At 34.5% G+C, this 130,412-nt stretch overlaps 10 protein-coding genes, 2 non-coding genes and 1 pseudogene across 13 annotated transcripts; 7 read left to right on the forward strand and 6 right to left on the reverse strand.

Moving 5' to 3' along the window:
* Positions 1–3,049: 3,049 nt before the first annotated feature.
* Positions 3,050–4,399, reverse strand: LOC145578257 (uncharacterized). The gene has a single exon (XM_081635611.1). The coding sequence runs from the start codon at positions 4,397–4,399 to the stop codon at positions 3,050–3,052; it is 1,350 nt and encodes a 449-aa protein (XP_081491737.1).
* A 15,524-nt stretch (positions 4,400–19,923) lies between these two features.
* LOC145578258 (uncharacterized) lies at positions 19,924–22,032 on the forward strand. The gene has a single exon (XM_081635613.1). The coding sequence runs from the start codon at positions 19,924–19,926 to the stop codon at positions 22,030–22,032; it is 2,109 nt and encodes a 702-aa protein (XP_081491739.1).
* Positions 22,033–32,517: 10,485 nt separating this feature from the next.
* Positions 32,518–35,315, forward strand: LOC145579467 (uncharacterized). Its single transcript, XM_081636713.1, has 2 exons — positions 32,518–33,382; positions 34,534–35,315. Exons 1-2 carry the CDS (start codon positions 32,677–32,679, stop codon positions 34,932–34,934), a joined length of 1,107 nt encoding a protein of 368 aa, XP_081492839.1. The 5' UTR covers positions 32,518–32,676; the 3' UTR covers positions 34,935–35,315.
* A 2,750-nt stretch (positions 35,316–38,065) lies between these two features.
* On the reverse strand, positions 38,066–38,138 carry TRNAV-UAC (transfer RNA valine (anticodon UAC)). The gene has a single exon. It is a non-coding gene; the product is annotated as a tRNA-Val (tRNA).
* Positions 38,139–41,297: 3,159 nt separating this feature from the next.
* Positions 41,298–42,888, forward strand: LOC145579468 (vacuolar protein sorting-associated protein 28 homolog 1). The gene is made up of 2 exons (XM_081636714.1): positions 41,298–41,451; positions 41,855–42,888. The coding sequence occupies exon 2, from the start codon at positions 42,010–42,012 to the stop codon at positions 42,637–42,639; it is 630 nt and encodes a 209-aa protein (XP_081492840.1). The 5' UTR covers positions 41,298–41,451; positions 41,855–42,009; the 3' UTR covers positions 42,640–42,888.
* A 1,421-nt stretch (positions 42,889–44,309) lies between these two features.
* LOC145577438 (sphingosine kinase 1-like) lies at positions 44,310–51,146 on the reverse strand. The gene is made up of 10 exons (XM_081634872.1): positions 50,600–51,146; positions 50,023–50,145; positions 49,817–49,917; positions 47,823–47,895; positions 47,186–47,272; positions 47,023–47,100; positions 46,623–46,693; positions 45,658–45,951; positions 45,007–45,129; positions 44,310–44,694 (listed from the first exon to the last, which is right to left on the reverse strand). Exons 1-10 carry the CDS (start codon positions 50,937–50,939, stop codon positions 44,500–44,502), a joined length of 1,485 nt encoding a protein of 494 aa, XP_081490998.1. The 5' UTR covers positions 50,940–51,146; the 3' UTR covers positions 44,310–44,499.
* A 920-nt stretch (positions 51,147–52,066) lies between these two features.
* LOC145577439 (uncharacterized) lies at positions 52,067–59,333 on the forward strand. The gene is made up of 4 exons (XM_081634873.1): positions 52,067–52,314; positions 54,438–54,543; positions 57,046–57,163; positions 58,890–59,333. Exons 1-4 carry the CDS (start codon positions 52,196–52,198, stop codon positions 59,150–59,152), a joined length of 606 nt encoding a protein of 201 aa, XP_081490999.1. The 5' UTR covers positions 52,067–52,195; the 3' UTR covers positions 59,153–59,333.
* Positions 59,334–66,938: 7,605 nt separating this feature from the next.
* LOC145577437 (calmodulin-binding protein 60 B-like) lies at positions 66,939–71,843 on the forward strand. The gene is made up of 9 exons (XM_081634871.1): positions 66,939–67,087; positions 67,304–67,496; positions 68,390–68,465; positions 68,749–68,813; positions 69,017–69,510; positions 69,645–69,805; positions 69,883–70,086; positions 70,412–70,646; positions 70,789–71,843. The coding sequence occupies exons 2-9, from the start codon at positions 67,351–67,353 to the stop codon at positions 71,343–71,345; spliced, it is 1,938 nt and encodes a 645-aa protein (XP_081490997.1). The 5' UTR covers positions 66,939–67,087; positions 67,304–67,350; the 3' UTR covers positions 71,346–71,843.
* A 346-nt stretch (positions 71,844–72,189) lies between these two features.
* On the reverse strand, positions 72,190–88,203 carry LOC145577436 (anaphase-promoting complex subunit 4-like; annotated as a pseudogene). The gene is made up of 20 exons (XR_014098792.1): positions 88,179–88,203; positions 87,874–87,962; positions 87,635–87,746; positions 86,535–86,626; positions 84,429–84,512; positions 83,906–84,145; positions 82,521–82,595; positions 81,942–82,093; positions 80,838–80,998; positions 80,655–80,755; positions 80,503–80,577; positions 79,255–79,434; positions 78,655–78,737; positions 78,463–78,561; positions 78,069–78,173; positions 75,573–75,711; positions 74,200–74,427; positions 73,925–74,077; positions 72,796–72,877; positions 72,190–72,659 (listed from the first exon to the last, which is right to left on the reverse strand). The product of XR_014098792.1 is annotated as an anaphase-promoting complex subunit 4-like (transcript).
* A 116-nt stretch (positions 88,204–88,319) lies between these two features.
* TRNAD-GUC (transfer RNA aspartic acid (anticodon GUC)) lies at positions 88,320–88,391 on the reverse strand. Its single transcript has one exon. It is a non-coding gene; the product is annotated as a tRNA-Asp (tRNA).
* Positions 88,392–95,405: 7,014 nt separating this feature from the next.
* LOC145578259 (uncharacterized) lies at positions 95,406–96,206 on the reverse strand. Its single transcript, XM_081635614.1, has one exon. It carries the CDS (start codon positions 96,204–96,206, stop codon positions 95,406–95,408), a length of 801 nt encoding a protein of 266 aa, XP_081491740.1.
* A 9,564-nt stretch (positions 96,207–105,770) lies between these two features.
* On the forward strand, positions 105,771–107,709 carry LOC145578260 (putative F-box protein At1g49610). The gene is made up of 3 exons (XM_081635615.1): positions 105,771–106,961; positions 107,047–107,220; positions 107,401–107,709. The coding sequence occupies exons 1-3, from the start codon at positions 105,771–105,773 to the stop codon at positions 107,707–107,709; spliced, it is 1,674 nt and encodes a 557-aa protein (XP_081491741.1).
* A 2,517-nt stretch (positions 107,710–110,226) lies between these two features.
* LOC145579469 (putative F-box protein At1g49610) lies at positions 110,227–114,497 on the forward strand. Its single transcript, XM_081636716.1, has 3 exons — positions 110,227–111,403; positions 112,080–112,250; positions 113,901–114,497. Exons 1-3 carry the CDS (start codon positions 110,405–110,407, stop codon positions 114,255–114,257), a joined length of 1,527 nt encoding a protein of 508 aa, XP_081492842.1. The 5' UTR covers positions 110,227–110,404; the 3' UTR covers positions 114,258–114,497.
* The last annotated feature ends 15,915 nt before the right edge of the window (positions 114,498–130,412 follow it).

Consider the following 130,412-nt stretch of genomic DNA (forward strand, 5'->3'; position numbering starts at 1 on the left):
ACTACTAATTAGTGATTACCAATGGTAATCCAAAATTTAGCATTCTACCATTGAGAAAAAACAGAAGTTGAGTTTTACCGGTGAGAATTTCCCTATATTTTTTCTATTATATGATTTTCTATTGTATAGTATGAATGTATGATTTTTTTTTTTTTTTTTTGCTGCAAATGAGAGGCACAAGCCTCGGGGAAGAACAAAACAAAACTAAAAGAAACTAAACAGAAATTAAACGTGGCAAAGCCACCCCTACTATATCATCATGCAAGATACGTCCTAATTCAATAGGAGGGAATTGAATCAACTCTATATTGTTGTTCTGGACGACACCTTGATTAGCTAGCCAATCTGCGGCTCTATTTGCTTCACGATAGACATGATGAATTTGGACTTCCCAATTGCCTTCCTCAATGAGCTGCTTGCACCTGTTGATTATATGATACCCCTGGCCTCGGTGGACATCTTCATTATTGCAAATAGCATTTACAACAATTTGACTATCAAGTTGTACTTGAACCTTTGTTGCATTCATTCTTTTCGCCAATTCCAGCCCATATTCAATGGCCTTTAATTCAGCCATAAAAGCATTGCAATTGCCAAGTTTAAGAGAAAAACCATGTATGAACTTTCCAGTGTAATCACGAATCAAGCCTCCTCCCCCAGCTGGACCCGGAGCACCTTTAGCAGCACCATCTGTATTCAAAGCAAGCCAGCCAATTGGTGGGGCTAGCCACTTGATGAAAGATTCTTCTCGAGTCCTAGTACTATGATTGGTATTGCTTCCATCAACTCCCAATACACGCCAGACTTCCTCAAAACGAGCAAGTAGAAATTGATTAATATCAATCGGATTTTCACTTGCTCTATCAAACACACAGTTATTCCTCCATTTCTAAATCCACCACAAGGAAATTGAGAAGTAAGTAGGCCAAACCTCAAAAGAGAGATTACTTCTTTGCTGAATTTTAATATTGTTCATAATCCACTGACGAAGGGATCCACTAAAGAAGCTCGGAGATGAGGCAGGTCCTCCCACATGACGCCACACTTCTCTTGCTGCACGACAGTCACGAAGGGCATGAATTGTAGTCTCCTCATGATTATTACAAGTCTTGCACCAGGGGTCGTCAGTAAGGTTTCTTTTTAGACGATTTGCATTTGTCATGATTCGATCATGAGTAACAAGCCAGAGAAAAATTTTTGCCCTTTGCTGCACTCTCAAGCTCCATATTAAATTCCAAATTCTATCATTATCAATCACATCATCTCGCCTAATAACTTGCATTGCTGATTTTATTGTGAATTTACCACTTGAGGAGCCTCCCCAATATAGTAAATCCCCTGTATTTGAGTCAATCCTCAGAGCATGAGCTTCAATAATCTTCAACACATTCGCAGGAAGCAAGTCAGCGAAAATATCCCATTTCCACCCATTTTCTACATCCCATAGTTCTTCAACTTTAACTTTATCGAGCTGGGGGGGAATTGTATCAATCACAGCAGCTCGAAGAGGACTAGGCATGGCCCAATTATGATCCCAGAATAAAGTATTAGCGCCATTGCCAACAGCTATCCGAGACCCGTCACTAATCAACTTAGCATTCTCCGAAATGCCCCTCCAAACATTTGACATGTTTGATTTGGGTTCAAACATATCAATATCGCATCTCCCTTTGCAATACTTTGCTCTAAGTACCCGAGACCAGAGAGCATTCGGCTCCGTTAACACACGCCATCCCAATTTAGTTAGAAACGCAGCATTAGCTTGCCTTGAAGATCGCAGCCCCAAGCCACCTTGTTCTTTTGGTTTCTGTAAGCATTCCCAAGAGATTAAATGCATACGTCTATGATCTTCATCCCCACCCCAAACAAACCTTCTAGTTCGTTTATCAATTTCGTCACAAATACTTCTTGGAAGCTTAGCTGTCTGCATTGCGTACGAGCTCATAGTAGTTAAAGTCGTCTTTGCTAGTGTGATACGTCCTGCTAGAGATATGTATTTCGATTTCCATCCGGCAAGTCTACGGTCCACTTTCTCACACAAATATGCAAAAGTATTCCTCGTTACTCTACTTGTAAGCGTGGGCATACCAAGGTAATTACCCAGATCATCTATCTCGTCTATTCCCAAAGCATGACAAATACCAACTTTTTCATCCATACACATATTTTGGGAAAAATAAATACGTGACTTAGGGTAGCTCACCTTCTGACCAGAGGCACTGCAGAAACGAGCCAAACACTCCTGAATCACTACGGCTTGTTCGACTGTTGCTTCCGCAAATAGGATTATATCATCCGCAAAGCATAAATTCGAGAGTTTTGGCCCATTCCTACTAGCATATATTGGTTTCCACCGCTGCTCTAAGATCGATTCTTCAATCAATTGATTTAATCCCTCCATACACAATACAAATAAATAGGGAGATAGGGGGTCTCCTTGACGAATTCCTCTTTCCGGTTTAAAACCCTTAGTAGGTTCACCATTCCAAAGAACACGCATCGAAGAGGTAGTAATACATTCCATTATAAGTTCATTTATAAGAATAGGGAATCGAACTTCATATAACGTATCTCTAATGAACTCCCATTTCAGACGGTCATACGCCTTCTCAAAATCAATTTTAATCGCCATGTATCCCTTACCTCCTCTCTTATTCCTCATAGTGTGAATGACCTCTTGAACAATAACAATGTTGTCTGTAATTTGTCTTCCAGGCACAAAACTTGTCTGCGTACAGGAAGTCAAGTGAGGCATCATTGGTTTGATACGGTTGACAATAGCCTTCGTAATAATTTTATAAGCCACATTACAAAGGCTAATAGGTCGAAATTGAGAAGCAAGCTCTGGAGTATCCACCTTCGGAATAAGAACAATAAAAGTATCATTCAAATTTTCCGGTAATCCTTTACCATTTAGAGCATCAAGAGCCACTTTATACACATTTTCTGCTACTAAGTCCCAATGCTTTTGAAAAAACAAAGGTTGGAAACCATCTGGACCCGGAGCTTTCATAGCCCCCATATCGAACACTGCTTTTTCTATTTCACATCATGCAAACGGCCTTGACAAAAGATCCCAGTCTCTATTCGTGAATTCAGGAAAAATATCTGATGGCAAAGGACCACAATCTGGCTGCTCTTCATCTGCAAATAATTTGGTAAAGTACGAGACAATGTGATCTTGTATTCGATCTTTCTCATAAATCCATATTCCATCTGTACTCTCCTTGATTGCGGTAATATTATTCCTCCAACGACGAGCAATCGTACTCAAATGAAAAAAGGAAGTATTCCTATCACCATCGCGAATCCAATCGACCCTCGATTTTTGATACCATAGTAGCTCTTCTTGGATAAGAACCTCATCAAGCTCTCTGCGTAGTTTAGCTTCAAGTTTGATGAGGTCTCTAGATTTTTGTTCGGCTAGGCATTTTTGCACACCACCAATCCGTGCTGACAAATTCCTTTTTTTAAAAAAAATATTGTGGAAAACATTCTTATTCCACTCTTGCAAATCTTCACTGAATTTCTTCAATAAAGGAATAAGAGGCCTATTTTTATCCCATTTGTCTTCTATAAACTCACGAAAGTAATCATGAGTTAACCAAGCAGCCTGAAATTTGAAGGGCTTGTTAACGGATGTAACCGGAGCAAAACCATTTGGATCAATTAGAATAGGGCAATGATCCGATTGGATTGCAGGTAAGTTTTTACCCTCAGCATGAGTAAATCTTAAGCTCCATTCCCCATTACATAATGCTCTATCCAGCCTAGCACTAGTACGGGTGTCAATACTGTTACCTCTTGACCAAGTGTGACTCGGGCCACTAAACTCAATTTCTAACAAATTCATATTCTCAACCCATTCATTGAACCTTGCTACCCGCCTAGAAGTCTCAGGGCAACAAGTGCTACGTTCATGAGTAAAACGAGTATCATTAAAGTCTCCTGCAATCATCCATGGTTTATAGTGAGTTCTAGCAAAATCTTGTAATTCACGCCAAAGATCACTTCTTTTAATTGGATCCGGGCTAGCATAAACTGCTGTGAAATACCATGGTTCCTCACCAACTCTTCTAATATCCATAGTAATATGTTGATTATGCTGTAAAATTGGTTCCACTGTCACATGGTCAGGTTTCCAATATATCCATATACCTCCACTAAAACCTTGAGCATCAACTCTAGTGTGACCTGTGTATCCTAGGATAGATGAAATACGTTCCGCTTGTTGACCCCCCATATGAGTTTCAACTAGAGCAATAACATTAGGTTTATGATTTCTTACTACATCCTGTAGAGCACCAATAAAAGTACGACTACCGGCCCCTTGCACATTCCACACCATGCATGAAATCGGCAGGGAATTTGGAGCTAAATTTGATATAGTGTCTTCCATTAAAGTAGGAATAGTAGGCAGAGAACTTACATAGGCACTTGAGATGAATGTATGATATAAAAATAGTCATATGGAATATTAGAGTATGATATAAAGATAATTCTCTCTTCTCTTTGTCTTAACATTAATATTCAAACATTTAGAAATTTCCTAAAATAATAAAATTATATTCCTTTTAATAAATCTACTTTCAATAAATTTATGACAAAATTGAAAAGATTCAATGTATATAAGAGTTCTATTCTATAATTTTTTTTTGGTTAAAATCGTGCGATAATCTAATTTTTTCTATCAAAAGAAAACAGATATTTAAATAAATAACTTACTACGTAGAAGAGTCTTATTTAAACTGGTACGAGTGACGAATATTTGGGTCATTGTTTTTTATCCTGCCACCGTCCATAACTGAAAAATGGATTTTCAAAGGTAAACTTGGCATTTAATAAGGATATCCACATTTTCGAATTATAGTTAAATTCGTTAGTTTCATCCTTTTTACTGCCGTACGCCTCTTCAAAGTAAAGTTCATGTCAAATGCAGTAGTTATTTTCTTCAACAAGCTGAGGAATTTTATTATCCTTTTTAATTTTTTATTTTTATGATAAAGATAAGGATAAGGATAATATTGGTACCAAAAAATTTAATAAATCATCAACCATGAATATATGTGACATGACATATGTACAATTTATGTTCATTTCTCCTAACTTTAAAATTTTAAGCCTATTGGATAATATGACTTGCTTGCATGCATGTAGTAAATTCTAGCTTGATCTGTAAGGCCGGGACGAAAGAGGTTGAATAAGCATGTATTTTATGATATGGTTTGGAATATGCGCAAAAGTCAAAAGTGTCAATGCTACATATATAATCAGATTGTGAACACCCCTACTTATAACGAACTTGTTTAATAAATAAACGAATTGCTCATGGACGAGTATCTATATTTATCTTCTAGCTGAGCTTCAAAAATAGTTCAAGCTAAGTTTGATTCATTCAATATTATTCGAAGTACTCCTTTAATTAAGGTAAACAAGCTTCAATTGACCTCGAGATGCTTAATGATATTCATATATGCATAGCTCCTTTACACCTTTAATTACATACTAGCATCTACTACCATTATTGACTTTACTCTTTTATTTTATTTTATTTTTTGGGAAAGAGGGAGATACGGAGTATAATATATTTATCTTCTACGAAGTATGTTATTAATTAATCCATTATATCACATTGATGAAAATATTTTTCCAAATTAACACATTAATATATGAGGCCAATTAAAATAAGGATTGTATATGAAAATTTTTGTTGATGTAGAGATACCACTAAACTAGTACGAGTACCATGCATTCATTATCACTACACCAACTCTAGATTCCATAACATTAATTATATAATTATTATAACAAGATTACGTGACATGGTAAAATCAATTATTTGACAAGATTTTATTTAATTAAATTTTGCAACTAAAACTTGAGAAAAGGTATGCAATTTGGTGGAGTAATTAAGGTGACTAGATTAAGAAATCAAGACCGACGACGTAATGTTCCACCAAATAAAAAGATCAAACTTAATTAAGGCATGAATATGGCTTAATTAATGGAGTAATTAACGTTTTCAAATTTTAGTTTTTCACATACTACTCGGCTAACATGAACCATGAATGTGGCAGGGTGCCAGGGTATGGACCTTATAGCTTGGTTCATTACTACATTACCATATGTTATCCATTTATGGCTATAGCTAGCTCCCTTACCAAGTTACCATTACTCCGTGTGATACCGACCACGGATATTTAGTACATGTACATGGAAATCAAATTCAATTTACGTTATTGTTTAATGTTATTAGTGATTCCGTATTCAAAATAATACCCTTTTAAATGCTCTTAATCGATTTCTTTTCTTGTCATTTATTTTATTTTATTTTATTATATTTTATATTATTTATTTTTTGTTTTGGATGCAATTTGAGTTTCTTTTTTTATTCTAATGTCTCATACAATACTCTTTTTTTTTAGGTTGTAAGGAATGATCAAGAACAATAAATATTGAAGTAGAGCTCCATACACTATCCCATACAAGCCTTTTGTCCGGTCCATTGTAAAAGATCGATGTACAATTATTATCCCATAATGTAATTAAGAAACTCTCAATTTTAGAAAAAAAAAAAATTCACGCTTAAAAAAAAGGGGAACTTTGAAGCAAATTAGTAATAGCAATTAGTAGCAAACATTAATTTTTGAGAGAAGATGAGTAATAGCGATTAGTAGCAAACAATTAATTGATAAATTAAATATGAAGCTTTTTTTTTTTTTTTTTTTTTTTTTTTTTTTTTTTTGAGGAAGGATACAAACAACTACATATTAATATTAAAGCAAATTTTAGAGGAGATCTTTTGAGAGAAGTTAATTCATCTAAGTTCATTTCAGAAAATTAGGAACAGTTCAGGTGATAAGAGTTTTCCTTTGATTTCAAGAGATCTAATGATTGATTCTCATCACTCGATGACCCAAGGGCTCTCTACAAAACACAACTCTTGAGAAAATGGATATCTAATTATTTCTTAAAAAATAAGTTGATATATAAATATATTAACTTAAATAAGTTAAAATGGGCATAGCCTAAGACTATATTTAGCATTTTAATTCCTTGCAAAAATAAGTATGTTACACATTAACACATAGCAATATAGCATACAACTTGAATAAAACACAATAAAAGAGTGCAATCATTCTAAAAATAAGATGATGTATCGTAACTTGCAAGTGGCTTGAAGTTCGCTGAATCTGGATATGCTCAATTAATTGAAGAAATAATTGATAGTCCCCCATGCTAGATTAAACAATTTTATGCATCAAAAATTGCACATAATCACTTGGGATTAATTTCAAGATAACCCTTAAAAAAGACAAGGGCGTGGGATACCTAATAATTTTATTTTCCTATGATTTCTTATAATGTATTTGGTTTGTTATAATTATGTATTTTGAAATATGTTGACTTGTTGAGTAATGGGCCTTCAAAGATAATACTAATAATAGTGAAAAAAATCATAAGGAAATAATTATAGTTCATAAAAAGCAACTTAAATTAGTAACATAGTATGAAGAATATGAATATTTTGATGAGACGGGTTTAACACGATCTATATATTTTTGGCTCGACTCGTATACTCATGAACAAAGTTGAGTTTTTTAAACTATTTTGTATTGTTTCATACGCGTAAGATTAGCAATATTGCCTATATAAATTTGTGCCTTGGGTCCTAAATTAAACTTAGAATTTAGAAATATTGAGCATTTATACTTGGACCCCGAGCACCAAACCAAGTATTTGAGGCTTTGAGCCCAACTTCGAGCCAACTAATAACCTTGATTGAGCTTCTAGCCAAGTCAATTTTAGCTCAAATTTTCGAGCTCAACGAGTTTTGTGCTCAAGTCGATCAAGCCTGAGTTCACCTATTTTGAGCTCCAGCTGAACAGTACATATCGTGGCCAAATTAAATCTTATTTGACTCATTATTTGATAGGATATCTCTAGGCCCCTTTATAAGCTTATATTATTGGTAAGCATAAAAATTTCACTATGGTATTAATTGTTAATGTAGAAATTTATAACAAATCACATTTTATTTTTTAAATTATTGTCATAAACAGATACAATATCTCACATCATAGCTTCACAATTTCACACATGGGCTTCTAAACTTCTTCCTTGTGTTGTAGGTTAACTATGCCATGTTTCAAATGTTTGACAAGCGTATTTGATTTTATAATTGATCAAGTTCAAGTTGATATATTACAAAAGTTTAATTTAATTAATATATGGTTAGGTAGAGATAGATGTTGATGAATTGAAAAAGATAACAAAAATAATTAATTATTTTCTATCCAAAACATTACCGCTTCCTCGTTATTATTGGCACTAATTGCTCTCTTATCTTTCGTAGCCTAAAAGGAGACATACACATATTAGATCGATAATGATACAAATAGGATGCAATTTAAATCCAATATCGATCTTGATAGCATCATAAAGTTTACAACTTTGATAGTGAATTGACATCCACAAATTAACCTTAACTTAAACAATCTAGTACCACCCATTATGCTTTGTTTTTTCTTTTCTTATTTTTGTCCTATATGTAAATCATCTTACAACAATGAGTACAGTATTATTGTATACTTGTATCATAGACATCCTCACCTTGTTACGTTACACAAACGTATGTATGGGAAAAGAGCATTAAAAAGTACGTAGTAGGGTTAGACTTGTTTAAAGGAAAAAAAATAAAAAAAAATTACCACATTCTTTTTATCTATATTGTTGAATCGAATTTCATGTCTAATATAAAAACACTTTATCATACGAGTAAATAACAATCAAAAGAGAGATTGCGAATAATAAAATTCAAGTTGCGCATGAATTAAATAAAGAATGAAAAAAGTACTTGATCAATTTTAAGTTCTTTGATGATTGTCCATTTAGGTTAATAATAGTGGAATATTCTTGGTAGGTGATAAAAAAAAAATTGAAGAAGAATCTTGAATAATATTCTTCATAGATTTTACCTTTTAAGATAGTTTCTTGTTTATGAAGTGTGTGAAACCGTTTGGTTTGATTGAGAAGTAGTAGTTGATCAATAACAATGACTTGTCACTAGAAACACAAACACATGGGTAATCCATTGACCCGGCCCGGGACCCGGCTAGTCAATATCTTTACCTCACAAGTAGATAACTAACTTCAACTGTTTTAGCTCCATTTTTTGTATTTATTAGAATTTTTGGGTCATTTTCTCCACCGTCCATTATCCATTAACTGAAATTGCTTGGAAAGTGGAAACTGTAACTGCCACTTTAATCTATGAACCATTTACTCTCTACGTCACTTTTTTGAAAATAAATACAAGTAATAAATATAAAATTAAATGAATACATAGTTTATCCTAAAATCTGGGTTATCCTCGAACCTAAGTTATCTTGAAACGGGAGAAAAGATCTAATCAACTGAGCTATCCCTCATTCCAATTCATCACAATTTTAGCTATTAATATATGTAATTCTATTGGCAAAACTTATAAAAAGTCGCTATTTTGATATAATTCGAAAATAATCATACTACGCACAATTTATGTACATATAATACTTCTTTCCTATATGATTATTTGATTTTAATTTAATAGACCATGCTATACGCCTTATAACTTATAAGTTCTATGAGGATAATTAATTACTTTTTTCTTGTGAGATGATGTAAATACTTTGTCGCAATGGATCGGAATTTGAATTTTAATCTTGTAAAGAGAGTAACTTTTCAATAAAAAAAAAAAATACAAGTGACTTTTATTTATATATGGATAATAACTTTAATCATTTTTAAATAACTTTTGTAATTTGTGTTGTACATCTGGTTAATTTAAAAAGGGCTACTACAATTTTTAAATTTTTTTTTTTTTTTGGTGCAAATGAGGGTCGGAGCCCATTTATTGAAAATAAAAACACAACCAAATCAAGCTACAAGACGTGGCCAAGCCACTCCTATAACGTCCTCCCTTAGAAGATTATTTATTTCGACCGGAGGAGTGTCGAAATAAATAACCCTCTCTTCTTGGATGACCCCCATATTGGCAAGTCGATCCGCCACCCTATTCCCCTCCCTAAAACAATGAGAAAAACTAATTGAAAAATTGGAAAAAGTAATTAATCTATGGAAAGCAGTGAGAATATAAGTGTATTCTCCTCCTTGGACAACACCCTTGCTGAGAGCCTCGATTCCTGCCTTGTTGTCCATCTGCAAAACCAGCTTATTTAATCCCATTTTACTTGCCATCTGTAGTCCTATTTCAGCAGCTAGTAACTCAGCTCTAAAGGCACTGCATATCCCAAAGTTTGCTGTGAAACACTGCATAAAATTCCCTTGACAGTCACGTATAATGCCTCCACCTCCTGCATACCCAGGGCTGCCCTTTGCTGCTCCATCTATGTTCAAAGTGAACCAGTCCATTGGTGGAGCCAGCCATTTGATAAGAGTCTCCTGTTTGAACTTAATACTGCCTGGATTCTTGGGGGACTGAGTGGTTCCTGTCAAGGCCTCCCAAGTAGAATCAGTTTGAGATCGAATAAATACACCCACATCACTTGGGGTTTCATAAGGATTGCCAAATAATTCACCATTTCTCCATTTCCATATCCACCAAAGAGTTATGGCAAAGCATGTTGGCCATTTCTCAGAGTGAATAAGTTCTTCCCCTTTCAAGTTACGCACCAGCCATGAGGAGAAATCACCTGAAAAAAAGGATGGGTAATTTGCTGCACTTCCAACGCTTGCCCATGCTTCTCTAGCTGCAGGACAATCTCTGAATAGGTGTAAAAGAGTTTCATCAGTGTTGAGGTCGCATCTCTTGCATCTTAGGTCATCAGTGAGATGGCAGAGTTTCTTATTTGCATTGCATAATACCCTATTATGGAACACCAACCATAGAAAAACTCGAATTCTTTGTTGAATAGGGGTTTTCCAGGCTAAATTCCATTTAGGATCTTTAGTAACCATGATGTCATCTTTAATTAGTCTCATTGCATCCTTGACAAAGAATTCACCTGCTTTGCCCCCTTTCTAGTATCTAATGTCTTCTAATTCAGGGTCTTGTATGACTTTATGAGCAGCAATCCTCTTCAGAGCAGCAATGGGAAGCAGATCAACTATTTTGTCCCACTTCCATCCTGAATCATCATCCCATAGCTCTGCTACAATTGCTCCATCAATGTCTTCTGGGATTTGATCAATGGCAACATCCCGGAGAGGACCATCAGTGGCCCACACATGATCCCAAAAAAGTGTTCTGCCACCATTCCCTATGGCTACGGCTGAACCTTTTTTTAACAAGCTTGCATTTTCAGTAATTCCCCGCCAAACATTAGACATACTTGACGTTGGAACAAACATATCTATGTCACACCGGCCACTACAATACTTGTGTCTAAGTACTCTGGACCACAGGGCATTTGGCTCATTGAGCACTCTCCACCCGAGCTTTGCGAGGAAGGCAGAGTTGGATTGTCTAGCTGATCTAATTCCAAGGCCTCCTTTTTCCTTAGGAAGTTGCAAAGTTTCCCAAGAGAGTAAGTGAATTCGATTTTTCTCCTCATTTCCACCCCATATAAATCTTCGAGATTTTTGATCGATTTTGTCACACACTGTTCTTGGAATTTTTGCGGACTGCATGGAATAATTAGCCATGGTGGTGATGGTTGACTTTGCTAAAGTGACACGCCCAGCAAGAGACAAGTACTTAGATTTCCATCCCGAAAGTCGACGGTCAATTTTTTCACAGAGGTAAGCATAGGTTTGCTTGGTCACTTTATTAGTTAGAGTAGGCATACCAAGATAGAATCCCAGGTCTTCAGTTACGTCCATTCCTAGAGCCTCACTAATGCCCTTTTGAGCATCTTTGTGTACATTTTGAGAGAAAAAGACCCTGGATTTAGGAAGACTCACCTTCTGTCCTGAAGCAACACAAAACCGATCAAGACAGTCTCTGACAATTTCAGCTTGTTCGATTGAAGCCTCCGCAAATAGAATCAAGTCGTCCGCAAAAAATAAATTTGAAAGGAGCGGTCCACCTCTACTAGCATAAATTGGCTTCCACCTATTTGCCACTATTGATTCTTCAATCACTTGATTTAGGCGTTCCATACACAAGACAAATAGGTATGGTGAGAGCGGATCCCCTTGTCTAATGCCACGGGTAGGGTAAAAGGCATCCGTCTTTTCACCATTCCACAAGATATTCATTGAGGGAGTAGTGATACATTCCATAATCACCTCTATCATCCGGATAGGGAAGTTCATTTCCATCAATGTATTGCGAATAAAAGCCCACTTGAGACGATCATAAGCTTTTTCAAAATCTATTTTGATCGTCATGTAGCCTTTACCCCCCTTTTTTCTCTTCATAGTGTGCAGGACTTCTTGCATAATGACAATGTTGTCTGTGATTTGCTGGCCAGGGAAAAAACTTGACTGAGTATTTGCTATGATTTTGGGCAGCAGGGGTTTTATGCGATTTACAATCGCCTTAGTTATAATTTTATAAGCCACGTTACACAAGCCTATAGGGCAAAATTGTGAGGCAGAGTCAGGGCTATCCACTTTCGGGAGAAGGACAAGGTAGGTCTCGTTCAACAAATCTGGCATACCCTTACCCTCCAGCACGTTTTTAGCCAGGTCATACACATTTTGGGCAACCGTATCCCAGTTCTTTTGGTAGAAAAGAGCATGGAAGCCGTCAGGCCCAAGAGCTTTAAGCGAGCCCATGTTCTTCACCACAAATTCAATGTCGCAATTGGTATAGGGTCGATTAAGGCTTTCCCACTCAGAATTAGAGAAAGTTGTACATACTCCAGAAGGGATATTGTACGTACCCTCAACACCATCATCTGTATATAATTGAGCAAAGTAAGATACCACTTGATATTTCACCTGACTTTGATCAAACAGCCATTGCCCATCAGCATCTTTAATCGCGACAATATTGTTCCTCCAACGTCTTACTACCGTACTAAGGTGGAAAAAAGTAGTATTACGGTCTCCATGTTGCAACCAGTCAACACGGGCTTTCTGATACCATTACATCTCCTCCTGATTAAGCACTGAGTCCAGCTCCTTTCGTAACTTAGCCTCAAGTTTCAGTAAACCCGAGTCCCTCCCACTTGCTAAAGCTGTCTGGACACCCTGTATTCGAGCCATTAGGGTCCTTTTTTCTCTAAAAATGTTATGAAAGACTTCATTGTTCCACTGTTGTAAGTCAGAAGAGAAAGATTTGAGAAGGTTCATAAGAGGTATATCAGTGCGCCATTTATCACACAAAAATTCGTTGAAGTTTTCATGCGATAGCCAAGCAGCCTGGAAACGGAAAGGGCGGTTTAAGGTTTCCAATGGTGCAAAACCATTTGGAGAAATTAAAAGAGGACAATGGTCGGATTGGATGGCTGGCAAGTGCTTAACACGAGCCTTATCAAAAAACAGACCCCATTCAGAATTACAGAGAGCTCTGTCCAACCTTGCGCTCCTTCTTGTAGCCATGGAATTACCTCGAGCCCATGTATGAGGTGATCCTGAGAATTCGACTTCAATTAGTTGATTGTCTTCTACCCAGTGGTTAAAACGTTCAGTTCTCCTAGTTGTCTCATTGCAACTTGAATTTCTTTCCCACCCAAATCGGGTTTCATTGAAATCACCAGCTAGCAACCAAGGTTTATTATTTTGACTAGCAAAATCAGAGAGCTCTTGCCATAAATCATTACGCTTGGTCGGGTCAGGGCTTGCATAGACTGAAGTGAAATACCATGGTTCCTCACCTCTTCTAGAAATAGTCATAGTGATGTATTGGTTAGATTTAATAATGGGATCAATGGAAACTAATTCCGGCTTCCAATATACCCAAATACCCCCACTGAAACCTTGAGCATCCACCCGAGTATGGCCATTATACCCGAGAATCGAAGCAATTGTATCAGCTTGATCACCCCCCATGTGGGTCTCAACCAAAGCAAAGATGACGGGCTTATTAACACGGATTACTTCACGTAATGCCGCAATAAAATCTCTACTACCAGCACCTTGAACGTTCCAAACCAAACACGTGATTGGAAAGGAATCATTGCCATTAATGTTTGTATTATTCATAGGAAACAGATTGTTAGGGAATTTAGCTTTGAATGCTGCTTCAATATGCCTCATGGAAACTCTAATTTCTAGTGGTAACTGTAAGGTTACCATTAGTTCCAAGTGCTCCGAGTTCGATAGTCTCCATGAGTGTATCTCCATCTCCAGTTTGTGGGTCAGGGGGCTCGCTATGCCCAGGTAAGGATCCGTGGGCATAGTCATGCACAAAATTTTCTCTGGGGGGATTAGCAAGGTCACTGTGTTCGGGCGTGGCTGAGACATGAGTGAGAGAGTGTAGAGGTTGGCTTGTTTGAGATGGCTGTTGAGTGCGTGAAAGAGGGGTCTTGGCAGTGGCTTGTTCGATGGCTTGATGAGTAGCTTTGGTATGCAAATCTTTTCCAGTATTGCCTAGAGAGATTTTAGGAAATTGCGATTGATTTGCCAACTCATTAGATATATCTCGAAGGATATTTTTTGGAGCAAGATTATCTTGTTTCCTAGAATCTTTTTCTTGCTTCTCAGTTTGGTGCCTATTGCCTTGACTTAAGGGATTTGGAATATTCTTTCCCATTTTGGCAGAGTTATCTTTGGAAGGGGAATTAATTGGTTGAGAAGATTTACCCAAATCTACTGTTTCCATAAAATTCTCATCCTTATTCTGCTCTTTTGTTTCCTGATTTTGCTCATTCAAGATTGAATTGGAAAATCTTGACCCTCCTTGGTCAACTTGTTGACTTTTTCCCCTCTGATGGACTTTCCCTGGAGGTGCCTTCTCCGTTGCCGGTGGTTGCTTCTCTTGTCTTGGAGCCCTTTTCCTAGGTGGAGGCTTCTTCACAATCATCCAAGCCCCATAGTCTTGGGCTTCGACTGTAGATTTTACCTCAATTGGATGTTGTTCCTGAGACTGCTTATGGACTTGATCTTCTGCAATTAAATTATAAGATTATGATTTAATTACTTTTAAAAGAGAGAAAGAAAAGGAAAGAAATATCTCGTCATCTTGTGTATTAACAAGAATATGATCTAGATTAGAAATATAAGAGAAAAGTGCAAACTATATAGTAAAAATTTTTAAAACCACTACTACAATTTTTAAAATTGTAGGACTATGATTTAATTACTTTTACAATATTTTTAAATGCTAAAATATTAAAAATTCATATTTCTCAAGGAATTCATTTTAAGCTTTTGAAAATTAAGTATTCTAATTTTCAATTTTTTATTTATTTATTTATATATGAAATCCAGTTTAAATTATTAATAAAAACAAAAATCTGAAAAATATATTAATTGTTATAAGAAAATAAGTATATTTGCTTTTATTTAATATTAACTTTGAAAGTAATTCAAAAATCATAAAATCTTAACCATTCATTTTTAAAAATTATGGTTGTCATTTTATAAATGACAAACATAGAATTATACAAAAGACGTGTAGATTTTTATAAGTAGTACTCCGTAATGTAAGGTGTAAATCATCAGATGTTTTCTTGTTTGAATGTTCAATTTTTAATCCCCAGTTGTAACTAAACTTCAACGTAGCTGCATTATATTTTTATCTCGGTGCTCTAATGTTAGCTTTTGTAAACTTGAAGTTTAAGTAATATATACTTCATATGTTTCTTTGTTTGGTGTAAAAAAAAAGCTGCATTTTTTAATACGAGTAGCAAAAGTGTAATTAAAATTTATTTTAACTTTACGCTATTAGAATTTTGGTTATGCCGCATGTTAAATACGACGTAATATTGATCCTTAAGTAAAAAAATTACGCCCTAATATTATATTTAGGTCAGCGAAATAGTTAATTAAAATAATTATAAGCAACAACAGACAAGTGCAAACATCCGATAATGCACACTTAAGACTTAAATCATCGTATCATACAAATTTCCTTATAATAGTGTACATGTATTTGGGTTGACTGATATTTTTTAATTAGATAAAGAAAAAATCAATTAAATTAAGCACTTTATTAACGAATAATACAAAATTTTAATTGCAATGGACAATTTCTGATTTTGCTAGTATGATTGATGTAACAACTCCAACCATTATAATAAAATCCTAACAGCAAATACGTAGAAAAGGACCTTAATAATCTATTTAATTTATGATGACATACTTATATACACTTGTCGTAAATCTCCTCTTAGTCCATGTGACTTGTCGGTTTTATCATACAAAAACAAAATTAAATTTCTTCGAAAAATTCCCTCTAATAGTCTAATAGACATGAACTATATTATTAATGTAACCATTGGCGCAAATTTGAAACAACCTTTCTCCATCATATAGTTTGATGTTCATCTTATATATCTAAATTGTCAATTAACTTGTAAATAATCTTTAAAGATAGTCGTGCTTATCCTTTGATATTTTGAACACACATTACGTATATATAGATCTAATTTGAAATTCCGATATAATAATTATACTTAGATCGACGTTGAAAAAGACGAGTTTAATTAGTGGTAAAGATTATCTAGATAAAAGTTATGAAAGTCTCACTAACTTTGCATGGAGAGCTACATACTTCTCCCAAATTGGCCATGATTGAACTGAACTGAATTGAAAATAATCGTATCAGAACAGGGTCTAAGGCTTTGTTTGGTTGGATGAAAAATCTTCTTTTTTTTTTGTGAAAAATGATTTTTCAATATTTTTAATTATGCTAAGAAAAGAGGAAAACTTAGTGGAAGTAGTCGGAATTCTATTCCCCATTTTTCAAAGGAGTAATAATTATATTAGAAACAATACACTACGGCCCTGTTCTCTTCATCTTAAAAAAATAATATTAAGTAAAAATAAGTTCAGTTCAGTAAAATTAATTTTAGTTTAGTAAAAATAAGTTCAGTTCAGTAAAATTCAGTTTTGTTAAAGAAGAATTATAATAGAAAGTCAGCAAAAATAATTTCAGTTCAGTAAAAATAATTTAAGTTCAGTAAAAATAATTTAAGTTCAGCAAAATTAAATTCAGTTCAGTAAAAATAATTTCAATTCAACAAAATTAAGGTGAAGAGAACGGAGCCTACGCATAAATGAAGATAATATTTAGACTAATCTACCTAGAATTTACATACATTACATATTTTCAATCAATAGTTTTCATTCTTTATCAATATGTTTCACTTGACATTTCACATGATGATCGAGACAACGAGACATCCAAAAGCTCATAAATATATACTACTACGTTAGTACAATTTTTTTTTTCACAACTCAAAATCAATATATGACATGATTGCATTGGAAGGAAAAAGATGAAACACCATTAAAATAAAGAACTTGGTGAGTCACTTATTATCAACATCACTTTTAAGTAAGGACACCTCGAACATTAAAAGCTAATATACTTGCACATGAATAATTTTTTTTATTACAAGATGAAGTCATAAACATTATTCTTTTAATTGCAACAAACAAATTTTACACTATTCACACACCCCCTCTTTTAATTAATCATTTTTTGTGATTTATACATTAAAAAATATATGAAGTATATATATACATGAGGTCTTATATATATTGGAGTCACGATATTATATACTTTCAATACGTACTAATTTTTATACTAATTTTTTTTCTTAAATTTAAGTAAAAATATAAATATTATTGTATAATATGTGCATTGACAATATGAGATCTCCAAGTTGTGATTTCTTAAGAATGGAGGAAATTTATGGATATATGTCATTAAAGTTTTTAGTTGATACTATGTATATATAATATTTAATGGTTCAATATGTAGTGTAATAGTCTATATGAATTTTCATGGAGTAAATAAGGAGTATTATACAACCTTTAGTATTTGTTCGGTTGCCATAAATATTTATATCAAAGTGGCTTACATTGTTATGAAAATTCTGATTTAAGTTTTAGAATCTTATGATTTTACTATTCATGTATATCATACGATTCGAATTACAATTCTATTCGATTTTACTTATTTCTCTTAACTAGCGAAATCCTTACAAGTTTAACATATATATGATTATTTATAAATATATATTATCAGTTGTTGGTAGCATGATGAGTAAACAACTATTTTCTATTAATAATTAGGTTTTAAACTCATAATTTAAATATATTTAATTAAATTTAGATATAACGACTTGAATATGCATGTCAGTAAAATCTTACGCTTCTACAATTTGATTCTAACTTGACAAGACCCGACCCACACACTCACACACGCACCCAATATAACAAACACCATATATGTACGTACACTCAACTCAAGTATTCTAGTAATGCAAATTATTGCAATATGCAAATTAAGAGGTAGGGCTAAAGGGAAAACATGAAGATTATGCTACACTTTTTCCTTAGAAAAATGATGAAAAAATGAAGAAAAAGTAAAAGTGGTTTATAAAATTTGTACAAGTATTAAGAGTAGAGTAGCAACTAGCAAGTAGTACAAGTGTGCGCACATTCAGCTGGCAAAACAAAGATGGTCGGCTGTCAAAACTCAACTGAAATCACGTGCATAGCGCATGGGCCCCTTGCCACCTTATTCCCGGCGTTTCTGGATCCGCAGGTAACGCTTGCTTTTTTTTTGTTGAGTTCACCATTTTATTTTGCTTTTTTATTAATTAAAGTCAATTACTTTAATTAAATAATTAATGTTACTACGAGTATAAATTTTTCCACTTTCTTCTTCTATTTTATACAAACATTTTTATGACACAAAATTACAGTAATGATTTTGAGTTTTTGTATTGTTTTCATTACATTTTCATTAGGGTTTACTTTAATTTGTACAATATCAAAAAATTATTCAAATGCTATGTAATGGACTCTTGAGTAAGGTAATACTATTCTTTTCTGTTTTCAAATTATTACCCTTCTAGATTATTTGTTTATGCATAAATAATTACGGTTATTGGAATGTAATATATACAATTAATTATCCATATATAGGGGGTATAGGGCCGTAGTGTACAATTGCAAGAATTGACCTACTAATGACAATTTTGCTTCATGATATGAGCGCATTGAGGGCCGAGTAAGGATTCTTTTAATTTATTCCTTCCTGACTCCTAATAATGAATTTTAACAGTAAAATTAAACAAGATTAAACTATGAGTTTAGAGATGTCGGTTCAATATACTTTATATAGTCACTTATGTGGTGACATAATAGACATGTACATATGTAGACATGGCCACATTTGATCATTATATATTATAGTTGTTGTTATGGTTAATTTTTGGACTCGTCTCGACGCACGACAAGACGCATGACCAAAGAGACGGTGAAGCAGCGAAGGGCAGTACATCTCCCTGAAAAATCGGTTTGACTAAGTCCTGGAATATATTCACTTCAGCAGTTTGTTCCTCCTATTTTTATGGGATTTTTCCCCGGATAATTCAAAGGCAACAAGAAGATAGTCTCGAGACTAGGTCAAGCAACGGTCTCCTATTTTTGCGGAGGACGTTTGAAGCATCTTCAACGGATATCTCCAGCTTAGCTACCCTAGCATGATTATAGTATAAATAGGACGATATTTGTATCACTGAGGATCATCTCACTCATACTGCTTAGCACTTACATTCAAAAGCTCTCACAACATTGTAATCATCTATTTTCTCATAGTGAATCGGTGGTCTTGCACCCACCCGCAGTCTTTCCCGCATTTGGGTTTTCTGCGTCATCAAAACACCTTGTCTTTTATTGTTTCAATTCACGTTTATTTAGCAAATCACTCTAGCCGTCGTACGTCCCAGCCTTAGGACGCCCTTTGGCGAAATTTGGCATAAACAATTTGGCTCCCACCGTGGGGCCGACGACTAGATAAACTTCGAAAGTCTCCAGAAACAACCGATTCCCCTATCGAAACATCCCGCCAACATGGTGTCATCCGAAGAGAACATGACGATTGAGCAACTCATGGAGCAGGTCCGCAAGGCACGAGAGGAGCTCGAACAGCAGAAGGCAGAGAACGCCAGGATCGCTGAAGAAAGTCAAAGGACCGCAGAGACGCTCAGAAAGGAACTGGATTCTGTCCGCAGCAACAAGCCCCGTCACCGCCACAACACCGATAACATCTTCACTATGATGGACTTGGACTCCGGTGAAGAAAACGAGGATGAAGGTGAAAAAGAGGATGATCTTAGCGGTCGAGAAGCGGAAGACGGACCAAATTCGACGTCCCAGAGGTTGAGCAAGATAGAGGCCCAGAACGCCAAGCTGCTTCGACTGCTGAAAAGGCTGCCAGGAGCGCCCGTGGCTACAATCACTGAAGACGCAGATGGCTTCGCCGCATCGCCGTTCGTGGAAGAGATCGCGATGGCCGACATCCCCAGAAGGCTCAACATCCCTCCTCCAGCGTCGCTCTATGATGGAAGCACCTGTCCGTTGGAGCATGTCAACCATTACAAGCAGCGGATGTGGCAGTACTCCATCCCCCGCAACCTGCTCGAGCCAGTCCTGTGCAAATCTTTCGGAGCTACCCTTACAGGACCTGCCCTTGAATGGATGTGTGATATTAAGCGTGGTTCTATTGCTAACTTTCAAACTTTGTGCAACAGGTTCTATAGTAAATTCAACAACAGTTGCAAGGTCGAAAAGCAGACCAGCGACCTCTACCGCGTCGTGCAAACGAGCGGCGAATCTATCAAATCTTATGTTAGCAGGTTTAATAAGGAGATGATCGGCATCAAAGGCTACGACGTCCGTACCGCCATAGAAGCGTTCAAGAGAGGACTGACGGACGACTCAGAGCTATACAAAGAGCTGACCAAGTATCCATGCACAACCTTTGAAGAAGTCCGGACTCGCGCCCTAGCACAGATGCGACTGGAGGACGACCTCGCCATCATAAAGGGTTTCCGACCTTCGCCACTCCCCAGCAGCGACAAAGTCTCGAGGAGACCCGACGACAAGAAAAACTGGCATCGTAGACCCTATGACAGGCCAGGTCAGGTAAACTCAGTGAATAATGTTAAGACTAACGTTGATCAAAGTTCTGGTGACAGGTTTCAGAAGCAAGATGCCGACGCACACCCCGAAATTGTTGAATATGGCTTCTGCGTCGACATCGGGGGCGTGGTGAATGCCCTGCATTCTCTGGGAAATGTCGCTCGTTGGCCAAGGAAAAGCGACAGGCCGGACGAGGGAAAGGACAAATTCAAGTGGTGCGATTATCATGGCGATCATGGCCACCGCACCGAAGACTGCAACGCCCTAAGGAAAGAAATCGCCTTCCTCTTGAAGAAAGGTCACCTCAAAGAGCTGTTGGGAAAGGGCAAATCGAACAACAAAGCAACAACGTCGCAGCAGCCTCAGCAGCAAGAAACTCAACAACCTCCAAAAGGACCAGCGGTCACTAAGGTAGTTCATGTTATTACTGGTGGATCTGATATATGTGGACTAACCTATTCCGCAGCGAAGAAAATAGCAAGAACAGGTAATCCAGAGGAAGCCGTCCCCATGGACGCCCAGTCGAGCAAAGACAGAGCACTAGAAGCAATGGTCCTAGCCTTCGACGACTGCGACTTGGGGGACTACCGAGAAGAACATCATGACTCCCTAGTGATATCCCTGACCATCGGCAACTGCTTACTAAAAAGAGTACTGGTCGACGGAGGAAGTTCAGCCAATGTTTTGTTCAAAAGCACCTTGGAAGACATGGGGATCGACGACAGAGACGTCATCAGAAAATCAACTGTCCTCGTAGGTTTCAGCGGAGAAGCTCTCAGCACAAGCGGAGAAATCGTATTGCCAACCTTTGCTGGGGGCGTCAACCTCTCAACGAACTTCAATGTCGTCGATTGTCCGTCAGCCTACAATGCCATCATCGGTCGCCCTTGGATCCATAGGATGAAAGCCGTCCCATCAACATTCCATCAAGTAATCAAGTTTCCAACAAGATGGGGAGTGCAAGTAATTAAGGGCGAAAGGCAAGAAGCCAGGAGGTGCTACAGCTCCACATTGAAGCCCTCTAAGAGGACGGTATAGCAATTACAGCAAGGACCAGCGTCAGCAGAGCCCGACGAGCAATCAATCGATGAAGTGGCGCTGGACCCAAGCAAACCAGAGCAGACTGTCCGGATCGGAGCATCACTCGACCCAGGTATAAGATCCGAACTGGTTGAATTCCTTAAAACTAACAAAGATTGCTTTGCTTGGTCGCACGAAGACATGACAGGCATCAGTCCCAACGTGATTACTCACAAGCTGAACGCCGACCCCAATCACAAGCCGATCAAGCAGAAGCGGCGCAAGTTTGCCCCGGAGAGAAATCAGGTAATCAACGACGAAGTCCAGAAGCTAATCGAAACAGGGAAGATAAGAGAAGTCAAGTACCCCGACTGGTTAGCGAACGTCGTAGTAGTCAGCAAGAAGAATGGGAAGTGGAGAGTCTGCATAGACTTCACCGACTTAAACAAAGCATGCCCCAAGGATCCATTTCCCCTACCACACATCGACGCAATGGTCGACGCGACAGCAGGCCATGATTTACTCACATTCATGGACGCGTATTCAGGGTATAACCAGATTTTGATGCACCCAGACAATCAAGAGAAGACAGCCTTCATGACGGACAAAGGAATCTATTGCTACAAAGTCATGCCATTTGGACTTAAGAACGCAGGAGCCACGTACCAAAGACTCGTCAACAAGATGTTCAGAGAACAATTGGGCGACACTATGGAAGTGTACATCGACGACATGCTGGTGAAATCCAAAAAAGCAGAGGATCACATCAGTCACCTTAAGCAGTCTTTCGACGTCCTAAGACAATATGGTATGAAACTTAACCCTACTAAGTGTTCTTTTGGAGTGTCCGCAGGAAAATTCCTAGGGTACATCATGACTCAAAGGGGGATCAAAGCAAGCCCCGATCAGATCAAAGCCATTATCAGCATTCAATCCCCCAGGAATGTCAGGGAAGTACAAAAGCTGACAGGGCACGTCGCAGCACTCAGCAGATTCATAAGCAAATCGTCCGACAAATGTCGCCCTTTCTACGACGTTCTAAGGAAGAACAAAGAATTCACGTGGACAGAAAAACATGAAGAGGCACTATAAGAACTCAAAAAGTACATGACATCACCACCCCTGCTATCCAAACCAAAGGAGCACGAAGTCCTGCAACTGTATTTAGCCGTCAGCACGACGTCAGTCAGCGCAGTATTGGCAAGAGAGGACGACAACCAACAACTGTCTGTATACTACGTCAGTAAGTCTCTACTAGACGCAGAGACCAGGTATTCCGCCCTCGAAAAATTAGTGCTTGCTTTAACTACTGCTGTTAAAAAACTGCGACATTATTTTGAAACCCACCCAGTGGTGGTACGCACTAATTTCCCACTTAAGTCTGTGTTGCGCAGCCCAGATTTGACAGGCAGGTTGGGCAAGTGGAGCGTCGCTCTAAGCGAGTACGACATCAAGTACCAGCCAAGGACGGCCATGAAGTCCCAAGCACTTGCAGATTTTGTGGCAGATTTCAGCCCGGAATTGGAGCCCTTAGCAGCTCAAGAACTGGAAGAAATCAACAGCGCTCAGAAAGAGGCAGTTCGGACAATGCTCTGTGATGGTTCGTCAAACCAAAGAGGCGCCGGCCTAGGCGTCGTGCTAAAATCACCACAAGGGGACATGATAGTACAATCCATCAGCTGTGACTTCAAGGCAACTAACAACGAGGCGGAGTACGAAGCACTGATTACAGGCATGACCATCGCACTAGATTTGAAAGCAACAGGCCTAAATGTCTACAGCGACTCGTTACTAATCGTCAGCCAATTGAACGGAGAGTTTGCGGCCAAAGATTCAAAGATGATGGCCTACCTAGAAGCCGCCAAAAGAAAAGCCAAACAATTCAACCCATTCACAATCAAACAAGTTCCAAGAGATAAGAACACCCAAGCTGACGCCCTAGCCAACCTGGGTTCCGCACTCAGGAAGTCGCCCTTCAGCACCATCCCGCTGGTCCATCTCCAGAAGCCGTCAATCGACACCTCCCAAATACCAGACGTTATGGCGATAGACGCGACCGCGAATTGGACAACCCCAATCGTCAAGTACTTAAAGGACGACGTCCTCCCAAACGATCCATTAGAAGCGAGGAAAGTCAGGTATAAAGCTTCTAGATATGCAATTAAACATGACGTGCTGTTCAAAATATCATCCACAGGTCTTTGGCAAAGATGCCTCGTCGGCGACGAACAACAGGATGTCCTGCAGGAGCAGCACGACGGAGAGTGCGGCAACCATTCAGGAGGTCGCAGTTTAGCAAACAAAGTCCTCCGAGTAGGCTATTTCTGGCCAACTCTGAAGAAAGACGTCGAAGCATACGTAGCAAAGTGTGACAGCTGCCAAAGATTCGGAGGACTAACGCACAAACCGCCAGAGATGCTCCACCATACGTTGTGCCCTTGGCCTTTCATGAAATGGGGAATGGACATAGTAGGGAAACTTCCCATCGCCCCAGGACAAAAAGTCTTCATGCTCGCTCTCACCGACTACTTCTCAAAGTGGATCGAAGCAGATTCGTTCACTCAGGTACGCGACAAAGAAGTCATTTCGTTTATATGGAGTAATATCATCTGCAGGTTTGGCATCCCCTCAGAGATCGTCTGTGACAACGGGTCACAGTTCATAAGTGACAAAACCAGACGATTCTGCGACAAGTGGAACATCAAATTATGCACATCCACTCCTAGATATCCGCAAGAAAATGGCCAAGCCGAGTCAAGCAATAAGACAATTATCCAATCACTCAAGAAGAGACTCAAAGAAGCCAAGGGAAAATGGGCAGAGGAGCTCCCGTCAGTTCTCTGGGCGAACCGAACGACGCCAAGGACGTCTACGGGACAGACGCCATTCTCACTTGTCTACGGATGTGAAGCAGTCCTACCATCTGAGGTACGAATTCCTACTGCAAGGTATGGTCTCATGACAGGCGATCAAAATAATATCGAGATGTCTTCCAACCTCGACACAACTGAAGAACTAAGAGAGGCAGCATATCTAAGGATGGCGGCACAACAGCAAATTGTCGCACGAAGCTTCAACAAAAACGTGAAGGCCAAAGTATTCAGAATCGGAGATTGGGTACTTAGGAAAGTCTTCCAAAACACCAAAGACCCAACGGATGGAAAGCTAGGCCCGACGTGGGAAGGACCATATCAAATCCTCGACGTCGCTGGCAAAGGAGCATACAGGCTCATGACTAAGGAAGGTAAGGTTGTTCCTCGAAGTTGGAACGCGATACATCTCAAACTTTACCACTTTTAGGTAAAGGCTAAGGTATTCAAACGCCCGATCTTAAGTCTTGAAAGTTTAATTTTATTTCCATATTTCAGATTAAGTGTTCTGACTTAGGCATCGGAGGGCCGTTGGCTAAAACGCCAACGGCCAGTCCTAACGCATGTTTTGCAGAAAACGCAAGGGCATCAAGACGCCAGTCCCGGGCAAAGACACGACAGACAGGTCAGTCAAAACCTGGAAGCTTGGATAAGACACGACAGGAAGCCAGTCGCGACCCAAGACAGCCATGGCAGCAAAATATCTCGCTAACGACGTCGAGTTGGCCAACTAACGTACGACATCAGATATCAACATACCTCCCATGTATACAAGCACTCAAGACTATTCAACGACCTAGTGAGAAACTTTCGTTCAATTTTTCTATTAAATGTAAAGTGCCTATCAAAAGCACAAACTTTTACTTGGTTTTTCAAAATAACGGCCATTTTATTGAAACATTGTATTTAGCACTTTTTACTTATTTCTTTTTGCAAAAAATGATGTAAGCTTGTATCCAAAGATCAAACGAACGCAAGAAAAGCAAATAAAACACGAAGTATTTGTTAGCACACAAATCTAAAGTTTGTTTTGCAGAGAAATAAAAGACTGACTGTCCCATGACATCCAGTAAAGACAAAGCGATAGCAATCCAAAAGTACAGACCTGATCGTCCCACGACGATCAGTAAAACAGAAAGTTCAACAAAAAAAACAAGTTCAAAAGACAGACAAAAGGCAGGGAAAGCAGAAGTCAGGCATCCTCGGCTGTGACATCCATCGCCCCAGAAGTTCCGACTCCAGCGTCGACTTCAGCAGGGACCTCAGGATCAAAGTTGAGGACAGCATCAGCAAAGGCGCCATCAAGGTTCCTGGCCCCCTCGTCAGCCTCCTTAGAATCAGCAGTGGACTTCGCGTCGTCCCCGGGGACTTCACTAGCCGAAATCAGATCAGCCTCAGTCCCCAAGGACGACAGAAACTTGTTAAGCTCGTCTTGAGCAGCCCCAACAGTTAGACGACCAGACAGGAAATGCCTCAACAGCTTAGCACGAGTCGTCAGCTGATCAAGGCACTTAGAGTTCACTGCATCTTCACGAACCTCAACTAAAGTGGCCTCCAAGTCTGCAGCCTGCTTCTTTTTCTCCTCCAAAGACTCCTCCAGCTCCGCGACGCGCTTCTCCTTCAGCTCTAGAGCAACCTTAAGACTGGAAATCTGCGCGTCCTTCTCCTCAACCTGCTTCTTCTGCTTCTTCACCTCCTCATCAGCAACACGTCTTGCGTTACTTATCGCCCCAACTGAAGAGCGAAGGGAAGCCATTTCCTTCTCAGTAGAAATGAAGTATCCTCGAGTTGCGAGCAAGTTCTGCAGAGACTGAAAGGACCAAACCAAAGAATGTCACTTAAGAAAAAGGAAAGAAAAGAATAGAGGGAGAGAAGACTTACGTTGATTTGAAGGGACACTGCCTCGCTAATAATCTGAGCAGGAGTCATCTTCTCCAGACGCCTCTCCGCGCTTGGAAACAACAGCTTCTCCGCAGTGGGCCAAAGGGACGCGGACATCGACGTTCCAGTAAGAAAGTCAGAAGGGACGCGCAGCACATAGTCAGCATCTTTAGGTGCCTTAGGAATGTTGGGAGGAGGACTGGGCATTGTCTTGATAGGAGGGACGTCCAGTACCACGTCCTCAGAGCTGGAAGTAGTCTGCTTTCTCTTCTTCCTTGCAGCACGTTCGAGCATCTCCTCGTACGACATTTTGGCAGACTTCCCTGATTGAGACTCTGGAACAGAATGACCCAAGCAGTTAGCACAGAACAAGAAAGCAAGAGGAAAAATCAAAGTAACTCATCCTTACCAGCAGCCATTTTTTCCCCTTCACTTGTCTTTTTGGTACCAGGTTTTTCAAAGGTCCGTCTAGCAATAGGAATGCTCAGAACAGCCTCTACCTTCCTCAAACTGCTCCTCCCTGGTGAGACCACTGAGATGTCGATATCTGCGACAAAACAAGCCATAAGAACCACGTCAAAACGAAGTGAGCAAAATTAAGCGACAGAAGATATAAGCAATACCTCCGTCGCGCCAACCACAACGCATCCAACTAGCCTCTACACCCAGGGATTCCCTATCTACAAACAAATAGCATGACTTCCAGCCACGATTGTTCACCCCTGCTCGTTCTACCAAGGCAGGGTGCCCTCTCTTCAGAACCAATGTACACCTATTTGTCTTAGAAAAAGAGAGTTTGTATGCAAAAACAAGGTCGGACAGAGTAAAAGGGTCCTCCCAATCTGCAGTAACCTTTTATAGGGTATGAGCCACTCTCCAAAATTGCGGCATCACTTGACTAGGGCCGATATCAAACACCTCCATCAAAGATCTAGCCAGACGACCAAATTGAATAGTGTACCCCAGCTTAAAAGGGTACTCGTACATCACGACATGGTCTTTTGGGCAATCCTCTGGTCTTTCCTCGTCCGAAGGGACTCGGATCACAGCGCACTCGGGGAGCCCAGCCAAAGCAATGAATGCTGGGACATCGCCTTCGCCGAGGTCACTTGGAGGGTCGTCAGTATCAGTCATATCTCCCACAATTTTACTTTCACCCCTCTCTAAAACCCTAAGTGAAAATCTAGTTCTTGGAAGTAAATTGGGCTTCCTAGTCATACGATAACTATGAATGTAGAAGAAATCAAAGTTCAAGAAGAGGAAGTTACCTGAGAAAGTGGCCGGAATTCGAGTAAAACCGCCGGAAAAATCAGCACGAACTAAAGAAGTTGGTTTGGAAGTTTTTAGGAGAGAGAATGAGAATTTGGGGGAAGTGTGTAGAAATTAGATCGGCACGGTTATTTATGCAAGTGGTTGGGAGAAGTTATGCCGGTTTTCAAATTCAGTGGGTTAGTAGGAAGTTAATTGTTTCCGTGATCTTCCCACGATCAACTCAACAATTGGGGGCAAATTGTTATGGTTAATTTTTGGACTCGTCTCGACGCACGACAAGACGCATGACCAAAGAGACGGTGAAGCAGCGAAGGGCAGTACATCTCGCTGAAAAATCGGTTTGACTAAGTCCTGGAATATATTCACTTCAGCAGTTTGTTCCTCCTATTTTTATGGGATTTTTCCCCGGATAATTCAAAGGCAACAAGAAGATAGTCTCGAGACTAGGTCAAGCAACGGTCTCCTATTTTTGCGGAGGACGTTTGAAGCATCTTCAACGGATATCTCCAGCTTAGCTACCCTAGCATGATTATAGTATAAATAGGACGATATTTGTATCACTGAGGATCATCTCACTCATACTGCTTAGCACTTACATTCAAAAGCTCTCACAACATTGTAATAATCTATTTTCTCATAGTGAATCGGTGGTCTTGCACCCACCCGCAGTTTTTCCCGCATTTGGGTTTTCTGCGTCATCAAAACACCTTGTCTTTTATTGTTTCAATTCACGTCTATTTAGCAAATCACTCTAGCCGTCGTACGTCCCAGTCTTAGGACGCCCTTTGGCGAAATTTGGCATAAACAGTTGTATTGTCAAATATCCTAATAAAAAAGGTTTACTGTCAGTCTTGAATATGATAATAGCAGTAGAAAACTGCGCCTAATATTATAACATTCCGTACAATTTGTATGGTATATGAACTTTTATAAATTTCCGTAAATTTTCTAGAAATGGCAATCTTCAGTTTTGCATAAATTTATGTCCTGTAAATTCTGGACATAATCATTTGTTCCAAAAAAAAAATAATTCGTGCTTTACCAAAGTTTACATTATCCAATATTATCGCACTTGGATTTAGTGATTATTATAGGATCAAGAAACTTTACCTCACTTAGCTTATAGGGGATATAAAAGGAAAAGAAATGCTCTTGAGAAGAAATATAACCAAATTATATTACTCACTATGTCTCAAAATATAGTATTTTCTTTGACATTTTCATAGGAATTATGGAACGTGAGTTCTAAGCTAAAAGTAGTTTATTCATTTGCAATTAATGATATACGAGTGTATAATATTTGATGTTATTCTCCCGATCCAATATTATTTGCAATTGCACGCACATATTTATGGACAATATGATCGGAGCACTTGATGTTATTCTCTCTATCCTAATTTACTTACCCTTTAATATTTGTATACGATTTTAAACATTGAGAAGAAATAATATAGGCAGGTGAATGTGGCACCCAACTCATGAGAAAATAAAGTAGAGAACAAATTTCTAAATTAAACATCTCAAATAAAAAAAATTATAAAAAATAAAAAATTATGCAACTAATTAGATTAAGTCTCACTAGTATAATGGGTGTTACTTGGTCAGTGCTACAGGGGTTACTTCGTCATTGTTATAGAGTTACTAGATCATCAGTGTTATAGGACTCAGTCGGTATTATAGGGGTTACTTTAAGTGGCCACACGATGTGATCGGCTGCACACAAGATGGGTTGCTAACTTGTTATGTGTTTCAATCTAAAGTTAAAAACTGGCTAGCCATTTTAAAGGTGTCGGCCAGGCGGCCAGCATATGCAAAAATACAAGGAAAAGGACTCTTTCGTCTACAGTGACTACAAGCTACAACAACTTTAAGACCAGATAGAGATATATCAATTCAATTTGCATTCTTTTGTAAATCTTTTCATATAATAATAATATTGACTCGTCTTATTAAAAAAATAATAATAAATAAATTATAATGAAATAATAATAATAATAATAATAATAATAATAATAATAATAATAATAATAATACGAACATGATGGGAAAAAACCCATAAAGCAATGTTGTTTAATTTGCATTTCAAGAAAGCGATGCGCGCAATTTGAGTGTGTTACCTTAGCAGTAAGTTTAGGGAGCATGTTAATTTTACTCCTCAGTATAACCACATAGAAATACACTTACAATTCAAGCAAAATTTATAAGAATCTAACTTACATTCTTATGAATACCTTAATTTGTTTGTATTTTGTTCTTGAATATAGAAATATGTATGTACATTGTGGTAATATGGTGTGTGCAACCTAAGGCCCATGTTCCATATATTGGTAATTATATATGTATGCATGGTTCCTTATATGTACGTTTTGCTATCTACTCTATAGTCCGTACTCTGGATTATTTAAACTTGTATATTTTATCAAACTTTCTGAAATGGAAATATAATTAGTTTTTTACTCATTATTTTGAAAATTTTGCAATGCAATGAAAAAAATATATAATAAAGCTGCTTATATATTCCATCATTTTATCTACTAAAATTCCTCATGTGAAAACTCATCTTCCTACGAGTATATTAAAGACGACGGTAAAATTTAAAGCCTAGTGAATAAAAAGAAATGGAGGGAATGTAAATCAAAAGGTTTCAAATTAATGTATATTTCTTTACACGGTGATATTTTCAAGTCTAAAATAAAAATTATAGCAAGTGAAATATAGTTGGATTCATCTTAATGTAATTTTTAATTTTGCAGCATCAGAATTTTGTACTCCGTAATACGCATATTGAAAATCATGCTAAATTCAAGACTTTTTTTGTGGGGGGGGGGGAGAAAATCATCTAGCTCTTTTCACCTAACATTAGCTGATTTGAAATTAGTTTTACTAATTCAAAAGTTAATTATTTTTGGTGAAATGAAATTAATTTTGCTTGAAATTTATCTATAGTTAAATTATTTATTGATTAAAGCTTTTATTTAACTGATTCTATTTTATATTTTTCTTTAAAGAAACAAATTGTATATATAAAAATTTAATTTTACTAAACTTAATTAATTTGTAATATTAATGAACTTAAGTTTTATAGAATATTATTATGATAAGATAAAGTGAACTGGGTCTTTTCACAATAAGTTAAAATATTAGATAAGGAAAAAAAATTCTAATCAAGATCGATAAGGGTTATCAAATATTAAATTACAACTTAAATAAGTTAAAATAAATGAAAATCACATAAATATAACAAACCCTAAAGTTCAATTTATAAAGTTAAAATAATTTCGTTAAATAAGTTCAAATAAGTAAAATTTTGATATTTCGTAGTGTAAAATACCCTCATTTTATTTTATTTTATTTTATTTTTTTACGAGAAGAAACGAATTTCATTAATGAAAGATAACCAAACGACACTTTCAAACAATTCTTAGGAAATCTAAAATTCCAACACAAGTACAAATCACCTTAGAACTAGTTACATCGCAGATTCGATCAACGATCGCCTTAATAATAACTTCATCCGAAGCAAGAAAATCTGTGAGTTAACACTAATTCGGCTCGAGATCCACCGATGAGTAGTTGTTTGGGTGAAAAAACTCATATGATCTTCTAGATATATAATTTCGAAGACGATGAAACCCTAAATCTTCAAACTTTAGCACATGAACAAACAAAGAAAAAAAAACCTAATTGAATAAAAACCTTCATAAAGATGGGGTCCATTTATTCAAAGCAATTAAAAATATTTTTGGGGCTTACCACCGATAAAAACATCGGTGGAAGCCCTTATAAATTTTTATAATTGAGATCATGAGAAAAAAGATGAAAGAGAAGGAGAGAAAAGGAAAAGAGTGAAGGAAAACTTTCAAAAAACAGAAAATATCTAGCAATAGAGGCTAGAAAAATCTTCCTAACTCTAGAGGGAACCAAAAAACCCTCCCAAAAAGAAAACCTCCTCATTTAATTATCACACTAGCTTAGTAATTATACCAAAAAAAAAAAAAAAAAAAAAAAAAAAAAAAAAAAAATTAAAATTAAAATTAAAATTAAAAATTAAGATTAGAAAAAGAGGATGCACACATTGATGTTGACAGTCAAATTTTATCTTACCTAAACTATATATTGTCCACTTTTAAATGTTGTACTCTGTCTTTATATGCATAAATACGAAGTATAAAATAGTACTCCATTTTTTTTTGGTGTAGGAATTAGGAAAATAGATTATCCTCCATTTTGCGAATTTTTTAAATAAAAATACGAATAATAATTAATTCTTTATAATAAAATATTGTATTTACTAGCACAAATTAAATTAGTTAGGACCCCCATGAAATTGATTATTGGGCAATTTGATCCAAATCCAACGGCGCAAATTGTTGTCCCTCTAATTTAAACCGCGTTATTACCTTCGACCCCACCACCCCCGTGAACCCCTCTATATAATTCTCCCTCACCTCCTTCCACTCCCCCAAGCAACCCACAACTTCCTACAGTATTTCTCTTTACTCTCTTTTTCCTTTTCGATCCAAACCAAATAACTACTCCCTCCGTTCCTTTCTTTGCTCCAATACTTGATTGTCGTGTAAAAAATAAATATAAATTATTATTATTTCCTCCGTTCTTTTTTATTTTACTTAATAATCTAATGGCAAGTAATGGAAAAACCTTAATAATGTCATCGGTTCAAATTATGTTAATGTCAACCGGTGTCCTCTCCATTGCTGTCCTTTTATTTATGTCCATGCCAGCCATTATAAGCTCGGCCTCCGCCACCGCAACCGCTGAGCTACCGTCACTTTTTTCCACCTTCCGCTCGTGGCTCCGCCCTCCTTATCTCTACTTTATCATCAACGCTATCATTTTAACCATCGTCGCCACCTCCCGCCTCCACCACAACCACCAAGCGAACCACCATGACGCGGTGGCTCCGGCGGCTGCTAAGGTTTCGAGCCAGCAACATCATGGTCATAGCCATCATGACGTCATCGCTGTTCGTGCTGATCAGTTTGCACCGTACGGTGTCGTTTCGGTGGCGGAGGCTGTTGTTCATAATGTTGTTGGAGCTGGTTTTTACGACGACGTCGTTTCCATGAAGGATGGTGAGAGGGTGGTTGAGGAGGAGGAGAGAGAAAAAAGAGTTGTTGAAGAAGAGGTTATGAGTAAGGGAAGAGAAGATATATCTAAGGTTGTTGAGAGATCCACGTGGACTCCTCCGTCTTCGTCGTTTCCATCTTCGCCGTTAAGGAGGCAAGAGAAGTTTTCACCGGAGATTTTCTCCGAGAAACCACCGGCTTCTTCGAGGTTCGGTCATCATCGGCGTCCTGCTAAGGCTAAACCCGCTCTTTCTGAAGGTAACTAAATTTATTTCTCTTGCTTGTAATTAGTTGTCACGTTATGTCTGATTTTATAACATTCATTTAAGTATGATAAACTAAAATATACGAAGTTTATTTAATCATTAGAGCGTTAGAAAATGAGATAATTTTTCCCAACATATTCTACAAATAGCATGTCCCCCTTTTCGTTGTATTCTAAGTAATCATAATTAAGAAAATTTGCGTACACATTTTGAGTTCTTTTACTATTTTACATATGCTATATGCATCGGTGTACATGTGTTCATGATCTAATCTGCGGATTAGAAGGGGAGAGGTTGTTTAATTAATTACTCCGTTGTTGAGATCTCAGGAGTAATCTGGGTGTTGCGTTATGAGATTGTGACGTTTGACTAAAAATGTTAATAAATTAATCTGAAATTTGTACTATAATTTGCTGGAATCTTCGTTTAGCTTTAAAATCAATCAACAAAGCGTAAAAATGAAGTGGCTTTACTGTAGTGAGGAAAAAAATAAGATCTAATGGAGCCGTTAGAAAAGTTGACCTTGACTAACTACTTTTCTACTCTTTTTATTTTCCTTTTTTTCCCTTAAAGTTAAAATTCTTTTTAATTCTCTACTTGGTGTGAATACATTGAAAATTATTATTGGACCTCTAACTGAATTTAAGGTAACAATTTCCTACTAATTTCAGTGGTCGGTGCATATAATACAAGTAATAAGGGTGTGACACTTCAATATATATATATATATATATATATATATATATATATATATATATATATATATATATATATATATATATATATATATATATATATATATATATATATATATATACTCCAAATAATCCATGATATAGCCTATTTTCGTAATTCTATTTAAGTTTTCATTTTAATTAAATTATCAGTTTCTCTATATTCATAAGTAATAATCCATTTAAAATATTATTGAATCTTAAGCTTGTAAGATTTAAAATATTGAAATTAATTTTAAATATAGATGTTACAACTTATTTTAAAGAAGTGATCATTTATATATTATGATATAATCCTCAAAAATTATTTATTCCACGTATATAAACAAAACATTTCTTTCTTAGTAATAATGAATTTTAATTTATTTTAAACATAATTTGACAATTCAATTTAATTTTCATATGATAGGTGGAAAGTCATTGAGAGTATCCAAGCCAAAGAAACATGATACCCTAGAAAGCACTTGGAAGGCCATAACCGAAGGACGACACATTCCATTAACAAGGCACCTTAAGAAGTCCGATACATGGGAGACTCATGACCGCCAAATCGACTTGCTCAACGATGAATCATTTCCAATGCCCGCGGTGGTGAAGAAATCCGAGACGTTCCATGAACGTTCCGATTACTTGCCACCGCCACCACCACCACCGGTGACTGTTAACAAGTTGAGGAAAGAGCCATCACTAGGTCAAGACGAGTTGAACCGTCGAGTTGAGGCGTTCATTAACAAGTTCAATGAAGATATGAGGTTGCAAAGGCAAGAGTCCATGCAGCAGTTTATGGAGATGATTAATCGTGCTACTTAACAATAATATTAATCAATAATGCTAATTATTATAAGAACTAAAAAAGAAAAAAAAAACTTAATTAGGTGAATTGTAATGTTGTTGTGTACATTACTAATCTTATAGGGTTTGTATTTTTATTTTTTTTTTCCCTTTTTTTCATTTTTGTCATTAATTAATTTTGCTAGTTAAAAGCTTATTGCTGATGATCATACTATAAAGTCCAAAAAAATGGAAATGCAATACAAGATGCTATATACGTAGTATATGATGTAATCTTAGATTTTTTTTTTTTTTGCCCCCCTTTCTTTTTGCATGAAAAAAAGGACTAGTTTAGCACTTGTAATTTTTCTTTCATGTTTGAAATACTCAAATACTGAAAAAATACTTTTCTTTTTGTAAGTTACTTAATTGGTTGATCATTTAATTCAATTTCTTTTGTAATTGTTAACGTTTAATTATAAGTTCTATATTTTTGTGATGTTAATTACCGATAATCTAAATTTAAATTTCGTATATGTTTCGTTTGTGACTCTAATGAAATAAAATGATAAAGATGTGTGTAAACTATTATCTGAATCATTATTGAAAGTTTGAAACTGTCATCTCATTCGTGACCCATCTCTTTCTATTAATTGTCTTCTTTCACCAGAAAATCAACTCTTTACAATTGTTCAAACAAGGCATCCAAATAGTAGGTACTAGTTGCAAAGTACATGCATAAAACTATTAGGTCCACTTCTTTATTATTTGTTCCAATATGATAGCTTAGTAATTCCAAATTCCCTATCAAATCCTTCTTATGTTTTTTCCTTCTTTTTTTTCCCCATTTATTAAAATTTAGAAAAGGATGTATAGCATAGTTATTTCAAAACATTAATCGATCATATACTTGAGTTCATAAATTTTTTAACTTCATCAAGAAAAATAAGTTACTAATTTCCCTTTTTTTTATTAATTAACACAAGATTTGTCCTAATATTTACAACATTCAATCAATTATGTTTTCTTAGGGTCCGTTTGGTATTGCTATATTTTTTTTTTTTTGATTTTTAGTTTCTTTCTTGAAATCATATGATTTATGTTATCATATAATTAATCAAAAATTGGTCAATCTTATTAAAATCATTATAATTTTGAAAACTGAAACAGAATAGTGAAAACAACCATCTCTTATTTTCTGTTTTTGATTTTTTGTTTTAAAAAAATAATCAATTTTTTGCTTAATATTTAATATATCTCATGTGTTTCTAAAAAAAAAATTATCTTCATGTACCAACCCAAAACTAGCTAGAATTTTTCGAGCCCATATCCTTTTATTATTAGTCATAAAAAATGCTAGTAATAATAACATGGTCCATACACCATACTAGCACTTATATATATATATATATATATATATATATATATATATATATATATATATATATATATATATATATATTTGTCTTTAAGGAGAGGACAAGATAATGTTGTAATAAACAAATTTTGATTTTAGATATAAATAAAGAATGAAATAAAGAATTTGTATTTTATGAATTGGACAAATATGAAATATTTTAAGTACATTATAGAAACAAGTAAAAAAAAGGAGTACTTTGGATAATTAATGTTGCGAAGTTACTTAACTAATGTGAACATTATGAACCAAAAATTAAACGACTATTTCACCAAATGCCACTGAGCATTTTAAAAATTCACCAAATGTCACTGAGTACTTTAAAAATTCTCCAAATGCCATCGAACTTTTCAGAATTCACCAAATGCCACCGAGTTTTTTAAAAATTCACCGAGTGCCATTAATGACTAACGTCAGTTAATTTCGTTAGTCATTAAGGCTAATTATGTCATGTGGTGGCTTATGATTGGTTGCTTATTAAATTAGTAAATTAATTACTTAATAAAAAACTAAAAAAAAAAAAAAACCACCCACCATGACCCAACCCGACCACTGTCTATCACTGCCACCACCATATCCCCGCCTCCAACCAGTCCCCACCGCGGCGCGTGACCCAGCCTGAACAACCGAGCCAGCGACCTAGCCTTGAGCAATCGCGCCGCCGGCGACCCAGCGTAGCCAGTCCGCGCCGACAACGCACCCAGCGACCCTTCGCGCGATTTGCAAACTCCCTTTCTCCCTTGAAAATCCCTCCCCTTACCACGGCCAACGACCAAACCCCCCTCCCCACGCTGGAGAACCCAAATCAGTTCATCCCCTTCAAGCTCCACCCTTTCAACCACCACGTCGGAACCCTAAATTAAAATCCCCAAATATCGAAATCTTGGGTTTTGACACCTTAAACCCCAATATCGATTTCCCTAAATTCATAACCCCCTCCACTCCATCTCTCCCTGCTCCGACGAACCCAAACCACCCCTTTCCCTCCCATCTCCACCCCCTGAACCACCTCGCTTAAAATCGATAACCAAATTTTGGTTTTCGATTTTGGAGATTTCGTTTGGGGTTTTATTAGGGTGTCGAGGATGGTTGTTTAGGGGGGGAGTGGATGAAGATGGTAGGGGGCATAGGGTCAGGGGGAAGAGTGGCCGCCGACGGTATTGGTCGCCGGTGGGGATGGAGGCAAGGGGTTGGGCTGGCGCAGGGGCGGTGCGTGGTGCGGTGGGAAGAGTGGCTGGGGTTCAAATTTTTTTTTAATTTTTTTTATTATAATTTTTTTGATAAATAAAATAATAATAAAATGAACCAATTATAATATGCCACATGGCATAATTAGCCTTAATGACTAACGGAGTTAACTACCTTAATGACTAACGGAGTTAACTACCATTAGTCATTAATGACACTCGGTGAATTTTTTAAAAATTCGGTGGCATTTGGTGAATTCTGAAAAGTCCCATGGCATTTGGTGAATTTTTAAAGTACTCAATGACATTTGGTGAAATAGCCGAAAATTACATTGTGTGCAAATGTTTTATTATGTATATATAATTTTCTCTTTAGGAGCCAAGGTGATATTATTTAAACGATTTCGATCAACGTCCTTAAAGATTCAAAGCTGCTCATTAATCAGATGAAAAAAAAAAAAAAAAAAACCCCCTCTTTTCTAGTTTAATGTTTCAATATGATATCTATTGAAAAACATTTCTCAACAGTATTGGAAAATGGATAACATGCAAAAATATAGCATTATTGTTGTTGCCCAGGATCGAACTGGGGACCTTTAGTGTGTAAGACTAACGTGATAACCACTACACCACAGCAACTTAGATGACAACTAATGTCATTTTAAATTTTTTATTATTCAGAAACTGGTTTGTTGCTATCGAATTTGCTATCTATTCAATATCACTATGGCTGTCAGGCTGTGTTTGGTAACTAGCTTATCTAGGCAACATTAGCTTATTTGATCAGTATTAGCTTATTGACTATTAAATAAGGTAATTCAAGGTGTTTGGTGCAAAACTTATTTAAATAGTTCATTCCACTAAATAAGCTCTTAACTTATTCAATTCTTATGGTGAAATGACACTTATACCCTTATTGAATAAAAAAATCTTATATGTACTAACTACCCCACAATCAGTTTATTGGTCATTTCACATAATCAATCAGCTTTAAACAATCAGCCATTTACCAAACACTTTTCTACAATAAGCTAATAAAATAAGTTAGTCAAACCAGTTAACACAATCAACTAGTTAAAGTCAGCTAACACTATCAGCTTCATCTTTTAGCTTTTCCCCAAACACGGCCTATAACTTTTATATTTTAACTACTATAGAAATTGCTAATAATTCACATGATTAATTATGGTTCACCTTTAATAAAATAAGAGGCACATTTAAAATTTCTTAATAAGAAACCCTCAGAAGTTAGATTCACATCCACAAACTTACTATGGAAAAATATACAAGTACTCCAGTTATCACACTAATAATAACCTTTCTTCTTGACATATACTAGTACGTGTGTGTAAATTTTAAAAGCTAGGAAGAAAGAACCAAAAGATAAAAAAAAGTAAATCAATAGTTCAATCAATAAGCTACTATTACAAGTTTACAACTATTTGATAATTGCTTACAAAAAGGTCATGTCATTAATCTCATTATCCTAAATTGACTAAAATAAGAGAATATAAAAGATTGGGATTAAAAAAAAAAAAAAAAAAAGTGATAGATTAATTAAAATTGAGAGAGTACATTCTAGTTTCACCATTAAAAGTAACTTAAGACTTAAGATGTATGCTAGTATTATTAAATGTGGAGGGCCCAAAAGTTGTGGGACAATATCTTAGTGTCCCTTAAAACTTCAATCAAATGCTGGCTACATGGAACTATCTCCTCCTCTTTGTTCACTTTAGGGTAAGACTCTTTAATTCTTTTGAAGTTGATATGAAAGGTACAAGAGATATAACGGAAATAACTAACTTTTTAACTAACTTCTACCTCAATTTCTAGCTAATTTGTTGTGTTGTGGAGTTGGGATACATATTTCAATTTTTCAATGGTTCTATATGCTTGCCGAACATCCAAGGCAATGTTTTATCTAGAAGGAGGTGTGACTAATATTAATCTTTTACTAATTTTATTCAATGTATTATGATGTTTCTTGGAAATTTCTATGTTCATATATATTTTGCTTATTTGTGAACATTTGTCATTTACAAGAAGAGTTCACCGGTCATAATCTTTATTACTTACGTATTATTTTCCAGTACTTCTCTAAAAACGTATGGATGAATTTACATTTTCTTTTACTTTTAGTTTTCATACACAAAAATTTCAATTTAGGGCCAAATGTAATTTATATCTTAATATTCAAAACACCATGATGTGTTGTATTTCTTTAAATGGATTGTGTTAATAGTGATTTGGAGGTAACAAGACTATCAACACGATCGATTTAGGTCCACTTGGCCCAAGTGAAGGTGTGAAGCTACTGTGTACATGTACTTTGCAAGCTTTTCGAGATTTTGCAAGATTGGATTCTCAATCGCACGGTGTAAAACTTTTGTCTTACATTTGAAATCAACCTAAAATAGGTTTGTTTGACAACTAAGACATTATTTATTGAAATGTTAGATGAAATAACAACTTATTGATTGGAAATAACCTGTTCAAAAACTTCAAACTAGGCAAGATTTATTATCAATTAACGGAACTTGCATATTGTTTGAACTCATTGTAGCAACTCTCTATATTTGAATATAGAATACACATTAATAAGATCTTATACTACGGGCCTGTTTCTAATTTATTGAATTGAGCTGAATTGAACTGAACTGAATGGAGCTGAACTGAACTGAACTGAACTGAACTAAACATAATATTTTATGAGAGAAGGAAATTAGAAACTGAACTGAATTGATGAACTGAAATGAAAATAAACTGAAGAGAACAGGCCCTACGTATGTTAGTCAGTGGTAAAGGTTTACTCAATCGGTGTCAAAAGAGTTACCTGATCAGTATTATAGGAGTTATTCGGTCAATGTTATAAGGGTTGTTTTAATTTTTTATAAGTGGTCACGTGGTGTGACCAGCCACACACAAAACGGACTGTTTTTTTATTTTTATAAATTTGTAAGTATTTATAGAAGCTAAAGGGAGAGAGAAGGTATAATATGCAAATTTTTTGAGCCCAATTCATAAGGGTATCTTTTGATTAGGGCCTTAGGGGTAAATAAACTCATTAAAGTGTTTATCATGTTCAGAAAATGGGGAGGTCCATATTCTTAATGGGCCTATGGACAAATCCGGCTGGGTCAGGTCAGATGGGCTTGGGTTTTGGCTAATGGGCCTAATAATAAGTCCTGGCTTATGTTCATCTGATTATCTGCAAATTGTTCTCTAGTTATTGGGTCAATTACCCCTCTTGTAAATTTTAAGTCATACAAATTGGATGGTCAGATTATCTGCAAATTGAAAGGTACAAGTGTACAACTGCACAAAAAAGACACAAATTTTAGATTAAATTAATTGGAACTAGAGGGGAATTGAGGGATTTCTCAGTCTATAAAAACACGTCTTCAATGGCTATAATAACAGTCTTATGTCATTGAATTCAATCTTATAAACTTCTTTATTAGTACGAGAATGAGTGTTATCTAAACACAATTCTATAAGCCGATAGTAAGTAAAGACACGCTTTACTATTGAGAGACTGTTACATATACCCGGATGCACCATACACCCATAAATAATTTGTTCAATGATTGTTTTTCATTTAATTATCAAATAAAAAGCAAAAACTAACTTTGAATTATTTTAGTGTACGGTGCACCCAAATACTATTGGCCGATAATTATATTATTATACTCTAAGAAATTTGTGAAAAGTGATGAAGACAAGAAGTTGCAATGTATAGAAATATGGAATAGGCTAGGGTAGAGGCTAGACTAGAGAACACAACCCAAGAGTGGTGGGTGTGACAAGGAATGGCGTAAGCAAAACAAGACTAGTTTCTTAAGTTGATGCCCCACACGCAACCTCTCTGCCCCTCAATCCTACCCATCTCTCCTGCTTTCACCTGCTGCACCTCCACCCCCACTTCCAATTATCCGCCTTCTCTCTCTTTTCTGTAAGTCTTTCTTTCTCTTTCTATCTCTCTCTCTCTCTTCCCCTATTCTCTCAATTTTTCCCCTTTTAATTTTGGTGTGTCTTTGCTTACGTTATGATATGGATTGGGTGCTAATTTTGTGCTTTTATTACCTAATTTTTGGTAATTGTAATTGGGTTCTCCTCCTTGCTTTCAATTTTCACCTAAAATTGTTAGAACCCCTCTTGATTTTTTGGATAAAGATGTGATCTTTAGTCTTGATTTTTATTGGGTTTGTTTTCTTTTGTTTGTTGATCTTGGAAAAATCTGTGGGTGTTTAGTTGATTATGATCTGTGATTTTGTTTACTATGGGTTGATTTGATTAAAAATGTAATTCTGACGATTGTGTGTTTGCATCTTTGTGTTTTGATTGTTGTTCTTCAGTTGTGACAAGTAATCTCTGCGCGTGTCCCTTTTCTTCTCCAAATTTTACCCCATAAATTTAAATTTTTGAAACCCTAACCCTAAATAATATCAAACCAAAAAAATCCCCAAAAAATTTCAAGATTTTTTAAAAAACCCATATAGTACTACCCAAGATGGAAGTGAAACTGTGGAATGATAAACGTGAAAGAGAAATGTATGAGAATTTTGCTGAGCTTTACGCCATTATTAAGGCCACTGAGAAACTAGAAAAGGCTTACATTAGGGATGTAATTTCCCCTTCAGACTATGAAACTGAATGCGTTAAATTGATTGCCCACTTCAAAACCCTTTCGTCGTCGTTGAAAGACACTGTCCCTAGCATTGAGAGCTTTGTTGATAAGTATAAAATGGATTGCCGGGCTGCGTTGAATAGGCTGGTGACTTCTGGGGTGCCTGCTACAGTAGAGCATAGGGCAGCTGCTGCTGCTTCTAACACCACTTCAGCTGCCACTGTGGCCGAGTGTGTTCAGAACTTCATCACAGCGATGGATTCGTTGAAATTGAATATGGTGGCGGTTGATCAGGTCTATCCCCTGTTATCAGACCTCTCAACGGCGTTGAACAAGCTTAGTTTATTGCCACCTGATTTTGAGGGGAAGACCAAAATGAAAGAGTGGCTTGGACGGTTGTCTAAGATGGGTGCTGCTGATGAACTGACTGAGCAACAAGCAAGGCAGCTTCACTTTGATCTCGAGTCTTCGTACAACTCTTTCATGGCTGCTTTGCCTTCTGCTGGAACTTGATTCACTTGGGTGAGCTTGTAAATATAATTTATATAAATACTATTTTGAAACTCTTTTCTTTTGGCTCGTTGTATTAAGTAGGTGATGCTTGATATGGCTGCTTTTGCTGGAATGTGAATGATGATATTATAATCTTCTTTGAATGTTGATGGATTTTATGATGCTGGAATTGGTCTGTAGGAGGAAATTTTTTGTACCTGTCAACAGAATTCTTATGTTGAATAATACACTTTGTTCCTTGTTCTTGTCTTTCTGAGAGTTAGAGCTGTCTAACCATACTAATCTTTGCAACTGTTGCAAAAATGCTGAATCCATTTGTGTTATCTCAATAGTTTTAAATGTTATTAACAGAAATTTTTGGTGATTGCCAGTATTATTAGTGTAGTACGCTCTTTTGGAACAAACTGTGTACCCCTTTCCTATTCTTATATTGAAGCCTTTTATGTCCTCAATTTTTCAAGTGAATGGTTTATTCATATTCTACCCGGGAAAGGTCATTTAATCATGTACCTTGTCCATTGTTCAGTTGAAATGATTTCCTGGATGTTCCTGCCCCGTGTTTTGTGCTGATTAGTGAAATTGTGCATTTCAGTTTTTGAATGAACTCATTGTTCATTATTGTTACTCTTGAATAATTTACATCAAGTACAATTTTTTGCAGAGGAAGCATTCTTCAGTTACCAATACATCCTATATATAGCTGAAACATGAAAAACTAGATACATATTGACCCTTGTTTATGTAGAATAAGAAATCTTTTCATGAGATTATATTTGCTGAAAGCAGGCTTTCTGCTACAAACAAGCCTTTACATGTTGCAGACTTCAATTATGCGATGTAGTAGACCATTCAGACAAACCATCACTTGGAAATGTATTTGGTGCATCCTAACATTCTTCTTGTTGCGATGCTTGGTATTCTCTCGTCATTGTTTTCTCTCTTCGTTGTTATCTTCTGCTCCTGTAGTCTTTTTTGGTCTTTCTGTAAGAAGCACATTTTTGGGATTGATACAGTTTATTTTCTTTACTTTGAATCATTCATCAATTTAGGAATGCCGATAGTGCACTGCATATGTCATTCTGACAACTTCCATGGGTTGAAGTTGTGTAATTTTGTTGTCTTGTTGTCATGGATTTTTTTGTACTGGTATTTTCCTTTCTTGTTAACAAAAGTACAATTTGTTACGGAGTAATAATGTTACTTTAGTGATTATTCTTACAGAGTACTTGTTAACAATCTAATTATTCTTGTGCAATTATCATTAGAAAGCATGATAATGTTTTACTACGTATTATTTAGGTTTTGAAATTTTCGAATTCCCGACATCTCATAGACCTGATATGCTTAAATCCAAACAACATAAACGCGAAACCTCTGATTTAAATTTAATTTTATGCCATTCAAATCTTAATTCATCCTTACTATGCCAATACTCATTTCAAGATTTTCTGCTTGGAATGCAGTGACTGCTTTTGAATGAAGATAGACATGTACTCCATAATCATCTTCTCCAAGTCAAATGAATATTCAGGAATTTACAGACCATGTGAACAATCCTTTATGCTATTCAACTTTCTCATGAACACTTTTAAGTATTAAATTGTCAATAGTTTTGCAAAGAATATATATGATTGAAATAATTTGCCAATAATAGAAAAGGGCCAGAGAAATGGCAGTCCAAACATAAAAATACTATGTATTAAATTTCCTTTCCAAGCAATTAATTGCACACAATCGTTGATCAAATGTGAAATCCTATTGACGATAGGTAAAAAATACATGAAATCCTATTGACGATAGGTAAAAAATACATGATGTGGTTGTTAAATTAGAATAAATCAAAATGTATACAATTTTTACTCAAAGGGGAGGGCAAAATAGAGTAGCTAGACCCTGATCAATGGTGATTTGAAGATTATCGTAAGACATCAAGGTTTTTTCGTCACACTTGTATGTACCATTACCTCTGGCCAGCACCTCGCCATCACAGTCTATGATTCCTCCTTTTGTTGAGTCTTTAGTACGAGAGCCGGGCTCCAATATAAAGGATTTCACCTGATGCCAAAACAAGCTGAAAAGATAAGTTTTTTTCTTTCTTTAACATAAGCATTTTAAGGGGTTCCATTTTTCAAAAATAAATTTCTTATTATGGGTGAATTTCAGCTTTGAATCTGCTCTAAAAATTAAAAACACGGAGAAAATGTTGAAATTCAGATTTCCTACAAGAGCTTCTACTCATGTCCGTTTTTTCTTTTGGCACCCCACTTCCTCGTGACCTCAATAGTAGACGCAATAGCCATTGCAGTTACAGTACAAATTATAAGCCATTGCATTTTTTTTTAATAATCGCAACACAAAAGAACTCACCTTGAAGTACAGGACGTGTGGCGATTTCACATGCTTTCCATTGCTTAAACTAGTCAATACTGACATCAAACCCAATTTCGGGCAATCTTTCATAAGGATTACATCTAAATAACCATCTGAAAACTGCATGTTACAAAAGTAATAACAGGTGTAAATTGTCATATATTAGAGAGAAATAATCGCATTTAATAAAGAATGGGAATGCAAGATGCAACTAAACAATCTCCTTGATCACATGAAATGTACTACCTGTAACATTCTCCTTGAAAACCTTTTGAATACTTTCTAGCACTTAATCGTTACCTAACACCCCCCCCCCCCCCCCCCCCCGAGTCTCTTTTTCCTACCAATTCCCCAGAGATGAAATGAGTGTTTCCTTTACATTTGCGAAGGAAACCATATTATGCCATTACCTTGTTCTGATACAAAGTTCTGAGAGCAATTATTTGATGACATGAAATATAGATTTTCTTTAGCCTAAATTTTTCACCCTCTTTATGGAGACTATCTTGTTGCCTTGACTTTTCATGCTATAACATGACTCAAATGAGACTATCAAAATGCCACTGTGCCACGGAATAAAGAGCTACAGATGGCATCAAAAAATAAGTTCAACATGTAATTAGCTTACTTTACGTCAAAATAACCAACCTTGGCATTAGGAGCTGGCATTGAACCTTCACTTCCCCAAGGTACATTTTGGATCCAAACTGATATAAACGGTCCTTCAATGGTCTGCCAATTCATGTTTTCCAGGTCAATGTTAGGCCCTAAATAGCCACTTTCTTGAGCATCAGTCTGCTTTTTCTTCAAACTGCAAAACGGCAAATCTTGAACTGATATAGCTTTATGGCTTATTTTCTCTGTATAATCTTCGAAATCAGATGCAGGGATGAAATGTATACGCCCATTATATTTCCTCAACTGAAATATTCTTTTCACGGCCTGGGGATATTAAAAAGAGAAGTACAGCGTCAACAAAGCCATACTTAGATGAAAAAAAAACTAAGATGAGCAAGTATAGCCTCTACTAGAAACAAAAAGGAGGAGAGGGGGAGAGAGAGGGGGGTGGGGGGGGGGGGGGACCAATCTGTTGATTCAAGTACCAGAATTTAGAATTTACTCTCCAGCAGCAGCTATTTAAGTAACGGGCAAGCTAAGATACATCTAACTTCAGGAGCATCTAAGTGGCATCGGTTATATAGAGTATCGTGAGACTAATGCATTTTCAACAATTTTCCTTCCAAAGCTTGAAGAACTCAAAAGCCTATAATATCCTAATCAGCTATTTCTACAACACACTGAATTCTAGTCTAAATTGCTAACACCTCACCATTGGAGTCAAGCTCATTAGGACATATGGTAGATCATATTTACAATTTTAAATAACCAGCTTCAGTGTCCATGTACTCAGCAAATAGAATAATGAAATCAGCAATACCATTTCAAAGCCATAATAAAAAAGAAAACATAGAAGGAAGGTGGTTGGGGTAATCCTTGTTGGAAAATTTGTGAAGGTCAGCATGTATAAACAGTACAAATTACCAGTTTAAACCAATATATATTTGAAGGAAACAATGCTAGAAGAGAATTAGGAGGAGTTTAGAGCAACATACATATAAATCTAAACGAGCCCCTCCCATCCACCTCCATATTTCTGATTCAATGTCTATGTCTGCCACAAGACCTAGCACATAAAGCATTCAACGATAGAGGGTAGGTAATTGAAGCATACAGCGAAACGTAAAGCAGCAAAGAAGACATAGTAACTATGTTACTCGAACTCAAAAAAAAAAAAAAAAAATTTGAATCAGAAGCACGGAGATTGAATCAGACATTTAGTGAACATCTTATTTTATATATATATATATATATATATGCATGGTACTGGTCCACAATAAAGTGCCTAGTGTCCATTCAACAAAAAGTGTCAAGTATCTAGACAGATACTTGAAGTCAAAAAAACAGTTTGAGTAACATAGCATAGTATAATCTGAATGGATGACCATCTCATACCCCATGCAAGCATTAAGACACTGAAAAACCTTGTCTTCCCTTGTGAAATAGTAGCAATATCGAGGGAGGTTTTGTGACCTGTAATAGAAGACACCAATTGATTGGGTAAAATAATCAACATGAAGTAAAAGCCTTAATTACTTGCCAGCAGAACAATACTAACCCCGAATGATAGCAACAGTGGCATCAACTGCAGAACAAGGATCACCAACTGAATCCAACAAAGATTTAGCCACACCATTTCCAGTACCTACATCCAGTAGAAGAGTGAGAAAAGCATAGCTACAGGCCTACAGTTTTGGCCTTGCACAAAATTATCAATTTACATCAAGATAAATTTAGTGAACATAAGAATAACCATACTGAATTCTATGAACATCATACATAAGAATGATATGATTAGTTCAGACAGAATTTCCAAAATATGATGTGGAAAAATCTTGAGATTTGGTATTTTTCTCGGAAAAAAAAACAATCATTTCAAATCAAAACACGACAATACAACCTGGTTATTGTTTCATCTCTTTATCCAGCTGTTGAACTCCTTTCTTTCAAGACCAATGAATAATAAAATAAGAGTTTCTAAAGCATTCAATTGATAGCATCCCAAAATTTCACTTTAAAACAAAACATAGAATGCAAATGTGCTACATAAATCAGCCCAGACAACAAGATTTACACCTTAGGCTAGGATTTCAAGCACACAACTAAAAATATAATTCAACTTTGAGAAAAATTTAAGATGTTATATTCAGAAGCACGGAGATACATCAATAAACATAAGAGGGTAGAATAGATACCTGCAGGAATCACTCCAATAGGCATCTTTATTGCAGTAACCCAATCATGCCTTTGCAGCAAGCCATTTACTACCTACTAAAGTTCAGAACCCCTGTAATTAACATCTAATGCTGTAAAAAGTGCATTAATATCAGAGACACTGAGCAAATCATCTAAAATTGGCTGAGCTTGTTTTGTGCTACAATTAGGGCTGGCAATCGATAACCCGACCCGAAGTTGCTGAGAGAAATTCGAATACGAACAGCCCGAATTCGACCCGATTTGACCCAAATTTCATATTTCATAATAATATTAAGTTCTACACTATTTTGATAGTTTCTAAGCATAACCTGAAATCGACTCAAAATCTGACCCCGAACCCGACCCGTTGACCCAAATTGCCACCCCTAGCTACAATTGTATTTCCACCTTACCATAGTGAATTCCCAACTTTTCTATCCTGAGTTAGGAATCACATGTGGTACAGTGCAGCTACGGCCATATCCTAAGTATAGGTAAGATAGGTTTATTTAAAGTCTAATGTCCTACTCACCATGAATTTCATGCACCACTCCCACACAGAGCCATTATTAAAAGTAAAAGTTTTGTGTAGAACGGAATCAAGTGAGTCCGGTCATACAAAAAAAAAAAAAAAATTGAGGAAAAAAAAAATCTTAATGGTTAGAAATTAGATAATAATAGTCAGATATTAGATTATAATGGTTAGATATTAGATTATAAATATCACAAACTATATTATAATTGTCAGAAAATACGTTATATATATATATCAGATTATAGGTTTTATATATCAGAAAGTAGGCTAAATATATCAGAAATTAGATTATAATGGTCAAGTATTAAAACCCCTCCTTCCTTCCTCTCTTTCTCTGTCCTCAACAACCCACCATCTCTCTCCTCTTTCTCTGCAACTCACATTAGTTTCAAAAATCATGTAATTTGAATCGATTAGTATTTTGTTAATTAGAGAAAGCGAAGAAGGAAGCGACGAAAGCAGGTTGGTGTTCGAGTATCAAAGCTTTTGGTTGACGCTGTTAATGGCGGAGTTCAAGAATCAATACTCCATCAAACGCAAATCAAGCTCGAAATTCGAGCTTTTACTTAATGGTTTTACTCATCAATGGCGGTGTTCGAAATTCGAGCTGTTAATGGCGGAGTTCAATGTTTTACTCATCAATGGTTTTACTCGAAATTTGAGCTTTTACTAGTACGGTTGATTACTCATCAATGGCTTGCTGCTTCTCGATCTCTTAATACTGCAATTAAGGTCTAGGTTTGGGCTCTTTTGGGTGAGTGGTGGTGGACTCACGTGAAACGGACTCACACAAAACCTTTTCATATTAAAAATTCCCCCCTCCTTAAATACAAAATAAAAGTGAGCAAGGGTATACAATTTGAAATAGAGGGAATATATCTAATAAAATCAATATGAAAGTACACATGCCAAAACATACGACTTCGTTACTTTTCATCCTTAATAATAGGTAGCAATCATAGCATATAATTGAAATTTTTATTTTTGAGTTCAAGCACAATAAGCATCACTCCTTGAATAAATCTCCACCATGCAACTTGTAGTCAGTTATTCATGGTTGTTAGTAAAATATATCATTAAGGGAACCATACTAATATAGTAATATGGATGAACTACAATTTTCGAATATACATTATTTAAAAAGTGGTCATTATTTTTGGGATGTCCCAAAATTAAACATGAGGGTCTTAGCCTTTGGCAATATAGAAAATAACATTTTAAAAGGTTTTATAGGAAGATCCAACGGTGAGTCTATGTCTGTCTTATCCTTCCTCATAACTGATGTAAAGTTTTTGTTGGGAATTCTGATAGTTTCAACTCAAAGAATAATCTATCTATTTATCAACAACGCAAAAAATAGATATCACCCAAAACCACAACGCACACCATATAGAAAAGATCTCTTGTGGAAGTTTTCTTCAAAATCAGTAATGCATTAGTAAGTGCTCAACAGCATACCTCAACCAAGATACCATCACCACTAACACAAACGACGCCATCATACTTGGTAAGATCTAGTCCATAAGCAAGTTCCTTAGCATGTAGCTGATATTTAGTTTCTATTAACAATAACATCAACCCAAATACCAATAAAACATAAGTTAACTAAGTGATGAGCTACAAAATAAAGCAGAATAACTGAGCAAAAGCGCAAAATTACAAACCTTGCAATGTAAACTGGATTTCGGCATCCTCAAGCAAGGGCCGCACAGTATCAACAAATATCTGTAAGGCAGACTTCTTTCCGCCATACGGGTTAACCAAAACAAACAGCCTCTTCGGTCGACCTACAACCATGTTAACAGCAAGTTACTACAGCCATCAATTACCATATTTGCAAGATCTACCAAGGTTTTTAGCTTATTAGATAAACTACAAATGAAATTAGTTATGCTACCAATCCCTGAAAATCTACATCTTGGGTCTAAAATACCTTAATTTATACTCAATCAGTTCAATATAGATGTCCAAAGTATTGTTCTTGTATGATCTGGTTGAATTCGTCTCAATTTTTATTTCCAATCATGACAAAAGATATCAACTTTACAATACAAAACTACTCATACATTTATACATGTACCAATCATCATCATTATATCGATGAGCAAAGATGTGCATTGAAAACCGTAAAAAAAACCCAACATAGATCAACTACTAGTATTAAAAAAACAGAGTGTGTGATCATATTACAAAAAATGAAATCAAATTAATTGATCAGCCATGAAATTGAAAAGTAATTACCAAGAGAATCGAGAAATTCTCGAAGTTTCTGGAACCAAAGCTGAAGAGACTCCTGAGAAGAAGCTTCCAGAACTAAACTCTTCCTCACCGAACCTTCAGTGGGTGAGCAACAGAGGATCCCACCACCACTTCCACTGCTCTTAACAGCACATTTGAGGATGATTCTAGAATCTTCCATTGAAACCCCTACAACCTCCTTCTCCAAAGACAAGGACTTTTCATCGCCGCCGTCAACCCACCGGAGAATTCCGTCGGAATTAAAGGTTAATGAAATTAGGGTTCCGTTAAGTGTGATTCTTTCGGAGATTTTAAATGGGATTTCTGCTTCGGATTTATCCATTGATTTTGGGATAAATTAGGGCAAATTTTGGAAAATTGGGGGGATTTAAGGGTTGGATTTTGAATAGTGGTAGGTGAAATTTGGGGTAGTTTGATTGAATTGTGCGACATTCCTGGGGTTTATTAAGAAAAGATTAAAGATTGGATTTTGAACCGACAAAACAGGAAACATATTTAAGTTGCACCCACGTAAAGGATTGAATTCAAAAGTTTGACAAAGTAGTGCAGTTGACTGTTCTATAGTTGTGACTAGTGAGCTCGGCTTGGTTTTAGACTTTCTCTTTAACGATCTGTGTATCCGACTGCAGTGTTCATTCAATATCCGAGTGTGTGACTAATTGACTATTACAATATATTTACGCTTTGTTTTAATCATTAGAATCTTTCAAAAATGTATAATGACTTTCTCGTGAGATATGCAATAAATATATAGAGTATAAAACAATTGGTATATTGTACTCCGTATGTCATTGATGGGAGTTGTTAGTTTGACATGTTAAAAAGTCAACTCATACAAATAAAATGTTGGTTCCCTTGATAAATTTTCTGTTTCGAATCATAAAGGTATGAGGTTTGAATCCTACTAAGTGTGGATAAAATGGCTTGTGATTTACTTTTAAAGAAGTATATGATATATATTCACTGTGTCTCTTATCATTGGTAGCCGTTTGAAGAGGAGACATTTTAAATTAGTAAACATAAATACAAGATACTTAACTGATGAATAGGTTGAAGAGAGAGGGAAAGGGAAAATCATGTAAATTTGTTGAATTATTATATTTGGGTAATTAGGTGTTCTAATTCATGATTTTTTTTGGTTGAACAGTGTGCAAAGGTCAGTTTATTGCGATTATAAAATAGAGGGAGTAAAAAAAATTATTCACCAAATTATACTTGGTCTAATGGTGGGATCAATCCCCGTGGTAATTAGAGGTTGGGGTTTCCCAAACGACCTTACCCTTTCCCCCATTCCTAAATGATCTTGTTTGCACACTCGTCCGATAGCGGGTTAGATTGTTCGATTAGGCAGTAAGTGGTTCCGATCTAGTAATGTGTTTTCCCTCTACCTATCCGACTATCCCTCCCAAAAGAAAACAAAAAATACTCGTTCTATAGTAAGGAATTAAGGCCAAATTGAGAATTGGGCTAAAAAAATTAGGGCTAGAAAGAAAGCCAAAAGCTCAAAACAAAAAGACACAAAAACAATTTGAGTACTTCCTCTAGTCTCTCTTGCAGTGAGTCTTCTTGGTGGTGGCAATGAAGACGGAAGCGGATGGCGCGATTGTCGGGAAGCCGCCGATGAACAGTGTGCATATCAGCAAGAGAGCTCTTCGTAATAAATCTCTCGCCGTCACTTTCAATGAAAAAGACCTAAGGTATAAAACCCCATCTCCCAAAAAACAAATACCCAATTTTCAATTTTTTATTTTTATTTTTATTTTTTATTTACTTTGGATGAATTAAAGGTTGTTACGTGTGCATTTTTGTGATTTTATGGTGATTTTTGGGTTTTTTTTTTTTCTCTCTTTTTTTTTTCTAGTATTAGAAGCATAAACTATGCCTAAAATGGCACTAAACTTATTTTGTTAAAGTAATTTGGTGTGGGTTGATGAGATAGGATTTGGGTATGTTAGGAATTTTGTTGATTAGGGGAGAAATTTGAGACTAATGTTGATATAGTTTCTTGAATTTGTATTTACATTGGACGGGTTTTAATTTAGCTTTAAAAATACAAAGATTTGTAGCTTAAAATTCGTAGTGGTAGATTATTGATGAATATTGTATCATTTGAAGAAAATTAGTGGGATTAGGATAAGGTTGGAACTTTAGAAGCAATTGTAGTAACAAGTAATGCTAGATTGTTAGTGGCAATTAACAAGCAACTGAACAAGTGAAGTGAGCGACATTACAAATTACTATGAAGCATCATCAAAGAATGATAATATTGTAAAAAGGTATGAATTGACATGAGAAGGAGTTGAAGATCTGTAAAAGATAATATGGGAATGATGACTACATGGAATAATCTAATTTGGTTCATGTAGCCAGACCACTTATGGGATTAAGGCTTTGATTGATTGATTGAATATGGGAATGATGATATCGATAAAATGCAGAAGTACTTTGCTATTTTCATTGGATCAAGCTTGGATCTTTAATTAGAGTTGTGTTTGAGCTGGTAGCAATTCATTCTTGCTACAAGATTAGCACTCCTAGCATGATGCATGAAGCATTTAATCTCTTGCTACTTTTTTTTTTTTGTAAAGAGTTCATATATATCCCCAATTTCTATCTTATGGGTTGCATTTCTTCATTCTATTCTTTAATTCTTTCTAATATGACCATGAAATTAACATATACTGTGTATACCATTTACCATGAAGTGCTGTTAATTCGCTAGCCACTTTGGCTACATCCTTCTAGCCTAAGTAAATTAATTGTTGCATACAACTGTGGAGGTGTTTATCTGTTTCAATCACCTAACCTAATAACCTATGGCTTACCCTGCATGTAACGTATTTAGATAATTTGTTGGCTACATCATTTTTCTTTATGATAATGTATAAATGTTCTGATTTGGATAGTTAAGATTGAAGTACCTGTGCATCTCAATATGTGTTCAGTTGCTTACCTTTGCTTGAGTCAGAAAATTGGGTTTGAAACTTTGAGCCATTAGGCTAGGGGTGTTTGTGAATGGTTAATCGTATGGAAATGTTTCAGTTAGGTTACTCAAAGTTTCAGTTTGACAATTCAGTGAATCGTAGCTGTAGTGTTTCGACTATCTACCTAAATGGTTTGGTTAACCATAAACCATTACTCATTTGAGATAGAATTCTAGTGAGTGAAAGGAGAACCGGTAAATCTTAAATTGTAATGAAGTCTCTGATGAGAGAATAAATGAGAAATAAATAAGTAATAAAGAGTCAAATTTTGCTATTTATTCACTACAACATGTTTAGAATTACTTCAAACCTTTCCTTCAAAAAAAAAAAAAAAAAAAAAAAAAAAAAAAAAAAACAACTTCGAACCTGTCAAGTAATGGGAAATTTGCCCATGTTGATAAAAAAAAAAATTTAAGATAAATATTTGAAAGAAAAGAATAGTGTGACTTACCTTCTTCAATTCATCAAAATTATTATCTTTGAGGTATTAAGAGCCTAGAGTTGCAGATGGAAAGCTAAGAGGGTGAAGCACTTAACTACAGTTGCTTTAAAAAAGTTATATTAGTATTTCAGTTGACCGTTTTGTAAAAAGTTGTACATTAACCAAACTGTTTAGCCTCTATTTTTTTGTCTGCTTACTGAATTGATTTTGTTAATTTATCCGATACGGTTACATGCCGTTAAGTTTGTTTTTTTTTTGGTTTTGGTCATCTATTAACACCCTTACTTTTGGCTGTATTATAGTCAATAAGCTGATCTTAAGTAATTTACTGAATTGATGAATGAAGAAGCTGTTGAGAAGTGGTACGAAGTAATTTTGGTTTTGATTGGAACAGGGATTATGTGGGTGGTTTCCACAAACGAAAGAAGAAGAGGAGAAAGGAAGCTCTGAAGCAGCAAGGAGAAGCTGAAAGGCGCAAGCGCCTTGAAGATCGTAAAAAGGTAGATATGATTATAACCCATAATTATATGACTATTGATTTATATTTACTGCTCTTTTTCTATTTATCATGCCTTTTGGGATGCTGAAACAGAATGGTGGAAGGTTAACTTTGCCATGGATTTGTTGAGATTTGTAGTCAATATTAAGATAACTACCCTGTTGATGTCCTTGTTTGTTTATTGTAAGATCTGTGACAAAGGCTTCACTATTATTATTTAGGGGCAAGGATGGGAAAAGATAGATGGAATCGAATTAGAAAGGGAAACAAAATGACATTGAATAATTTTGACTAAAAGGGTGATTTAGGTTTCTAGAACAAAAGGCTTACACGAGGGATTAGTTCAGTACAACACCTAGGAACTAGGCTGACACTTAAAAAGTTTCTTTTTTGAGTATATGCTTCGTGAGTTTGGAATGTTGATGGATGATCTCAGCTAGTCTTTACCAAGATCTTTGTTTTGGTTATGACATAGTAGAAGACACCTAGCGTCCTAGCTAATCTTGAGGAAAAGAAAGAACAGAAATAACTTTAAGGAATCTAGAACTACTCCAATGGCTGGCTAGTCAAGTGTATGTTATAGGCTTATAGCCTGTCATGCCACACTGGTCTTTCAAGCTACTTTCTTTGTAGCTACAATGTGATCCATTGGTTAGCTATCATTTTTTTTAATTCCACTCCCCCTTCTCTGTAGATACTGTCAAAGCAAATTTGCTTGGGCAAGCCATCACCCATTTTTCATTTGAATGGTTGGCAACCAGCTTGGGAAAACTATATAGTTGCAAGTCAGTCTCTATTAGCAACCATTGGAGATGCTTTAAGGATATAAGTAAGAGAACCTAGATAATTTTCTCAAAAATAAATGTACCACCGTTTCCTTTCTTTTACTTCATTAATCTATCAGATTGCTTCATTTTTCTGGATTTACAGCTGCAGCCACCTTTCCCCTCTAACGGACCAATATAGATAACTGGATCTCCTTGGCAATGCAGTAAACAAAATTTCTTTGCATCAGCAGCTTTAGAATCAGTTTCATCAAATCTATGTGAAGCTCTAATGATTATCGTCGTTTTTTTTAGTCTGTCACTCAATTGTATGGTAAACATTGATATTGTGAGCTTAATTTATATATCATCGTATAGCTTTAGTGCATTACTGAGTTGGATTCAGTAGACAGCTTTTTTACCTTTGACCTACTTGCTTGAGTCCCATGGGAGTGTTTTAACAGTTACAACCAATCCATTTTTTTGGTTGTTTCTCTTAAGAATTGCATCATTTGCCTTTTGTGTCATTTGTATCAACCCTTCTCAGAATCTCAGATCTGTACTATGTAGTTTTATTCTTATGTAGAAATTTGCTTATTTACACTGTCAAAAGAATTTATGTTTGAATCTGTTGGAGATGGAATTGGGTGTGTTAAAGCAATCAGAGATATCAGATTTTTTTTTTATTTTTTTTATTTTTATTTTTTTTTTTCTTTTTTATGATTTCTTTGTTTGTTCCTGTTGCTTTGTATTTCACTTTATCATGGAAAATATGAACAAATTATAAGGAAAGCATCCCTTCACCTTTCCAATAGAAAGTTGGACATGATTTAGAATAGCATATATTCTTTTGCTTTAGATTACTTTATGTCTTGTATGAGGATCCTTGTGAGTCTAGATGTTAAGAGGTGTCACAATCTAAATGCGTTGATGCACCATACTTTCAGTTCCGATATCTACATTATCCTGCTCCAACTGCAGATTTATGGTGGTGTCACATATATATACATTGAAAAGGGATACTTTGACCGTACGGCTCATGTAGTCGCATCTTTAAATTTATTCTTTGGTGGAAACTTCCTTATTCTAACCTGTATACATATTCTTACATCGGTATAATTAGAGCATGTGAAACTGCTAATGCTGATGGAAAATTATTGAATATCATTAGCATGTTTTTAGACACTTTGTTGAGTAGAGGTATCAGGGGCTTCAGGGCCATGTGTAGTTCACTCATCACTGTTGGGGTTACATGCTGGTATTTACCACATTTAAGAAACTTGTAATGCAAATTTTGTTCTCCATCATAGAGCACAAAATTTTAATTATATGTTGGTGGGTGTTGGACCTAGGTCCTTAGGCCATATTCTAATCCTTTAGGTGATATAATAGGCATTGTAGAAGTAATCGATAGTATTTGTTTTCCTTTTAGTACTTGGAACATGTTCTATGAAGTTACATTTTTCTACATTGTACAAGTATATGTTCATGTAGCTGACCCCACTTATGGGATTAAGGCTTTGATTGATTGATATACAAGTATATCTTCGCTTGCAAAACGGGCCTTGATGTAATAGTGTTTCCTGTCCTATAACATGAACAAATTAGATCCAGTTTTTCTACTGGATTCGGCTCCTTGCTTGAAATTAATCCGTTAAGAGTTGGTTTTTGTTTTCTAAACATCAGTTGACTGGCCTTTTATTGTAGGTGTTTTAATTTTGGTTTCCTCTTTATTACAGAGGAGAAAGGAAAAGGAATATGCACTGTTTGGTGGCGCCCCACCTGAAGATGGTGCTAAACCTGTTGATGAAGATCAGGAGCAAAACGATGAGATTGAGCTGAACCCATTGGCTTCTGGTATTGTCTCACTATCTTTTAGTCTATTCATGCATTGAGCCTATACATCATGGTTATACAGCATTTCTATATCTGTGTATGGTTAAGAAATACTTCGTTACTTATGCCATGCACCTTTAGTTGTTAGACTTTAATTGGTTAGCTGATTGATTGTGGGCTTGTGGTCCAATATCTCTCTTTTAGACGGATAGACATTGCTTACTAATAATTCACCATCACACAATTACTGGAATTTTACACTTAAAAGTCAGTGTTTTAATGATAACATCAGAAAATCTATAACACTATACTAAATTAGAGTTTTTTTTGGAGGCAATTTTCCCTCCTAAACTCTATTTATTTATTTAATTTTTATAGAAGCATTAATTTGCCTAGAAAATTCATTATAGTAGTATTTATCTATTTATTATTTTTATTGTTATTGTTATATTTTGTTTTTTGAAGACTATTATTATAATTGACTATTGTGTTATATTTATCTAGAAACTTCTATATTTCAATTATCAATAATTTATAAAATCGAGCATGGCTCAGGAATTATCTAGTGTTATCATAAATTGTTTGTAAATACTAAAGAGTATTTCTTTCAAAAAAAAAATACTAAAGAGTATTTCTTTTAAATAAAAAAAATAAAAAAATGAAATAAAAAACAAAGTGTTAAGAGTGAGTTAGGTAACATAGTAAATGACAGTTTTTGGTTTGAGTATCATCAAAGCTGAGTCATTCTGTTTGGGGTTCCATGTAACTAATACAGTATGATTTAGGTAAATTAATGTAAAGTGACAATTTTCAGTTTGAATATCATTAAAACTGAGCTATTTTGCGATGGATTTTGAAATGCTGAACCATTTTTTTAATAGTTAAATCTCTGCATAAATAAAAAGTCATACGACATCTACAAAAGAAATTCAAATCTAACTAAGGGTCTGTTCTCTTCAGATTATTTTCAGTTCAGTTCAATTCGGCTTTAATAAGTTCAATTCAGTTCTTACCTTAATTTCCTTCTCTCATAAAATATTCAGTTCAGCTCAGCTCCATTAAGTTCAGTTCAGTTTAGCTCGCTCAATTCAATCAATCAGAACAGGCCCTAATACATAAGATATTAAAATCAATGAATTTTGAGAGTGGGGGAGGGATTGGGTTACTAACATATTTACTGCTTAAAGGAATAAAGGGAGAAGGTATTCTATTACTTCGACTCGGGGAAAGTAGCTTTCTCCCATATTCTAAGAGGTTCTTTTCTGTTACTAGTAAACAGAGTAGTCCCACATCTATCCGTGGTTTGTGAAGTCAGCAAAGAATACTGAGATCTGACTGCTGATGGTAAACCAGTCATTGGAACTTGAAAGATTTGTACTCCGTACGTATTTTGCATACTTCAGTTAGCCAAACTTCGATATTTATTATAGTTAGGGACTTGAAAAATAACTTTTGTTAAAGTTTCAGATGCCAAAGTTGATAGTGACAAGATTCTTATCTAAAAATAGGCTATATATCCTTTCAGCTGAAAATATTTCGTTAACATTCTCCTAGGATACTCTTGTTGGGATTTTGTGTTTTGACATTGTTGGGATGCATGTGAGATATAAGCCCCCTTTAGCAAAAGCAGATGCCTCAGATTGGGGGATGTTGGGGATATATTAAATCATCTTATACTTAATAAGTTATTTGAGTGACTGCTTTACACGACTAGATTTTGACACTTTTTTTGCACTTTCTTCTTTAGTTGAAGGGACAACGTCATATGAAAATGGCAATATAATGGTCACAGTTACTACAAGTGAAATCGGACATGAAGAGAGTCCTACTGAAAAGTCAGCGCCATTATTACCGCTACCAGGGTCTACTGGAGAAGCTGTAAAAAAGCAAAATATTCCTGTAAGCAAGAAGAAGGCCTTTAAAAAATCCACCAAAGGTAGGTCCCGGACAAAGCTAGTTAGCAAAAGGGAGAGGAGGAAAGGAAAGATAAATGGTAAAAAAAAGCGTTAGCTTGTAGCACCCATTTTGTAACTTAACATGTATTTATTGAAGGCTTACATTTTCTTGATAGTTATGCTAGTAAAATTTACTGGAGTTTTGGGGGTACCGGACAAAGTATGTGTAGACGTGTAGTGATAAACAATTTGCTTTATACAAAGTGGTTCTGAAAGAATTTTGATGCTTTGGCCAATCCTTTTTTGCGACCATGTTGCATGATTGTCTTGCCAATGCCCTGGTGACAATGATGGGTGCCGTTTTGTCAATCGTCTGAGGGGACTTTGGTGTTCGCTTGATCTGGGTGTATAGGCTCAATGTAGAAATTAAGCACAGGAATTAGGAGACAAGTGAAACATAATCAACACTAACACAACTACACAACTACACAAGCAGAAATTGAACTGATGCTAATTACTATTTCCTCACACCGGTAAACATACATGTAAATTTGCCATATATTTTGTAATTTGTGAGACCTCTAGAGTTGTGTATACATTTGAATCTTAATGATTAAGCTGGTAGCTGGTAGTAAGATACAGAAAATCTTATTGGGTCACCCTTTCTCAAAAGGCTATACTAAAAGTTCCAACTTGCAACCTTACCCATTAGAGTGATTAAATCTCCCACCCCGTTTGTGAGAGTTCAACTCGTACCACCGTCCACACTGGTGGAATATAAAGGGTTTATCAACACGGTTGCTAAATACAACCTTGACCTACTTAACACACCCTCCTAAAATACCAAAAATACCCTCACCCTCCCTCTCTTCCTCCCTCCCGTGTTCTTTGTTGTTGATTTCTCTTTCACCCTACATCCCAAAATTCATAAATCGTCACCGTCACAATTAAAAATCATTCAATATCCCTATTCAATTTGCATCTATTTTATATCATTTCATTCCCTATTTCATTTTGGATCTCCAATCAAACAACAAAGGTTAGTTCCTCCAAATTCTGATTGTTGAAGATGTGCAATTATGTAATGCACGGTAAATTTTCGATTTGTGTATTTTCGTTCCTTTTTCCAGAATTTTCGATCTTTTTTGGGATTAAATTTGCGTTAAATTGATACAACTGAGTTGGGATGATCAGACTCAAACTCAAAATCAACAAGCGCAACAATTGAATTTTACAATAAATAATTTCAATTTTTTTTTTAATTTTATAAAATTCCAAAGTAGGGATGAAAAAAAAAAGATTATTTTGTTAATTTGTGAGGAATCGAGTATATTATTTTGTTCAAGTTGTGCGGAATACAATATAAGATTTTGTTCAATTTTTGCAAAATAAAGTACTCCTTTGTTCAATATGATTTTGTTCAATTTGTGAGAAATAGAGTATACTACTTTGTTCAATATGCATGAAATAAATACATAAATTTTGTTCATTGTAGTTGAAATAGACTAGTTTGTTTCATACGTATTACATGAGATAGACTATAAACGAAAAGTTACATCAATTTCAATGTCTTTCATGTCAAAATATATAATCATTTATTGCAATCACAATAAGTATTTTAAATTGATTTTGGTTAATGTATGTTATGACAATAATGAATAGTTTTATTAAGATTTTATTTTGAGGTGAAATAGGAGGGAAGTTAAACTTTAGAGTTCTTTTAGAATTGCAAAAATAAGGAAAAAAAAGGGTTGTGTAAAGTAAATCTAGGCTGCGTTTAGCAATCCCCTTTATCAACCTTCCCTTCTTGATAATGGTTACGCTTTTAGGGGAGAAAGAACATATCTCTCTAGCACCCCAATAAATTTTTTGTTTACACGATATTGTTCGAACACCGATTATATTAGTATTATTTTTTTTTTTTGGCGCTTTAACTTTTAAAGTTTCATAAAGTGGTTTGGAGGGAAAAAATTTTAATCGCTCCCGGAGATTGTGTACAAATAATGGTAACATGGTTTACCAAAAGAAAAGGGGTGATAAGAACACAATTGTATCCTAAAGCCAAGCTAAATCCACATGCCAAACAAATGCATGAGAGACCCTATGCTTTGAATCTGCATCTGTCAATCCCATTTTCTTCAATTAATGCTTCGGCATCTTTACACCAACTGTTTTTCTTATGTTTTTGGCATTTAATTTTCATTATTAATTAATTTTGTTTTTATTTATTGAATGGGGTGGCTGCAAATCACAATGACTTGTTAGTGAGCATTTGTTAGTTTGTAACTTTGAAGCAATTAAGGATTGACTTCCCTTGACTTGACTAATGCTTTAACTAACCCAACTAACCCTTTCTATTTATCACATTATTAAGATTATATTATTATAATTAGTTAAGTTTGATTTGGTACATTTTTAGTGATTGGCTATGCTAATTTTAGATTTGGGGCCTTGATTTTAGTATTTTTCCTACCAATCAATTTCTAATCTTAAGTAAAATCTCAACTTGCTTTTGGGGTGGCTACTGGTTAGAGGCTACAAATAAAAAGTAAGGTTATATTAGCTATTTACAGTGTGAAGACACTGAATATAGATATTATGTACTCCCTCCGTGTTTTTTTAAGTATTACAGTTTGACCGGCACATAGTTTTAGGCAATTTAATTGACTTAAAAATAAAATAAAAGGTAAGTGGGGTAGTTGGAATATTAAAAAATTGTAAAAGAAAGATAGTGGGGTTAATAGTTTATTGAAAAGTAATGAATGTGAGAGGAAAGATATAATAATTAAAAAAAAAAAAGTAGTAGTAGGTTTGGGTGGGGATCATGAGAGGAGAGAGATATAATATTTTATTGTAGTTTTTTGCCAAAAAAGGAAGTGTAACACTTATTAAAATATGGCCGAATTTGGTAAGTGTAACACTTATTAAAACACGAAGGGAGTATTTGTTTTCTTAGAATGGATATGATGCAATATTTGTAAATGTTCCTTTAAAAGCAACCGAGGAAGTATGAAACACTTTGCAAGTAATTTGGTAGAACTTGCCACAGTTGAACTCGCAATAATTTATGCCTTATATTTCAAAATTTGATTTTGTGAGATTTTTATACTGTATAATGTTTACATTGTTGTCCATCCATAGTCCCAAGCTTCCATATAATCCAAGCCTAGAATAATTGAGTGATTCTTACCACAACTTGTCCAAATCGAACACTACCATAAGCTAAGTAACTATTGAACAACAGTAGTTCTTTCTTTTGTGTATTGCATGATCATTGTGCATCAAGGTGAGTACGAATTCAAATTCAGTATATTTCAATCAAGCCAAGCTAAAACTGGTAAATTAATTTGAGAAGGTTTAGTTGAGTTTGGTTGAATTATGCCATGTTAGAGTTCGACTCAACATAACCTTTTTTTTTTTTTTTTTTTTTTTTTTTTTTTGTGACAAAGACTCAACATAACTTATAGCTAGCTAGCCATATTTTCTTCCAAGAAAAGAGTTATCAATTAAGGCAGTCGGAATATACTCATTTTGGTAATATGGTATCATGATATATATATATATATATATATATATATATATATATATATATATATATATATATATATATGTATGTATGCTATGGATTATCTATTTACACCTCGATCTCTTTTCAAAGTCAGTAATAGTTATCAAGTGTGAATCTAAGAATGATACCAAGCCCTAGAAAGTAATAAATATAATTTCAATTCATTCTTTTCTGTATGGTTATCTGTACTACGATCACCACACTTAGTTTTAAGAAATACATGGTATAGATTTAGTACAACAACGTGCCTTTGAATATGAAGAATATCGTAAACTAATTTAACACTGATGAAATAATTAATTAATCAACTTCGAACCGAACCCTATAATTATGTAGCTATGAGTGATCATGTGCTCCAATTAGGGGTGTTTAAAAAAACCCGACCCGGTTGTCCCGTCCCGATTTCCAGATGACCCGCCAAAAACCCGATGGGAAATTAGTAATTTTTTCTGTTTTTTTGGGTCGGGTACCCGTCCCGCCAAAACAGCAGTTTTGTGGGTCGGGACATGAGACACACTTTGTTAATCTCGGGTACCCGGATACCCGTTAAAAAAAAAATTAAATTTACTAGTATTTCATTTCTCCCTAACAAGCCAGCCCACTTAGACTTAGGTTTCATTTTTCACCCAATTTCACTCCTCCGCCACTTTCCTCACCCAATTTCCCTCAAAGAATCATTTCTCTCTCCTCTCCATTCTCCTTCCTCACTCTCTGTTCAGAACTACTCCATATGTTAGGAGAGTGTTTTGTCAACCACTTTTCCAATTACACCTCCCTTGAATTCTACTATATTGCCATTATTAATTAATGATGGAGATCTAAACCAAAACAACAACCGTGAACATAATCTATGTGTCAATTACACTTGAAGATATAAAGCTCGAAGCCAAGAACAACCTTGGAAGTTCTCCGTTTTCCAAGATTTAATTTTTGTATGGATCTAAAAGTTTGTAATTTATTTTTCTGTAGATCTGAAAATTTAGATAATTTTTCTTATAATTATTCAAGTGATAATAATCGTTTTTTTTTCTGTGTACAAACTCTGTACTTCTTCAATCCTTTTGTTTTTTTTTTATTTTTTTATTTTTTTATTTTTATTCTTAAATTCTGATCTAAAAAGAAGGAAAATTTATTTGCAAAACAAACATGGCCTGGATTCAAAGGTGGTCATTCCTAGGTACAACTTGTAAAAAAAAAGGACTTTAAGTACAAACTTATAAAAATAGAAAATAAAAACAAAAAGATCCGGAATGTTCCGTCCCGGATAATTCGGGTAGCCGAAACCGGGTACCCGAATTATCCGGGACGGGACATGGGACGACTTATCATCTACCCGAAGATCCGGGTATTCGGGTATCCGAATATCCGGGTACCCGGATTTGAACACCCCTAGCTTCAATGTGTTATAATCTTACAAACAATTCAATATTCAATTATTTGCCACCACAATAGGAGGTAAAAAAATCAATCGTCTAATAATGTAAAGAATTATTTCACAAGATTAACCATTTTTAACATTATAAAAACACACAATTGATCAACAGCTCGTGTACTTTTTTCAATTTTAATTCAATTTGAATAATAAATAAAAAGACAGAAAATATTCAAATCAAACCGACAAAATAATTAATTAAATGAGACGATAGTAAAAGGTAACCCCACAATAACATCCCCTAGTCACTATCACACTTGATTATAATTCCAAAATTCTTTAATTAAGTACTCACAGTAATAAAATACACGTGCATAATCCTTGAAATCAGGGTGTAATTTGTCAGATGAAATCAACGGCTCTGATGTAATTAATACAACTATCTGTAAACCTGTTAATTTGTATGAAGATCTTCATTTAAGCGCCGCCCCACAACAAAACCAACGCCTCTGAGTCAGCAAAAAGCAATTTATCCTTTTTTGGACTCCTAATTTTTCTTATATTTTATAGCTATAAAAACAAATTAATTGGATGTTCAAAGTTTTACTCAATTTACTCCTTGAATCATTTTTGATAAGCTGATAATTTGGGACTAGATACAATTGAAATATTGAATTGACAACCGACTTAACTTTACTTGTACTAATTACCAAGTACAACTATTGAAAGTTCAAATAAAGATTAAGCAATGGATAAATATAATGATTATTAATTAATTAATTGTGTACTAATTTGCTATTTAGTTATATAATAGTTAACACATCATATATTAGTTTAAATTAGAGTTGATTGTGACTAGTATTGCCAATATGCCAATATATATATATATATATATATATATATATATATATATATATATATATATATATATATATATATATATATATATATATATAATTAATTAAATTAAAAAAAAAAAAAAAAAAGCTAACATAGGCCAATAAGGCGGTATATACAAATTAGTGAAAAATTAGGGTTTTAATACCTTCTAGCTTAAAGCTTGACTTACTTGATCAAATTCTACCTTTCAAACTAATGACATACAAGCATTACAATATGGTTTATTGTATGTAAGATACGAAAAAGATATGATAGATAGATTAGAATACACCATCTTCTTCATATTGAGTGATTTTAGTATAAAGTCGTATTCGGACCTTGAACAATAAGATTGAGAGGATGATTTGTCAAGTGGCGTACAACATGACCTGTCAAAAATCACGACAAGGCAAATGCACGAATAAGCACGGGACAACACAGTACAAAGTAGGTTTAGACCATACTTTTGGTAAAATATTACTGCTCGAAAAAACACGGCTCGACAAAATCAAGTGTAATATGATAAGTGAGATTTAAGTTAGGCACACAAGCGCGTCATGACTCAACACAACCCGGTGTAACGAATATTTACTAAAGGAATAGACATATTAGATTAATGAAATCTAGGTGAAGAAAACAATACTTTAAATAAGTTTTATAAGCCTAAGTTAATATGTTGTGAAATCATATCATATAACTAATATATAAAGCCAAACTTTTAGCCAGGTCACGAGACAGTGACATTTGGCATTTCAACTTTTTACCAAGTGTCGCGCCACGTTGGATAGATGCAAATAGACTTCATAAGATAAAAAAATTAGTTTAGAATTCTATTTGGATAGAATTTTAGAATAAAATTGTTAGTTTAGAGTTTTATTTTCGATAAAATACCAATATTTCAGATGTACAAATTGAATTATAATTTTATTCAAAAAAAATTATTAGATTATAATTATCAAAAATTATAATATAAATTTATTTTTTATATTATTATATTTTTTTGAGTGAAGGAAGTAGTTTAAAGAGTGAAACATCCCTTTTATAATATATATTAATTAGTTAAAATAATATACTTTACAATCCAATAAAATTTTATTACTATGTAGACCTTTCAATTAGGGTCGGGTCATAAGTCATCTCGGATTCAGTCACTTCAGGTTAAGAGTTAAGAAATGTTTAACCCTTGTCCTAAGTTTTGGGTTCGGGTTAACCCAACGGGTTTTGAACATTTATTTTATTTTATTTATTTATTACTAATTTTATTTTATTTTTTTAATGTATTAAATTAAATCAAATATTTTTACCAACATTATTTTTAGTCATTACATGCCTACTAGGTAGCAAATCGTCACAAAAACACATCAATTCTTAATTAATTTTGTATCAATGATATATTTTAAAATTTGACATATACATTAAAAGTTTATCTAAAAAATTAAATAAACAACCCGGGCATCGCACGGGCACAAAACTAGTGGATAAATAAAACAAAACTGAAAAAAACGGGGGAAATTTTTTGCTTGAATTTCACCTATCTTATTTTACCTTTTTATCTAAATTTGTTAATCATTATCTTATTCCTCTGGAATCACCAATCCTTATCAAAAATATTATTGAACCTTATTAGAATATTCTTATTAGACATGAAATATCTGAAAATAAAGTGGAAAAAAAATTATATTCTTAATTATGATATTTTACGACTTTTGTATTGTTTTTTCATTAGCATTTCAAGTATAATAATATACCTTATTGATAAAGATATATACGGAGTACTTACTTTTTTTTTGGTACGCAAACTAAATTACCAATTTTTTATTAACGAATTATAGATAGTATTGGAATGAATATGATTATTCGGCACCAAAATAGAACCCCAATTGTCCCATAGCTTATTCTTGAATGATTCACATGGTATACAAACATTTTATGATACAACTCAATCTTTGGTATTTTCTATAAGGTTAGTTTAGGCAATCCATTGCATATAATAATGAAAGTGACTTCTCAAAGAGTCAAGGACCCCCATCCAATAAGCTATAAGCTCTTCATAACATCTCAATTCACAAAATCTCACAAAAACAAAATCATTTTAAAAACCGCGTTTTTCTTTTCATCTTTTTATTGATTGATGCTAAAGCCGTCAGTTTTGAAGGAAAATTCCCAGACCTTTCGTTGAATGTTCTAACCTTATTTCCAAAACACCAATAAATCCAATCCAATAATAAAAGGTTCCAACTTTTTTTTTTTCCCGCTCTCTTTTTAACTCTCTCTTTAGTTATACCAGTGTCTATTGGCTAATCGGCCGATAGCATGTTTTGCCATTGAGTTTTAATAATAATAATAATAATAATTCGAATTGAGGATTTGGTTATTTTTCTTTAGGATGAGATAAGAGATTTTGCATCTGGGATTTTTATTTTATTTTTGTTTTATTGTTTGTTCAGATCCATTTTTGATTTATAAAGGGAAGTGACAAAAAAAGAAAAAAAAAATGCAGACAAGATATATGGAAAGATCGAATAGTATGGGTGGTGGAGGTGGTGGTAATGGTGGGAGAGAGAAGAGAGCTTTGGATTCAAACTCAACTGCTCCTGATGAAGATGGTCAACCTGATCGCAAAAGACCTGCTTTAGCTAGGTTCTTTCTTTTTCTCTTAATCTTTACTCTTACACTTTGTAATTTGGTGGATTTGGTTTTGTTTGATTTGATGGGTTTTGATGTTTGATTTTTTCTGGGTTTTGGATGAATTTTTCTGGGTGTTTGGTTGATTTTGTCAATTTTATTATATAATTATATTAAAAATTGAATCTTCAATAGTATTGAGCTATTTCTTGTAGTTTAATTGTATTTTTTTTTTTTTTTTTTTTTTTTTGGGATTTTGAAGGTGAGAGTTGCATTGGGTAATATAGTGGTCACTATAATGAAGTTGTGAAGTTCCCATCTGATCTTATCTTAGTTCAGTAATTCTTGATAGAATTTAATATTTTGTATTTTTATTTTGGTTAAAGAAAAAAAAATTAATTTAAAATTATGGATAAGTATAATTTTGGAAAGATGAAGATTTGGAAGTTTCAGAATAGGAAATGAAATTATATAATCAACAAAGGGCTTGTTCATTGTTGATTTAGTTTATGGAAACTAGAAAAGGTGGTTTCTAGTCTTTAGTTGTTATATTTCATACTAGAACATGTCTACCATAAATATGATTAATTTTAAATTCAGTATACCGAGTACAACTTACTTTATATACCACATGACAAGAAATTTCCAGAACGAAATCAAAATGTAGGCAAAGTCCGAGACAAAGCTTAAGTACTTTAATTCTACTAGAGTTATGCTCTACTTTGAGTTAAGAAGTTGTGTAGTAGTTTACTGCTTATGGGAAGAATAACAAAAAATACGCAGTAGTTTACAGTTTACAGTTTTTGTAAACTACAGATTTAGCATTAACTTTGAGTTTTTGCTTCAAGATTCGTGTGTTTCTCGAGCTTAAATTTTTCAGTATTAAGTATTGTTTTACTCTACTGCAGTGTGATTGTGGAAGCCTTGAAGGTGGATAGTTTGCAGAGGCTCTGCTCATCCTTGGAACCCATTCTTCGGAGAGTTGTAAGATAATCAAACTTATGTATGATTCTTTGCTTCCTAATTAGGGATAATTTTGGATGATTGATTTTGAAATCAAAATACTGTTCAAAGATGGTTTTTAATACTTATAGAAGCAAACCAATTTAAAATTGACATTCTAATTTTTCGGGGAAAGGGGGTAGTTTATACTTCTTGGCCTCACTAGTTACTAGAAACTACCTACTTTGTGTACTGTTAGTATCTACTTTATGACACATGCTGCTTTGTACTTCTCTTATAGTCGGTCTGTATGAACAATGAACAGGTTAGTGAAGAAGTTGAACGTGCTTTGGCGAAGTTGGGGCCTGCAAGGCTGGTTGGAAATGGAAGGTAAAACTCAGCTAATTGATGTTTGAGAGAATTTACTCATTTTTGCTAAAGTGCTTGCATACCACCTAAATATAAGTAAAAGGTTTCATAGTTCAAATTCTTTATTATGAATTATAAATTTGAAAAGCTTAAATTCTAACCAAAGCTGTAGTCTAATAATAATTTGAAAGAACTGTAAGGCTGAACTTTGTTCAATTTTGTAGGACTTCTCCCAAGCGGATAGAAGCACCTGATGGAAGAAACTTGCAGCTTCATTTTAGAAGTAGGCTTTCTCTACCCCTTTTTACTGGAGGAAAAGTAGAAGGCGAGCAAGGAGCTGCAATCCACATTGTGTTAATTGATGCAAATAGTGGGCAACTTGTCACAACGGGTCCAGAATCATCTGCGAAACTGGATATTGTTGTGCTTGAAGGTGATTTCAATGATGAAGATGATTCTGATTGGACCCAAGAAGATTTTGAAAGTCATTTGGTGAAAGAGCGTGAAGGAAAGAGGCCCCTTTTAACCGGAGATGTGCAAGTCACACTGAAAGAAGGTGTAGGAACCCTTGGAGAACTGACATTCACTGATAATTCAAGCTGGATAAGAAGCAGACAGTTCAGATTAGGTCTGAAGGTTGCCACAGGTAATGATGAAGTTGTTCGTATCCGTGAAGCAAAGACAGAAGCTTTCACTGTCAAGGATCATAGAGGGGAATGTGAGTTGAATTTCTCTAATCTATGTTTTCTTTACAAGTGTTCCTGTGTTTCCTTTTTTCCCAGATTAGGTTTCCACCCTCTTCTCTGACCTTGCATCTAATATATTCGCTTTTGTGGTGTTTGTCTTTTCTAGTGTACAAAAAACACTATCCTCCTGCACTAAATGATGAAGTCTGGAGATTAGAGAAGATTGGGAAAGATGGGGCTTTTCACAAGAGATTGAATAAAGCTGGTATAGTTAGTGTTGAAGATTTCTTGCGGTTCGTTGTCAGAGATCCACAGAGACTGCGAAATGTAAGAATGTTATATTTTTGGTATTCGATGACTATCCAATCTTAGGAATTTGGCTAACATGACTGAAACCTTTGTAGATACTAGGGAGTGGCATGTCAAACAAGATGTGGGATGCACTTGTGGAGCACGCAAAGACGTGTGTACTTAGTGGCAAGGTTTTTATCTACTATCCCGATGGTCCACAAGGAGTTGGTGTAATCTTCAACAGCATTTATGAGTTTATTGGCTTATTTGCTGGTGGTCAGTACTACTCAACTGATTCGCTTTCGGACACTCAGAAGGTGAATATTCCTCTGAAACAAATCTCCTATCTTTTTTCAAATAAAAAAAAAAGAATCCTTGCACACACTGTTACCATTTCACCATTTGTGATAATGTTGCTTTCAATTTTAAAAATGTATGCCTAAATATTTGCATTCAAACGGGCATTGATTGATCACCTGGATGAGTAAGACTTGTGGAATTGCACCACAAATGCAACATATGCAGCTTGAAATTGACCTTACAAGGTTGAATGAAGAAGAATGAGTTTTGCAAACCTTAACCATGTTAAGCATGGTTAGATATTTGTTTAATATGTTGGCTGAATATCTATTATGTTGGCAGGTCTATGCAGATTCCTTAATAAAGAAAGCATATGAGAATTGGATGCATGTTGTGGAATATGATGGCAAGTCTCTCTTGAGCTTAAAGCAGAGCACTATTGAAGATTCTTCAAGGACTGAAGCATCGGTTTCCCAACCAAACCCCAATTTCTACAACCATCAACTCTCGCTACCCAGTTTACCTGTTGCTCCTCCTGTGAAGCAGCCTTCTGTGGATCCTAATCTCAAGATGGGAGGTATAATTCCTGCATTTGTAAAAAGCAACTTTATTTTTCACCTTTTCACTGCTACAAAGGATTTTTCACAAAGCAAACGATAAAACTACCATATAAACAACAAATATAGCAGTACTAATACAAGCTTGTATTTATGTTTCAGGTTTACATGATACAATGGGTACAAGATATTCTGCACAGTCACAAACAATGAACCTTAATGGATCTGCACAATTTGATGCCACCTCATTTTTGCCTCCAAATCAATTTATGGGCTCTTCAGGTCTAAGCCAACTTAGAAACAATAATGCATTGTCTCTTGGATCAGCACAACCATCCTTCTCTGGAATGCAGCCTGTTGGAACCACCAATTTTGCTGATTATCGAGGAAGTGAGAACTTACTATCAGAGGATGAAATCCGCATGAGAAGCAATCAGATGCTTGAACACGAAGACATGCAACATTTGCTTCGCCTCTTTGGGATGGGTGGTAGTCATCAAGCTCAAACTCCTGTCGTTGCTGAAGAAGCATACCCATATCCGGCAGGTTATGCACCATCACCAGCAATCAACTTCAATTTTGATGAGGATAGAGGCCGCTCTTCTGGGAAAGCAGTTGTGGGATGGCTCAAGCTTAAAGCGGCCCTTCGATGGGGAATCTTTGTTAGGAAGAAGGCTGCTGAGAGACGAGCTCAACTTGTTGAGTTGGATGATACATAGATGTGAACCCCTACTAAGATACCCTGCTTTATTTACAAATAGCTACCCGGTTCATCCCACTTTGCTTATGTCCTACAAATGCTCATCACAGGCGAAGCTTCAAAACTTTGTTTGAATTTTATAGTGGGATGATGCCTGCTTTCTTGACTTGCTTGGTTATGGATCCTTGATGATAAAAGGGCATCAAGCTCAGTCGAGATGCTGTTGCAGAAGATACTTATGTTAAAGATACTCTGCGATATTGGGAGGGTTAGAGGTCTGTCCCTGGATATCTCCATCGACATACCTCCATTAAGGTCTTTAAAATAAGAGGCCTGTTATATCTTCAATTTTTTCCTTGTGTACTTGTAGTTTGTATCATGACTTGTTAGATGAGGTCTAACATAACAAATCCGTTGTATTTATTATTTAACGCAGCAATAACTGTCAGTGGTAGTTGGCTTGATTACCAACCAGATTAAATTTCATGCTTGAATGAATTTTTCATTTGTTTTTGAATTTCTGTTTGATCACTTGCTTGAATACTTGCTGCTTTTTAAGGCTTCGGTGGTTGTCTTTCAAGTAATCAAGTGCACTGGCGAAATCTAAAAACCAATTTAGCAACTTACACTGAATAAGAATTCGGATTAATATAATTATATCAACATAAGCTGTGTATAGTTTAAGTTTTCATCTTTGCATTGATACAATTAAACAACCTACATTCCATAATATACTACCCGTTTTCTGTCATAAGAATTCAAGTCAATTAGCATATTTTCATCTGTCTATGTAAATTGCTTAGATCTTTGATAAATTTAATTTTTTTATATAATTCAGTAACTGAAAATTGTAGTATTCACCTTCTACGTTTACAGAGAATTATCTTGGGTAGTTTGGCCATAACTATAAACAGGAAACAATAGTTAAGGATGACAAATAAAAAACAAGAGATTGGGAAACCCTATATCTGAAAGCAGGACTAGACCACCAGACCACCTAATCAGAGTTTCTATGCTCTATAGTTGAACGATGTGAAAGCAAACTTCAACTACGAGGCTTACAGCTACATCTGAAAGCAGGTCTAGACCACCAGACCACCTAATCAGAGTTTCCATGCTCTATAGTTGACCGTTGTAAAAACAAACTTCAACTACGAGGCTTACAGCTTCAGTGCCGCTGCTCTCCTTTTGCTCAGAGGAGTCTTAAACACAGCGCTGGATGATCAAGTAATTCAATCCATATCTGAGGCTGATTCTTCTTCTTCATCTTCATCGAGAATGTAAACTAAGGCTCGCTTTCTAGCAGCAAAAACACAGCCCACGCCTCTGGATGCTGTTGCGAATTTTGAAGTAAAATGCTTGTAAGTATTTTCATCAGCATCATCATTGTTAAAAGAAATTGTTTAAAATCACTGTATCCAAGTATGAAGTGCCATATGCACAAATCTTGAGGTAGAAAGATAACTTACAACTAATTGCAAGTGGTGGAACCACATTGTGAGGTATACTTCGAACCTTTGCACTCTCCATTTGCAAGGGCAACATAAGATCCTAAAGTTATACAAGTGCATTAATTAGAAAATCAGGAACTTCAACTGATCAAAATGCACATCATAATCACAACCCACAACTCCCAATTTGTGAAGAATTTGTGTAAGAAAAAATTCAGCACAAGAAAGTTTCAAAAGGCATTCCAACAAATAATGCAACATTTATAAACTAGAAGTTCAGCATTGGTCTCAAAATAGACAACTGTTTAATGACGAACAGAATTTAAGAATTCAGCTTGAATTCCTGACAAAATTTAGTAGACAAGATCTGGCTGTTTTAAAAATTCAGAAAAAACAATAATCAGGGTACATCTTGGTAGCAAAAAGTAGTAATGTCTATTTCACTAGTCTTCCTATTAAGATATTTTCATATCAAATGCTAGCAGGGATCACCCATACTTCACTAATTGCTAGTTGCTAGGTATCATTCATACATCACTAATTGCTAGTTGTTAGGGATCACCCATACGTCACTAACTATAATTTTCACCTATACAACACTAATTGCTAGTTATCCAGCAATATGCTTTCTATTTTTTTATTTTTTTTTTATTTACCATTGGTATTCCTCTGATTTTCGAATGTTCTACTTTACTTTTAATCCAATTGCTTCTTTATAGGAGAACATGATTACATTGCCTCATGAGCCAAAAGACAAAACAAAGGATCATGAGACGCCGCAGAACTGGACCCAGGATCCTTCATTGAAATTCTTAACGTTTAGAAGATCTAGGCATTTGTTCAGACCATCTTCTTTGTTCAGATACACAGTTTTACAGGTTCAAGGGGCAATGAACAAATGGAGTCATCAAGAAGAAGATATCTGATAACAATAGCAGTATAGCACTATAGCAGTCGCTATGTGTATGCCAACTAACTGGGTTAAATTCTTGGGGGGTGGTAGTACCCAAGACCTAGGATTGAATCCTGTCTACATCATTTTCTCTTAACTCACTCTGATCACAAACTCACAAGGAGAAATAATTTTACATTGAAATAATAAATAAAAACACTATAGCAGTCACTACTCAGCATGTGAAAGACCTACCTGCAACTGATCCAAATTCCAAAGATTTAGATTGGTTGATCTTGAAATAGATACAAATGGAAGATCGTTTGTTGGCAGCATCATGAGCTGAGCATTTCCACTGCTGTCAGAAGCGGCTGTTGTTTCATTCAACAGCAAAACTAACTGACGTTCCTGTATAAAAGAGAAACATGCCCGTCTCAATATTCAGGAAAAAAAAAAGTCTTTCCATGAAGCAAGTTGGCCAAAGTAGAAAACAAGGGCTAAAAAAGGCTTTAAGTGTATTATGGAAATACCTTGTACAGGGATAAATCCATGCAACTGAAATCCTTTGACACAGACAACAGCAAGGCTTCAACTGTAGTATATTTGTTCCTAATATTACCTGCTTCATTCATAACTCCTCGTAATATGCATATACAGTTTGAAACATCTGATGAGGACCACTCAGGTATTTGGAAAGTGATGTAGTCTACAAGGTTTTCTTGACTGGTCTCACATGCTGAAAATTCAGGGGCAGCATCCTAAAATGAAGCAACGCATAAAAAAAGGGAACAAAAACACCGCATAGATGCTATCATATGATGCTCTTAAGAGGATATTGTATGTCACTCTTGAAGTTTGCAAGGTACCCATGTTCAGGAGAACACTAAAAGAAAATGAATGTCTAGTTTGCACTGTGACCTGACATTTGATCTTGGGAGGAAGCCCCAGAGTTTATCACCTTGATAAACAAAACTCGTTTATCAAGTGGCAAAATCAAAAATAAATCTTAGGTATACAGCATCTATTACATTCCTCTGTTCATTGTTCTTTAATGACGAACTGGACTCAGATAGAATTTTATTTATTTTTTTTTTCCAAATCTCTTCTACAATTCACAGCAAATAATTGCACTCCGTAGCAAGTTAGCAACAATTTAATAGGGGCATAAGAGTTGCCCAGTGAGAATTTGGGTCCTAAATAGGTTTGATTCCATGCATCCCAATTCACAGGGAGGTTTAAGTGGGAGACAAACGAGGAAAATAGGGATAACATTTCTAATCTTCTTTTAATTAAACAAGTCAAACCATATACAGTATATTTTAATTTTTTTTTTTTAAAAAAAAAAAAGGAATTAGAGATGAATAGATCTGTCAATTCAGGGTAAGCTGCACAATTTCCAATCGTATCTTGTGCAAAAGGAGAGAAGCATTTCTTAGAAGTATATGATACAGAAAACTTATTAACCAGTTAGCTATTCACAACAGATCTATGTGAAGACAATTTGATGAGCTATTCTTTGCTTCACAGAAACAAAATTACAAGCTGAAGCTACGTTATTCAGCCTTTTAATAATTTTTTTTCCCTTTCAGGGGCCTATTATAGAGTCATTCGCTGTGTTATTCTTTCCTATAATGACATAATTTACAAACTGATGCTATGTTATTTAGCTTTGGGTGCAAATTCTAGGGACATTATGACATATTGCCTTTAATCAAGACAACCATAGCTGACCAGGTAAAGCACACAAACAATTCAGGATAATAAAACTCAGCAGGCGTCTATGAGAACATTTGGAGATGAACTCACTTGCAGTCCAGAAGCTGCCTAATTGTATTAGTTGCAAGCTTGTCTGGAATATAAAAAACTAACATTGGTAACAAATTATGTACAACAGAGCATTTACCCAATAAAATGATATTGATGTCGGAACACTGCAATGGGTGGATGGCGGTGAAGATTGGAAAGAGTAGAGAGGCAGCATCTGCTCACATATTATCTCCTTTGAAACGGTTATATAGGGCATATTGAACGCCTCCTTGAAACTGGAAAGTGTGACATTACATTAAAATAAAGGCAGGAGTCAATCCAAAAATAAGAAATTCTTGCAATGTTAACAAATAGATCTGAGGACATTCTCCTCTAAGCACAGCAACTACATCTATGGGTGACAACTACACAACTGGTAACATCTTTCAATTTAATATTTTCCAACAACACACTGGATACATAAACAAAAAATATTTTAAATAATACTCCTTCCGTCCCATAATACAAAGCCGCATTTCCTTTTAGGGTAAATCAAAATACAATGCCTCTTTTTATTTAAAGGTTGTATTTTTTGACATTATTACCCTCTTTTTAATGAATTGTCATCCACATTTTTGTACTTTTAACATCAATTTCCAATACTTTCTCTCTATCTTTTCAATTATTCCCAACTACTTTTTCTTTCTCTCTTTCTCTCTCTAACCCCACATGCAAATATGTATTTTTAATCATTAGTGTTACAGAATTTACAACTTTCTTAATTCCCGCGTAAAAACCAAAAGAGACTTTTGTATTAAGGGACAGATGGAGTAAAAAGTAAAAATAAAAAGAGCACAAGAAGAATATTTTTTTAAGATACACAAAAGGGTAAGGCATGAAAAACTAAAGAGAAATTTTTTCCTCGGACAATAAAATATACTCCCTCAAACCCTTTTTGCATACTCCAATTTCTATATTAGTTTGTCCCTAAATGTATGCCTTATCCCATTAATGATCATTTGGTCCTCCACTCCTCCCTCTACTTTACCTTCTCATAAACCATATATGGTCCCACTGTTTTTCTCAATAAATATACTTACCCAAAGATTTAAAAATTGTACTCCTCCATCTCATAATACAATGCCTCATTTTCTTTTTGGTAAATCAAAATACAATGCCTCTTTCGATTTAAAGGTTGTACTTTTTGACATTATTACCCTCTTTTTAATGAGTTGTCATCTTTTTTCCTTTTCTTTTTTGTACTTTTAATATCAATTTCCAACACTTTCTCTCTATCTCTTTAATTATTTCCAACTACTTTTTCTTCCTCTCTAGGAAAAATTGCGCAAAATAATCCCAACTTTCGCCAATTGGCTCAAAATAATCCCAACTACAGATTTTTTTTAAATAATCCGAACTTTGGGGGTCATTAACTTTTTATTGGTCCCAAGTGACCAGTAACCTGAAAAGGAGGTAAATTTTTTTTTTGGTTTCAGTTACACGTGTCAACACTTAATAGGTTGAAAAAATAATAAAAAAAAAACCAAAAAAAAAGGAAAGAAAACCCAGCCCACCACCCACGCCCGTATCACCACCCACTGCCACAGTTTTCACAGCCCCGCTGCCATCCCCCCACCCGCCGGCAGCGCAGCCCCCACCCCACCTCCCGGAATCCCCTCCCCACCACCTATTGCCGAAACCGGTCCCCCTCCCCTAAATCCACCACGATTCAAGGATCTATTCGGTGACGTCGGTCGGTTATCGGCTGAGAATCGTACCGACGACGACGTCGTTTGAGGAGAAGAGTCGCAGATGCTGACTCTTGTAGGAGAAGATGATCGGTGGAAGAGAATTTCGGATGGCGATGAGAAAGTTAGAGAAGATGAAGCGAAGGAAGAAGATGAGAAAAAGGATTGATGATGGCACGACGTAGTAGCTGCCATTGTTGTTACAGAGGAGAAAGTGAGTTTTTTCAATTTGGGTAAGGCTTGCACAGCCTGCGGTGGGGGATGGCAGATTGGCAGCGTGGGCTGTCGGAAACGACCAAGGGTGGTGGTGGGATTGCGTATAGCCATATTAGAGTAGTCTTCCGCAGACGAGTTTGATGGGCCAACTCCGAACACCTTCTATAGCCTTTGTCCTGCTCAAGCGAGAGCCTATTCTGACTACGGACGTATAATAGGGGCTGGGGTTTTTTAATTTTCTTAAAAAAGTTATTTTTATTTATTTATATATTTATTTTATTTTTCTAAATTTCTCGACCAATCACTTGGTGACACGTGTCCCTTAACCTGCTGTAATAGGTTGGGTAACCGGTTGGGTCCGTTAAAAGCGAATTACCCCTAAAGTTCGGATTATTCAAAAATAATCCATAGTTGGGATTATTTTGAGCGAATGGGCAAAAGTTGAGATTAATTTTATCAATTTTTCCTTCTCTCTATCTCTTTCTAACCTTACATGCACATATGTATTTCTAATCATTAATTTTAAGGAATTTACAACTTTCTTAATTCCCGCGTAAAAACCCAAAGAGGCATTGTATTATGAGACGGAGGGAGTACTAAACATAAATGGTGCTTACAAAAAGAGAAAAAAGGGAGTACATATAATGTTCTAAATAAAAATAAGGTTATTAATCGATACAAAGAGATACCTGGATTCCATATACTGGAATTCTTTAGCTAAGGTTCTGTGCAGGCATTCAGTATCAGCAAACCCCCCTAATTTAACAAGTTCTTCAACTCGCTGTGTTGTATCCCTGAGGCAATAGCAATATGAGACCAATAATCTGAAGTAAATACAATCTGTTCCTTCAGGCAACCAGAAAGCATAAAAATTGCTTTGAGTCTTATGTTTTTCCAACATGGTTGTCAAACTCGCAACCAGAAAGCATAAAGTTTACTTTGAGTCTTATGTTTTTCCAACATGGTTGTCAAACAATCAAAGTGAGACGGGGGTGGGAGGAGCTTGCTAAAAGGTAGAGAAAGAAACAGTAGAGCAATAGGGTTGACAAAGGCATATAACTTTCTAGTGCTTAGATGACTTACGCATCAAGTTGTACATAATGATCAACCATAGATTGGTCCAGCAGCAGCTTTACTGGATCCCGATCATAGAGAAACTTCAAAAACATTATTACAAGTTCACTGCAAAGTGCAAGCTAAGAAACGTAACTACAAGAGAGACACATGGCCAATCAACTTTCCAAATACCATTTTAAAAAAAGTAACGCTAGATACCTGTTGTATGCTGGAAGCTGATCACTAGATTCTGACATAAGTATCTTTATACACCTTGACAGCCAGCTGAAAAAATTTATGAACTGAAAAAGAAGAATTAAAACAGGATGAAGAAAAAGAGAAAGTGACATAAATTCTTATCAAGCTGACCACTCTTTAAAGACTTGATGAGAGGGATTGATAGGGCCAGTTGGGACTTCTGAACAAGCTGACAGAGTGACAGTTTTGATACTTATGGGTCTAGGAGGAGAGAGTAGATTCAGAGGAATTTATCTTCAGCTTATTCCTCGTAGTAAATCAACAGCAAAGAACTTCAAAAAACATAACAATTTAATTTGATATGATAGGTTTCATAGGAATTTTCTGAAGGTGATGAAGTTTTAGTTCTGGCTTTAGTTGGAGAAAATAGGTTTGAGATTTGGGATTGAAGAATAACTTAGATAGGTGAAGAGTTGCCTCAGAGTGACTCTAAAGAAACATGCTAATGAACAATTGTGAAAATTAAATCATACAATTATACATTCTTGTCTGTACAAAAGAGCTTAGCCAAAAAAAATTATTGAAGAAAAAGCCAAAAAAAAGGACCTTTAGCAAGCATACCTGCTGGGAAACGGACGAAAGAATGTGCACAAAGCGCACTACTTGTACAAGCAACATTCCTACTTTTTCTGTTGCATTATCTATAAGTTTTTCATCCAGGCCAATGCCACCATAGCGTGCCCGCCACCTTGAAAGACCTCTTAGTTCTCCCATTCTAAATCCAATAATTTCTGCTGCTGGCTGATCAAAGGAGAGGTAATGATGGTTAACAGTTTTGCAACAATTATGGAAGGAGTCTGTCCATTTCCCAAAAAGCTAATATTCTTGACTTTTGGGCTACAATAAAATATATCAAAACGGCTAATAGATTGGTTGAGCTACTACAAAGGTAAGGCTACATACACCCAACACCCCTAATTTTACCTGTGGAGAGCCTCTTAAGAGGCATTGTGAAAATGTTGGAGACAAGGAATGATCATGCTGATTTGGAAACAAAGGCTTATATAAGTTTTATCAGTTTGGCTTTTCTTAACCCTAATTTACTTTCAAAGTGAGTCAAAAGTATGCCACACCATGTTTCAAAAGGGTTCAAGGAATGTGCAGCCAATCTTTGCAAAATATAACAGTTTATTAGCACATGCCTGGATTACAATTTACATCATAGTTCATGGTAAGATAAAGGGGCAGATCATATGGCAGTTTCAAATGTAATTTCTGTGATAATTATCATGCTTCAAGATGTTCACATATTTTATAGCAAATGGGTAATACTAAGATCCTTATTCTAAATTCCACCATCTGAAAATTTCCCCTGTGTGTAATCTACATTCTTAGGAGAGGGTGTAAAGTTTTGTAGAAGTTCAAGGAGTTTAGAAGTTTTGTAGAATATACGCCTCACTTGAGGCCTTTACAAGTAAGAGAAGTTGCAGGTCATTCAGCACAAGACAATCAGAAATTTAAGGAATTCAGATGTAACAACACCAAATACTGAGCATGTAGCCAGACTCCGTTAGACAAACTCCAACACGATAGCTGGAGAGTCTAGGTAGGCCAAAATTGAGAAAAAGATAAAAGACACATGAGGAGGCACCTTTAGGTTAATAAGTCTCCCTTTATGCAACATACTCCGTAGATATTACTTAGCTTTTATAATTTACCTTATTAGAGGAGAGAATGGAGGAGAGAATTGTGCCCTTGCTAGTATCTCTAATTGATATCAACATTAAATATGTCAAGAGGTTAATGGAACAGATGATTAAAAGTATACAACCATGAGATGAGAGTGAAAGGAGTGGAAAAGAGGGGTACCTGGATATGATCAAGGAGAATAAGCTGAAGTTCACTTCCTGCACTAGATACAGCCTTCATCACTCGCTTGAGTCCCTATTCAGAATGAAACAAAAATAAGTATCTAAATTTTTGCCCCTTCCCCATACACACACCATGTGAGTTCATCATACCGATTCACCAAGAGAATTGACCAGAAATTGATGAACCGGTGGACTAGTTCGAGCGCCTCCTAGAAGACTCAAAAACTCCTCTTGAGGTCATGAGTCCAGTCCTATAAATGAAACAGACGGAGGTCTAGAGTAAAGTCAAAAATAAATGTAGATGTACTGTAGTGTGGTCCACATTAAGATTACCGTGGTCAACAATTAGTGTAGATAAAGAATGAAATTTGTCATGGAATATCTGCATGGCATCACACCACTGTTTATACATGATTGAAAGTGATGCTCGAATGACCTCAGTCAAATCTTCAATGCTGGAAGCTTGTTGAGCGATTTGATGAAGCTCTTGTTTCCTACAAGAAGTATGATCTTCAGCAAAATGCAAATTCTTGAACTCCTTTCACATTAATTAAAGCTGAGGTTGGTTAAACTTGAAATTTTGAAAACAAGGCTAGCATGAACCACATATGATTCCAAATGTTTTTTTTTTTTTTTTTAATGTATGTACGCATGATTTAAATATTAAGGGAAACCATTCAATAAAAAATGAACAGTTAATGTTACAATTTCTAAATGGCGGATGAACTTTTCTTCAGAATTTACACACACATGATGTCCAATACCATAGAGCAACTAGCAGATTTAGCTAGTTGGAATATTACTTTCTATATCAAGTCCAAGTGCTTTCAAGTTTCAACCACAAAATACCTATACCAAACCATATATTCAATGTACCAGTGTAAACTATTTCCGTTCCTCTTGAAGTTTCTCTTACAACAACTGTTTAGCTTAAATTTTTTTCAGGATTTCCCATCTGAAAGATAGAGATGCAGAATGGCTAATGAAACTACCACATCCAATTTACAAGACTGTACCTAAGGAAGTGATGATATCTGCATCTGCATGTTCACTGATGTTATTACAAGTGGTATTAAAGGAAAGAGTTATAATCATCAAGGCCAACTCCCCAGTAGTAGAGATAAGGGGATTCAAACACAATATTCCGCGTGCATTACTAAATTGGAAAATCATCAAGCTAATACATTTAAACACAGAAAACCATGACTCTCGAGTTCCAAGATATGACACTAGTACTTGAAGCAAGGACGAGATAAGCATGAGAATAGAAACCACAGCTCTTAAGTGCCAATACCATGATTTGGACATGAGACCACTAAATGAATGAGCAAGTGTGCCAATAGGAAATATCTCTAGACTACTAGAGTGATCTAAATCAGGAGGTGCTACAAAAACTAGATCCCAATTTAACTTCAATATCTTCAAAGTGCATATTACCTTTTCCGGAAAATAGAGGTGTCCAGCACCAAGCAATGCATACCCTCAGTTTTATTTCCTGACATCGGCCCATGATTGAAATCACTACTGCTGCAAGAAATTTCTCCAGAGCAGACGATGATCAAACGACAAAAATCCTTCGACAAAGCAACCTAATTCCAGAGGAAGGAAGAAATTAGGATTCACAAATTAAGTTCATTTTCATAGGAAAAACTCGAAAAAGGCTAAATGAATATGCATTATAGGTAAATGTAAAAGAGAATCAGCATGCTGTACCTAAATGTCAGTTTTTAGACTAAACAATCCTAGATTGAATTCCTTGAAATGGAAATTATCTTTTCAAACTTGACACCTCAAAAGGAATATTATACAAACAGGGAGAACACATGCATATAGTAATCATACTTTAAACAGTTGTGTGTCCAAATGTAAACTTAGCTCTTTAACTGATTCATCCATCAAAGAAGCTCAAAATATTCTTAATCATACCAATTTAGATTGTTACTCACTATTTACATTTTGGAGTCAGGAAAATATCAGAGAACATTCGAAGGATAGATTGCTTTTGAAGGTACTCACCTTATAAATGGAAGCATGCAGGATTTGATATGCTACTTGATTGCCAAGTACTGGAAGAGACAAATTGTGTATATTCTGGCAGAATCCCAATTGATGTCAGGAATGGTAAAATTTAGTAAAAATGATAATTTGCAGGAAAAAAAAATTAATTGAGTAAATCAAACAGAGCCATGTGAAACACAAGATTCTATATAACTTCCAAAGACGAGAGCACACTTCATATTAAATCCCACACATGAGCTTCAGAAAGGTTAGAAGTTAGAACAGTGTATCTCACTTCTAGCCATACAAAAAGATGCTGTCATTTTCCTTCACAAAAACAAAACAGGCAATTATCAAGTGATCAGGACATGAACATAAGTGATAAGTCCATGACTTTTATTCCTTACTCTTTCAATATAATTTAAGGCATTCCATTACTTCCAGGAATCGTCACAAAGTAGGAAATTGAGGTGTAGTTAGCATATTATAGCCTATTAGAAACCAGAGTTGTAAAATAAATTATGCTCTCGTCATTCAAAAATAACATGGGCTTTATGTGACTCACTGACTCTTGTCCAGTAAATTTGAAGAAATTATAATGGCAAGAACATTATTTGATGTTAGTAGGCTTTGATTACAGGATTTAACTAAAGCCTATGTTTTGAAGTGAATATTTTTATTTCAGTAATGTTATTTATAAACAATAAGCGATGATTGATGGTAAGAAGCACAGGTTTCAAGCTGTGTGAATTTTTATTATGATATAGGTGGATGAGGGTGAGCGATCTCTGAACTGTGTCTGAGGATTGACCTGACACATGACTTTCATATTCTCGAAAGAATGCAACAAGATATGCATATAGGTCAACTGGTCAAGACATTACAAATAAGCACAACTACCTGTCAATCAGAAGAAGCCAGATTACACATTGTATTAGATCAATTCAGGTAACATGCAGTTCCAATTTCAGCTGGAAATGCTTGAAAAAACCCCAATCGTTTGGTTTGTATCTAGATAACAAAAAGTCAAACTTCTACCCTACAAAAGAAAAACTCAACTCATATATGGTTATTACTGCTCTCACCCTTTTAGAACAACTTTCAACTTATAATTTTTGTTCCTACATAAACTAATGCTACAAACCATTGACCCTATGGGTAAACCTAAAAAACTTCACATCTGACTCCCTCATCCAGGTAATACCTACTTGCAGATGATAAAATATTGGTTACCAATCCCTTTGTTTCAAGCTGGCTTCATTCAAGTGTATCTTTACCAGTTCTAACCAAAACTGATAGCTAACCAAATTAAAGATGCTAAAAATAAATACGAAAGCTAATGGTACATTCATAATATTTGAATTCAGCTCCAATATAGCTCATAAGGCAATTAAGTTACTCACAATTTTTCCAATGGAGAATATACCAAATATGCTAAAGCAAACATTTCCATCTTTATCAGCACTGCATAAAATATTAAATTGTTGATGCGAAGCATTTAGCAGATCCTGAAACAAATCTTCAGTGTTATCTATAAGAGTGGAATCTCCAGATACTACTCCTGGCATCCGTGGGACTCTTGGAGCAGGAGGGAAGAAACGCAATGTACGATCTTCATAAGACACGGTGTTGTCTTCATTATCCTGGATTAAAATAAATAAATAATACATGTAGTTATTATACAAGGGAATATGAAATATGCTATGACTAAAAAGAATTCTAAAATGAAAAGACAACGAAATATGCATCCTTGCAACATAAGATTAAAATGATTTTGGCATCAAGTCACAAAGCACTTCCATTTTCTTTTTGGGTTGATGAAATTTTTTTTTATCTATTCCAATCTGAGGGGTTTGGATGAATTTTGATAGCAAGAAATAGTACAAGATAAATAAATTTTAAAAAACAATTATAAGCTCTAGTCACCTGTCCAAGTCCATTATCCTCCTCCCAGTTAAGACAAACTACAGCAGCAGTGTGAGACTTCATGCTTCTTAATAGTTTCCCATTCTGCAGTAATAGATGCATTCAGAATGAAAGATAATAGTCTATATTATTAATATGAAGAAAATTCTCAACAATTAGTTGTCACCACGAAATATATATATATACATATAGTTCAGCACAAACTCCTCATTCATAAAATCTGCACAGTGTTGTTAAAGAAAGTTTCACAACTACATAGCACAAAAGAAGTGATTTACCCTACAATAGACAGGTAAAGTGAGGGAACCAAGTCTTTCAGGAGAAGCTGTAACTTGGGAAAACTATTAAATGCTACATTTCTTCAAGTTTAGACTTTAAAAGCAAGGTAGGCTATAATATCAAAGAATATTAAATCATAGATTCTGTTGGAAATAGACAAAAACAAAATCATTCTCTAGTATTGACTATTGAGGTCATCTAGGTTCTTAATAGCTCACAATCAATAATATTTATCTCCTAATTAATATGCCTTCCAAAAAACCTCACATCAAAGATTTTGTATTTTATTTTTGCCATTATTTATATACTCAAGAAGGTTGAAATAATTTTTCTTCTAAGATATATCGGTGTTTGAAACAACCAAGAGTTTAGAATATCCTTTGCCATTTTTTAAATAATCAAGGTCTTGGTGAGGTTTTTGTGATGAGGTGCACTCAGGCATGAAGACATATCACCACTTCTTTTTATTTCTCTTAATGCAGAACTTAAATTTAATTCTGTTAACCATGGAGGCATGGAGCATGGACTCAACTACCAGGAACCCACTCTTTTAACACCATAAAATGGCAGAACCAAGAGTCCATCGTACAACCTGCATTTGCAGGCACAGGAATTAATTATACAATACACCTGTGCTTTGTGCAAAGGCCTTAGGACACCAATTGCCTCAGTGCACCAACAGTCTTTTCCAACACTAAAAAAATACATGCCGATACAGATCATGAATTAAATCTGCCTTCCTATATATCTACCAACTTACTTATTAGAGGGAATTCCTTGTAAAGTGTAATATACAAAGAAGATCAGACCAGATTGCACAAGTTACAGATTATTGTACTGTTCAAGACCATAATACACACAAAATCCTGATTAGCAGATTGCTGCCTCCCCCTCTCCTGCCCCTCCCCCCCCCCCCCCCCCCCCAATAAAAAAAAATAAAAAAATAAAATTAAAAAAAATAAAAAAATAAAAAAAATTTCCTCTATTGCAAAGCTTACTATTTTGAATTTATTTGGCGTCTAAGAGAAAACTGAGGCCTACCATCTTTTAGAAGATATATCTTTTAAATCTACACAGAGAGGTTGGAAGGTTCAAAACTTTAAAACACAATATACTCCCTCAAAGACTAAAATCACGCCGTTAAGATCATGGATAAACATGAAACTTTAGTGCTAAGAGTCTATACAGAGAACCAATTTTGTGCCAGGTATTCACCATGATGATACGTTGGTAATGGGGACCTTTTGAGTATGCTTGAATTCGCAGGCAAAAAGTGCCAAAAGCTGATGCATTATGTTACTTATTACTTATGTAGCTGTTAGTTACGTTTGGGTTTAGAGTACATGAAAGAGAAGGTCAGAACTCAGAAGTACACTTGTGAGAAGGATAGGGGGAAAGTTGAACAACCAACCTAGTCAAAGCAGATACAGGATATCCTTGTGCAAGATAGATCAAATAGCATACTCATTTCACCCCTGCCCCATCCCTAAAAAGAAGAGTGATAGGGAGACACACATACACACCCAAACACTGTCACTAGAAATCTCATAGAACGTGTAAATCAAAGAATAGCATCAAGAAGTTAAATAATAATGAGAGAAACAAAATGAACAGGCAAGCAAAGTTAAGCATTGCATAAAAACTAGAAGACAGGTCATGTTCAACAACTCTCACAAATCAGAGTAAAGCAGAATAGTAAAGCTAGGAGAGTAATCAGAAAAAATATAATAATAAATTTAATAAACATACTATGGTAGAACAAGATGATGATGAGGCGCAGAGTAATAAAAAGCAACTGTATAATACTTCAACATCTTAGGTACTAACTTCAACATCATGCAACGAAATGGTTCCATCTTCAAGGCCAACAGCTACTGCTTTACCATCAGGACGCCAACATAATGATGTTATACACTTTCCTAAGATGATTTAGAAACATCAATTAAAGTCAGATTTTCAAGATTTTTCTAACAGTATGATCCACAGTAAATTGTACTCGTAATGTTTAGTCAGAACATATAAAACAAAAGGTACTTATTGAACCAGAGTATCACCAAGTCAAAGTTACACAGAGACTGCAGGATATATAACTAGTGAGATTTTGAACTGTTCCATTCACATTTACAGAATAAAATACTAGAAGGGAGAGCATATAAGACGCAGAACATTCATTAAAGCACCTGCCAACGAAATTCAGTACCTAAGAAGTAAAAGAAGATTTCTTGCCTCTTAAAATACCAAACCAATTATATAAGCATTACCACAAGGGAGAATGGCATAAGGTGAACACAATAATGAAATCCATAATTATTGGACTTTCTAGCAGAAACTATATTGGGGGAGTTGTATTCATGAACTAAAATCCATCAGTGAAATCATCAGTAAAATTGCAGATAAGCTATTTTTATAATAAATTAAAGAGCATAACTATTGCTGATTTTAGAGATTGTATTACCATGGACCGGACCATGGCAATTCTCTTAATAAAAGACACACATATTTCATTAACTTTTCTTTAATCAATTAATCTATTCCTTCTAGGCTTCTACCACATAATGTTTGCAAACATCTACCATTTTTCAACTTTCACGTCGTGAATTCCATGATTTAAGTCATACAATATTACAATGTATTTCTTCACCATAAAATGTTACTCATATTAACCTAAGTTCCAATCCATAAAATTCACTCCAAACTAATCCAAATTAGAATTATCCAATAATTCCCAACTTGATTAACACAACATAATCTCCAAACTCCCACTCCAAATCTTAATTCTCACAGCATATACTCCAACAAAGGTGAATTTTAATTCAACTAAGTAACGACGACTACTCCTAGCAAAAACCAATGCCCCCAAACTTTTTTCAACAAATCAATGCTCTGATTTCATAACAGGGAAATGGAGCCAAAATAAACACGCATACCAGGTGAAATTGTCCATAATCGTTGCCAATTGAATCGGTGCAGTATAATTTTCGAGTCCTCGGTCACCATTGCCAATAAATCCTTTTCTGGATTCCATTCAGCCAGTTTTATCTAATCAAATGCATAGATATAATAAAATTCAACAACAACATTGTGTTAAAATTAAATTGAAGAATAAAATTTTGGTAAAACTTTCAAAAACTAGTAATAGTTGGACTGTAGGAGAGAGAAAGAGAACCTGAGAAGGCGCTGGTTTGTCAAATTGAAGCTGAAAAGGAAGAACTCGTTCTGATTCATCCGTTTCCATTGCCAAAAATTGATTAATCTCTGCAAAAATCAAGAAAGATTAAGCCCAGAAATCACAAAATAATCATCTTTAAAACCCTAATTGAGTTCTAACAAGTTCAGTAGAATAAATTGATTAGAAATACAAATTTTAAAAATAAACGATGAATTCATAATTTGTGAAATTAGGTGTTGAAGATATGCAAATGAATATGATTGAATTAGGAAAAAAAATTGGGGAATTTGTGAAAAAAAAACCTGAAGAGAAGAAGAGTGTAGCAAGAAATGAAAGCAGCAGTATTGAAAGTAAAAGGCGCGATTTTGGAGGGTTTTATACGTCGTGTTGGAACTCGCAAATTTTAAACCTTCTTAGAATAAAAAAGAGAGATCTAAAAAGTGCGCCGTTGCCGGGGATCGAACCCGGGTCACCCGCGTGACAGGCGGGAATACTTACCACTATACTACAACGACTTGTTTGATAAGATTTTGTATATATTTGCCATAGCGAATGTTACGAATACTCCCTCCGTTTTTAAATACTTGTTCAATTTTTCCATGCGCGGATTTTTAGGAGAAATAAGAGAAAGTAATAAAATATGGAGGTAGTGGGGTTGGTGAAAGAATTTTTTTTTGTAAAAAACCAAAAGTAGTTGAGAGAATTGAAGGAGATAATATGGAATTAATATTGTTGGATCCACTTGGTGAGAGAAATTAATTAAATATTGTAAAAGCTTTTCAAATTAGGAAATGGATCAAGTATTTAAAATCGGTTGGAAAAGGAAAGTGGAGTAAATTTTTAAAAACGGAGGGAGTAATATTTAGGGCTGTCAAAAGCTAACACGATACGGTAACCCGACACGAAATAAGCGGATTTGGATCCAGATTTCTTGACCCGTTTACATAATGGGTCAATACGAAATTAAACGGGTTAAGTTTGTGTTGAAATTTTCAACCCGAAACCGACATACATAACCCGATTATATAAATAGGTTGAACAACAACCCTTCAACCCGAACCTGACACACAACTATTAATTAAGGGTCTGTTTACTTCAACCTAATTTCAGTTCAGTTCAGTTCAGCTCCTAATTTCCTTCTCTCATAAAATATTCATTTCAGCTCAGTTCAATTCGGCTCCAATCAGTTCAGTTCAGCTCCTAATTTCCTTTTCTCAAAAAATATTCATTTAAGCTTAGGTCAGTTCAGTTCAACTCCTAATTTCCTTCTCTCATAAAATATTCATTTCAGCTTAGTTTAGTTCAGCTCTAATCAGTTCAGCTCCAATCAGTTCAGTTAAGCTCAGTTCAGTAAATGTGAACAAGCCCTAAGTAGTAAAAAAACTGAATTTTTTTAATCAAAACTTGTAATTTTGTTAATTACCTTGACACTGCCATTTATACATTTTGGTAATTTTTTGGTGGTTAATTTGGCGAAAAAATTATAATGTTTATCTTTTGTAAATTAAAATTTAATAGGGGTGTCCATTCGGTTTTTGGTTTGGATTTAGCCCAAATCCAGTCCGATCCGAAATAAATTTCGGTTTTTAATATTCAAATCCAATTCGATACGAATTACTTACCAAATCCAATCCGATCCAATCCGAATTATAATTCAGTTATTTGGATCCAATCCGAATTAAAACATGTTGCTAATTTTTTTGGGCCTAATACGATTATAAAAATAAAATTGCAAATAAAATATCAATTCTTGAAAGTATAGTAGTATATGATTTATACAAGTATTGAAAACATAGTTTACATGATTAAAATTATTATAATCATAAACATAGTTTAACATGATTAATATTAACAATTTTTTTTTTTTTTGTAAAATAACGTTTTCATAATTCGGTTACGGAGTATTTCGGTTTTTTTATCCAAACAAGATCAATCCGATCCGATCCGAAAACCCAAATTTTCAAAAAAATTCAATCAGATCCGATCTGAATTAAAGCTTGAATCCGATCCGAATTGATAATTCGATTTGGATTGGGTTGGATTTCGGTTTTTATCCGAATAATGGACACCCCTAAAATCTAATTTGGCGATTAACTTGGATGGTTGTATTGTTAAAACTACTAGTTTAAAACCCTTATAGGATCTTTTGCTAAAACACTAACTTTAAACTGTTGTAGTATAGTATCTTAATGAATTAATGATGTCTATCCTTTTTATTTTTGAATTGAATATTAATTAGTTTATTGCGTACTATGTGGCCATGTGGGTAAAAGGTTATTCAGGTAACCCGTTTAATAAACGACTTAGGGTTGACTTAAGGGTTTTCAACTCGTTTAATCAACATGTTAGATTTGAGTCAAGGGTTTTCAACCCGTTTAACATCGACACGAACACAAATCGAACACGACACGACCCATTTGACAACCTTAATATAAATATTTGTAACTTATTTTATTCATATATACGACAGACATTCATAAACCCTAATTAAACCTTCGTTCTTAGTTTTGAAAGTTGGGAGGAATCCCGAATGGCCACCAACAATCGAAAGAAACCCCGGTTAAAAAGGTCAACCAAGATCGATCGAATAAGTGAATTACCAGACGCAATTCTCCTCCATATACTAAGTTTTCTACCGGCATGCGACGCGGTTTACACCGCGCCCTCCCTCTCTAAGCGCTGGGCTCCTCTTAGGTCCTCCCTTCGCTCTCTCGTTTTCCGTGAACATAATTACCCCAATGTATCCGTATCCAAGTATGTCTCTTTTGTGGATGCAACTTTAGTCAGGTTCAATTTCCAAAACATCGACAGATTTTGCGTTGCTTTTCACTATGAAACTCCGCTTCAAAAGTTTGGTTACAATAGTTCTTTGCCAACCATGGTAAACCTAAAGTGGATACTTGGGTTGCTTTCGCGCTTACACGTAAGGTTAAAGACCTTGAATTGCTCTTTATTCTACACCCCGGACATCATCAGATAAGGTATGTGTTGCCTAGATTCTTGTTTGAAAATAAGGTTTTGACAAGCTTGAGTATAAGAAATTGAGAGTTTTCGGATTGCAAAAGCTCGATTGATTGGTCGTCGTTGAAGACTTTGTTGATGAAAGATACTAGTTTGGATGATAAAGTATTGGCAAAAATAATGATGGGTTGTCCGCTTTTAGAGTGCTTGAAATTGGTTCATTGTGATGGGATTAATAACTTAGATACCTTCTCTAATAAATTGAAGGTTTTGGTACTTGATAATTGTAGATTTCGTTGTAATGAAGTGGGTAATAAGCTAAGAGTTTCAGCTCCTTTCCTTAAACTCCTTGGTTGTTTCTAAGTTTATGTGTTACAAGAAGGTTGTGTTTAAGAATTTATCTTCCTTGATGGAGGCAACATTCAAGGAAGGAAATACATCGTCGTTTGATCGAATGAATTACAATGATGATGATCGACCTTATGAAAAGGATGATGTTGAGGAGAGGGTTACTATGGTGAGGACCTTTCTTAGTAGTGTTCAAAATGTCAAAAAACTCACTTTCGGAAGTTGGTGCATCCAGGTTAGTATATTTCAATTTTATTTAGTTATATAAGTAAAGTCCCGTAAATATAATTAAACAAATCAATAACGACTTCAAAGAAACAACAACTAATAAAATTAATCAAAATTTAGTTAAAATAATTTAAGCTCAGCAAAAATAATTAAATTATTGTAAAATTAAGGAAAATTTGACAATTACCACCTTCTGTTATGTCCGTTTTAGCAATTACCACCTTCTATTTTTTTTTTTGAAAATTACCACCTTCTATTTTCAAAAACATCAAAAGTTACCACCTTCTTGCCCCTCAACTACCACGTGACGTTATTTTGGGCTTATTCTTTCCATTTCTTCCCTATTTCCCTCACATTTCTCATTTCTAACTCGATTCCCATCCCCCCTTTCACTTCTTTTCCCCCAAACAATCAAAAACACTTCAATTCACTCCTCCAAATCAAAATTGACGAACACTTATTGGTGGTTTGGGGAAAAAAAGTGAAATGGGAGATGAGAATCCAAATAGGAATGAGAAATGTGAGGGAAATAGGGAGAAAAGGGAAAGAATGGGTCCAAAATGACGTCACGTGGTAGTTGGGGGACAAGAAGGTGGTAACTTTTGATGTTTTTGAAAATAGAAGGTGGTAATTTTCAAAAAAAAATAGAAGGTGGTAATTGCTAAAATGGACATAACAGAAGGTGGTAATTGTCAAAATTTCCTAAAATTAATTTAGTTTTTAGCAAATAATTTAGTAAAATTAATTTGAGTTAAAAAAGAATCAGATAATTTCAGTAAAAATAATTTCAATTGAGCATATAATACGTGAAGAGATTAGAGCCTTTGTGATTATATATATGACTTTGATTCATTTTAATAGTTGGACAATATGTAGGTTCTCTTAATGAAGCATTGCCTTATTTGTTTCCAAATTGTGTGAGTCTTACTTTGGATATCAACCTAAAGAAATGGGAACTCCACGGAATAGCAACCATGCTTAATAATTGCCCCAAGCTAGAGAAGTTGACGATCAACATGTGGACTTCATCGTCTAAAAGAGTATGATTCTTCTCATTGTGTTTCTTTTCTATGATACACTTTTTTTCCTTTTTTGGTAATTCTACGGTGTAATAGTTTTCTTATTTCTATCCTACTTTGTACCATGTATACCATTTAACATGGGTATAAAGAGTAACCTGATTCTATTTTAGGAAATTTGACAATTTCACGGACATCTTATGAGAGCTAGTGCGTCTCCAGATGGAAGAAGTATGTACATACATAGCTTATATACTGTAACTATATTTATAATGTCGCTATTTCATCCTATTGTATGCAGGTGATGTATGATAACGTCACTTATCCCAAATTTATAAAAATGAAAGGTCTACAACACCTTAAGACAGTGAAGATTATTAACCTAAATCCTCGTCTGAAGGGTGGTAAAATAATTTACGATTTTTTGGCGTACCTCTTGAGACGTGCAAAAGTGCTGGAGAAATTGTCTATATATACAAATATGTACGATGATAAACAAGGCGTACCAGACCAGAAATTGGGGATGGATACAATTGCTGCACTCTCACTCTTTCACATGCTGTCGAACCTCCCAAGGTCCTCCCCATCTGCTGTGATTCAAATCAACTAGACACGGGTTTTTGTTGTGCTGGTCACATTCGTTCTAAGGTCGTGACATGGTTTAGGCTTGGTTTAGTTTTAACTGCATTGTTGCTTTTGTTTGCTTTTCGAATTATGTTCTTTTGCTTTTGTGTTGTGCACTATTTTGAGATGTTTATTTGATTGTCGAGAATTGAAGAGAATGCAAGTCTCGACGAAACATTGCCCCAAGGACTAAGCTAAGGTATACTTGATCTAGTCTGTGGGATAACTTGATCTTAGACTCTTGGAAAGCTTGTTTGATTGTTGATGATGATTTGTATAATTCAAATTGGATTTTGAATCATGCCATATGTCCCGGAAAAGGCTAACCAATATAGTGTTATAAATGTTGGACAAACATAATTATATTGACCGTATGAACAAATTGGAGTCATCTTCGTCGTCTGGCTACTGCAAGATGATACTCATTCTATCGATCTCGACTCCCCAACTTTATTGTGACATTGATTTAAGAGTGTGTGAGCTTATTGATTTTGATAATAAGTGCTGGAATTATGATTTACTTGCTGCAACTTTCTCTGAGGATGACTCTAAGGCGATAATTAATATCCTTCTGTCGAATACTTGGACTAGAGATAGGAGATTCTGGTGGCATACCAAAGATGGTCTTTTTTCGGTCAAGTTTGCTTACTGGTTGGGAAGAATATAGGTAAGGTAAGAACCCGGGAACTGATGCACGGGGACAGAGAACATGAGCTCTGGAGAGAAGTCTGGAAGATTGAGGGTCCGCCAAAATTACGCCATTTTGTCTGGAGGGCGTGTAAAGGATCATTGGGGGTGATCTGATGGATGTGTTGTTTGCTCGTCATATTCGTCCCACGAGTGCTTGCTCGGTGTTTAGGGCTGCCTGTGAAACAATTTTGTACTCACTTTTTCATTGAGCTGTTGTGTTGGTTGGTGGAGAAGCTCGACAAACAGGGCCATCCCGTTAAATTTCAGGGCCCTGTTCTAAACTATAAAATGGGGCCCTAACGGAAAAAAAAAATTATAATACTTAAATATTATATAAAAAATAATATCATATTATATATATATATATATATATATATATATATATATATATATATATATATATATATATATATATATATATATATATATATATATATATATATGCATATATATATATATATATACATATATATATATATATATACACACTTTATAAAAGAAATCTTATGTATTCAGACTATTATTTGAATAATTAACAGCATCATATACAACTTCATACTAATCTAAACCTTAAAGTTATTTAAAAAGAGCTTTTCTTCTAACACTTTTGGAAGCAAATTCATCAACCAAGTCTTCATATTGTATCGTCTCCAACAGATCATTTTCGATCGCTATTAATGCTAATCCATTAAGCCTTCTTGTAGCATAGTAGATCGTAGGTACGTTTTCAGCAACTTCAATTTAGAAAAGCTTCTTTTTGCAGAAGCAACAGTCATAAGTATAGTTAATATAATTCTATACGCAATAGTTGTATTAGGAAAACAATCTAAACCTTTCAAAAACTTTAATATATCAATGGGTCTTTCTTTTTCATCAGGCAATATATCTTAATAGCTTTAGCTCCACAAACAAATCATTCCCACAAATATCAGATTGCTCATTATACTTCAAAGCAAGTTCCAGATGACTGCAACATGACTTCAACATTGCCTCATCCAATGATTGCAACCTGTGAGAGCTAAACATAAAACGAAATATACGTTCATACTCTTCATATTGCTCAAATCTATTGTTTAGAGAAACAACAGCTTGGTTAACAAGATAAAGAAAATAATTAATTCTAAAAGAATCCTCTCCAGATAACTCCACTGATGGAGTATTTCTATTATCATCCACCTGCATTTTTCTCCTAATTATACGTCTTTGAGGGGATATTGGATCAACATCCAATTCAATAGCAATTAGCTTAGCAATATTCATTGCCTTGTGAAAACCAGTTTTCCTGTATTCTTTGAAAAATGAAATCAGTCCTTTTATTTTTCCCATAGCAACATCAATAAACATATTATTTGATTGCAATATTTTACTGACATTATTTATCACAAATAAAATATCAAACCAAATGACTATTGCCATCAAGAATTCAAAATCACCAAGCTCATTAGTTGCTAAGGATTTAGCTTCACTTTGAATTTTTGAATCAAGATCTTTTTCTGACAATTCAAGTAAAGCCTCTCTAAAATCAGCCAATTAATATTTAATAGCTTTGACACTTTCTACGTGGCTCTCCCATTGAGTGGGTGACAAAGGTTTTGGTGTCAAACCTTTTACATTATCTTTCAAAATGTCCCATTGTTTTGTAGAATTGGCAAAGATTGTCTAAATGCGTTGAATAACTCCAAAAAAATCTCTTGCTTTAGAGCATGAGTTAGCCATATCACACAATGCCAAATTTAAACTATAACAACCACAAGGAGTATAAAAGGCTCTTGGATTTAAGTCTAAAAATCTTTTTTGCACACCTTGATGTTTTCCTTTCATATTTGATCCATTATCATAACCTTGTCCCTTCACATCAAATATGTCAAGATCAAGATTTTTCAATTCATTTTGCAAAACATTATAAAGTCCTTGGCCAGTTGTATCATTCACATTTAAAAATCCTAAAAAGGATTCTTCAATGCTAACAGAGTTTGAAGACACATCCACAAATCTAATGATCAAAGACATTTGCTCTTGGTAACTAATATCGGGTGTACAATCAAGCATAATTGAGAAATACTTTGCTTGTTTGATTTTTTTAATGATTTCTGTTTTGATGGCAGAAGCAAGCAAAAGTATTAGCTCATTTTGGATTCTATGTCCAAGATAATGAACGTGAATTTCATCATTTGTAATACGTCTAACATGTTCTTGGATAATGGGATCAAACTCTGCTAGCATTTCAATTAAACCCAAAAAATTGCCATTGTTATCTTGATACAATTTTTCATTAGTACCACGAAAGGGCAAAGTATGTTTAGCAAGGAATTTTACTATAGATATAATTCTTTTCAAAACCTTTTTCCAGTGCTCCTTTTCTTTCTCAATCAAATTTTGAACAGTTTTATCAATAGTTTCATTCTTTTGGAGCCTTAGACGCAACACATACCAAGTGGTCATATTCTTAACATGTTCCATGCCCGTCTCATGTCCCTAAGCCTCTCACCAACATGTGCCCAATCACCAAAGCCCTCGTTTGTTAATAGGCCTCTACCAATCCCTTTTTTAAAGACTTTACAACAAAAACAAAATACTCTATCGAGTTCTTTAGAATAGACAAGCCAATCTCTATCACATTTTTCCCTATTTGATAAAACTCTAGTATACAAATTAGCCGTAAAGCATCTAGAGAATTTATCTTTAGGGCCCTTCACAATTGAAAAATCTCTTTAAGGACCTTTTGTCACTATTATATCTATCATTCTAGAATCAAGAGCATCCTAATTTCTAGGATCAAATATGTCAAACAAAAATTCAGATTTATTTGCTTCTTCTACATTGTCATTAGCATTATCTTGTGTGTGTAACATCTTCAAATACTTATGAATAGATATGGACACATGGCTTATAGTGTCAAGTTAATATGTATTTAAGTAATTAATCTTGTGTGTGTAACATCTTCAAATTTCCAATATGTGTTGCTTTTGGTTCAAACGTTTTACGATACCAAATGGATACGGATTCTTGAATTGTATGTTGCACTAAGTGGAAGTTCAAGTCTTTGTACACTTTCATTTATGCATGAGATTGTTTTGTGATGATGATGTGTTTTTGTAATGTGTCTAGTTTAATTCTTAAAATGGGGGAGGATTGTTGAATAATTTTGAGAATTTAGACAAATTTCAAGTTAATAATTAATTTACTTAGGCAATGGTGTTGTAAGTTAATTAAATAAGATTATTAAAGCAAATAATAAGAGTAATTAACCTTGGTAAAAAGGTTGAATGAAGAACCTTGGTTTAAAGGGAGAAAGCTCAATTAATAGGAAGCAAAAGGGCTGGAGTTCTGCCACCCTCTTAGCCGCCCGGTCTAGTCGGTAGCCGCCCGATCGGGCGCGAGGCTGCTTCTGGTACTTGCTCCACCGCCCAGTCGGGCAGCCGCCGCCCTACCGGGCGCGAGAACGAGACACAAATTCTGCTGGGTTTTCGCTCGATCGGGCTACCATCGCCCGATTGGGCGCGAGAAGCTGCAGAGATCGACGTCCATAATTGCCTGGTCGGGCGGTGGCCGTCCCGATCGAGCGTGGGTCTTGGATGTTTGAAATTTATGGTTAACGTTAGTTTCTTTCGTGAGAATTGAGTGGTTTAGCTTTGTTATTTGCCTTTAATATAAATATGTTCTTTTGGAACATATGTGTACAGACTTTTTGAGAGGAGAAAAAGTCAGATTCCTTTTTCTTCTTGAAAGTATATTGCAAAGTTTAAGTATCATCATCATAAATCCAAAGGCTTAATTACATTGTATTGTAATCATCCTACTTGTGATTGCAATTGTTCTTCGTTGTATCTCCTAAGTAAATTTTCGTGATACCCGGTTGTAGTATAGGGTCGGAATTATACTTTTGGGAAGCCTTTTCTTTTGACTTTCTTTTATTTAGCTTTTTAACCTAGAGTTCGTAAATACTGGCACGAAATCCCGTTCACGCCTTGAAGATTTTACCAGTTTATTTTGTTTGCTTTCTTTGTGACCCTTGTAAGTGTAAAATCCCCAACAAAGAACATTATTGAAATCATCATCATGACCAATTTCAAGAACAAGATTTTCAATGGCTCATCACTAACATTCTCAGGATCATAATTTTCATTCTCCATATTAACAGTTTCAACATTAACATCCTCAACAATTGGATTTTTAGAACAACCTTGGGGCTCTTTTATCAGAAATTTATCAAGAGCCCATCTTTGAGATTGAGTTAATTATTCCTCTAATTTTTTCTTTTTCTTCCACTTCTTATATCCAGAATTATACTTTTTTGTTATAGGAGGCATAATTAGAAGTATGACAATTATTTAGTAACCAGGCAAGTTATAAATTTAACTAACAAAAAAAAAAAAAAGCTGGAACTCTGAAAGGATAGAAACAACCTAAAAAGTCTAGCAGACCACTAAGACCAGCAGTATCGATCAAACACCACAATCATACCCAGACACCCTGCGCTGAAAATTGCTATTCGTTGCTTGACAATAGAAATCGAACAATTTGTATATTTCAATCTGTAAAAAAAAACATACAGTATTGTTAGTTTTTACTTCAATTTTACAAATTCCTCAAAAATCTAAAATTCAATTAGATCATAATAATCATATATATATATATATATATATATATATATATATATATATATATATATATATATATATATATATATATATATATATATATAATAAACGAAAATCAAGAGAATTAATGATAAAGACTGAAAAATTAATTCTTCCATTGAAAATTGGAAGAGGAAAATGAGATAATTACTAATTATTTTTGGGTAAAATAAGAAGGTTAATGGAAATTTCATATTCAAAGTAATGAAATTAAATTGGAGATTGGAATTTGGAAAGTTTGATATTATTGAAAATGGAAGGTAGATTGATGGAAAGTAGATTGGAATTTGAAAAGTAAATTGATTGCTTGGAATGCTTGCGGAGTGCGGAGATAACAATGGCTGACTTTAGTTTTTTTTTATTTTTTTTATTTTTTTTTAGGGTGGGCTTTAAGTAAAAATGGGCCCTATAAATTGAAGGCCCTGTGCAGTAGGCCTGTTTGCACAAGAAGAGGGTCGGCCCTGTCGACAAAGCACAGTTGCGAGAATTTTTGTGCTTGGCGTAGGCAATGTGACACTGCAGAAACAAGGTAATCTTCGATGGGGGAGCTGATTTTGATGGAGCAATGGCAGCTGCAGGTTTTGTTAAACTCTATAATGACTACAAGGAGTATAATGTCAAGGTCGGAGGACATGTAAATGCTCCAATTAGCTTCTCTAATGCTGGGTGGGTGCCGCCTGCTAGGGGTTATATAAAAGTCAATGTTGATGCTTATGTGCCAAAAGAATCTGGGGTGTGTTTTGGCGTGGTGATAAGGGATGATGGTGGGAGGATTTTGGCTGTGGCAACGAACGAAGAAAATGAAATGCTCTTGGGACCCTACAATGGCTGAACCGGCTGCCGCGAGATATGGTGTCGAGCTTGCTAGAAATATGGGACATTTTAAGGTAATACTTGAGTTTGATTCTCTCTCGGTGGTGAAGGCTATTAGGTAATGCAATGTCATGAAGGTGCTGCTCCTCTATTTTTATTTTATGAAAATATCTTTAGAAGACTAGAATGTGTGTTGATTTTGTTAGTTTTATTTGTGTTCATGTAAGACGGGCGGGGAATACCGTTGCTCATTTAGCTGCTAGATGGGATCGGAGACAGGTGATGCTTTAGAATTTTTTTTACGGACTCTATACCTCAAAGTTTGCTTACTTTGGCGGACCTTGATTTAATAAATTGATCCCCGTTTTCTTGTCTTCAAAAAAAGAACAATTCATATCCCTTCATCAAGAATTCGAAAAAAGCAAACAAAAGCATTGAGATCTCTAATATTGTTAAATGATAACATTATAATGAATTAGGTTCAAGCTCCTTTTCATGTACATGACAATTCCTACTTAGAATAACAATAGTATTTATCCTAGGAATATCAACATTTAAGCATAGCCTACATGACTACACCTCGAAAGGAAATATTTGATGAACCGGTTTCTTTGGAAGATTGTAATTCTATCAACATTACAACATATACTTACACGGTTACACCAAAATGGTAAATAGCTATAGAATTTTGGAGAAGAATATGCTAAAATGGCAGTGTGTGACATTGCAACAAAAACTTACTGTAGTATGTAATCGATAGCTTGACACTCCTAAATAATTAACACTTAAAGATATGGTGTCTATAATCTAACGCAGCCACTGGAATGAATATTAGTATAAAGCCTTGTTCACTTCACCTTAAAAAAAAAACTATTCAGTAAAAATAATTTCATTTCAGCAAAAATAATTTCAGTTCGGTAAAAATAAGTTCATTTCACAAATAATTTCAGTTTAGTAAAAATCAATAAATTTAAAGAAGAAATATAACAGAGAATCAGTAATAATAATTTCAGTTTAGTAAAAAAAAAGTGATGTGAAGTACGGGGCCTAAGTGTATGTTCCCTTAAGCAAATATAGCTACAAAAAAACAAGTAAGGCCCTGTTCATTTCACCTTAAATATTGTTGCTGAACTGAAATCATTTTTATTGAACTGAAATTATTTTTACTGAACTTAAATTAATTTTACTGAAGTGAATTTAATTTTATCGATTATCTGTTATATTCCTTCTTTAAAATTACTGATTTTTATTGAACTGGACTTATTTTTACTTAATTAAACTGAAATTATGTTTACTGAATTGAACTAAAATTTGTGTAATGAATTAGGTCCAAGCTTGTTTCATGTACATGGCATTTCCTACTTTGAATTACAATATATTATTTATCTAGCTAGGAATATCAACATTTAAGCATGTATAGCCTACATGACTACACCTCGAAGGGGAAGATTTGATGAACGATTTTTTTGGAAGATTGTAATTCTATCAACCTTAAATCATATACTTACACGGCTACACCTCGAATGGTAAATGGCTGTAAAATTTTGGAGAAGAATGCTAAAATGGCAGTGTGTGACATTACAGCAAAAACTTACTATAGTATGTAATCGATAGCTCGACACTCCTAAATAGTATAAACACCTAACGATATGGTGTCTATAATCTAGCCCAACCAGTGGAATAATTATTAGTATAAGTGTTTGTTCCTTTAGCAAATATAGCTACAAAAACAAGTTAATTGCAACGATAGTTAATCATGAATCGCGTGACCTAATTTGAACCTACTCAAATTAGTGTTATATTTGCGTGTTTAAGTCTTGTGTGAAATTGTATCACTACTAGGTTAGATTCCGTGCCATGCACGGTGATCTTTATATATAGTTATATATAATTGATTGAGAAATATTATAATCATAAATTAGTCAAGAAATAATAAAAGTATGTGATATGTTAATTTGATATTTGCAATTTTTAATTGTAGCTTTCAATCTAATCTAATATATATATATATATATATATGTAAAGGGGAATTTTTTCCCGAGTTTTTAGAGAGCCACGTAGGATTTAATTTTTTCGGTGCGCCATATAGGATAATAAATTTTAGTAGTAGCCAATTAAATACGAGATTATTAATTTCTTTTAGAATTAAATAACTTAAATGACACGTAAGCAAAATTGTCGAATGAGATTTTCCAGTTTAAATTAATTAAATATAAAATATTATCTTTTGATATTAGGAATTTTATATAATTATTTAACAAGTTTAGCACATCTATTAACTATTACTAAAACAAAAGTTGCTGACGTCACCATTGCCCACGTGTCGCTTTCTCAATAAAAAAATTTCCTTCTAAATGCAATGATGATGTCATGATTTTTTTTTTCTTTTTTAGTAGAGCTGTCATATTTAACATTTTTGAAATTTAAATATTGGAAGCTTCTATATTACAACTAAAACCTATTAATTTATCGTAGGAAATTGAAACAATTTTTTTTGGTGTTTAGAGAGCCACAAGGGCAGGGGTGAGAATCGATCCCAGTATTTCCTGAAACCAGAAAGGAAGCTCTAACCACTTGAGCTATCCCTCACTCTCAAATTGAAACAATTTTAAATAGCACACTAATAAATGACCTCCTACATTGAACTATGAATTAGACAACGTTGAACAGATACTGTATCATAATTTTGATGAAAATAAAAAAAATTTAAAATTACAAAATATATGTAATTCTTATTTGTATTCATGTATAATAGCAATTTATTTTTAAAATGTACAAATTTAAAATAGGTTTTATATAAATAGTGCATCGCACGGGTTCTAAGCTAGTGTTATATATATATATATATATATATATATATATATATATATATAGGGGAGTTTTTTTCCGAGTTTTTAGAGAGCCATGTAGGATTTAATTTTTTCAGCGCGCATGTAAGGTAATAAATTTCTAGTGGTAGCCAATTAAATACAAGATTATTAATTTCTGTAGAATAATTAAATAATTTAAATGACACGTAAGCAAAATTGGCGAATGAGTTTTCCTAGTTTAAATTAATTAAATATAAAATATTATCTTTTGATATCAAGAATTTTATCTAAATATATAAAAAAATTTAACACATAAAAATATATATTTAAAAAATTCAAACAAACTGTGCATCGCACGGGCTTCATCTAGTACACAACTAAAACAAAGTAGGCAAAAAAATCTGAAAAACAATTTTTTTTTATTGTAAAATAGGTCACTAATTATTTATAAATATTGATTTTTGGTATATATTTCCCAATTTTTTTTTAGAAAGATGTGTGAATAAATTTATTTTAAATATAATAATTATTACGTGTCAATATGGAATATGTACAAAAAAAGTATGATTTTTGTAAATGATTTGTTTCCTTAATTAAAATATTTTTTTAAAAAAAAAAAGAAAAAAAACTAAGGACACACCAGGAGATGACACGTGTCATCGCAGGTGTGTCTTTTAGTATAAGTATTGATTGATAAGTCTGTAAGATTCTAAGCTAAAAATTTCAATTAAAAGTTTCTTAAAATAAATTGAAAAAGCGATTTTGTCTATGTTAATATTTTTGGAAACGAATTTATTAACCATTTCAATAATGGTATTTTCGTCGTTAAGTGTTTTCCTTATGAATTCGACATACCTAATTAAACTTTTACAACATTATTTATGTCTCGTGCACTGCTAAGCTCAATACCTGCAGATCTAATTAACCTAACTAGATTCGCCCTCCATTCTGTAATGATTATTTCATTTTTCCTTTATTGATCATTTTAATCTAAGTCATTTTCAGGAACATATTTAATTATGTATTAATATTTTTAAAACATAATATTTTTAAACCAACATATCGAGATAAAATTTACAAATCTCACAAGAATACATTTTCTTTGAACTTTCCTTCTATTCAAATGAAATGTTAGAAATGAGATAATCACAAAAGAACAAAATGTTAGTAATTAAGAGAAAAGGGTTCAATTCATACAAAGCCACTACATGGGATAATTGGATATACAAGTGTATTTTAGTCGTTAAAATGTGTAATCGCCACCGGAAAGAACAATAGACAAAAATTTTCATAAAATAAAAATCAATTACTTGAAGTAAATCCAGAAATAAATAATTATATAATTTATTTTATGTCTATACCATCAATCGATTACTACATATATAATTGATATTTGATTATATGTTAGTAAAACTGATACGGAGTATTGTTTTACACTTTGCATTAGTATTGAAGCTCATATATCAACGAAGAAATACAGTTAATCGAACTCAATGATCTATCCTTTTGTATTTACAAATTAATATATTTATTTTCATATATTATTTTATATTTAACCTTTGTATTCTATCAACGAAGTAAATATAAGTGATAAAATCGAAAAAAATAGTTAAAGTAAATAATTTTTTAACCTACAGCACACATTGCGTGCATTTAGGGGTAGTGCTTATAAACCATTGTGGAAGTTGAATTGGGTCACTTTCGGATTAGCCTAATTCGGGTCGGTTTTTGACACCTTGGACCCAGGTGTGAACCCTAGCAACTTGATATATAAGGTCATTTTATTACATGCGGCTGTCTATTAGGTTTTTACATTTCATCTCATTCTTACAAGCAGACAAGAGAGAGAAGCGACAAAACAAGTAAAGGACTCCCAATTGTCAATTGATCACCTCTCTAAACGGTAATTTCACTCCATTTCTTTTTGTTTATTTTATAATTTCTGATGTTGACTTCCTTTATTTATTCAAGATTCAATCTTTTTATTTTCCACTGTTTAATATTAGTGCGGAAATTTAGGGGCTTTTTAATATAATGTCAAATTTCATTGAATTTTGTAAATTTTATCTCACTCAAATTTATGGATCAACGGAAAACGACATAATTAAATGAATTTTGAGAATTCCAATCGTTGTTGTTTGATTAATTCGATTTTGATATAATTTTGTAAAAAAAAAAAACTGAAACCCTAACAAATGACGTGCATGTGTATGGCTTATAAAAATTAAGGTTTTACTGCAATTTTTGGTTATGGCTACTTATCTGATCTATAGGTGTCAATTTTCAATCGAGTCATTTGGATGTAATTTTTTTTTTTTTTTTTTATTATTATTATTATTATTTATTTATTTATTTATTTTCCTATCTTGATATTGGGCAATTTCATTTGTGAATTGTAAGGTATGACTTCTCTCGTTGACTCGTTCGTTTCGAGTTATTTGCTAGTTGTTTGTTTGTGGTTTTGATAAAATATGTCAATTGATCTGTAGTCTGTAGCTGTGATTTGCGTCACCATTTTTATTCAAGTATAGATGAATAAAGTATTCGTTTTGGTATTAATTAATGAATTGATTTTGCTATAAAAATAAAGTAGTCATCTTTGTCATGGCTGATGTTAGATTAATTGTAATTCTGCAGAATTGAACGACGACGTTAATTATACATAATTTGATAAGTGTTCAAGTGTGCTTGATTTGTTTGGATAAAATCAAGTTATACAAGGATGTGGTTTTGATTGCTATAATTGTGACAAATAAATGAATATCAATAATGAAATTCAATGGCCTCATAAATTCTATTAGATTTTAACTAAACATTAATATTTATATACGGAGTATTAAAAAAGAGAAATGAAAAAAAAATGCATATACGGAGTATTCGAGCTCTTTATCTTTTTTTTGATATAAGATAATCAACCTCGAATCTTCAATGAATTTGCTTATATTCTTTGTTATCTGTATGGCTTATATAAATTAGGGTTTTACTGCAATTTTTGGTTATGGCTAATTATCTGTTCTCTAGATGTCGATTTTCAATCGAGTTGTTTGAATGTAGTTTATTAATTGATTTTTTTTTTTATTTTGATCGGGTAATTTCATTTGTGAATCGTAAGGTATGACTTCTCTCATTCGTTTCGAGTTATCTGCTAGTTGTTTGTTTGTGCGTGGTTTTGATAAAATATGTCAATTGATCTGTGGCTGTGATTTACGTCATCTTTGTCATGGTTGATGTTAGATTAATTTTAATTTTACAAAGTTGAACAACGTTAATTATACATAATTTCATAAGTATTCCAGTGTGCTATAATTGACACAATCAATTTATACAAGGATGTGGTTTTGATTGCTATAATTGCGACAAATAAATGAATATCATTAACGCAATTCAATGGCCTCATAAATTATATTAGATGTTATCTAAACATTGATATATAAAAAAAGAAAAGAAAAAGAAGCATATATATGTTAATTGCTGATTTCCTAAAGTGTGAACTTCGAGCTCGTTATCTTTTTTTGATATAAGATAATCAACCTCGAATCCTCAATGAATTTGTTTATATTCTATGTTAATCGTTGTTATATATAGATAGATCACCTCTAGTTGCTTAAACTATGCTTGATTATAATATAACTGATTTTGGCCATGTTTGGTAATTAGCTGTTAGCCGTTGATATAGTTGATTGTATTAACTGATTTGACTAACTAAATTATTTTTCTTGTTGAATATCTTCATCATAGGGTGAACACTACTCTCTCTGATCATGGATTCAGACAGTGATATGACTATGAGCGACTGGGAAAATGCTGGAGAAAGCGAGGATTGGGAGTTAGAAGGAAGCGAGGATTTGGAGGTAGAAGGAAGTGAGGATTTGGAGGTAGAAAGCAGCGAGATGGAGGAAGAGGAGGAGGATGAGGAGGAGGAGGAGGAGGAAGAGTGCGCGAAGGGAAAGGAGAAAGTAGAAAGCAGCGAGGAGGAGGAAGAAGAGAGTGAGGAGGAGGAGGATGAGGAAAAGGAGGAAGAGTGCGGGAAGGGAAAGGAGAAAGTAGAAGGAAATGATCGTATTAGTGAACTACCAGATGCAATAGTTGAAGACATACTATCATATATGCCAATGATGGATGCTATAAAAACAAGTATACTGTCAGAGAGGTGGCGATGGTCTTGGGCCTCCACCACCAAACTTGAATTCCTGTTTGAAGAGTTCAATGACACTTTGGATATGTTTAGCGAGTTTATAACATCAACAATGATGCTCAACAGGTCTAGTACAATCCATAAGTTTGTCTTGAGATCATATTTTGCAGCCTTTATGTCTCCGACAATCAACTTCTGTCTTGGTCAATTGGTGCGTAAGCATGTCGAGGAGCTTTGCTTGGATTTGGATTTTTGTGTTGAGCCTCCTGGTGCATACTGGCTCACGCCAGAAATTTACTCATGTGAATCAATAAAAAAACTGAGCTTAACTGCTTGCCAGATCTTTCCTGCGGTTACCGTGAATTGGAGATCACTCCGAGATCTTTCCATTGAAAATGCTTTTATCGATAATCAAGTGATTCAAATGATTCTTGCGGGCAGTCCACAACTGGAATCGCTGTTATTAAGAGGTTGCGGAGGGTATAACCATATCAACTCAACTACTCTGACAAGACTCGTAATAGGTACTTATGGAAATGAACCTGATCCGAATACATGCCTAGAGATTAATGCTCCCAATCTTCATTCTTTGGAACTTACTGATTGTATGAGGATTAAGCTGCAAAGTTTGAGGAATTTATTATCGGCCTTGTTGACTGTCAGTCTTGCACTCTTAATGGACGGCGATGATATTAATCCTGATACAGCCATTGATAATAATATTAATGTAGACGATATCTATCAAGACATGGTGACCGGTCTTCTAAACAAAATTCGTCATGTCATGTATCTTACACTTGGAACATGGCTAATTCAGGTTAGGCTACCAACTTTATATTAGATCAAAATTGGAATCAATATGTAATACTAATCGATGTTTTTTTTTTTTTGAATGTTTTCAGGCTCTCTCAGCACTTGAATTACAGAAATTTTCTCCGCCATTTTTACAGTGTAAGCACTTGACATTGGATATCGATCTATATGAAGAGGAATTCCCGGGGATTAATAGTCTGTTGCGATCTTCACCCAACTTAGAGAAGCTTGTTGTAGATTTGTCTGGCTTTCATGATTATGAGGTAACTATTGAATTTTCCTATCTTTTCTCTGATTGTTTCGTTCTTTGTTTACACGCATATTTCTTTTTTTTGGAAGTGCCATACATTTAATTTAATACTAGTACGAGTACATGATAGTCTAATCTATATGGTACAATATTAAAAGTTGGTGATATATGTGGACTTGTTTTTATTATGCAGGAATACGAAGGAGGTCCTGGGGAGATATGGAATTTCGATGCCAATAACTACTGGGAATCGAAGAAACTGCTATCTAAGTGTCTGAAGACTGTTGAGTTTATTGGCTTTAATGAAAATGTGCCCGAATTTGCAAAGTTTTTGTTACAACATGCCAAAGGCTTGGAGACGATGACCTTCTCTAAATCAAAGGGCAATAATTATGATAGGCGGAGATCAGATTCTGGCCAAGGGGAAGATTTCTCTGGAATAATCAGTGAATTGCTGAGCTTTCCGCGGTCCTCACCTCATGCCAAAATCCTTATCGAGTGATGACTCTCTCAGTGTTGGTGGCTGTAGACCCGTTGTTGGGGCAATAAGTATCATTTATTTGTTGAACTTTTTTCATCCAACTTCTTTTAATGTTTGAAATTTTTATGTAGTCAAGGTCTCAAGGAGCATTGCATTTATACTGGATTTTATGAATGCTCATATTTGTGTATCCTCTTTACATGTGACATGCATGTTGTTGGGGTTACATGTTAAATTTATTCGAATCTTATTTGACAATTTGTGTCAATCATATATGATGAATTTCATCTTATTTATAACTTTTGCTGGTTTCTAGTTTATCATTACTTGGGTATGCCTCTCTCTGCTAGAGTAATCTTGTTTTTTGTCGAAAGCTAAATTTCTTGCTGTAAAATCTTATCAGTGCTTGTGTGTTGTTTAAAATTGCGATGAAATATATTTTTGTAAAATTGACTTTAGCTTTGAGTATTCCAAGTTTACATGAATAACACAAAGGCCACCACAACGACTAAATTCTCACATATTAAGCATATCGAAGATTTAAAATCCTACCGTAGGCCTCTTCTCTACAATCACTACATTAATGCTATACTCGATGACCAAATTTGTTCAATATTTAATTTAATGGATTTAGATACACTGATTAGGAATTAGTAGTGTATACTGTATAGTAGCAGTTAGATATAATATAATCTCTCAAACCATCATAATTTGCTTGGTAGTGTAATCCTTTATATATCGAATGAAGTATTGTACTTTGTATTTAAAGATTGCGCAGGGTTTAATTGCAATCGCATTATCTGATAATAGGAAATTTCGCACTTGAATTGGTTATTCTTTTAACTAAATTTGGGTGATTATGCCTCTGTATGAGGCATTCCATTTCGCAACTCTCGGTGTTGTGAGAAATGGAGATCGATAGACCTAAAGATGATATTTCAAGCATCAATAATTTATGTACATTATCATTGGAATGGATGATATTAATTTCTCTTACAAATTTGTGTACATTTTCATTACAGTTACTACACTGCTTACTAGTATCACTTACTTGTATTATCAAACAAAATGTGAGACAATACTAAAGACATTAGAGTGTATCTGTTACTATGTTAGTCCATAAGACCAGAACGAACCACAAAATTTCTTTTACGATTGCAGCCTTTTTCTTAATGCACTTGAGAGGCTGTTGCCAATTCTCGCATGTAATTATAACGACAAAGCCTTAGTTCCAAAATGATTTGGGTTGGTTAACCTGAATCATTAATTAATTCTTGTTGGAAATAATGCAAAGGAAGTTTATTATTTTTGGAGGAGAACTCTTTGTCCCACATTGGTGAGATAAGGAAGGCTTTACTTGGTTTAAATATGTGTGTTTGTACATTGATGTTTGAAGTGCTTTCCCTATTGTTGTGGGCTAGAAGGGTGCATCTCTGCGCGCTGTGGTCTGGCCGGTTCAGTTTGAGTTCGTGGCACGTGCGTTGTGTGGTGGGGCTACCTTTAATGGGCCAAGTCATAATTGACGTTCTAGTTCCGCAACAACGTACTCGGTGGTGAATTTTGTCTTCTAAGACAATGTTCTAAACACGTCACAGCTTTTCATTCTATATTTTTCTGATTTTACAGTATCTTTTCCTTGACAGTTTCCATAATTCTCAGTACTTAGCTTGCTGGTGGCATATTTCCGACCATAGGAGCTGTATGCAATAAGCTAAGCAACAAAGTATCATTTCTCCTTTTTCTAATCTAGACATCTAGTAACAACTAACAATTAATGAGCATATGCATCTTGTTTTATTTCCGCTCATAGTCATTACATGCAGTTTGTTCATAAAATACATTAATACTTTCTCTATTTTCTTTTACTTGCAACATAACCTTTAGGCGACGATTAGTGAAGGTAAACGAATTAGGATAAGAAGAAGGATAAAAATTGTTTTGATTAATTTATTTATTTGGTCGTTTATGTTATATAATCTCAACCTCAAAATACGTGTTACAAGGCTTTGTTGCAAGTATTAAAGATGAAAAAGATTTTACATAAATAATAAATGTAATTTAAATATATTACTCCTTTACTGTGAGTTGATTAAATGTTCAACCTAAAAATCTTATGCAATATATACTATAGTGACTGATTGCCGATCTTACTCTTCTTAATTATCACAAAGTATATGCAAACCAATAGATTCCTTCATAAAAGTAATTAAGTATATATAGGTATTTTTGGAATCAAAATCAATATGTATGCGGAGGAATCAAAACTTATTTTAAGATACTACTCCGTATATTAAAGCAGTGAGAGTTAAGAATAACTCAGGTTGTTAAAACTTTTCTCTTGATTGCTTAACTTGTTTTAAACCTATGAAAAAAGTGACAAATTCACATGAAATAACTATTCAGTTGACTTAAGTAGACGACATTGACTTGTCTAAAAATAAAGTATTTCGTCTGTCTTATAATATAGTTTCCGTTTTTCATTTTTGGAGATCTAAAATGTTGTTTTGTTTCTATTTTTGAATAAGTATGTAAAGATCATTATACCCTCACTATTTTAAATTTATTCATAATACTATCTAATTTACCCTTAAATTTTACACATGTCAAATACTTTTTTCTACTTTCTCCCTCTTAGCTCTTGACTATGAAGTGTACTTTTTACCTTAATAAAGAATACAACCAACAATTCCGGCGGACCACTTAGCTGGTTTTCCAAATGGAAGGCGACAAATCAATTACCGGCGACTCATACGGCGGCGATACAACCTCACGCGCCAAGAAACTCAAACCAACTCGTGATCGACTCAGCGACTTACCCGATTTAGCACTCACTCACATTCTCTCTCACTTGTACATCGAAGAAGCAGCAAGAACTGCCATTTTATCGAAACGTTTCAACTCAATCTGGAACTCAGTTCCCGTACTCAATTTTTCCGCCGAGAATTCCGGCAAAGTTGGTGAATTCTTCATCAGTTTTGTTGATATTGCACTTAAGCTGCATCGTCGCCGGGAAATCGAGAGATTTTCCGTCCAATTTGGGTATGATTTCATGTTTTCCAGCCCTGTTGATGATTGGATTGAATTTGCTGTTAAAAAGCAGGTTAAATTTCTGTGTTTAAATTTAATTGAGAAGCGTGGTAAAAATTGGCTTCGATTTCCGATTATTGAGTATAAATTGCCAGAATTACTGTACAATAATCAGAATTTGGTTGAATTGGTTACTAATGCTTGTAAATTTTCTACTGAGTGGTTGATTAATTGGAGTTCATTGAAGTTATTGAGTGTGTCGAGAACAAAGATGGATGAGGAATTGATTTCTAGGGTTTTGAGTGGGTGTCCTGTGTTGGAGACATTGGAATTGAGGGAGTGGAGTGGTTTTGATAAGCTGAAGATTGAATCAGTTAGTTTGAGGGTGTTGAAGATTGTTGAGGAGCAACATCCGAGTTATGTTGTACACCCCGAAGATAATTGCTTCTTGGAGGTTTCGGGTCCGAATCTTGTGTCCTTGGAAGTTTCGGGTTCTTTGTATAGGACCAAACTTCGGTTGAGAGATGTAGGGTGTTTGTCTAATGCTACGATGAATTTCGAGATTATGCCTCAGAGGCATGGTCCTAAAAATTCTCGGTATGTTGTGAGGGATCAAGATATTATAAGGGAAGTTCTTGAGAGTCTTTGCTTTGTAAAGGCATTGACGATTGGCAGATGCTGCATTAAGGTATCATCCTTTCTGTCATGCTTCTCTTAGCATTATTGGTAGATCTTTAGATGTTTTCATAGCTTCAAACCATTTATGTTTAAGTAGTATTGATTCTACTAGTAGGAAATATTTCTGTATCAACATTGGCTCTTATTGACAATAAGATGTTCCCTGAAGATGGTATGGTGAAGTGTGTTAGGGATAGAATGCTAACCTCCTGATTGCTGGACTATGAAACATGATGTAACTTTTCTACTACGTATAATGAACTTGTAATATTTGTCATCTTGAAGTGTAGGAAGTAATTACTACAGAATGCCTTTTTCTGAACTTTATAGATGAGCATCAGGCGTTTGAAATACAGTATGCATATGTTTCATTCACTTTGAAAAGCATGCACTGTTCTTCCTCCCTTTTTTACTTTCTGGACAAGAAGCCTTTCCTCTTACAGTAAATGAATAATATTGCAACTAAAATATTTGTATGTTAAGATAAAATGAAACCCAGAGCAATGTCCTGTTTTTTCAGGGTTTTATGACTTTATCTCCATTGGTGAGCATATCTTGGCCTGCAACTTGGATGTGTTGGATCCATGTATATAATGTTTCTCGTTCTCTTTCTTGGTGGCTTGCATTTGCTATTATAACCAAATGCTGATTATATTAACTGATTCTTGTTTACTTGTATGTACTAGGCTGTATCTACATGTGAGGCTTACAACCTATCATCTCCTTGGTCAGAACGACGAAGTTTAACTCTGTGCATACCTATACTCAAATGGGATCATCTTGGAGTAGCAAGCCTACTACACAGTTCTCCTTGTTTGGAGACTTTAGCCATCAGACTCTCTTATTGTTCTGATACGGTAAGCTCCTTGTACCCTTCTATCGTTTCTTTAATTTACTGAGAAGTGTTCACCTGGTTCTGTAAGTTCTTAGGCTATAACCCCACTTCTTAAGCTAAGAGCTCTATAGTATCTCGAGTCTGTTATATGCTGAAATGTTATGTAAGACAAAGCATAAACTATTGTAAGACCAAAATTAAAAGCTCATATATGTACAGAATTGGGTAAAAACCAAATCAACCAAATATTTAATGAGCTTGTCAGGCTACCATGGATTCACAGATACCTTGTATTTATATAATATCAGAACCTTCTAGGGTTCCACTTTTAGGAAGGGTTAGAACAGGAAAGGTAAGGATCACACATCTTGTGAAACTGTCTCAGACTATTAATTTTCATGCATTTCATTAGCACTTGCTGCACAACCTTCTCTCGTACACTATAGCATTATATTCCATATGTATTATATGTTGCCATATTTGATACTTGGAAGATCTGGGTATTTTGTTTAACTCTGCAGTCTGCACCCAAAATATTGCTTGTTTACCATGAGACTAAATGAGGAACCTCCGTAGAGGTAACACCTTTTTTAAAATATAATTTATTTATGTTATCCGTTTCTTTCGTTTATTTTTTTGCCATTAAAAGTAAGGTGACTTAGATAAAGTGTTAATGGTGAACACATCCCTTGAGCTGGCCACTAAGGGTTGTAAGGCCCTATTTGAAATTTCCACACTTTCCAGAGCTCTTGTCTGTAGAAGTTTTCTGCACATTTCTTCCATGAACTTGAAGACAAAATATTGCATAGAGGGGGAATAAAAAACGGTCTTGATTGATTGTAATGTGTTTGCATGTTTCAGTATCTAGTGCTTTGTCAACCTAAGGTTAGCATTGGCTGATACTCTGGTATTCAATTTCATTATTTAAAAAAAAAAAAAAAAAAAAAAAAAAAAAAAATCAATGAAAATGCTGAAAGGGAAATATCCCACATGAATAGCCATGAAACTGACAGATATTTTGCTTCATATTCTCCTCCACAGCTCCAAAATACAATCTGCTTTTGCTAAAATTTTCAAAAGCATGTTTTATTTGGGCGGACTTCACCTTTTGCAGACAATAAGAGATCTTCTGGAAAGTTGAGGTGTTTTGATTTTTTAACTTTTCATGGTAAAGATGACCCAAGTGACTATTGAAACTTAGGATAAACTTCAATTGTTCGAATGCATTTGAATAACACAAATATTGCATTACCCAACCATGAACTCATATCTGTTAAGTAATCTGCAAATTATCGTTTGACCTTCTATTGTTCATTTGTTCAAGTTTCAAACCCTTGGCAATCAATTGGAAAGAGGAAAGTGGATTGCATCCATATAATCCATTGATAAAGTTTGCTATTCCATATTCAAAGTTGTTTCTTCAAAGCATGGAAAAAGTGATTTAGGTACTGTAACTTTGTGATGCCAAAATGGCTATATTGTGATTGTGTTATGGTGGTTTCATTATGTGAGCCAAATAATGCAGTAATACACTACTGCAAGTAGAAGAATGCAAGCAGTAAGCTATTTTTTCTTGGAATTGGACTCCTTTAGTTACCTAAGTGGGGTGACTCAGTAACCTTGGGACTTTCTATTTTGGCTAAGACCCTAATGCCATGGGTGTTAATTGCAGTGTGCTGTGGAGCATCCCTTTTCCAACAATTGTGACAAGGGATACTATTGGAAGTCTTGGAGTACGATTTCCAAATGTCCCCTTCAGCATCTTAAGACAGTCAAGGTCACTGGTTTCCATGATTCATGCACATCAATGAAGCCCCTGTTTCATTTTCTGGAGTTTTTGCTTCGAAACTCTAGTGCTCTTCTAGAGATTGCTATTCAAGCGTCAAGATATGTGACACAGGGGACAGTAGATGAGGCTCTAAAGCTTCTTGATGTTCCTACAGCCTCCCCCGATGTGGTAGTGCAATATGAACCCTCTCATCTTTGGGTGGATCCCTTCTACGTGCACCAAAAGTCAGCTCTTGTATGATTCAGTTGCCCTAAAGACGTGGAATCTGGCATGTTAATTAAGAACTTAAAAGTGTATTTATATTAGGCTTCATAAATTAATCATCCACAACTTTTCAGAATATCCTTGCCTAGCTTAACTTCTATTGTATTTTTAATAGAAAATCTAGCTCATAGCTTTTTTTCAATGTAAAGCATGGCAGAGCATGACTACGTTGTCTAAATGGAACATATATTCAGTATGAGCAACTAAGTACTCTTTTTAGTAGAAAATCTAGCTCATAGCTTTTTTTCAATTCATATCAGGACCAGGTAGCCGGATTTTTACCAGTTCAAGGCTAACAGGGCTAACTACTGAACAGTGGCACTGGGTCTTCTCTCTACCCCCTCCTAACACACGCACACTAAACCCTCTCACTCAGCTCTCGCTGTGTCACTGTTAAACATTGTCAACAATCTTTCGTTCTAACAGTCTCACAACCCAAATAGATTTCTTTTCCGATCAATTAAACAACCTATCTCAGAAATTTCACACAACATTACATTCGACAGCCAACAAATCTGGTTTTAACCTGCACTCTATATCTATCACATTTACTGGACTGCCTGGTATAATCAAAGGTCAGCATTGCATCATGTTGAGGTAGCAACTTTATCTATACTTATAGGAGGAAGTATAAATGTAGGGTTGAGAGACAAATGAAAATGTATCACAATATAAAATAATATGACAAATGTCCGGGAGAAAGGAAAGAGATATAGAGAGAGCGAAAAAGGGTTGGGGTGGGGCCCATCTGAAAAAAGACAAAAAAAGATAAAAAAGACAAAAAAGTATTGGAACCACAACTACTGAGTATATTTTGTACCATTGAAGATTTTTGAAAATACCATTGAAATTGTATTGTGTACCACTGAGAGTACATTTTGTACCAATGAAGCTCCAATGGAATTAATTGATAGCTTAATGGGACATTTGAACCTTTTTTGAAATACCACTGAAATTATATCTTGTACCACTTAGAGTATATTTTGTACCACTGAATCTATAATGACAAAATTTAAATTCCGCGTGAAATGACCAACCTGTTCCTGCGAGATACTTCTAAATCTCTCTCAACCCTCCATTTAGAATACCTCTATTTATTTATATATTAAAAAGCGTTTCTAAAACAGAATATGTTACACGTGTCACCTTTTTCAAGTTCGACATGTCAGCAATATGCTCCACATGTGATTATTTATATATTAAAAAGCGTTCCTAAAACAGAATATGTTACACGTGTCACCTTTTTCAAGTTCAACATGATTATTTATATTATATATTAAAAAGCGTTCCTAAAACAAAATATGTTACACGTGTCACCTTTTTCAAGTTCAACATGTCAGCAAGATAACAAGACTTGAACTCAAGACCAACAAGTCTTAAGTTATGAGTCTTACCATCTTAGCCATTTATTAATTGTCTTTTTTTATCCAACAAAATTATAGTTAACTTAGATAAGTTAATTTGTGTCTTATTATACTATTTGTTTCCATTATGTAATGATTGAGTTTGACAACTAAAAAATGTTTATAGCAAGACTTCAACTCAAAACCAACAAGTCTTACTATCTAAACAGTCGAATTTGATTAGCAAATTAAACAAGTACAAACTAGCAACCCGAGGCATCGCCCGGGCCACACTCTAGTTTTCAAATTAAACAAAGAAACTTTTAGTCGTTTGGATATGTTAGTTATTAAGAGCTAATTAAAATTAAAATTATATGGTTGTATTTGTATAATTAGGAAATTTTGACATTTGCAACCACTAAAAACACCGTGCTTCACATTTACTACCGGTTTAATTTTTTTTTTTTTTTAACTTTACTACCACCCAAATCACACTTTGTTAGAATTAACTACCTAATGCCTTATTTTTCATTTAACGTACTAGTTACTTCCTCCGTTTCTTTGATAACTTACATAATTATCAACTTAATAAATTCATCTGTAAGAACAAAAAAAATGTCCGATTTTGTTAGGTTTATTGTTGTTACTCTAACTAATTAACATGCACATCCTATATCAATCAGTATATAAGTTTTATTGCATGATAATTGTATCGTTAGTTATTATTGCTTATAAATTATAAATACGTAATCATGTACCAATGTACCATGTATGGGTATGGTATATACAGAGCCAACAGTGGGTCAAATTATCAAATGCTCAACAAATGGTTGGCCGTGTCTAATAAACTGGGAATGCTGTTCTAATTACTGCCGATGGCCTGAATCTGCTGCCGATCTTGGGTGGGCACTCTGCGCGGATAGTGCATGAGAACCGACTCAACGGAGATGTACGGCTCAATATCAGCCGGCTGCAAAGTGATGTACTCCGATCAAGCTATGTTGTTTAATTTTATGCCAAGTATCTATTTTGTATATTACGGACTTACAGAGTACTCCGTATTCTAATGCGTGCATTTCGCATTCCTTGTTTTTTTTTAACTTCCTACGTATACCCTTCCCTTCAAGAAGACAAATATAAAATTATTAATGTTTCATGCTATTCCAAATTGTACTAAATACGATGTGCATGTTAATCCTCCAAATTAAATAGAGTTCCAGAAATTACAAAAAGAAGAAGCAACCTTGTTAGTGATAAGATTAGTTTGGTATATGTTCAATATTAACAAAATACTACAGTAACAAATAATATCATAAAAAAAAAAGGCTCATTTTTACTGTATGTTGTACCCAATTACTTTGTAATTTTGATGGTACTTTGTAATTCTACCATTAATATGCATTTCAAAAATGAACTTAGCATCAAATATTATTCGTGGCAGAATGTACATTCTGATGTTCCCATAGATTCAAAGTCTATGCATCTAACTACAAAAAATTGATTGCATTCTGTAACCCCGTCGATGATTTTAGGCGTGATGAACCAGATCTTGAGCAGCTGAAATACACAGGCAATCCAAACCAAATATATCAGATACTGTAAATAAGTTAACAAAGCAAGCAAATGATCTTACTTTCCGACACCCAACGATTATCATCCTTGGAGAGGCTCACATCCGAGCATTGATTAGAGCACACCAAATCACCAAAAAAATTCTTTGGAGAACAACCATTCTTTTTAAGCTTGGCCTTAAAATAGCAGTTGAATTTATAGATACCAAAACTTGTAGGAATAATAGTGCGTTCCAAAGATTCCTCCAGTTTAAACTTTGTACCATGTTTCGTGTTATAAAAATCAATTGCGGATTTTGCACAAAACTAGTTTTTCACTTCTATTGATTCCATCAGTGAAATACAACTATTACAAGTAGTCAGTTATACGGAATTACGAAAATTAGTAATGCATAAATAGGCATTGAAAAACCCCTGCTAATCTCTACATTGAAAACCCCCTGCTAACCAAATGGCCTTTAGTAGTTACTGGCAGCATCTACTACAAAAAAGGAAGATGTCTATTCAAATGACTGAAAATCTATAATGGGTGAGCTCAATAGCAATTGAGAAGTGTAATTAAAAAGATATAAGATCAACCTAAACTGTATGTTGTACAAGTGCTACATCGACTGGAAAGCCAATTACATATGCAAAGGTAGAAGTAGGCAGGAGAGAAAGAAAGCCCTTAATTTATAGAGGGTATTTAGACCAAATAGAGACTGTCAGATGCTAATTTGATGAGCAAAATCAGACTATGTGACAATCATCTCTAAACAATACTCCTTAAATCCTTACTCATTCATCCCAAGACAACAGAATGCTAAACATTATGTTCGATTCAAAGAGTTTAATCAATCCTTGTGGACAAGAAAATAGTGACTGTCGATACTATTTGATGAGCAAGACTGTGACAATCATCTCTAAACGATACTCCTTACTTCCTTATTATTAATTCATCCCAGGACAACAGAAGGCTAAACATGTTCGGCTCAAAGAGTTCAATCAAACCCTGTGGACAAGAAAGTTAATTAAATTCAAGTAGAGTTAAAAAAAAAAACAGAACCTTCGTAGACAAGAAAGAACGCGTTCTTTTCCTTTTGGCGTATCCATCAGAGCTTCCAAGATGGAGCTTCAGAGGCATAATACAAACAAAACGAGGAAATATCAGATAATAAAAGACAGGTTGATGACAAAAAACAATGAAGAAGGAAGGAAAGGAGAGTGTAAAAGAAGTAAACCCAAAAAGAAGCTCGGTAACATTGATGTTGCTGCTCTTGCAATGTTTGGAAATGATATCTTTAATTTTAAAAGCAGAAATAGAGACTCGGTTTGAGATATTTTGCTAGATGAGAATTTGGTTGCAGAATGAGTTGAAGGCTGCTTAATGGTGTAAGAGTCTTGATCTTTATCTTCAAGAACCGTTTCGGTTTCAGGGGTACTTTCTCCTTTGATGATTCTGAATTCTCCAAGGTAAGTAATACAAATTACAAACACTAAATATAATTGTATCAATTGATAGCATGATAACACAAGTGCAGCAAAATTGCATGATGATAATAAGCAAATTGTTAGGATTTGATGAATTTGAAATTAATAGCACTTGCTTAACTAGTTAAAGTTAAACCCTCCAATTAAATTTAGAGCTATAGTGTACAGAGGACACAATGAATCACAAAATAGCCAAGTCGGGCACTTGAACCGGTAAATACATGTTCAACGGCACACTCAATTATGGGTGCATTCAAATTTCAATAGCCTTTGATTATGGAATTTCTTAAAATTACAATAGACTTGTTAATTGTTTAGAAAGTGGAAATTAATATGAGGATGATTAAACCCTAACCAAAGAAAAAACAAACCTCTCCAAATAAGCAAATAAGATTTGCCTAGTTTAAAGGCATCCATTAATGCTTCCATGTTGTAGCTTCAAATTAGGTTTCAAAAAAAAAATGTAGCTTCAGATTACACAGAAATCGAGATTAAAAATAATCTACGAATATCGAAAAATTTAAAAGGTAATGAGGATGGAAAAATTGACCAAAATACGTGCACAACAGAATCGGAATTGATGGTCTTATTATTGATGATCATCTTGCTTCTTCCAGCCATGGTTCCCACTTCCAATATAAATCTATCAATTGACAAAATATACAAATGAGCTTTCACTCGTATAGTCGTATACTATTATACAACTTGTTAATTAGTTGCACTTGTTAAGAGTTGTTACACACTTGCACATTCCACATTATTTTATTTATTTATGAGGCAATGTCCGGGTTGTTGATTACTTTATTATGATACAAATTCGTAGGAATTTAAAGAAAAACAATGGTGTAATTCGTATGTAAGATATTTTTATGTTATTTCATTTTGAATTAATCACTCAATAATTATATTTGAAGTAATTTTAAGGGTCTTATAAATTTTATCAAGAAAATAGTTAATAGTATGGTAGAGGGGGGTGTATCATGCACATGGTACACCCGGAAGTACATTACATATAAATAAAAGAACATTGGGACAAATTTAATGTTCTTTTCTTTATATGTAATATTCTGTTTTTCTGAAGTCTCGTTTATATGTAATGTTCTTTATTTTATATGTAATGTTCATTTCACCCATTCATTTTCTCTCTCTTCGATACTCTCTCTCCTCTCCCTCTAACTTCTTCTTCCATTTTATTTCTTGATTTTTATAGCTTTTATGTGCTTAATTCATCACTCACAAATACATTTTTACTAGATTTTACACTCCAAAATCCAAATTACACAACCAAATTTTCGGATTTTTTATGATTTGAGAATTTTGGGTATTTTTGATTTTGGCTAATAAAACTTGCAATTGAGTGCTCTACTTGCTTGATTTCCACTATTAATTCACTTTACAAAGGTGTTTTACTTATTTGAGGTATGACTTCTCTTTCTTTATTCATCTTTGTTCTACTTTATGAGTATGAAACCCTAGGTTGTGCTTCAATAGTGAACTATCTTTGCTTTATATAAAGCTTTATTATCATGAAATTACTTGATTGTTTGAATTTTTGGCACTACCATTATATAAAACATTATCCATTATTTATATGTAATGTTCTTAAACTTAAAGATAATGTTCTTTTATATTTATATGTAATGTTCATTTATTTATAAGTTATGTTTTTTTATTATAAGTAATGTTCTTTATTTTATATGTAACGTTCTTTTTGATGTACTCTATGTTCGTTTGTATTATATAATAAATTATTATAACTACGATTTTATTTATTTATGAGTAATGTTCTTTTATTTATAGGCAATGTTCTTTTATTTATATGTAATGTTCTTCTATTTACAGGTAATGTTCTTTTATTCATAGGGTGATGTTCTATTGGGTGTACCATGTGCATGGTATACCTGGGTGTATGAAATAATTATTGATATTAATTATCTAAACAAGGATGATTTAAATTTTGGATAGTCCGATCCTATTTTAATCATAAGTAAACTAGGTTAGAACCTGTGCGATGTACGATTTATATAAAATTTATTTTATAATTTGTACATTTAAAAGAAAATGTATAAATATAAATAAGAATTATGCACCTTGTAAAAAAATACTTATAATTTTATAGTTTTAGATTTCATCAAAATTATGATATAATACATGTTCAACATCATCTAATACATATTTTAATGTAGGAGGTACATTTATTAGTGTGTTATTTATAATTGTTTTATTTTTTAAACATAAATTGATATGATGTAGTTGTATTGTAGAAGCTTCGAATATTCAAATTTCAAAATTGTTAAAGTAGCTCCACAAAAAAATTAAAAAAATGACATCATCTTTGCATTTAGGCCGAAAAAAAAACCTATTATGTGACTGACAAGTGGACAATGATAACGTTAGCAACGTTTTGTATTAGTAATAGTTAATAGACTAGTTCATCAATTAGGTTTATTGTCGTAAAACATCAATGACATAGGAAGTGTCAAAACATTGTCATTGTAGTACCCTACTAAGAAAACTTGTTGAAAATTTTTGCAAGACAAAATTATACAAACCATGATTATTTGCGTAATATGAAGTATATAATACTCCGCATTGGTAGATCTAGGGGATGCAGTGGTACACAGAGGTACAACTGTACCCCCATTCTGGCAAAAAAAAAAAAACTGATAACAAAATAGACCATTTGTATCTAAGGTCAATATTAAATTCAAAAAGACTGCCTATTTTTAAAACAGACTTCTTAGCTTTTACCCCAAACATTTTCGCTCAAAGAGACTTGTTGTCACAAATAACTGGTCTCTTATATATTTTCTTCTCCAATTCCTAGTTCCGCCACTGATAATATTAAACCCTACATAAATCTTGGGATATAAATCTGATCAATGGTCATTGTAAAATAATATGCATAATTCATTCCTCAATGCTGCTCTTGTCGAGCCATCGGAATCCTAAGCCAAAAAGAAACGCTTTCTGATATGCCTTCATCTACCCCTCTCTGACCTGTCTAAATACATGTTCCGTGCTCAATAATAATTACATAGTGAAGTTCAAAACTATTATTACCTTGCCTAAAACGCTCATAAATGCTGAAACCTCTCTCAGAAAGAAAGTTTTCATCATAAGTAATGTTGCAATAAACCTAAACTACTACGAGGCCTTTCGTAGAATATTATTTTATAATAAGAAAAATTTGTCATAAAAATCATATTAAATACATGGTTCACTTTGCAGTAAATGTCTTTTATTCAAAAAAAAATGGTGGAAGGTTATTTTATCCCACTTGGCTTGTGAAGTGGATGTTTAAACCAAATTCCGGTCATTAACTTTGTTTTCCGGCCAAAAACGTTTTTTTTTTTTTTAAAAAAAAAAATCCGTTTTCCCCCCTTTTTCCTTTAACTCAAAGGATCTCTTATCTTGAGAAAATTTTATTTTTACGTGGGATTTGTGTTGAAAAATATTAATTTACACGCATAACACTATTTATTGCAAATTTCACAACATTAAAACAAAATATATTAAAATTATTTATAAATTAACAAATTATGTAAACTATATAAATATATATGGATACCATTTGATAAGTAAGACTTTGTGACAATCATGTCTAAACGATACTCCTTAATTCATTATTCAATAATCTTAACACAACAGAAGGCTAAACATGTTCGACTCAAAGAGTTCAATCAATCCTTGCAGATAAGAAAGTTAAATTCAATCAGAGTTAAAAATTAAATAGAACCTTTGTATACAAGAAAAAACGCGTTCTTTTCCTTTTAGCGTATCCATCGTAGCTTCTAAGATGAAGCTTCAGAGGCATATTACAAACAAAAGGAGGAAATATCAGATAACAAAAAGAGCAGGTTGATAACATAAAACAACGAAGAAGGAAGGAAAAAAGGGTGTAAAAGAAGTTAACCTAAAAAGAAGCTCGGTAACATTGATGTTGTTGCTTTTGCAATGTTTGGAAATGATATCTTTTAAAAGCAGAAATAGTGACTCAGTTTGGGATATTCTGATGGATGAGAATTTGGTTTCAGAATGTGTTGAAGGCTGCTTTGTGGTGTAAGAGTTTGGATTTTTATCTTCAAGAACCGTTTCGGTTTCAGGGACACTTTCTCCTATGATGATTCTGAGTTTCTCCAAGGCAAGTAATACAAATTACAAACACTGAATATAATTGTATCAATTAATAGCATGATAGCACAAGTGCAGCAAGATTGCATGATGATAATATGCACAAATTGTTATGATTTGATGAATTTGAAATTAATAGCACTTTTAATTGGTTAAAGTTAAATCCTCCAATTGAATTTAGAGCTATAGTGTACAGAGGACACAATCAATCACAAAATAGCCGAGTCGGGCACTTGGACCGGTAAATACATGTACATGTTCAACTGCACACTCAATTATGGGTGCATTCAAATTTCAATGGCCTTTGATTATGGAAATTCTTAAAAATACAATATTTTATAGAAAGTGGAAATTAATATCAAGGTGATTGAACAAATAGAGGGAAACCCTAACCAAAGAAAAGTTCGAACCTCTCCAAATAAGCAAAGAAGATTTTCCTGGTTTTTGGGTTATCAATTAATGCTTCCATATGAAGCTTCAGATACACAGAAATCGGTTTAAATTAGCCTATGAAAATCAAAAATTAAAAGGAAAAGAGGATGGAGAAATTGACCAAAATACATGCACAACAGAATCAGAATTGATGTGGATGGTCCTGCCATTGATAATCAGCTTGCTTCTTCGGCCGTGGTTCTCACATCCATTATCAATCTATCAATTGACAAAATATACAAATGAGTTTTCACTCGTATAGTCGTATACTATTGTTAATTAGTTGCTTGTTAAGAGTTGTTACACACTTGCACATTCCACATTATAGATGAGGCAATGGCCGGGTTGTTGATTACTTTATTATGATACAAATTCGTAGGAAAGAAAAATAATGGTGTAATTCGTATGTAAGATATGTCTATGTTATTTCATTTTGATACTCATGAATTAATAATCACTCAATAATTATATTTTTAAAGTTATTTTAAGGGTGTTATAAATTATATCAAGAAAATAGTTATATTAATTATTTAAATAAGGTTGGTTTAAATTTTGGATTGTCCTATTTTAAGTATTAAGTATACAAGGTTAGAACTTGTGCGATGCATAGTTTATATAAGATCTATTTTTATAGTTTGTATATTTTTTTCAAAAAAAAAATAGAGTAAATATAAATAAGAATTATGCACCTTGTACAAAAATATTTGTAATTTATAGTTTTAGATTTCATCAAAATTATGATATAATACATGCTCAACGTCGCCTAATACATATTTCAAAATGTAGGAGGTTGATAGCTTGTAATTTTGTATGAGTTTAGAGTGGTTTTGAGCCTTAGAATTGTGAGAAATCAATGTCTTAGTTCCCTAATTACTCTATTTTTATGCATTTTTTTGTGTATTATCCTATACATGTTTCACGGAGTTGTTAGTGTTTTGGTGCATATTTAGGTATAAAGATGACACTTTGAAGCTTTTGGATAAAGAAGCAAAGAAGTTGGAGGCAAGAAGAAGAAAGAAGGGATCTATGGAATAATGAATTAATGAAGGAAGAATAAAAAAAACAAGGAAAAGTGTGTAATTGTTAAATACAAGCATTGGAAAGGTTAGTTTGGAAGAATTTTTGCACTAAGGTCAACTTCAAATGACCATAACTTTTTTTCTACTCAATATTTTGAAGTGATTCAAGTTGGAGATTAAATTTCATCTCAAGAGCTTTCTGACTACATGTCACATGCCTTATTCCGATAAGTAATGAAGAAGTTATGACCTTCCGAAACGAAGTTGTTTCGCAAGAAAAGGTTTCACGTCCGTGCCAAAAAGTGGCACTTCCATGCAAAGACTTGCACGTCCATGCCAAGTGATGCATGGTCAAGCAGTAGCTACTGCACTTATTTTAACAAGTCTGCACGTCCCTGCAACCTTTGGCACATCTGTGTCGACCTGTAGACGGGCCGTTTACTCGTTTTCTCTATCCTTTTACTTAGGGTTATATATACCCCCTTGGCTTCATTTGTTGGGGGGATCTTCTTCCCCCTTAATATTCTTAGGCCCTTTCTCTTAATTAACAATGTAGATCTTTAATTAATTAGTTATTTTAAGAATCTCTCAAACTCAAGTATTGTAGAAGATAATTACAAGATTTATTCTCTCAATTTCAACATTTCTCCTCAACTTTGAAGCTTCAAGTAGTAATTTCTCCCTCTCTTCTCTTCTTAATTTTCTATTTTTATATGGTTTTGTGAATCTTAATTTTCTCTTAATAATCCTTGTTAATTGTTCTTGCATGTTTAATGTTATAATGTTACTCTTATCCATGATTTGTGAGTAGTTACTTAGCTAAGGGTTGGGTGAAAACCCAACTAAGCCGTAGGTTGATTAATTTGGATTTATTCATGTTCTACTATACTTTGGGTTGATAGTTATTTGTTCTTGAATCGATTGTTGCATGTGTATTTTGGTGGCCACTTTATGCTCATGTGTTCATTCCCTTACTCACGTTGAAAGATGAGGTTTGATAGTGAGTCTCATTTTGTGCAATTCGATTATGCCTCTTTCGATCATGACTTTGATACTTTGTTTCAATGAATAGGATGATTTAGTGTGATAATTTAGGTGAGAAATCCAATCCCAATTATGTGTGCTTCATGCTATCTCGGAGCGAACAAAAGACAAACTAGAGTTAGAAACACACTTCTTATCATTGAGATTTTGTTTCTTATCATGTTAGTTGTTTTGTCTAGGAAATGCTTAGTGTTGTGGCTTTGAAAGAAGGCAACATTGAGTTCTAATTCTATCACCCAAGTACAATCCATGTTTCATCCATTTTATCGATTCATTGGCTTATTATGAGTTGAACCCCATTTATCCTTAGCACTTTTTTTCTATTTGTAATTTCTTTAGTCTAAATGTTCATAAACTTCTAAGCCTTGATTCGGCCTAGCTTATTACAATTAACACTTGTCGGTGATTCCCCTTAGTCCTTGTGGATGAATGACCCTTACTTACCATTATATATGCTTAGGTTTGTGGTTAGTTAGGTAGTTTGACTCTAGGGTGTTTGCCCAACGACCAAATATCCCTTCCGTCAGAGGTCCATTTACTAGTGTGTTATTTACAATTGTTTCATTTTTTAAAGATAAATTGATATGTTGTATTTGTAATGTAGAAGCTTCTAATTAGGGTTGTACATAAATTAGACCGGACCTGAAACCCGACCTGTTTGGACCGAACCTGTAAATTCAAGTCCGATCCCGGCCTGTAGAAAACATGGATTCCGAATTTTAGGTCCAGTCCGGGTTAAAACCTGAGGTTTTAGGTCCAAACTAGAAGACTAGTTTTGAGCTGCATTTAAAAAAAAAAGTTCAAAATTCCTTTAATATCCTACAAAACCCTAAATACAATACTCATAGCCGTCACGGTGTCACTTTTAATTTCTCTTTCCCCTCCTCCTCCTCTTCCTCCTCCTCCTCTCTCTCTCTCTCTCTATCTCTCTCAATTTTCAAATCATTCTCCATAATCTTTTTCCACCCACACAAACTGGTATGGTTGTTACCACCGGGATACACCACTGTTAACCCACTGCGACATCGAGCACCAACGTCGTCACTGCTGCATCGTCGAACCACCAAGCCAGTTGACCACCAGTGCGCAAGAACTCCAACATGCGACCCAACCCTACCACGTCACACTCAGCCACCAGGGACACAACCCACTACAGTCACCACTGCAGCGCGTGATTGTCCAAGGGTCCACCACGGGAGCCTAACTAATTCCAGTTCTAGATTTTTTTTTTACTTGTTCATTTTAATTAAAATTAACGAGTTTTTCACCATATACCCTTGAGTTTTTTGTTTATTCACCATATACCCATGAACTTTTTAAAATTCATATGTAACCTCGAGTTTTCACAGAAATACACCTTATACACTTGATGACTAATGATTGTTAACCTTATCAATCATTAGGTTTAATTATGACCCAAAACTATGCTAAATACATTTTCCTACCCCTAAAATCATCCCTATTTCTTTTTCCTACCCCAAAAGCATCCCAAATTTCATTTTCTCATTCTCAAAATCAATCATGCAAATATGATTACGGAGATTTGTTGTGGTTTCAGGGATTGGACAAAAAACAGGAGTGGTTTCGGGGATGGGGGGAAAGATCTAAGGTGGATTTAATGTATAATTAATCAAATTTCACTCATCTTATTGTCATTAGGGGTATATGGTGAATTTTTGTAACAACTCGAGGGTATATGGTGAATTTGAAATTTTCATGGGTATATGATGAATTAACAAAAAAAAAACTCATGGGTTTATGGTGAAAAAATCGTAAAATTACAGTTTAAGCTTATATGTTCTTAGTCTTCTTACTGTACGTTTCAAATCCGATTTGTATTTTAAATTTATTTTCTTAATTTAGGTTCAAATTTTACAGAATTTTTCTTTTCGATTTAATTTGATTGTAGATATTGTAGTAATACATATTAAATATATAATAGAATACATTGATATTTATTCAATTTGTGAATATGGAATTTTTTTTCAACATTTTAAATCCATCGGGGTAATTCAGGTCTCTCCAGTCCAAAACCGGACCGGACATGATTTTTCAGGTTTGACCCGAAATCGGACTTGAGGATTCAGGTTCCAGTCTCCGGTCCTTGAAAAATGGCAATTCAGGTTCCGATCTGGGCCAGTTCGGTTTTGGACCAGTGTACAGCCCTACTTCTAATATTCAAATTTCAAAATTGTTAAATATAGTAGCTCCACAAAAAAAAAAAAAAAAAAAAAAAAAAAAAAAAAGACATCAACCTTGCATTGAGGCGGGAAAAAATTTATTATATGAGTGACATGTGGATAGTAATGACGTCAGCAACATTTTGTAATATTAATGGTTAATAGACTAGTTCATCAATTAGGTGTATTGCCATAAAACATCAATGACATAGGGAGTGTCAAAACATTGTCATTGTAGTACCCTAATAAAAAAAAATTGTTGAAAATTTTGCATGACAAAATTATACAAACTATAATTGTTTGTGTAATATTAAGTATATATAATACTCCACATTGGTAGATATAGGGGGTACAGTGGTACACAGAGGTACAATTGTACCCCCATTATGCCAAAAAAAACAAAAAAAAAAAAAACTGATAACTAAAGAGACCATCTGTATGATTGTACCTAAGGCCAGTTTAAAATTCAAAGAGACTGCCTATTTTAAAAACAGGCTTCTTAGATTTTACCCCAAACATTTTCGATCAAAGAGACTTGTCACAAATAACTGGTCTCTTATATATTTTCTTCTCCAAATCCTAGTTCCATCACTGATGATATTAAACCCTACAGAAATCTAGGGATATAAATCTGATCAATGGCCGTTGTAAATAATATTCATAATTCATGCCTCAATGCTTTTCTTGTCGAGCCATCGAAATTCTAAGCCAAAAATAAATGCTTTCTTATACACCTCAACCTACCAATCTCTGACCTGTCTATATGTTCCTTGTCCAATAATAATTACATAATGAAATTCAATACTATTATTACCTTGCATAAAATGTTATAAATGTTGAATGCTCTCTCAAAAATGAAATCCTCATCATAAATAATATTGCAATAAACCTGAACTACTATAGGGACATTCGTAGAGTATTATTTTTTAATAAGAACAATTTATCATAAAAGTCCTTTAAAATATATGGTTCACTTTACGGTAAATGTTCTATTATAAACAAAAGGTGGAAAGTTATTTTGTCTCACTTGGCTTGTGAAGTGGATCCTTTAACCGAATTCCAGTCATTGACTTTGTTTTTCGGCCAAAAACAATTTTTTACTAATATTTAATCATTAATTTAAGTTTAAGTTTAATTAAATAAAAAATTTAATACCTAATCTAGATTGATAAATAATACATGGTCTAAATTGATTAATTATATAAAAAGGTTTGATTAAATTATCAAAATTTAATATTACCTATGTTTCATATTATTTGTAACGATTTGACAGAAAGTAGAGAGGGAAAATGTCTAATCGTTGCAAATAATACGAGAGGAGGTAGTACATGATCTAGATTGATTAATTAATTCAAAAGGTTTTAAATAAAAAAATTTAATACAAATATTATATTTTATGAAAAATTGTCAAAAATAATACAAATTGTGAGCCGTCCACAAAAAATAAGTCAATGTTTTAATCATTTCTTAATAATACCAACTACAAGGGGCATCCGCTTTAAATAAGTTATGACTGATTGGTGACTTAATTAATAAGTTATGGTCTGTATCCCCGCAATTGCACGAACCGAGGATCGGAGGACTTGAAGGTAAAGGCATGACGATGGGTCTATTACAAGGGTGGCGAGAAGGGCGGTTCGGTGAGGGTGGTCTGTTGAGTGGGCTAGGCGACGCCGATGAGTGCTCCGGGGAGAATGGTGATCCCATGGTTGGTTTTTGAGGGAGGCAGGGGAGGGGTGATTAAATTAAAAAAATAATAAATATTATTATTCAGTTAGGAATTTTTTAATAATTTAAATAAGTGTTATTTTCGAAACTAACCATAAGGTTTAGAATTTTTTGTGATTAGCGGCTAATTACTGTATTAATGTTAGTATATAGTTTAAAATTTTCCAACTAAATTAAAAAATCCAAAAGACCAAAAATAAATAAAACCCAAAAAATTAACCTATTTTAAGGAAATGAAAGAAACAAATAATTTTCCTTCCAAGTCAATAATTTAGCTAGTTTTTGCATCAAAAAAAAAAAAAAAAAAAAAAAAAAAAAAAAAAAAACTAGTTTTGGAATTATATTTTTAAATAGCCATTTTGGTAAATACTTTCATTAAATTAGTCATTTTGGTAAAAGATCCAGAAATTTCAAAAATCAGTTTTCGGCTAGATCATGTCCAACTCTACTCCTTATCAACTTGTCTTGGATTAGAGCAATTTCTAAAATTCAAAATAATGAACAAAACATTGACTACAAGCAGAGAAATGATATTCAATAAGTAAGACCACAACTAGTTACTAATCATTTGGTTTCCTGATGAGTTGTTATATTCTGAAATCAGTTCACAGCTTCAAAGGCTCAAGCCTCTCTAAACCAAGTATTACATTAGCCATAAAAACCCCGGATTACAATTGTGGTATATATATATATATATATATATATATATATATACAATGTCAAAATATATATGATCTTGTTCATACTTTCCGATTCTAACTTCTAAGGGCTCCGATCCTAACATACAGCAAAATGCCCCCAGGAAACTATAGTAGATATATGCAATGCTAAATTGCTAACCAACTCTCTTCAAAATGGTCCAAAAGGAAAAGGGGAATCAGCTATCATTTCTATCACGCTTTGCTTATCGTGATCTTCACCGGGGAGACCGTATGGCTTAATAGAAAACATGCAAATGCCGAGACACAGTTACAATTGTATCGGCGAGCCTTTGAATCTAGAACCATGACCTTCTTTAGATTTTTCAGGGACTGCTTTAGTTTCTGGTTAGATGATTGACCGAAGCTGTGATTTACTTTGCCTCCAAAATTGAAGATGATGTTAAAGGCTGGAATGATTTAAAGCTGCAAACACATTATTGTAATCATGCTTCCATATAGTGCATAGGAAACACATATGTTATGCATTAATTTTACCACTATGAAACTAA

Source organism: Chenopodium album, chromosome 14 (genome assembly GCF_948465745.1).
Source record: "Chenopodium album chromosome 14, dcCheAlbu1.1, whole genome shotgun sequence".
Lineage (NCBI taxonomy): Eukaryota > Viridiplantae > Streptophyta > Magnoliopsida > Caryophyllales > Amaranthaceae > Chenopodium > Chenopodium album.

Excerpts from the sequence above, each read along its gene's own strand:
- LOC145578257 (XM_081635611.1), bottom strand. The coding sequence starts at position 4,399 with ATGGAAGACACTATATCAAATTTAGCTCCAAATTCCCTGCCGATTTCA.
- LOC145578258 (XM_081635613.1), top strand. The coding sequence starts at position 19,924 with ATGGTGTCATCCGAAGAGAACATGACGATTGAGCAACTCATGGAGCAG.
- LOC145579467 (XM_081636713.1), top strand. The coding sequence starts at position 32,677 with ATGGCAAGTAATGGAAAAACCTTAATAATGTCATCGGTTCAAATTATG. Across the intron at positions 33,383-34,533 it reads TAAACCCGCTCTTTCTGAAG|GTGGAAAGTCATTGAGAGTA; the intron begins GTAACTAAATTT and ends TTCATATGATAG.
- LOC145579468 (XM_081636714.1), top strand. The coding sequence starts at position 42,010 with ATGGAAGTGAAACTGTGGAATGATAAACGTGAAAGAGAAATGTATGAG.
- LOC145577438 (XM_081634872.1), bottom strand. The coding sequence starts at position 50,939 with ATGGATAAATCCGAAGCAGAAATCCCATTTAAAATCTCCGAAAGAATC. Across the intron at positions 50,146-50,599 it reads AGAATTTCTCGATTCTCTTG|GTCGACCGAAGAGGCTGTTT; the intron begins GTAATTACTTTT and ends ACATGGTTGTAG. Across the intron at positions 45,952-46,622 it reads GGGCTCGTTTAGATTTATAT|GCCGTGAAAAGAATATTTCA; the intron begins GTATGTTGCTCT and ends TAATATCCCCAG.
- LOC145577439 (XM_081634873.1), top strand. The coding sequence starts at position 52,196 with ATGAAGACGGAAGCGGATGGCGCGATTGTCGGGAAGCCGCCGATGAAC. Across the intron at positions 52,315-54,437 it reads TTCAATGAAAAAGACCTAAG|GGATTATGTGGGTGGTTTCC; the intron begins GTATAAAACCCC and ends TGATTGGAACAG. Across the intron at positions 57,164-58,889 it reads GCTGAACCCATTGGCTTCTG|TTGAAGGGACAACGTCATAT; the intron begins GTATTGTCTCAC and ends TTTCTTCTTTAG.
- LOC145577437 (XM_081634871.1), top strand. The coding sequence starts at position 67,351 with ATGCAGACAAGATATATGGAAAGATCGAATAGTATGGGTGGTGGAGGT. Across the intron at positions 69,806-69,882 it reads ATCCACAGAGACTGCGAAAT|ATACTAGGGAGTGGCATGTC; the intron begins GTAAGAATGTTA and ends AAACCTTTGTAG. Across the intron at positions 70,087-70,411 it reads CGCTTTCGGACACTCAGAAG|GTCTATGCAGATTCCTTAAT; the intron begins GTGAATATTCCT and ends TTATGTTGGCAG.
- LOC145578259 (XM_081635614.1), bottom strand. The coding sequence starts at position 96,206 with ATGGAACATGTTAAGAATATGACCACTTGGTATGTGTTGCGTCTAAGG.
- LOC145578260 (XM_081635615.1), top strand. The coding sequence starts at position 105,771 with ATGGATTCAGACAGTGATATGACTATGAGCGACTGGGAAAATGCTGGA. Across the intron at positions 106,962-107,046 it reads TTGGAACATGGCTAATTCAG|GCTCTCTCAGCACTTGAATT; the intron begins GTTAGGCTACCA and ends GAATGTTTTCAG. Across the intron at positions 107,221-107,400 it reads CTGGCTTTCATGATTATGAG|GAATACGAAGGAGGTCCTGG; the intron begins GTAACTATTGAA and ends TTTATTATGCAG.
- LOC145579469 (XM_081636716.1), top strand. The coding sequence starts at position 110,405 with ATGGAAGGCGACAAATCAATTACCGGCGACTCATACGGCGGCGATACA. Across the intron at positions 111,404-112,079 it reads TTGGCAGATGCTGCATTAAG|GCTGTATCTACATGTGAGGC; the intron begins GTATCATCCTTT and ends TGTATGTACTAG. Across the intron at positions 112,251-113,900 it reads TCTCTTATTGTTCTGATACG|TGTGCTGTGGAGCATCCCTT; the intron begins GTAAGCTCCTTG and ends TGTTAATTGCAG.